Source organism: Macaca nemestrina, chromosome 9, assembly GCF_043159975.1.
Source record: "Macaca nemestrina isolate mMacNem1 chromosome 9, mMacNem.hap1, whole genome shotgun sequence".
Classification (NCBI taxonomy): domain Eukaryota; kingdom Metazoa; phylum Chordata; class Mammalia; order Primates; family Cercopithecidae; genus Macaca; species Macaca nemestrina.
Genome location: NC_092133.1, coordinates 136,241,080 through 136,385,258, shown reverse-complemented (window position 1 = coordinate 136,385,258; position 144,179 = coordinate 136,241,080). Strand labels below are relative to the sequence as shown.

Sequence of the window (144,179 nt, the reverse complement as noted above, 5' to 3'; positions counted from 1 at the left end):
GTCTCCAAAGTCCGTGATGGAGAAGTGGTGAGAAGGAGTGCCAGGACCACTGAGTTACTCAACAGACTTTGAATCAGTCTAGCTAATCTGTTCACCACCTGTGTGGCTTTGGGAACACCGCTTCACCCCTCTGAACCTCCTTCCTTTCTCTTCTTCCTTCCTTCCTTCCTTCCTTCCATTCCTTTCTTTCTCTCTCACTTCCTTCCTTTCTTTTTCTCTTTCTCTCTCGCTTCCTTCCTTCCTTCCTTCCTTCCTTCCATTCCTTTCTTTCTCTCTCACTTCCTTCCTTTCTTTTTCTCTTTCTCTCTCGCTTCCTTCCTTCCTCCTTTCCTTCCTTCCTTCTTCTTTCTTCCTTTTCTTTCTTTCTTCCTTTCTTTCCTTCCTTCTTTTCTTTTCTTCCTTTCTTCCTTTCTTTCCTTCTTTCCCTTCTTTCCTTCCTTCCTCCCTCCCTCCCTCCCTCCCTTCCTCCCTTCCTTCTTTCTTTGTTCCTTTTCTTGACACAGTCTTTTTCTGTTGCCCAGGCTGAAGTGCAATGGCATGATCTCAGCTCACTGCAGCCTCCACCTCCCAGGCTCAAGCAATTCTCCTGCCTCAGCCTCCCAAGTAGCTGGGACTGCAGGTGCACACCATCATACCTGGCTAATTTTTGTATTTTTAGTAGAGACAGTGTTTCACCATATTGGCCAGGTTGGTCTCGAGCTCCTGGCCTCAAGCAATGCACCCACTTTGACCTCCCAAAGTGCTGGGATTACAGGTGTGAGCCACCGCAGCTGGCCCTGAACTTATTTCTTTATCCAAAACAATGACAACAACATATTCCTCCTTCAAGAGGCTGATTAAGAGAATCATAACACCTCTCTAGAGTCACACACACATAACAACATCTCAGTGATGCACCGCATGTAGGATGGTGGTCCCATAATATTATCATACGGGGTTTTTACTCTCCTTTTTCTATGCTTAGATAAGTTTAGATATGTAAACACTCACCATTGTGCTGCAATTACCTGCAGGATTCCGTACAGTCACATGCCCTGAAGGTTAAAGGAGATAGGTGCTATCTATGATACCAAGCCACATTACTCTGGAAGAAAACAGAATAATTTCTTTTAGTCCACTCTGGGGATGAGGTAAGGTATGAATATGCATAGAGTGAAGGCGCTATGGAGAATCTGTTTCTTTAGGTCCCCTCTCTCCCTCATATTTTATTTCACCCCCTATAACCCTGTAACTGCTTACACTGTCACTCCCAAGTCATTTCGTGAGTCTCGGGGTTTATTTTTCAGCATCTACCCATGTTCTAGGCAGGTTGCTTAACGGCCTGTGAGTTGGGGATGATCTCTGTCATTTGGGAGCTTACACTCTGATGCGGGAGAGAGCCACAATGGAGTACTCACGGAAGGCTGACAATACCACGACTTTATGCAAAGCTGTTCACCACCTGTGTGGCTTTAGGAAAACCACTTCACCCCTCTGAACCTATTTCTTTATCCAGAACCATTTGTGTTGGATTGCTTTTCACGTCTGAATTCCCGCTGCCCAGGGCACCGCCTGGCACATCTACATCAGGTCAAGTTCAAAGTGCTAAGTACATACACACGGTGGGCTTCATTATGAGTGTGATGAGAGGAGGAGGAGAGTTCTCAAACGGGGTGCCATTCTGAGGTCACCATGCATGGTGGAACGTGCAGAAAATTTGGTGCCAAAAGATTTAGTGGGAGCTCTAACTCCCTCACCTGTGAGCGCTGCCACCTAAGCCAAGGCACAGAGCTGTGACTTATCATTAACACGGGGCGGGGATGCCTCCTCACAGGACTCATGCAAACATACATGGAATATCTGAGCCCCGTAAACTGTATGTTACTAATTATTGTTCAAAATAGTATTACTGATTTTGGTCACTTCTTGGGCTGGGGGTCACCGAGGGAATGTCTTAGGATAGAAAGGGGTGTTTTAAAATTAGATTTGCTCTGCTAGGAGGATTAAGATTGCTGCAGTTTCACGTGTGAAAGCATCTCTCTACCATCTTTTCCCACCCACATTCTTGCTTTGCGGCTGAGCTGGTAGCTAAGTCTGTTTCTGTAAATGAGCTTCGGAGGCTCCTGGAAGCTTTCCATTTTATAGGACTACTGCTACAGTTTTGGAATTAATCTCAAACGTGTATCTTTAATAGAAGGCCAGTTTTAATCTGAGCACATAAATCTCTTTTATTTTTGGACGATACAGGTTGAGTGAGTTGCCACATGTTTTCCAGGTTATCCTCTCATGAGCTCAATTAGTTTACAATAGACAGTAACAAACTATATTTCTATGCCTTACAAGCTGGGAAGACCACCGGACTATTACTGTCAAACTCCCTTCCAGAGCCCAAAGCAGACGGCCACGGGGAGAGGGATATGGATGGGACGGGGTGCTTTGTAAAATGTCAAAAATGATAGGCGATCTCCACATTGCTACCCCATTACCCCCAGAAAAGCCACGTCTGTTTACCTCACTGCTGCTTAGAGCATCCGAACGCTGTCACTGGGGTGCTTCTTGTCTGTTCTCTATGACCTGGAAGTTTCTTTCTCCCATAAGTGAAAAAAGTGAGAGCTGAGAGAATCCAGCCCCGTGAGCTGTGGGTCCTGCTGGACTCCACGTTCACAACTTTACGTTGGAAAGTGTAGAGTGATGACTTGTGTGTGATTTCCTGATCATGCCCGGGTCCCCAGGACAGTCCCACAAGAGAGCTGGGCTAGAAGCCAAACTGAGGGGAGCTGCCCCACGAGACACCCTAGAATTCAGTCTGCCTAAGACAGTAAGCTCCCTGAGGGCAGAAACCACATCTGCCTTGTTCTCTTTTATAACCAAGGTACTGAGGGCAGCACTCTGCACAAAGCAACACCTAGCAAGTATTTATGGGGTGATTGAATGAACGCCTAGCGGCCCCTCACCTGAGTACCCTCCCATCCAGAGCCGGGGAAACTCCAGTCAGAACGCTCTTTAGAAGGCTGACTCATGAGGGACCCTCCCCCCTTACGCTGAATGAGGCATCTGTTCCTCCTGCAGGGCCACCTCTGCAGTCTCAACATGTCCATCATATGTCACTATCAAATTATTATGTTCAAGGGCAAAACCCCATCTCTACAAAAAAATACAAAAGTTAGCCAGGCATCATGGTGCACGCCTGTAATCCCAGCTACTTGGGAGGCTGAGGCAAGAGAATCGCTTGAACCCAGGAGGCGGAGGTTGCAGTGAGCTGAGATCATGCCACTGCACTCCAGCCTGAGCAACAGAGACTCTGTCTCAAAACAACAAACAACAACAAAAATTCTTATGTTCATTCACAAATCCATTCTTTCAACAAAATTAACTGAACATGTGCCATGTGCCAACAGTATCCTTCTTTTAAAAAATACATAACACACTTGGGAGTGGTGGCTCACACCTGTAATCCCAGCAGTTTGGGAGGCTGAGGCAGGTGGATCACTTGAGGCCAGGAGTTCAAGACCAGCCTGACCAACACAGCAAAACCCCGTTTCTATTAAAAATATAAAAATTAGCCAGGTGCGGTGGTGCACACCTGTAGTCCCAGCTACTCGGAAGCATGAGAATCTCTTGAACCCAGGAGGTGGAGGTTGCAGTGAGCAAAGATTGTGCTACTGCACTCCAGCGTGGGTGACAGAGTGAGACTCTGTCTCAAAATAATAATAATAATAGTACATTAACATGACCCAACTTTCAAAATTAGATAAGAAGGTAAGATATGAAATGTCTTCCCCACGGGTAGCCATTGTTATTAGATTTTGAAAAAAAACAGCAGGCTCAACTCACCCTGTCCATCCCCATCCAGGTTACAAAATTGTCCCATTTTTCCCAACTCCTACAGTGCATTTTCATGATTGGGAATGCGGTCTCTTTACTCATATGTAATAATTCATGCCATTTACCGAATGGTGGAGTCAAGTCAAGTGAATTCGCAGTGGGCCGGTGGGTGTCTGTCCAACGCTGACCTGCTTGCTTTCGCGGCGCCTTCAGTGCAACCCTACAGTTGCTGATCCTGAGTCCACCTGCGCTCCTGCTGTTCCGGGAGCTGATCAGGTGGATTCACTAATTTGGGCTTAAGTCTGAAGTACACGCACTTTCTGCGATCTCCGGGCTCCCTTATTCCCAGCGGGAATTGCTGAGAAAATGAGGAGTGGCTGCTTTCTAATTTTCTGACAAATGAATGAAGTTGAAACATCTGCTGGAGAGGTATCACGTGATCTTCATGAGTGACAGCTGTCTTTTATAGCGAGGGGAGGGAAATATAGATGACGCAATAGAAAGTAGCTCTACTACAAATAAGCGAAATGAGAAATCTACTGACGGTGAAAATATACACTCTGCAGTGTTATCTCACAGCATGAGATAATCCATCAGCCCTTCTTTCTGTTGACTTTTTCTTTTTCCTTGTATTGAGGGGGACTAGGACAATAACCCAGTAGATGGCGCTCATTGTCCGTTTATCTGCCACTGTGTGCCTCTGTCACTAGGTTGAGCTCAATTTTAAGATTTGAGAGCTAGAGGGCAAGATTTCCTTAGAAATGACACCAATTTAAAGGAAAAATAATATTTTTTTTTTTTTAAAAAAAAGCTCTTTTAAAAATCTCTTTGAGGAGACTATGTCTATGAAGGTCCCAAACTTCAAGTTGCAAGTCTCAGCTTGTAGCAAGGAAATCAGAGATGTAAGGGAGCTTTGCCACCAAACGTGGCCGTGACTTTCTGAAGGTGAGCACTAGGAACCACGGGGAGAGTGACTCGTGGACAACCCTCCACAGTTCTCATCCAGCTCTGCTGTTGCCTGGAAAATACATCTCAGATCTGTGGGCTTTATCTGTGGTCGATCATTCTCCATGAAATGAGGATTCCAGTTCTTGGGCATTTCAGGTGGAAGCACAGAAGAGACGCTGCTCCTGTGAGTCTGGGAAGATCCTGTCTGTCATCTGGAAGTCATAAAAGCCACTTTCGGAAACACTGATGTCACTTTTGGGGAACAGTCGTCATGATCCAGGGCTTTTCCTTGGGTTTGAACTCGGAGGGCCAGAGTCAGCCTAGGGAATGGTGATTGGCACATGGAGGTGTCCTGGCAGCCGTGGCCACCAAGGGGCAGTCGGCCCTCCTGTCCCCGCCACCCTCAGCCCTGCTGCTGGGCCCTTCCAGGCCTTTCTCCCAGCTCCCTGCGTCCCCTCAACCTCCTGCTTTTACCCGCTTTGTGACTCCAACCAGAACAGCCCGTCACTTCATTTCTTAAGAGTCTTCCTTTTGTGCCTTTCACATTTTCCTCTAAAATTTAAACTAATGATTCGCATGTGGTGTGTATACATTGTGTGTGGGATTATATATTATGTGAGGGAGTATATATTGTGTGGGGTGTATATATTGTGGGGGGTGTATATATTGTGGGGAGTGTATATATTTTGGGAGGATGTATATATCGTGTGGAGGGGGATGTATATATCGTGTGGAGGGGGATGTATATACTGTGGAGGATGTATATATTGTGAATGGTGTATATATTGTGTGTAGGATGTATATATTGTGTGGGGGAGTATATATATAGTGGAGAAGTGTATATATTTTGGGGAGGATGTATATATTGTGTGGAGGGATATGTATATATTGTGTGGGATGTATATATTGTGGGGGATGTATATATTGTGTGGAGGGAGATGTATATATTGTGTGGGATGTATATATTGTGGAGGGTGTATATATTGTGTGGAGGGAGATGTATACATTGTGTGAGTTGTATATATTGTGGGGGTTGTATATATTGTGTGGGATGTATATATTGTGGAGGGTGTATATATTCTGGGAGGATGTATATATCGTGGGGGGTGTATATATTGTGTGGGTTGTATATATTGTGGAGGGTGTATATATTGTAAGAAGTGTATATATTGCTCGGGGGAGTGTGTATATTGTGGGAGGATATATATATTGTGTGGAGGGGATGTATATATTGTTTGAGATGTACATACTGTGAAGGGTGTATATATTGTGGAGGTTGTATATATTGTGTAGGGGAGTGTATATATTGTGTGGAGGTAAATTATATATTGTGTGGGATGTATATATTGTGGAGGGTGTATATATTGTGTGAGTTGAATATATTGTGGGGGGTGTATATATTGTGTGGAGGGGATGTATATATTGTGGAGAGTGTACATATTGTTGGATGTGTACATATTGTGGAGAATGTATATATCGTGGGGGTTGTATATATTGTGGAGGGTGTATATATTGTGGGGTGTATATATTGTGTGTGGGGGATGTATGTATTGTGTGAGTTGTATATATTGTGGGGGTGTATATATTGTGTGGAAGGGGATGTATATATCGTGGAGGGTGTATATATTGTGGGGTGTGTATATATTGTGGGGGTGTATATATTGTGGAGGGTGTATATATTGTGGGGTGTATATATTGTGTGTGTGGGATGTATGTATTGTGTGAGTTGTATATATTGTGGGGGTGTATATATTGTGTGGAAGGGGATGTATATATTGTGGAGGGTGTATAGTGGGGTGTGTATATATTGTGGGGGTGTATATATTGTGTGGAAGGGGATGTATATATTGTGTGAGTTGTATATGTTGTGGAGGAGTGTATATATTGTGTGGGGGAGTGTATGTATTGTGGAAGGATGTATATATTGTATGGAAGGGGATGTATATATTGTGTGGTTTGTTTATATTGTGGGGGGGGTAGAGGGAACAGTTACCTCAGATTCACAGAGAATGGAACCTGTTCCCCGTGTGCTGTGACTGGCCAGAGACCCCAGTGCCTGTGACCTCGTCTGACCCTGGAAGTGAGGGTCAGAGGAGGTCACAGAGGCCAAGGAAGGGTGCTCCCTCATGCTGTCACCAGGCTGATGAGATGCAGGTGACAACTTTCCCCAGACCACCCTGATGCGTGTCCACTTCCATTAAAATCAGTGTTATGATGGCGTTGGCACTTGGCTCCTGGAAAGGGGACACCAAAGATGAAAAGTCAGGCGAGCACACCCCGCCCCTTCCTGGGTGGCCTCCAGAAACCATCTCCCCAGCGCTCCCCACTTTCTGCTATTTAGGGCACTTTACGATACTTGTTACATTCATTGGGCAGACATGGCCCACATTTCCTAAGAATGTTCATTCAGGTTGCTTCCAGAACTGGCTTTGTTTTTTTAAGTTGAAGAGGAGGGAAGGGTGTGGGGAGGTAGGAGGGAGTGTGTGTGGCATCTGAGATATGGGCTGGAGTTTTATTTGACAAAACAGATGATAGCAAGACAGATAAGACGAGATAGATGGACTAGATAGATAGATAGATAGATAGATAGATAGATAGATGAAAATAGAAGATAGATGATTGATAGATGACAGATGATTGATAGGTAACCGACAGATAATAAAAGATAGATGACTGATAGATGATAGAAGAGAGATACATAGATAGATGATTGATAGGTAGATGATAGGTAGAAAAATTAACTGAGAGCATTTTCTAATGTGACCTCCTGTTGAATTTTTAAATTTCTGAACAAATGAGTCCTCCCATCAAAGTAGCCTATGTTCCTTGACAACCCATTGCTGGGCAGAGCATTCTTGGGGATACTCAACTTGCCCCTCAAGGGGTCCCTGGAAATGGGGACGCACACAGCATCCCATGTGTATATCTATAGAAGATGATAGATATAGATAGATAGATAGATAGATAGATAGATAGATAGATAGATAGATAGCGAGATAGATAGATAGAGATAGATAGATGAATAGCTAGACTTTATATTCCAGTTTATTGTTCACAAAGGTAATCCAAAGAAAGACAAGCATGATCTATTAGTTTACCTTGTAGAGAAATCCCAGCTGTTTGCCTGTTTTCGGTAAAATGAGCTTATTGCATCCTCCTCTAATTGGAGATAGCTCACCCTGGTGCTGCGGGAATGTGGAAACACCGGGACCCGGGGAGACAGTGGCCATTGTGGGAACAGTGGTCTTTCTCCCTAAACTGTGGCAACAAGGCAGGGAACAAGGGATTTAGAGGCAGAACAGTGAAGACAGTATTTATTCTGCCTGTAAGTGGCAGAAACTGTCTTCACACACCTCCCGGAGATGCTGTGTGTATCCCCATTTCCAGGGACTCCTTGAGGAGCAAGTTGAGTATCCCCAAGAGCCCTCTCCCTAGCAATGGGCTGTGGAGGAACGCAGGCTACTTTGATGCAAGGGCTCATTTGTTTGGAAATTAAAATACTCAACGTGCGGTCACGTTAGAAAATGGGCTCGGTAAATTTCTCTAGCAATCTTAGACCCATCCAGTGATGAATGCATCCCTAAGGTCTGCAGACTTGTCCTGAATACGCCACTTTAAAAATAACACCGATTAATTAAGACCAGCTTCACTTAGCCCTGCTGCTTTTTGAAAAGGATCCTCCGAACAACAGATTTGTTGTGTTACGGATTGGTTTAGAGACAACGGGCTCACTTGATTACAATGCCACACGCTTCAGATATTTTTACTGAAACCGATCAGGCCTCCGGGAGAGTCTCAGTAACAAGGGAGGCTCTGGAAGTGCTCCCGGGGTGGGGGAAAACGGAGCTCGCTTCAAAGGTTTTGGTCTTGGGACTAATAACAGGAAGAAAAAGACTCTACAATGGCACAGACTCCAGGTTCTGAGCTTTCTTTTTTGCATCCCTGTCCATGACTTTTCCCTCCTCAATAAATCTGAAAATGCTGCTGTGGGATTCTGATTTTTTTTTTCCTTCTCCTCTAGCAAAACATCTTAAGGAACCAAAGGAAGAAAGACAATGTCCTTGGAGAATCTGGTTAGATTTTTACCACTTCCATTCAATATGTGGAATGGAAGAAGATAAAAAGATTTTACTAGTTTCTAGATTTTTTGTCCAATCATGACTTGTGCTTATACTGACTTTTTGCTCCTGAATATTCCAAATACGACACACGGTGGAGTATGAGTCTTCTTAGTTTATGAAATAGACCTTAACACAAAATAAATTGTTCTTATTCCTGTTACACACCACACGTGAAAGTCAAATGAGATAAACCTAATATGTACAAAAAGCATAAAACTGTTTCAGAAACACTTAGTTTTCTTTAACTTTGGCTTATTTTTAAAACACCATTGGTTTAGGTACATAAATTTTGTCCAGATTTCTGGTTTATCCACTGTTCTGCTTAGTCTGAAGATGTTTCTAAAATTCCCTCTATCTTAATTTCCTCATTTTGTGGATATAAAATGGCGTTACTTATGATCAAAGTTGCCATGAAAATAATTAAAATACAATTTTGCAATTTAATATCTGTTGAAGTCACTGGGGCAGGCAAAAATCGTAATATGTAGGTCAGCGGTCCCTAACTTTTTTGGCACCAGGGACCAGTTTCATGGGAGACAATTTTTCCACGGACCTGGGGGTGCAGGGGAGGGGGAGGAGAGGGAAGGGGAGGAGGGTGGTAGGAAGTAGCTGTGGGGGGTTGGCTTTGCGAGGAAGCTGTTCCGCCTCTCATAAGGAGCACACAACTTAGATCCTTTACAATAGGGTCGGTGCTTCTATGAGAATGTGGTGCCAATGCCAATCTGACAGGAGGGGGAGGGAGCTCAGGTGTAATTAATTGCTGCCTTGCCAGCTGCTCACCCTCGCTGGGCAGCCCAGTTCCTAACAGTCCCTGGAAATTGGGGACCGTGACATAGGTAACCATAATATATATTTTACATTTTTCTTTTTTTTTTTTTTGGAGATAGGGAGGGTCTCACTCTATCACCCAGGCTGGACTGCAGTGGTGCCATCACGGCTCACCGCAGCCCTGACCTCCTGGACTCAAGCAATCCTCCTGCCTCAGCCTCCTGAGTAGCTAAGACCACAGAAACATGCCGCCATGGCTGGCTAATACTTCTTAATATTTTTATAGAGGTGGGGGGGGGTCTCACTGTGTTCCCAGGCTGGTCTCGAACTCCTGACCTCAAGCAGTCCTCTGCTTCAGCCTCTCAAAGTGTTGGGATGACGAACGTGAGCCACTGTGCCAGGCTTATCTTTCTATTTCTCAATGCCTGCCCATGTGGATGATCTAGAATCAAATGCATTTGCAGTTGTCTAATACAAAATAGTAAATGTAGACTAGAGACCTAAAATTATGGCATTGAAAGCAACCTATTTCTAAGGCCCTATGAAACCCCAAAGCAAGCAATACGAGGTCTTTCCATAGATTTCTCCGACATCTTGCTGTCGGATCTTTCAGTCCAGCACACAGACTCCATCTCTGAAATATGCCATTGCCCTTGTGAACAAAATTCATCGAATTTTCCATATAAGTAAATATGTATAATATATTTAGCTTTCATTTATTGCTAGACAGCTGAAAACTGGAGCTAGGTAGCAATTAGCAGTGCTGAATGAATCCGTAACTGATATTCCAGCCTTTGCCACCGTGGAAATTTTTAAGCAGGACAACCTGATGTCATGGTGATAAGATGTTTTTTCTTCAATCTTTATTTGACTAATAGTCTTTAATATTAAATAAAGATGTATTTGGGAAAAGAGCTCCATTCATTTTCACTGGACATGCTGCATTGCATTTTGCCTTTGATCTGTGAAAACGTATTGGTCAGTTTCCTTTAAAGCTACTAGAGAGAGGGTGGTTATCAGAAATGAGACCAGCTGGTACAATTGCGTTTGATTTGACAAATATTGATGGGTACCTACCACTACATACCAGATACCATGCTGGGCATGGGACACATAAAAATTGATTAGTCTCTGCCGTCTGCTTTAGGTTTTGTGAAAAATATAGACCCCTGATTCTCCTCCTCTGCCATAGGCTAGGCTCTGTCCTTTTCTGTTTATTTCTAAGCTTACTGGATTTCTCAGCATTCTTCCCTTTTAAATTCATTCATTCACTCATTCATTCATTCATTCACTCATTCATTCATTCATTCATTCACTCATTCATTCATTCATTCATTCATTCAACAAGTCTCTCTTAGTATCTACTCTGTGCCAGGCGCCGTTCTGCGTTCTAGGGTCAAAACAAGGATCAGAACCAGATCTGGTTCCTGCTCCTGGAGTTTGTACTTCAGTGGGGGAAGGCATTAACCAAAGGAGCCCAAATGCAGAGCTGACACCCGTGACACGCCCTGTGAAGGAGAGGCACAGGCGAGTGCCGTGAGTTCTGGGAGAGTGGGGAGGGCAGAGATGACGACGAGCCTGGGATCTGAGGGTGAAGGAGGGGCTGAGTCTACACAGAGGGGACAGAAGCCTTCCCCACCCCCACTGAGAACCAGACGGTGGATGGGAGCAAAGAGGATGAGAAGGAAGAGGAGAGGCATGGTTTGGGGCAAGACTAGAAAAGAAAGGGGGCAGAAATCAAACGATGGCAGGCCTGGTAGGAATGATTCTGGAAGGTGCAGTGACGTGCTGAGACTTGGATTTAGAGGAGATCCCCCCAGCTGCAGAACAGGAACGCATGGAAGGACGTCTTGGAGGTCGTGGCACCCAGGGATTTTTTGGTATCTGAGTAAGAGTGGAAGCACGTGCCTGCCTCAACCCCTGAGCAAAGTGCCCCATGTTGTGGAATCTCCCGTCCTTTCTGAGGGGACAGCACCCATCCCAGCTGTCTAGAATTGCCAGGCTGGTCTTTGGAACATAGTTTACAGAATAGACCAAGAGCCCCAGGAAGCCCACTGGAAGTGATTCCAGTGGCACACAAGTAAATAATATGGGTTTTGTTCCTTATCTTTCTATGGTAAGAAGCTATGAAAACAGCAGAGTGAGTGAAATGGTAGAAGACGACAGTATTGCAGGCTCCTAAAATTCTTGCCACTTTATCGAGTGCTCTCTCCTCAAGGGTCGAAACGATGTCTTCATTGCCTGGAAATGATGGCGCCCTTGTTCTTTATCCAAAGACTGACGGGGAAAGAGTCGTTCATTTAATAACATGGGGTCCCCATTACAGACTGGCCACCAATATAAACCTTTGAATTTTTTTTTAAATGCCCACTTTGTTTTAGAATGGTTCACGGACGCTTTTAATAGTTTTCACAAATGATAATAATAAATTTATAAAGCCCTTTTCTTTCAAGTAGAATCAGTGGTAGAATTATTATACATATTCATTTTAAAATAAACATCTTCTATCTTCAGAGTCAAATTGTTAACTGAAGAACACACTGAAAAGAATGAAATAATTTAATCTTTCATCCAGAGATAGTTACTAGTAATATCTTGGTATACGTTCTTCCAATAAGTTTTTCTATTCATATTTACACATCTTTAAAGGTTATCTAAAATATACCATCTGTAACATTTTTTCACTACTGAAAAAATTTTCATGTTAGTATTTCTTACCACATTTTTTTATTTTTGTAATTTTTTATTTTAATTTTGTGGGGACATACTAGGTGTATATATTTATGGAGTGCACGAGATGTTTTGATCCAGGCATGCAACGTGTAATAATCACATCGTGGAGAATAGGGTCTCCATCTCCTCAAGCATTTATCCATTTCGTTACAAACAATCCAGTTATATCTTTTTAATTATTTTAAAATGTAAAATTAAGTCATTATTAACACTAGCCACTCTGAAGCCTTGAGTTTTTCAGGCTTTGGAGGAGATGAAGCCAGAGAAAGAGATGCCACGTTTTCCACCATGGAAACACGCTTGTGAGTCCTTCGCGATGGGCAAAGCCCGTATTTGAGTAGCAGCTGCTCGTCCCCTTGCCCTTTGCCCGGGTCCCCTGATGACGTTTGTCTTGGATGCCACGGTGGGATGCCACTGTACTGTCGGGAGTGAAATTAGCCTCCTGGATGGTGGCGTGTGGGATGATTCCTTACTGGGGAGTGTGCAGAGTATGGAAAGTGACCGAGGAAATCCAGCCTGGGGAATTCAGCCTCCATGTCGTAGAAGGAGACGCTGGTGTGCAATTTCTGTGAGCTCAGAGCTTCCACTTAATTTCTCACAGTGTGGGCCTTCATAGAAGGTTCTTTGTTGGATCACTGCAGCTCCTGTGCTCAGATAACAATGGGAGCTTCAGGAGCTAAAATGACCAATGTGCTGTGCTGGTCAGGGTTCACTTGCAGAGAGCAGAGTCTGCCCTGGCTAGTTACACAGAGGAGGATTGATTACCGGCTGTTCAATGAGTCCGAGCATCACGGGGGGCACTGAAGAAATTGAAGACACTCTAGGCTGCCTCCCAAAGCCACACAGCAGAAAGGAGCCACCAAGAAGCTGAGATTCTGTTGTCACCAGAGAGCCGCCTGCCTGCAGGCCAGCCCTGCAAGTGACTTGCTGCCGCGTGCACACCCGCTCAGTGCTGCCCTTCATCCCACCTCCCCTCCCCAGGTCAGTTCAGAACTCGAGTCCCAGGCAATCGCTCCTGATGGTGGAATGGCAATTCCATTTTAAGTGGCCTGAATTAGGTATTAGGTGCCTTGTATTCCAGTTATCCAGAGAAACAACATGTGCACGTGTGTGTGTGTTCACGTGTGTGTGTGCGCATGTGTGTGTGGAGAGAGAGAGAGATTTATTACAAAGAAGCTGCTCACACAGTGATGGAGGCTTCACAAGTCTAAAATCCACAGGGGTGGGTCTGCAGGTTGGAGACCCAGGAGAGCTAATGGTGGAGCTCCAGTTCAAATGCTGTCTGCTGACAGAATTCTTTCTTGCTTGGAAGATGTCAGTCTTTTGTTCTATTCAGGCCTGCAACTGATAAGATGAGGCCCTCCCACTTCACGGAGGACAGTCTGCTTTACTCAAAGCCCACTGGTTGAAATGTTCATCTCATCCCAAAACACCCTCATGGAAAAATCCAGAATAGTGTTTGACTAAACGTGTGCACCGTGGCCCAGCCAAGTTGATACATAAAGTTCACCATCACGTGTGTGCCCTGTTGCACGGGACTCTAACAAATGCCTCCCCTCCCCACCCTCTATAGCACAGGAAGGCGCCTCAGAGAGAGGCTGGACCAGACACCATGTGAGCCAGTCTGCAGACTCTGCCAGATGCCTACGGAGACTTCCTTGTGAAATCAGAATAGCTCTTCTCAGTTTATTTACGGAATCTTTTGGAAGATCAAAGATAAAGCATCGCTGTTGGTTTTGGTTTCCCCTATTACGACAGAGTCTGAATGAAGGGTGAACAATTCTATTTAGGTTCTAGCCTAGATGTGGGGGAAAAAAATCTCTATGCTAAGCATGACCATTGAGGGTTACAAAAACAAAAGTAGGGTCGCAAGCTACCAAAGGAAAACTAGAGAAAAGATTCTCCTGGCCATGCCCACAGCTATTCCCAGAAGCTTCCTGAAACTGGTGATTTTATGTTCCTACCTTTCCTCCTAAGGCTCCTGATATATGTCCATTTCCCTGAATTAATATAAAGTGACCAACTTCCAAGGTTTTCAGTTTCTCTCAAAATTTCAGCCAAATGCCTCAGAGGAAGGGCCTGAAGTCCTCCCACTAGAATTTAGCAGATCAACTCTGGAAGCTGCTATCTTGACCATTGAATAGTTTCAGGCTCCTTAGGTGGTAATTAAAATACATAATAATCATTTTAACATTTGTAGGGTGCTCTATATTTGGAAATATTTTCATATCTGTTGTGTTCTTTGGTCTTCACAAAATATCTTGAAGTTATGTTTTTCCCCAGACAGAGAAAACAGAAGCTCAAGTACTTTTTTGTATTAGAGATAGCATCTCACTGTGTCACCCTGGCTGGAGTACAGTGGTATGATCACAGCTCACTGCAGCCTCAACCTCCCAGGCTCAAGAGATCCTCCCATCTCAGCTTCCTGAGTATCTGGGACTACAGGAGCACACCACCACATCCAGCTTATGTTTGTATTTTTAGTAGAGATGGGATTTGCCATGTTGCTCAGGCTGGTCTCGAACTCCTGACTCTATGACCCAGGCTGGAGTGCAGTGGCCTGATAACAGCTCACTGTAGCCTCAACCTCCCAGGCTCAATTGATCCTCCTGCCTCAGCCTCCCGAGTAGCTGGGACTATAGACGCAAAACACCACACCCAGCTAATTTTTAAATTTTTTTGTAGAGACGGAGTCTCACTATGTTGCCCAGGCTGATCTAGAACTCCTGGGCTCAAGCTACTTACCTGCCTCTGCCTCCCAAAGTGCTGAGATTATAGGTGTGCACCACTGTGCCTGGACTCAGGTACATTAAGTGACCTTCTCTATGTAGCCCGGTGGTTAGTACCAGAGTCAGAAGCCTACTTCCCTCACTCAACTCCAGTCTGATTTCCTTGTCCTGCAGCTCCCATGCCCAAAGTTTTGTCCTAGCATCGGTTGCTTAACTCTGGGCTGTGAGATTATCAATAAGACACCAGCCCGTAGGTGATTCTCAGCCTCGGTTCACGGCACCCCCTTTGAGGTAGCTCAGATGGGTTGTGCAGTTTGTCAAAAGTTCATTTTAACTTGCTGTCATTGAAAATATATTTGGGGTCTATTAGTGCGTCTGTTTTAATATTTTCCTCACCGTCCCACAAGGGGGCAACAAGAGTTCTTAGAGTGGCCAAAAACTCTAGGAACAGCCGTTTCTGGATTGTTTGTTAGACATTCTTTATTTATAACCAGACCACAAAACTTAGCATAAGTTCAAGAAAATTTGCTGTAGCTCACTTTGTAAAAATTCTATGTTAACTGGCCGGGCACTGTGGCTAATGCCTGTAATCCCAGCACTTTGGGAGGCCGAGGTGTGCAGATCACCTGAGGTCAGGAGTTCGAGACCAGCCTGGCCAACATGGTGAAACCCCATCTCTACTAAAAATACAAAAATTAGCCGGGTGTGGTGGCGGGTGCCTGTAATCCCAGCTATATGGGATTCTGAGGCAGAAGAATCACTTGAACCTACGAGGTGGAGGTTGCAGTGAGCCGAGATTACACCACTGCACTCCAGCCTGGGCGACAGAGAGAAACTCTGTCAAAAAAAAAAAAACACAAAACTGTGTTAACTTACTAGTTTGAACAGTTTCCTTATTAGATGTCTATGCTAAATGGAAGCTTTATTCTCTCATCCTCTTTTTCTTGTCTCTGTCCTGTTTGAGTTTGTGCTGGTATTTTCTGCTATTTTAAAATAATTCAGTCCTTTAAATGTCTATCAGCTTCTCCCAGCCTCCTAACATGCCTCACACATAGGCCTCGTGGTTTCCCAGGTTGAACGACCCTAAGATCATAATGCTGTTGATTTAATGTTGTAAGCTCCTCAGAGGAAGGGACCACGCCATGCATTTCTTTGCATTTTACACAAGGGCTGTCAAATGGGGCCATCCAAGGGCCTGCATGATAGAGCAGCTGTCCTTGAAACGAAGTAGTCACTCGAGCCCTTGTTGAATGTGCACAAGAATGAAAGTGAATCAATAAGTGAGCCAATGATGCTCTAACAGGTGAGATGGAACAGAAGGATCATGAGCTCTTGAGCCTAGGCCCATTTCTGCCAAAGGATTTCTCATCCTTGAAAGCAATGCCCATCCCTCCAAGCCTTACCTTTCCCTTTGAGAATGATCACACATCTTGTTCCTTTCTCAATACCTCACTCAAATTCCTTGGATATCCTGGCACAGCCGATAGTTAGTAGCCTGCGGTGTGAATCGCCTCTGGAACTTTAGAAACTGTTGACGCCTGGAGAATCTGATTCAGCGGGTCTGGAGCAAGGCAGTGGATCTGTGGGTTCCAGGATGAACCTGATGCCCAAAAAACAACAAGAGCCGCGGTCCAAGGTAGAGGACCAAAGAGTTCACTCTGTTGCAATTTTCGAGGGCTTGACAATAGTTTTATTTTTGTTTCTCTTTGTGAGAAACTTTGTGCTAAGACAGAAAAATGAGTCTGTGTTTAATATCATCCCTACGAAGGGAGCACCTCCACCATAACTACCCTGAGGAGATCTTTCAGAGAGTTTTTCCAACTCTATCATCTAGCTGGGGCTCGGCTAAATCGTGATGGCGTCCCTGAAATACACTGATGCCTACTTACCCTGCGTCACCCTGGTTTTACTGGATATTAAAGTGGACTTCTAGAAAGTTACAAAAGACCTGAAGAATCCTAGTGATTCCTCTTTGATTCAATGCAACAGTCACTCACATCCGCTGAGCTCCTCATGGAAGCCAGGCCTGGTGTTTTCACATGGTATGTTCTCATTCAAGCTTCACAGCAATCCAATGGAGTGAGGTTGTCTTATCCCCATCTTAAAGATGAAGGAAGCCAGGCTCTCCCAGGCTACATAATTTGGCCAGGGCTAAGGCACCAGGGCTCAGGGCCACCTGGGGCTCTAACTCCAAAGTCCTTAACCATGGTACCATCCTATTTCCTATTTGTAGCTCCATTTGAAAAATATTAATTCAAGCTTTCTTGAACTTTCCTTTGGAATTTGTTGCCTTTTTTGGTAGTTGTTAAATCAAGAGGGTCAAATAGCCAAACAAGAAGAAAATTTATAGAGCTCTAGGGAGTGGATAACAGGAAACTTTACAGGCCCAGCAGTGAATTCCATGCTGGGAAACCTTGGATGGAAGGGGATTCTGGCACCTCCTGTTATTTTAGGTGGGGACTGAGTATGAGTCAATTTCCAGCTGCCCACACAGACCTTATCAATCAGGATGGCTCCATGACACTTGCCAACACCATGCTGACATTTGACCTTGCTGCTGTTTTATGCTCACCTTACTTAAATGACAAGGGATAATGAATGTTTGCAACTGGTCAGGCATCAGCACCACAGAACGTGGAAGATCACAGAGACTCTCAACTGGAAGAATTTTTTGTTTGTCTGCTTTTAAATGAAGCTAGGTGACTCTGCCTCCAAAGTCTTAGGAACTGGCTTGCTGGAGAAGCCACCACAGTAACGTAGACAAAGCTCTGAGCCCCTACTCATCACTGAGCTACAGGAACAAGAAGAAAAGTTTAGATAAAGAGAAGTAAAGCATTCTCCTAATGCAGCCTAAGTAGAAAATTGAACCCAAAAAACAAGTTTATCAGCATCATTGAAACAAAAAGGCAATATAGATTCAATCACAGTGTCACTTCAACGTGGTTGAATTTTCAGATATTCTGATTTCCTGCTGGAGTTTAGTAGAACTAAGGAAGGGGTTGACATGGAATCTGTTCCATTTATCAAGTACTGTGTAACAAACTATCCCCAAGTGTAGAGGGGTGAAACAACAAAAACACTTATTTTGCTCTTGAATCTGCAATTCAGGCAGGGCTTGACAGGGAAAGGTTGTCTCTGCTCTGCACACCGTCAGCCGGGACAGTTCAAAGGCAGGAGGCTAAAATCATCTGAAGCTCAGTCATTCACATGCCCGGTGATTCATACTGACTTTTGGCTAGGCCTGAGCTAGGCTTGTCTGCCGGATAGCTACACGTGGCCTCACCATGTGGCCTCACCACACGGAAGCACCATGTGCTTCCTCACAACATGGCAGCTGGATTTCAATGATGAGTGTCCTGAGAGAGAGGAAAGCAGCTGTTATCACTGCTCATGACCTGTCTCAAGAGCCACGCAGCCTCACTTCCATTGCCATCTATTCATTGAGATGACCACAAAGGCCCACCTGAATTCAATGGAATGGGGAAATAGACTCTACCTCTTGCTGGTCATAGTGGCAAGGTACGGAAGAACATGTGGGACTAGAAATAGCACAGAGTCCCTTTTTGGAAAATACAATTGGCCTCAGAATCCATTGTGCGGGATTGCCCCAGAAAGCCATATGAATTATTCTTTATGGAAGTTGGACCCTCTGAAGGGCAGATGGCCTTTGTCACCATGATATGATGTCCCACCCCTCTCCGATGCCGACCTTCCATCTGTCCCAGGAAGGGCTGTCTTCCCACAGTGGGTGTTGGGTATTTCTGCCTCCCCTTTTGGCTTCTGCCCAACCACACCCTCAACCCTATGCCTCCTCTAGCTGCTCTAGTTCACAATATTCTTTCTCCTCTCTGAACTTTTACTTCCTATAGCACTGACAGAGCCTAGATATACTTCCTCCTCTCATGAGTTAATTTCCTTGTGTGCCTGTTTGCCTCAAAACCGGATAAGAGGCCCTTGGCACCTCTCCCTATGTCATACACAGTGTGGGCATTCAGTGAATGGTTCTTGATTCGATTATACATTCATGACATCACTGTAGAGTTTGTCTCCCTGGGCTACATATCAACATGGAAGACAACTGCAGCCCCCTGACCTATTAGAAAACTGTGACATCTCACAGGAGGGCTCAGTTGCCCTTCAAAGACAGGAAAATAAATGTCAGATTTGGTCTCGTTTCTCCGATCGCCACACAATCATGGCTTCATACCTCTGGGGGTGGAAAGAACTGGACTGTTTCATAATTGCTTAGAAGTAAGCATAAAACGCACTAAGGCATTGAACCCGGGGTGCGGTGAAAAAGAGAAGCTGGGAAGGGTGAGAATTCATGGAATCTGGTTGGGTGATCCTCATTTTGTGCCTTTGTGTGGGAGAAGAGCAGATGGTGGGAGGGTAAAAGGAAGGGCTATTTCATGTTGCTCCAAAAACTGCGAGTGGGTGGGAATTAAGTCACTATCAGGTCAAGTTAATACTGGTTAGAATTAGCAAAGTGACTGAGAGTGAGCCTTAGGGTTTATTTTTCGGAAGAAGTTTAAAAGTCCTTCCCACAAAGTACTCCAGCTCCATTTAATGCAATGCCTCTGATTTATCACAGGCAATTTCCATGAACTTAGGCTGTTTTCCCAGTGGACTGGAGTTTCTGTATCTCTCTTAATCTGCATAGCCCAGTGGGGAGAGAATTTGTGTTTGCTCCCCTCCCATCTCCTTGCTTACAACTCTTGCTCCCAGCTGGCTTCAGGAACACCCTCGGCAGAGGGGGTAGTGGACCCTCCCTCCACCCCCAAAAACTTAAAGAATGTGCCTTGATTAGAAGCACAAAGCAGACCTCAAGATATGTTCAGCAGCTGTGGACACGCTGGAGATACAAAGGAGAGGGGGCCGGTGCCTGAAATGCCAGCAGTTTGGGAGGCTGAGGCAGGAAGATCACTAGAGGTCAGGAGTTTGAGACCAGCCTGGCCAACATGGCGAAACCCCGTCTCTACTAAAAATACAAAAAATTAGCCAGGCGTGGTGGTGCGCACCTATAGTCCCAGCAACTTGGGAGGCTGAGGCAGGAGAATCGCTTGAACCCAGGAGGCAGAGGTTGCAGTGAGCTGAGATCACGCCACTGCACTCCAGCCTGAGCAACAGAGCAAGACTCTGTCTCAAAAAAAAAAAAAAAAAGAGAGAGAGAGAATGTAGAGGAACGGAACCATTATTTTACACATCCAAAAAGGGGACAATCCACTTTTTGGTTTAGAACATGACATGTCTTCATGCCAAGCTGTCGTTCCCAAATCGTGTTCTATTAATTTAATCTTATGATTACTTTGTATTGATTGTCTAAAGCCCTCCCCAAATTGAGACAGTAAAATGCACCCTGGAAGGATGTTAGGTTTGGGAGAGATGCAAGTTGATACCACCGGCCACTGGCCACCAGGTCTCCATTCACAGATGACAGATTTTTGTTTCCATCATCAGCTGACAAATAACAGCTATGTGATTGATTGGGTGAAAAATAAATTTACTGTAGCGTGTTAGTTGCACCATTTCACTCCCTTTGTATTTTTAAAGCAAAGATTGAAGTTCAAAAGGAAGTCTCATTTGGTGTTTTTCACGTCTGATGGTAAACTCCCTGAGGACACAGGCAGTTGGTTTCCTGGGAGAAAACCCCATGGCTCATCACCAAACAGCGTGCAAACAGTAGGTACATGGGTGGGGAGGCCTCAGTAGTGTCACATACAAAGAAAGGAGTGAAAGCCTAACATAAATTCTCTTCCTTATCCAAAAAGCGAAACTATCCTATGCAGAGGAAGATGGAGCTGAAACAAGTATGTATCTTTCCTTCCTCGTATCCCACGACCTGTAACCATAGGTACGGCTCTTGGGACCTGCAGAGTCACTCACTGTCCAAAGGCCACGGAGGCTCATTCCTTGTTAGAATAAGGTTGCCTGTGCAGGCAGCTGGTCCTGTATGCAGTCATCAGGGCTTGCGTCTGCCAGGCGGGGAGGATGAGGCTGCCAGAGCTGTTGCCATGGCCCCGTGCAGTGTTTCCATAACACAGCCGGCCCACATCCCCAGCAGGCCAGCTTGGACGGTTTGCCCTGCATGATGCGAGGCAGGCTGGAGAGGGATCAAGGATCCTTTGGGATTGGAATTCTGGGTTTTGTGTGTGAGAGTTTAACTCGGCTAAGACCAGGCCAGTACGTGAGCGCAGGCCCAAGATCGAGAAGGGAAAGTCTTGAACGCTCTCTTCCCCCTGTCTTTTCGGCGGGGCTTTGAGAGTTTGCAGGGTGTCCTGAGTGTTTGGGCCCCAGGGATTCTCGCGTCCGCGTCCGGGAGATTCCAGGAGCTGTAGGGGGTGACATGCGAGTAGGAGGAGCGGTGAGTAACGACCAGTGGACCCGCATGGGCTAACTCTTACGGTTCAAGGGTTCAGGAAGAGATTTGCAAATGTCTCTACTCTACTTTGTCTACAAAAGAACACAAAGGAATGTAGAAACTTAATATGAAGTGGAGTTTTTGGGAATCTTTGATTTCTTGGCAGTGGTAGGCGACCCACCATCTGGGACCTGTGTGTGTCATTGAAAAAAGAGTCCCCTCTGACAAGAGCAGAGTGCGGTAGGCATGGCCTGGAATCCCCAGGTGGCCTCACAGCCTGTTTTAGTCAGCAATTCTACTGGAGTTCCAGTGACCCAGGGGACAAAGCTCACCACTGCTCCTTACTCCGAACTGGTAATAACCTTGACAGGGCTGATGGGAGTCCTCCTGCTGGCTGCAAACTCCACCTGCAGCAGAGATGGGGCTTCCAGGGAGACAGGGTCAGAGCAAGCGAGTGCTGCTGGGTTTGCCCGGCTGCTGGAGTGGGCGTGCTACTCCTCCGAGTGCAGGAAGCATCCTCGGCCCCAAACCAACCCCATCTCAACTTCCCTCCCCCATTCCTCCCGCTGACTCCTTGATCCGTCCTACTTCCTATACCAGAGAGGATATCTAAATATTTTTCAAACTTCCCTAGCTGGTAAATGATGAAATTATTACGTACTTGCCTTTCTTATCTTTCTACCAAACAGTAGGTTCCTTGAGGACAGACATCATTATCATTCCTGCTTTTGTTCATGTCCCCTAACTAACAGGCTTTGTGCCTACCTAACAAGTATGTGGCACGTATCTGTTTAAATAGCATAAAACACATGTCTCAGTGTTTGCAGTAGTGAACATACACCAATAAAGTATCAAGGGTGCCACTTCAGAATTCCTTAACCTTCCAGCAACTTTTTGGTGACCACATAGATGGCGTTTTCCCCGTAATGCCCCACTCTCCTCATATGCTATACGGAATAGTGACTTTCTACATCCGGAATCAATATTTACTTTGAATGTCAGTAGGTTGAGTTAGTAGTTTGATTCTGGTCCCTTGTTTACTCTGATGCAATCCCCTATACGAAGGACCTGACAAAGGGCCTGGTGAATGGGGTTCAGTATGTGCCAGTACCTTTTCTTTCCCTGCTAATGAGAACCTAGCAATAAGCACTCCCAGAAGGGAGAGTCTGGAGCCTTGGTTATTGGCTGTGACTCTGCCATCACGCTTAGGTGATCATTGAGACATTTGGTAGTTTCTTTCCTCTGGCAAGAGAGAGAGATGGCTGTTTTTGCACAGGAATAAGATACTGTCTTTAAAGCACTTTGCGACCCCAGAAGAAAAGCGTACTCTAAGACCCCATTTCTCTACTGTTATTAACAAAATTAATGTGTGTCTGGCACAAGGACTTACACTTCGCAGATAACTCCCAAACTATCAGTGTAGTGGTGCGTCATTTTTTGGCCACTTGGTCCTTTTGGGCAAATGCCTAACTGTGGAGACTCCCCCCACTTTACAAGCCCTGCCTCTACGTGGAAGCTTTGGCAGGGTTTCCTTCTTGGGGCCAAGTCTCAACAAGTTGAATAAGAAAGCTTGGCGGCCCTAAGCTTCTTTTTCTTCTTCCCTGGGGCATGCTCCTATGAGCACATTAGGAAAGGCAGATTTTTAGGCGAGCATTTCAGCCTTGGTCCTTTGGTTTTTTTAGACAAAGGTCCGTGGTCCTGAGTTTCAGAAGGACATAGATGTACCAGCTACAGCTCACAGAGAAAAGAGATTTAGACATGTGCTACTCCAAGCACAGTCCACAGGCATCTGCGTGGGCCTCCCTTGGGGGAGTGTTGAAAAGAGAGGATCTCAGATTCACGCCCCACCCCCAAACACCAGAACTGACATGGCACCACATACTCCAGGTGACTCACAAGCACTTCCACCTTTGAGAAGACTGATGAAGACAAAAGCCCAGGAAGCTGTCTGCAAAGCCTGGAAAGGAGGTGTGCATGTGTCCCAATCAGAGGCCGTCATTTGGCTCAGCACCACAGAAAACAGATTAGTCCGTTTTCATGTTGCTCATAAAGACATGCCCAAGACTGGGAAGAAAAAGAGGTTTCATTGGACTTACAGTTCCACATAACTGGGGAGGACTCAGAATCATGGTGGGAGGCGAAAGGCACTTCACACATGGTGGCGGCAAGAGAAAATGAGGAAAATGCAGAAGCAGAAACCCCTGAGAAACCCATCAGATCTCGTGAGACTTATTTGCTACTACAAGAACAGTATGGATGAAACCACCCCCCTGATTCAAATTATCTCCCACCAGGTCCCTCCCACAACACAACATGTGGGAATTATGGGAGTACAGTTCAAGATGAGACTAGGGTGGGGACACAAAGCCAAACCATATCAATGGAAAATTCCAGAAGGATATGGAAATAGGGTGTGTAGTTCCAATGCAAGTTTCACCATAGAAGCTACCAGGCTCCTTCAGCTGCAGATCTGGGGCAGATCAACCATCTAATTAGGTCCTGCCAAGAGGGTGCCTGGGAAGGAAGGCCGTGGCGGGCAGGAGGAAGAGGAAAGAGAGGGTGCAAATTATCTTCTTATAAATTTTCAAGTAACCTCTATGCATTGTAAGATTTCCAGGCACTCCGTAAGAGCATAAAGTAAGCACCAGACTTGAGAGTTGCCTTCCTCCGAGATTGTACTCATCGTATGGAATTCATTAAGAGCACAGACTGCCATTGTTTGAACCTAGCTGTAGCACTCCCCAGCTGTGTGATCTCAGGCAAATTATTTAACTTCTCCCTGCCTCCATTTCCTCAGCTGGAGATAAGAGCAGGGTTGTTGTGAGGGTTCAGCTTTGACGTGTGTAAAGCACTTTCACACCATGGCAGCCCGTCAGTCTTATGAGTTGGCTGTTCTCATTCTAATACTTTCATGATTTTTCACATTTAAAACTTGGATCCATTTGGCATTTCAGTGTAAGGAGCGGGGTAAAGATTTACGGATCTGTCCCCCTCCTCCAGCGGTGAAATGGTTATCTAGTTGTCCCAACGTCATTTATCAACTAATCTCTCTTTCCACCTCTCTTACGGGTTGAGTTGTGTCACCTAAAAATATATGTTAATGTCCTTACCTCCAGTAACTCACAATGTGACCTTATATTTATTTATTTATGTATTTATTTATTTATTTTGAGACAGAGTCTCACTCTGTCATCCAGGCTGGAGTATAGTGGCATGATCTTGGCTCACTGCAACCTCCCTCTCCTGGGTTCAAGAGATTCTCAGGCCTCAGCTTCCCCAGTAGCTGGGACTACAGGCATGCACCACCATGCCCAGCTAATTTTTTGTATTTTTAGTAGAGATGGGGTTTCACTGTGTTAGCCAGGCTGGTCTTTAACTCCTGGCCTCAAGTGATCCACCGATCTCGGCCTCCCAGCATGCTGGGATTACAGGCGTGAGCCACGGCGCCCAGCTGGGAATGTGACCTTATTTAGAAATAGGGTGGTTAAAGACGGAATTAGTTGGCCGGGCGCGGTGGCTCACACCTGTAATCCCAGCTACTCACGAGGCTGAGGCATGAGCATCGCTTGAACCTGGGAGGCGGAGGTTGCAGTAAGCTGAGATTGCACCACTGTACTCCAGCCTGGGCGACAGAGTGGGACTTCATCTTAAAAAAGAAAGGTGATTAGTTAAGATGAAGTCATACTGGAGTAGGGTGGGCCCGTAATCCAAGATGACTGATGTCTTTTAAGAAGAAGAAAAAGCACAAGGAAGATAGCCAGGTTAAAACAAAGGCAGAGACTGGAGTGATGTAGCCACAAGCCACATGTGTGGGGCAACCAGGAGCTGGAGGAGGCAGGAAGGATCCTCTCTGGAGGCCTCGGAGAAAGCATGACCTTACCAACACCTCGATTGCAGACTTTTGGCCTCCAGACTGTGAGATGATCCATTTCTGCTCTTTTCAGCCTCTGCGTTTCTGGTACTTTGTTTGGGCAGCCCAGGGAAACTAATGTAACATAGAACGGATGTGTGTTTTCTTGTTTGGGTCTGGTTGCCTATTCCTCTGTCTTAATGATATGTTGCAATGATCGATAAGTCCACTTCAAATGTAGGAGACATTGAACCTTTCCGTTATTCCCAATAGAAAGTTTTTGGATAAAATTTGACATTCTGATACCAAAAGTGCCAAATCAGTAACTGTGACTGGTCACTGTAAAAACTCTGACACTTTCCTGAAAGCCTGTGTCCACGAGGCCCCTGGCAGCTCCACTTCTCACTCCATGGCCCCAGACACTGAGATGCTTTCCACCGTGACACTCAAATAAGGATGTAACATCTCAGCTGCCATGGCTGTCACGAACTGTAAAGGTTTATAAAACTTAGTGGGATGCAGTTGCACTTATGAATAAGTGCTATCCATGGCTAGAACCAAAGACTGTGTTAGTGGAAGATGAAGTCCTTATTCCTCGGCTTACAACGTTAATTGTTTTTTAAGGACCACTGGTGGAAGTGGTGAAAGAAAGCACCAATGCCAGGTTCTATTTCACTTAAGTAAAGAAAATCAGATTAAAATAATGAGTGACAATCCAGGACCTCAGAGGCTTCCTGGGGGGAGCAGTCCACAGGGCCTCAGTGTGAGGCCTCCTCGGTGGCATAAGTAGGGCTGCATTTCATAGCAGCCAAGTGTCAGGAAATATGCTTTTAATTATCATTTAAGATGTAACCCGTCAGAGGTATTAGTATCACTTGTGTTTAATGAGAATTGATTTTCAGATTGCATTACCCAGGAAGCCCAGGATAATGGAAACCCCCAGTTCTTTCCTGAGGCCTTAAGTCACCACATGTCTCTCTGTGCCAATGCTCACCACATCAGCAGCCACCAGACATCTGATCTGCCCACATGCAGCCCAGGCAGAGGCCTGCTTAGGCTTAGAATGATGGCTGATGAATGAGATTCCACAGAGCTACGCCTGGCTCAGAGTTTTATTGCGAAGTGAGGGAACCCCAGGGAAAACTAATGAGGGGTTGCGGTTTTCACTGTGGCCCACAGACTGGCCTCATCAGTGCAAGGACGTAGAGCAGAAACGATGTGTTGATGGGGAAAGCATCCGTTTGAGCCATGCCCACCCCTGGCTTGATCTTCCGCGGGTGTCCTGACCTTTCTGAAACGGTCAGGCAAGTCCTGGAGAGGGAGGCCAGCATGGGAGAGCAGCGGGTGGTGTCGGGAAGGAAAAGCTCTCGCCCAAGTATTTCCCAGTCTGAAGTCATCCCTATACCACCCTTGAGGTTTTATTGCCATAAACTTTACTACCCTGACAATCATTGACAATATTTTCCTCGAAGTGGATTTAGTAAACTTTATAAGTTTGTGATGCAAAGAAGAGTTAAGTCACTCCTGTAAGCCTGTTAGCCTCACTGATTTGCAAAAGGAAATGTTTCTCAGTTGCAGATGGATATCGTGGCCTGCCGATGGTTTGGGAGCCCAGGTCCAGAGATTTCCTGATGGAAGTAGACATTCAAGAAGTGTGAAACGCACAGTCAGCAAATCTGGGACTTCTCTTTTTCCTTATCAGAATCAGAAGGATCGAAAAATAATTCAATGGGGAATAACTCCTTTACAGCGAGAGCCCATGTTATTGATTTTTGTGTCTGTATACAACCTAAAAGAATGGAGGCGTGTGTCCCTCTCTTTTGGAAGCAATGGTATCATCCATGTGTAATTAATTATGTGGGGACCACGCTGGAAGACTGTGTAGCCAGCTCTTGGCTGTCCAAGCACCGACTACATGGATTTAAGCTGCCATTGACAGTGGCGCCATTTTTCTGGTCCTCCAGAGGAACATAAACCTGTCCATGTTACTCATCTTGAAGCAGTTTTGGCAAAACATGTATTAGGGCAGAAAATGAAACCTCACTAGAGCTCCCTTTGCACCGGGAGGCTGGAGGAATTTCGTGGACTTGGAGGCTCTGCCCTGTGTTCTGTGGCCATGTATCCTGAAGTGTTGCCTCCCCTGCACTTTCACTCTCTGTCCTCAAAGCCCCGATCCGCCCTCTCCCATACACGACTTTGAGCTATGTCGTTAATATCCAGGTTCCTTTGTGTTGCCTGGTAATGGGGAGAAGTGCAAGGGAATTTCAGCTCCCAAGAGAGACGGTTTCCCCGTGCCTAAGACCCCGCGATTGAGGCTACTCTCGTCAAATGGTGACTGTGACTCTTCCCCCAACAGCCTCGGTAGGTTTTCTGGGACTTCATCCCAGATCCTGAGCTGGAGCTGGTCCTGGGATGCGGAGCGTGCCTGTCCTGGTCAACTGAAGTGTCTCCAAAAGGGTTCCTGAAAACAGTACAGAGTTGCCCAGCCAGGCACGCAGGCCGGGGCAGGAAACTGGCCTTGGAACCACCTCCACTCAGGATGGGGTGGAGGCAAACAGAATTGTGCGTCATCCTTCACAAAGAAGGTTCTCTCAGAGATCTGGATTTCCTCAAGGAGCCCTCAGAGCAATAAAATAATATGTCCTTCAGACTGAGAACACTGACTGTGTCTGCAAGGCAGAGGGTGGGCCGCACGAGGTCTGCATCTCCGAGGCTCCAGGCAGGAGTCTGGCCCTACTTGTTTTTCGGAGTGTTCTCTGGGAGGCACATACCTTTCCCAGTTTTCTGGTGTGACTGGCAATAGAACATCGTGTTGTCTTTCCTGAGGATCAGACAGACATTCGCTTGTGAGGGTAGGATCCTGCTCCCTTCGTAGTAAGCAGAAAATCCATTCATATTGCACTATGGAGGCCCAGTCTTTTTCTATTTTGGTGAAATGTCCTGAATCTCACCTCTGAGAATATCTTTCTTGCTGTGTCCTGGCGTAGCTTCCTGAAACTGTCGGAAGAGGTGTTTTATTCCTTATTGATAATCTGGAAATAAAACACTGAATTAAAAAGAAATAGACTCTTTGTGGTCATCTGCATTTTCCAAGGTTTCATTTTTTTAACAATGAATATGTATTATTTTGCAATCAGATACAAGTTGTGCTTTGTTTGTAACTGACAACAGAGGGCTATCAGCCCAGCTACCACTGAAAGCAGAGTGGTATTTCAGAATTTGTTCTCTCTCCCCACCACCTTTGGGGCGTCTGCTTCATGTAATGCCCACCCAGAGGTTCCCCTAATGAGGGGTGCTCATTCAAGGTCTTCCACACAAGGAACAAAGCACTTTCACATTTTTCAAAGTCCGTTTCATTGTTGAAATATTAGAATAGAAAGCTGGATATATTTGCACTGTAATTTTAGAAGCAACTTTGGAAGTAGAAACATTTTTTGGGTCTCATCTTACAGACCTGTGTCCATCCAGGACCTTCCTATCTTTCTTTTAAAAGAAAAGATGTCAGGTTTGTCAAAGATCAGATGGTTATAGATGTGTGGTGTTATTTCTGAGGGCTCTGTTCTGTTCCATTGGTCTATATGTCTGTTTTGGTACCAGTACCATGCTGTTTTGGTTACTGTAGGCTTGTAGTATAGTTTGATGTAGTATAGTCAGGTAGCATGATACCTCCAGCTTTGCTCTTTTTGCTTAGGATTATCTTGGCTATAAGGGCTCTTTTTTTTTTTTTTTTTTTTTTTTTTTTGTTCTGTATCAGGGGAAAGGGGAGGGAGAACATTAGGACAAATACCTAATGCATGCAGGGGTTAAAACCTAGATCATGGGTTGACAGGTGCAGCAAACCACCATGGCACATGTATACCTATGTAACAAACCTGCACATTCAGCATATGTATCCCAGAACTTAAAATTAAAAAGAAAAACTTTTTTAAAAAAGAAAAAATGTAAAATTTTTGATACGATGATCTGATGTTCAGGTCATCATTTGGTCCATTTTGATTATTTTGAATGATGACAAAGACCAGTTATTAAGACATTTTTTCATCAAGGTTGAGCTTCTTGCTGTGGGCGAGGGGGTCCTAGTGTTCTGGGTTTATAGATGAGAATGGGAGGTCCCAGGGACACATGTTGTGGAACCTTTGCCTTCACTGGAGTGTCAACCCAGTCATGCCCTTTAAGCTGGATCAGAAAAGCAGAGATTTGAAAAATTATGCTGCATGGCTTCTGTGCAAGCATTTGGGTGACTTATTAAGAAAGATGGGAGCAAGTGCAGTTTGCAAGGATTTCATAAGGGGAATCTCATTAGGAGGAGAGGAAGGAAAAGAGAAGAGCTACCTTGTCCCATCCAACAGAGAAACTAGATATTGCCCTTCAGAATTTTTATTTTTGGTTCTGTTATCCATTTGTGCCTTTTCATAACCAGATAACATAGAATTTACCATCTTAACGTTTTTGTGTTTTTTTTTTTTTTTTTGAGAAAGAGTCTCACTCTGTGGAATGCAGTGGTGTGATCTCGACTCACTGCAACCTCCGCCTACCAGGTTCGAGCAATTCTCCTGCCTCAGCCTCCCAAGTAGCTGGGATTATAAGCACCCACCATCATGCCCAGCTAATTTTTCTATTTTTGTAGAAATGGGGGTTTCACCATGTTGGCCAGGCTGGTCTTGAGCTCCTGACCTCAGGTGATCTGCCCACCTGGGCCTCCCAAAGTTCTGGGATTACAGGCGTGAGCCTGTACATGCCTGGCCCATCTGAACCATTTTTAAGTGTACAGTTCAGTAGCATTCAGCACATTCACACTCTTTGCACAACATATCTCTAGAACTTTTTGTCATTTAAAATGGAAACTCTGCACCCATTAAACAGTAACTCTCCTTTTCGTGCTCCTTGAAATCACTGGCCACCACCATTGCACTTTCTGTCTCCGTTACTACTCTAGAGACCTCACGTACGTGGAATCATGCAATATTTGTCTTTTGTGACTGGCTTATTTCACTCGGCATAATGTCCTCAAGGTGCATCCACGTGGTGGTATGCATCGGAATTTCCTTCCTTTCTAAAGCAGAATACTATCCCACCGTCTGTATCTGTTAATACTATATCTGCTTATCATTTTTCCATCAATGGGCTTTGGGTTGCTTCCACCTCTTGGTAACTGGAAGAATGCTGCTATGAGCACGGGTATACACATCTCTCTCCAAGGGCCTGCTTTCAGCATCCTTAGTAGATAATTTATTATAGATGAGAAGCACATTCATGTGGTTGTATGTGGACCCCAAGGACCGAGATTAACCACACGCGTTTCAATGACACCAAGAAGGGCTGTAACCCCGATCTCCAGGCCTAGAAAGGGAAATGTGGGGCATCTGTGAGGCTGGCTGCGATCTCCCAACAGGACGTTTCTCACTAGCCTGTCTGGGGGGTGGTTGGCAGCCGGCAATGTCCCAGCGCAGGGGCCAATCCCAGGGCTCTGCTCATGGCCACAGCAGTTCGATTGGCGGCATCCTGGACCTGGGCCCTCCCTGCTGCCATGCCCACTCCTTCCCTCCTCTTCTCACCCCTGCATCAGGGCCCTGCATGCTGTAGCCTCCTCCTACAAACCCCCCCCAAGTCCCCAGAGCCAGAAGCTGAGCGGCCCAACCTTGGGGGTCCTGAGCAAATTGGGCGTCCCTCTTCTCCTGCCTCTCCAGCAACACGGCCCGCCACCCCATCTCCCCACACCCCTCCCTGCGTGCCCTTCCCTCTCCACAGCGTGCTAAAGTTTCCAGGCTGGACCGGGGTGTGGAAAAGTGCCTCCGGGTTTATCAGAGTTCATCGGACTGTCTCACAGCAGGCGCCGGGCTGGCAGCATCGCCGCGACTTGAATTTCAACCCGTTTTCTCTGCTTAACACCTCCCTGGGCCGCCCCTCCATCCCCCACATAATAAGCTCCATTCTTTCCCCGCTCTCGATGGCGACAGCAGCCAAGCCCTACCGCATGGGGACAGGAATTGGCTGTACTTAACCTGCTGGGTTTCTCTCTCCCTTTCTTACCAGTCTGTTCGGCTGTAACCCTAGCAGGCCCCGCCAAAGAGGGGCGCCAAGGTGTTTGCTTCAGGGAGGACCGAGCCCAGCTGGGAGCCAATCACTCAGGCCTGGCTCTGTGCTGACCGTGTGGTCGGCGGCGGGTCACTGGGTGTGAGCTTCCCTGTGACCCCCTAAGCAAGAAAGAATAGGCTCACCTCTCCCCGACCTCACAGGGAGGTCTTGAGAACTGCTTTGGCCTAAATGTTAAAGTCCTGCGGGGGAAAGTAATTGAAGAGTTGTGGCCACAGGAGGTCAACAACCAAAAAACAATCCTGGATATTGTGCCCAAAACTCTGCTCACTGCAAGGTAGGGGGGGCCATTGGGAGTCATCCGGGAGCGCGGGTCATTCCAGGCCCCCAGCTGGATGAATTAGGCCTAAGTCACAGCCGGAGAGCCGGAGGCTTGGTGAGACAGCCTGGCTGCCCGGGGACAGAGCAGCAAAGCACCCTCCGTGGTAAAAGCTTTAGAAGGAGATCACGTGGCTCAGGACCTCTGCCTGGGAGTTAGTCTTTTTCTTTTTTTAAGAAAGAGAGTTGGCCGGGCACAGAGGCTCACGCCTGTAATCCCAGCACTTTGGGAGGCCAAGGCAGGCGGATCACTTAAGGCCAGGAGTTCAAGACCAGCCTGAGCAACATCGTAAGACCCTGTCTCTACAAAAAACACACAAAACAAAAATTAACCGGGTATGATAGTACACACCTGGGGTTGCAGCCACCTTGGAGACTAAGACATGAGGATCCACTGAGTCCCAGAGGTCAAGGCTGCAGTGAGCCATGCTCACACCATTGCACTCCAGCATGGGCAACAGACGAAGGGCCTATCTCAAAGAGTGAGAGATTGAGAGAGGAGTCCCTCGATTTGATATTTCATCAGATGCTCAAAGTGTCCAGGACCCAAAGGGGCTAAGCCTCTCATCTGCCAGGGTCCCTTCCGCTCCTGCTCCCTGGTGATCTGTAACTTGCCACTCCTTCCTCCCATCACCCTTTGCCCTGCTTTCTGCCCTCCAGTACCAGGTGCCCTGGTGGACATGAGCCAGCAGGCCAAAGATATGGGATCTATACCATCTCCCAGACAATGGACACAAAAGAACAAACAAGTAGGGCACGGGGTGGGGGGTACCTGCCTCGCAGGGGAAACTCAGTTCAGGAGGCTTCAGCAAACCTCAGAAACTAACGACCCTGCCCAAGGATGGGCAGTGCCGGATTCGATGTGGCTTCGTTCATCTGAGTGATGCGGCTGACCGAGGATGTTGCAGAGGAGGAAGGGCAATGACTTGGGAAACTTTTCCAAAACGACATCCCCTCTGGGTCCTGGGTTCTCTGCGGCACCCTCCCCGCTCCCCTTCTCTCCAACCCACAGGAGCTCATCCCCCGTGCCCAGGCCCCATCTCGAGTCTACCTTCCCCTCCTTTCTCGCTGGCCGCCGAACGTCCATGTTCTCCCCAGGACCAGCTTATCTCCTCTGCAGAAACCAGGGCGTGTTCCCAGCACAGCACGGGGTAAGTGATAAGGAGAAAGGGAAGTTTTCTGGCTTCCACGTGCGCTGCTGTGCCAGGTGTGGCTGGCGGCTCATTAATCACATCCATAGCTGCATTGTCTCCGACTCTCCCAAGAAGACGAGTGACATTGAAAAGCCACTCATTTGCATGTGATTTCTGTCTCTCTGTATTTCACTCCCAGCTGGGGGGTGGCACCCACCCCACCGCCGCCCCCAAGAGGCTCTCCACCCCCAACCCCAGCTCTCCACATGTGTTTCCCGTCCTTCCAACTCACAGAGATTTGCTTCAGAAAGCTGCTGACTACGAGATGTTTCCGAGGATGTCATGTCTAAGGAAAAGGGAGAAACGTGAAATTGGAGCCATGCTGTGGTCTCCAGGTTTCCTGGGGTCTGAGGCACCAAGACAGCAAACGCGGGCCCAGCAAAGAGCCCTGGCTGCCCGGCCAAGGCTTTTCCACCGTGGGCCCCACACTCTCCCCTTCTCTAGCCAGGTTTCTTTAAAAAAAAAAAAAAAAAAGCCTTGTCCCACAATGAACACTTGGAAGGGGGTGGTGGATTTCCTAAGGTGGCCCTGTCAAGTCCGCCCATCAGGAGTCCCTGCCCACGCCCATCCCGGCCATTGGCAGCAGCAGCACAACATGGGCTACCACAGACGCCACTTTTAGATGGAAACAAGCAGCTCCGAAACCACCGCTTCTGGAGGTGAAGAAAGGCCTGGGATGCACAGGGGGTAGACACAGGTGGGATCCTGGACTCGGGTGCAGCAGCCCATGGCAGTCACTGTAGAAGCTGCTCTTGTTTAGTCCAGAGCCTCCCAGAGTCATGAAAAGAGGAAGGGCCTCGCAGCCAGGCCAGCCTGATCCCATCCTGTACGTTAGCGCTGTGATGAGGGCAGGGGATGGCTCTTCCCCTCTACAATTTATTTTCCTTTTCCTTGGAGAGATTTGTTGTTGTTGTTTGAGACAGAGTCTCGCTCTGTCTCCAGGCTGGAGTGCAGTGGCATGATCTCAGTCCACTGCAACCTCTGCCTCCCGGGTTCAAGCAATTCTCCTCTCTCAGCCTCCCAAGTAGCTGGGATTACAAGTGTGCGCCACCACACCCAGCTAATTTTTTTGTATTTTTAGTAGAGATGGGGTTTCACCATATTGTCCAGGCTGGTCTCCATCTCTTGACCTCGTGATCCACCCACCTCGGCCTCCCAAAGTGCCTGGGATTACAGGCGTGAGCCATTGCGCACAGCCAAGAATTTTTATGATAAAGAAATAAGTTATTAGATTAAATGGTCCTAGACATGCTTCCTCTCCAACGCTGGCTGGTGCCGTAAGACCCAGATCCAAGGCCAGCTCCTCTCTTCCTTTTGAAACCCCCATCCTTTTATCAGAACTTCTCTAAGACAGGCAGCTGTCCACCTCTTATCATAACTAATGACACAAAACATTATCTCCAGGGAAGGACAGGAGGTGTGCTCTGTCCCCTCTACATCGTCAGTGCCCACTGAAGATTAGTTGAATGAATGAGTAAGTGAATGTGTTTGTTTTGAAGTATTTACTCTGCTGGGAAAATTGCATGAACAATTTAGAATGCTATTGTCATTCAATAATACACATAGTTTTATTCTCTGTTGTTTTCGTCATTTAATTTCCAAAGTGCTCCATTTTAGTTTCCCGGACAGACAGATAAAGAAATTGAAAGGATAAGCAGTTGCCTACAAGTTCTAGAACTTTCAGCTTCTAGAATACTCCTAGGCTCCAACCCTCTTCAGTTTTGAGCTGAGCCTTAAATTGCTTTTGCCTTCCCATGGAAAGGTTTGTTTTCTTCTGTAACTTTCCCTGTGAACCTTCAGAATAGAAGCCGGACTTTGGCCATGTGTGACATTTTACTTTCTAACATTTATAGGGCTTATGTTAATTTTGTGGCTGAAAGATTCAAGAAACGGGGGCAGACTTCCAGTGGAAAATTGAACCAAATAAAGAATGTAGCATTGAGATCTTCATTCACACTCAAATATCTGCAGTGCTATATTTTCTACATTGCCCTTACTCACTTCTAATAAGATTTGTTATTTTTTTAAAAAGCATACAAAAAAGCAAGTACAATGAATTTTGTACTCATAGTTCAATGAAGTTATTTCATGGGCATGTCAATGAACTTAGTACATGTGATTTTTCAACTTATATAACCAGAAATTCCCAGGGAGCCATCAGAACACTGGGTCTTCTCTTGCACAAACACAGCTGTTGTTTTGAGGACATAATACGATTAACAGAGAATTTTCAGGAAGAACACTGTGTCAATAAAAATTAATTTGGGTTGGCTTCCTATGAAATATACCCAGTATATATCTATACACACACACACATATATATACACACACACACATATATATATGTGTGTGTGTGTATATATATATATTTATATTAGAGAGAGGCATTTTTTTCACCTTTATTTGCAACATCCAAAGTAGAAAAGGATGGTGCTGGAATGTCTCCTTCCTTTTGGCTCCCAGATCCCCAACCTCAAATACCTATAATATAAATATAGTCACTTTGAAGATAGAAAGTTTGCTTTAACTCCTAACTTTGGGATGATTCCAGAATAGCTAAAGGGAAATGACTTTGAAAGAAGTCAGGACTGCAAATGTATGTTCAGAGCCACCAGTGTGTGCAGAGGCAGATGAGGAAACCAAGACATGGATGAGATCACTAAGGGGGAAAGTGCAGAGTACCAAAGAAAAACCTTAGGGTATGCCTATAGGTTGGTAGGAAGAAAGAAATTCATCAAAACAGACTAGGAAAGATTTTTAAAAACCAAGGTGGGAGGATCACCTGAGATCAGGAGTTTGAGACCAGCCTGGTCAACATAGTGAAACCCCGTCTCTACTAAAAACACAAAATTAGCCAGGTGTAGTGGTGGCAGATGCCTGTAATCCCAGCTACTCAGGAGGCTGAAGCATGAGAATCACTTGAACCCAGGAGGTGGAGTTTGCAGTGAGCCAAGATCACACCACTACACTCCAGCCTGCGTGACACAGCAAGACTCTGTCTAAAAAAAAAAAAAAAAAAAAAAAGTAAGATTCACACCAAAGCAGCAAAGGGATCCAGCATCTCATCAAAGAGAAACAAAGTCACTACAAAAGAAACAGAAGAAACAAAAGAGAGAAAGTCAAACTACTCAACAGAGTCACCCAGTGGACCTTGAAGGCAGTGATCACTGGAGGGGACATTGAGATGGCAACGTGACGTCTAAGATGTGGTTCTGTTAGTAGGGTGAAGACAGAAGCTGAATCTGATGACTTAAGCAACTGTCTAGGGTGGGAAAAAAAATAAGGGTTCACATACCAACCACTAGAGCAAATTCAACAAGGAAATAAGAGAGAAGGTAGAAGCCCCAAGGGAGTCCAAGCAAGGGACAACAGCTTCAGACTAGAGGACATTTTTGGAACCGTATCTGAAATTGAGAGAGAAGCACCTGGTGGAAAACAAGAATCCAGAGGGAATAATTGAAGCAACCACCTGAGGATATGGGAAGAAAGGGGATCCAGAGTGGAGGGTGACAGCTGTACTTGGAAGGAAGGGGGTACCAGCTGATAGAGCCGCGCAAAGACACAGACCCTCTGATACGAGAAACAGTAAAGGAAGGAGTTCCTGCCTCAGTTTTCTCAGCAAAATAGGAGGCAGGGCCATGGAGGGAAGCTATAGGGCTCGGTGTCATAGGCAGCTGAAGGGGAATGGAGTGGCCATTGAGGCAATGCATGGAAAAAAACCGATCAGTTCTGCCCAATGCTGGCAGGAGCCCTGTGGGTGGGATGACCATGGCAGAGTTCTCTGACTGTCCCCAGGCACTCTTCGTATCTCAGGAGAGGGAGAGGGGACGGGGATGCCATGTTGGGGACCCATCTGGCATGGGGCAAGGGTTCCACCAAGCATTTTCTGTGGTGGGTTCTCAGAGGCCACCAACTCACCAGTGCCATGCCTGAAACCGTACAGAATAAGATTGCCTCAATGTGGGAGAAGTCCCTGGTTGCCTGACATCATAGGAAACATGTGGCTGCCTCTGTCCACGCTCCTCTTCCTTGCAGCTAACTGAACTCTCCATCTTTGGAGGGGTTTCCTGACCCCCTTCCTAGCTTCACAGTTGTCCCTCCTCTGAGCTCAGATAGCTGTCGGCAAGTTTCCTAAAGTATTGACCACACTCTTTCTAGCTTTGCATTCTTATTTATCTATTTATTTATTTATGTATTTATTTATTTGACAGAGTCTCACTCTGTTGCCCAGGCTGGAGTGCAGTGGTGCGATCTCAGCTCACAGAAGCCTCAACATCCCAGGCTCAAGCAATCCTCCCACCCCAGCCTCCCAAGTAGCTGGGACCACAGACACGCATCACTATGCCCTGCTTATTTTTTAAATTTCTCTAGAGGTGAGGTCTCCCTATGTTGCCCAGGCTGGGCATTCTTTCAACATCCCATTCTAAACTAAGGATTCCATAGAGGCATGAACTTTGTTTTCCTTGGAATCCCTGGGCCTGGCACACTGGAACTAAATACATACTGGAGTCCTTGAAGGAATAATTTAGCATTTATCACGTGGCAGCTCAGGAAGCATCTTTGTCTGAAGGCAGAAGATAAAGATCACAGGATTGTAGATGTTACCTGCTCCCGTTCCTTCATTTTATTTTTCTGAACTCCTGAGCTCAAATGATCCACCCGCCTTGGCCTCTCAAACTGCTGGAATTACAGGTGTGAGCCACGGCGCCAGTCCCTTCATTTTAAAGCCACAGAAGACGCCAAAAGCAGAGATAAGTCAACTTGAGTCCTTGACATCAGTTGCTCACTTGTTTTCTCTTTAACACAGCCCGCCAGTGATGCCTCCTTTGTGTCCCATGTCTGTTTTGTTTCTAAGCAGCTTTTGTCCCACTCAGCTTGTAATATAGCTCAATTGAAATTTAAACACGATCCAGTGAAACCACTCAGAACTGGAGGTAGGAATGCCAGAACCATGAGTTAGAAATGGCACCTCGGAGGGAAATGACCCTGAGCCCAGTGGAAGCAGCACCAGTCAAGATGGTGGGCATAGTGTGTGCAAAAGAGTACCCAATAATGTACTGGTCCCAATAATAATCAAAGTTTGGAATGCCAGTGTCCCCAGGCAGGAATGGACTGAGAGGTTTAAGATCCTCCAGTGTATCCAACAGTTTCAGAAGAGCACAGGAATGACTGCTGTGAATTTGTTGTTCTCTACAATAATTTGTGTTACTTTAACATTCTTCTTCCAGTGTCGCTACCCCATTTACATATCATCGTGTGTAATTCAGAAATGCCTACAAACAAGCAGTGCAGTTAGATTCATCAAGTTTTATTCTCAACAGCCCTGATTCCATTTTCCCTTAAAAAAATAAACAGACCAGTATGTTGTTTGTTTTTACGCATCATTCTCTTACAAATTGTTGTCTAAGTAAAATGTCTCTTGAATGTGAACTGTCTGGTACCCCACTATTTAAAACTGACTAAAATAAATATTTAAAGCTATGTTTCTAAGTATTTGCTTAGCTGTGTTATTTTGTTTATTTTAGCTGGATCATGTCCTACGGTTCCAAGAGTCCTTTAAATTTTAATAATGGCATTGTTTGTGTACATTCTGGGAAGCTTAAAGAACATAAAAAGAATTAATGTTTTGAATGATTTGATGTCTTAGTCAGCTTGGGCTGCCTTAACAAGAATACCACAGACTTGAGTGGCTTAAACAAAACACATTTATTTCTCCTAGTTCTGGAGGCTGGGAAGTCCAAGATCAAGGCGGCAGCAGACGTGGTGTCTGGTGAGGGCCATCTTCTCATTGTATCCCCCACACAGTGAAGAAGAAAAAGACGATCTCTTCCATGTCTCTTTTTTTTTTTTTTTTTTGGCAGAGTTTTGCTCTGTCACTCAGGCTGGAGTGCAATGGCGTGATCTTGGCTCACTGCAACCTCTGACTCCCTGGTTCAAGCGATTCTCCTGCCTCAGCCTCCCGAGCAGCTGGGACTACAGGCATGCACCACCACGCCCAGCTAATTTTTGTATTTTTAGTGGAGACAGGGTTTCACCATGTTGGCCAAGATGGTCTCGATCTCCTGACTTCATGATCCGCCCGCCTCAGCCTCCCAAAATGCTGGAATTACAGGCGTGAGCCACTGCACCCGGCCCCAAGTCTCTTCCTATAAGGGCCTTAATCCCATTTGTGAGGGCTCTGCCCTCAAGACCTAATAACCTATCAAAGGTCCCAATTCCAAGAACCATCACATTCAGGATTTAAGCTTCAACATATGGATTTGGGGAAGACATATACACTCAATTCAAGGCATGTAGTTTAGCCAAAACATAAATGTAAAGGAATGAATCCTGTTCCTAATCCACCTATGAGGATACATGATTCAATTAAATGTTGAATGTTACTTCCTAAAGAAACACAGAGGCGCTCACTCCGATTCCCAGTCCCTGGCCTCCTCAGCACAGTTGCAGCACCGAGGGAATCTTCTGATGGTTTCTCCTCCCAACATCCCCTCCCTTTAGCCTGAAGTTGTAAAGCATTAAAAAGTCAAATGGAGGAAGATGGTGCACCTAGCATGGGGCTGTGGGGGGTCAGGGGAGGATAAAGAACAGTGTTCCTTCATTTTCAGTCCCTTTCATTTTAGGAATGTGAAACTTTAAATGAGAAGATCCTTCAAGACGACTCATCCAGATGCCTCTCATTTTTAGACAAGGGAGGGGACTGAAAGGCAGAGATGCTGACTTGTTCAAGGTCCCAGTTAGTCAGTGATTATGACACATTAACTACTGTGATAACAAGGAGATTTATCTCCTCTAATTATGACATACTTTTTCATCTCATTCAATCTCTCATTTAGGAACAACCCTCACCCTGGTTTATAAATGCTCAAGGAAAATAAATGATTGCCCAGATGGTGAAACAGAGTCAAAGCAAACAAAACGATTCTGGAGGTTCAGTGTAGCCCTGCATTAAGTATGTTGTATAACCTGGCACAAACCACTCCGGGGCACTCTCTGCCTCAGTTTCCCTATCTGAGAATTTCTCCCTTCCCCTGCATTTAAAGAGCTTGTTACAACACACGTGGAAAACAGAAAATACTATTTTTTTAAAATCAAATGCAAAGGTCCTAACTATAACCTCGGGATGGGGTTTGGGGCTTTCAGGTACTGACCCCATTTGCAGAAAAAAAAAAAAAAAATCTACACCTAAAGAAGAAGAGGAAAAAAGGTGATATTTGTCTACAGTAAAATATAATTTTTAAAAATAAAAGCTCAACTTTGATACTTTTTAATTTTTTGCTGAGCAGCCGAGTTAGCTATGGGTATCTCATTGGAATGTTTTTCTCAGCTCTTAAAGTAGCAGCACAGGCAGTAGGAACTGCTCTTTCCTAATAACGTCCTCTTTTCTGCAGTGTCAAGACTTAAAACACCTGGAACAACAGATCACTGCTCCAAGTGCTCCACAGGGGACGGGGCCACCTGGCTCCAGGGCTGTCTGTCCGGCTGGGATTTACATAATAGGAAGGCCCCAGGGAGCCTGGCCAGCCCCTGGCTACCTCTAGCTCCCGCTCCCTTTCTCTGAGCTCTACAGTCTGAAAGCATCTGTCAGCAGCACTGGCTGGCAGCCTCTGCACCTCTGGCATGAATACAGGCGGCTGAGTTTGGGAAGACGGAAGGCAAATAAATAGCACAGCAGACAGGCCCTGGTGTGGAGGGTTCACAAAGCAGAGAGAGACAAGCCCAGAGAGTCCCCCAGCGCTAACTCGTTCCGAAGCCGCTGCGTCCAACAGGAACATGTGGACGTCATTTTACTGCCAGAATGTTTCCCCAGGGAAGGCAAACATGATAAACAATTTTCTTAACTCAGGTATCCCTCCCAGTGCTAAGCATGCCTTCGCATTTCACGCGGGGGCTGCTCTGGTGTCAAGCCCCATGGAAGAAGCCTCTTGTGAGGCCAGCCCGGGCCTTGAACTCTGGCCCGCATAGAAACATTCCACTTCCCTGACCACAGTCTTTCTCTGCCCAAGCGCTCCCAGTATCTGTCTGCTGAAGGGTGACGTTCATTGGCTCTGGAAGCCCCCTCTGATCTTAACCTTTTCCTTAGGGCATCAGGTTTGTCCAAGTTTTGGAACCAGAGCCCCTGTTCATGCTGGTTTCCTGGCTTTTTTTCTATCTGACATGAAGGAAGCTGGAAGTCCTAGATTTTCTAAGCACTGACACGCTTCCTGTGATAGGTGGGCCGGTTCTGCCTATCGAGAGGCTCTCCGAGCCGGCTCTGCCTCCCGTCCTAGCACTGTGCACATGTAACTGATTACCTCCTGGAGGACCACAAGGAAACAAGGTCTGGGAACTATGACAAAGGCTGGAGAGCTCCAAGTAAAAGATGTATCACATTCACTTGGCCAACTCTTCAGCACCAAGACACGCCAGTAAAATCAACCACATGGAGTTGTCCTGTGTGTTAAAAGCCTTTAGCTTATTGGAACAAATTGGAGAACAGCCATTAACAAAGTCACGTGGTTTACAAAGCCCATTAGAAAGAGATTAGTATCTGAGCTGTAGATGTTTCTATTTTCAATCAAATTTCCTTTTAATGAAAACTAATTTTTAAGGGCAAGATACCACAGCAGAAGAAAAACCTCTCGTAAGACAAGACTTCATAGTTTACAGCGATCAAATGTATGGGCTATCTGCATGATTGGTGGCCTGGACTCAGCGAGAGATTCCTTTGTAGCAGAGGTTGGCCACACATCTGGGGGCTGCAACACCACTGAAAAGACAGCTTTCTAAGCATTAGTGTAAGGCAAAAAGCACAGTCCCCAAACTTGGCCATTTCCACCAAGAAAACAAGTTTCATAGCAACCTTCCTTCACCAGAAAGGCTTACTTTATGACAGGCTAACAGAACAGATAAGCAGGTTGGGACAAGATACAGACTTGGTTGCATTTAGCTATGACCTTTCTCCCCTCCGTGGATGTGGGCAGGGTGGGGAGAGGCAGGAAGAGGGAGTAGAGAGAAATGACATTTGCACTCAGGCTTCCCGCCCCTACCCTTTGCCCAGACAGACGTCGGATCTACGCTGCACCAGGGGTGGGTCACGGAGTCCAGCTAATTACCAGGAGCTGAGGCATGTACAAGCCATGAAAAGAGCTGCCCCATGGCCTCCCCACATCACGGTCCTTCATGCACTTGCATCATTAAGGCTGCCAGCTTCAGAGCTCCCTGGACGTTCCCCGGCCAAGCGTCATCCCTGTGTCAAACGGATGGGAGGCCAGGTAATCCTTGTACTCCCCGTCAATCAGTTTGGCGGCGTTGTTCCTGGCAAACCAGCAGTCTATCTGCTCTTCCCCATTGTAGATCTTCCTTTGCTTCCAGACCACTGGGACTTGGTGGCCTTTCACCTTTAGGACGGCCTCAGGCCCCTCTCCCGCCTGAAGGAGCGGAAGGTGAGTGGGGCTCTGGCTGGGCCCCACAGGGTCGTCCGTGAGTCTGGCATCCTGGTTCAGGAACTGACCTGGGAGGACAAAGCAAAGCATTGGGTCTCAGTCAAATGCAGAAACCTCGTGCTGAAATCCAGCTTCAGTGCTATCAGTGGCGGCAAGGCTTACAATTGGCCACAGCCCGAGACTGGACTCTCCCAGCAGGAGCGGAGACATTTTCTGGTGTCATGGAAGAACATGTGTTCTGGGGGCAGGGAGGAGAGAGCTGAGGACTTATCCACACCATGGGATTTACCCACGACTGCTGGAAGCTTCCCAGTTGCTACCACTAGAAAGTTGCCTAACCTACAAATAGCGATAACCATGGTCTCCTACTGAGTCCAGAGGACAGGACGGGGCAGATAAAAGAGGGAAGTAGTGTTCCGTCTTCCCTCTGTCCTCTCCCCAATCACAGGCCCGCCTCCTTTCTATCAGCCTCAGTTCTGTGTTGGGTGCAGGATGGAAAGCAGTCAGCTCAGCTCGTCTCTGACCCTCATCCTCAGGACTCTCCGGGTCCGATGGCAGCACTGCTCAGGCCACAGGAATAAAGAGCTGTGTCTGCAAAGGGAGCTCACACTGGGCCACCAGGCCCCACGAAATACAGCCAGCTCAAGAGTCAGGAAATCCTGCCTACTAAACTGAGCCCTGACAATGGCTTGCTCTTTATTTTTGGGCAAGGGGCCCATGCAAAATTGCTCGTTGAAGAAAGCTGGGTAGAATGGCCCGCCTGCTGTGCACAGCCATGGGGGTACCTCCCCCGGTGGGGGTGTTGCTCAGGCTGGGCGCTGGGCAGGGCTGCCTCGTGTCTGTGTCTACTTGCTGAGAGCAAAGGAACTGGATCCTCAGGTGACTACACTCCAATTCCTCATTCATTTTCCCAGAAGGCTAAAGAGAACTACTTGGTTTATAAAGCCCATTCTTAGCCCAGAACGCCCAGGAAGAAATCTAATTTTCATATTACATATGTAGTGATCTAATTTTCATATTACATATGTAATTTTCATATTATATACAGTCATGCACCACATCATGACATTTCAATCAATGATGGACTGAAAATATGATGGTAGTCCCATAGGATTATAATAGCATATTTTTAGTGTACCTTTTCTATGTCTAGATACGTTTAGATGAACAAATACTTATCAACATGTTGCAACTGCCTGCAGTATTCCATGCAGTCACATGCTGTACAGGTTTGTAGCCTGGGAGCAATAGGAGACACCACAGAGCCTAGCTGGGTGGGTAGTAGACTACACTATCTAGAGAGGTTTGTGTAAGGAATATTCTAGATGGTCATATAGTGACCAAATCACGTAACGATGCATTTCTCAGAATGTATCCCTGTCATTAAGGCATGACTCTGTGTGTGTGTGTGAATATATATAATATGTACATACATAGACTGTACACATATATACATACATACAGATTGTATATATACACACATACAGACTGCATACATACACACACACACACAGACTGCGTATATACACACACATGCACCATAAATACAGACTGTATACATATATACATATATACACATTCATACTGTATACATACATATATACATATACACATATATACATACAGACTGTATATATACACACATATACAGACTGTGTATATATACACACACCATACATACAGACTATATATATACACACACACACACAGACTATATGTATATATACATACCATACATACACGCTGTATACATACCTATATACACATATACACAGACTGTGTATATATATACACGTATATAGACTGATATATAATGTATATGTATATATACACTGTATATATACATACATAAGTCTGTGTATACATATATACACACATACATAGACTGTATATATAATACATATATACATGTATATGTATAATACATTATGTAGACTATATATACACACATACATATACAGACTACACACATACATACAAACATATACGGATTGTATATATGATATATTATGTATTTAGAGACTATATATACATACACATGCAGTCTGTGTATACATATTATATATGTATATTATGTATATGTATAGACTGTATGCGCACACACACATACATACATATGCTGACTGTATATATAATAAAAACCACATTCCTATTGAATTTCTCAGTCGAACTAAAGGTGCTGGCAATACCGGCTTTGCTTGGGAGATTTAACTCTGTCCTCTACACCCAGCGTGAGGAGAGCACAGCTTCCCACCTAGCAGTCCGTGGCAGTTGCTGGAGAGGCCTTCGCTGTTGGCGATGTAGAAGCCCAGGTGGTGTCGCTGGAAGGGCGCCGGCTTTTTGTAGAGGTGGATGAGGATGACAAAGGCTATGGAGCCCTGGATGGTGACCGTGACGTTGGCATTGGCAGACACGGATACCTCCAGCCCCCGGCTCCCCACCACCACACTCTGGTTGCAGGGGAGCACCAGCCTGTCCCCACCATCCAGGATGACTCTGCTCGGTGTGATCTCGAGGTAAGATCTCTCTGGTTTGTTGACGAGGATGGTGATGGTGCGGAAGTAAGTGCGCTGTTTCTTATGGCCATTTGGAGGGGCGGGCGCCCCGATTAACTCTCCATTCACTGTCACACCTCAAAGGCCAAGGGGAAAAGAACAAGGTTAGAAAATCTGGCCGGGAGCGGTGGCTCACGCCTGTCATTCCAGCACTTGGGAGGCCAGGGCAAGTGGACTGCTTGAGGCCAGGAGTTCAAGACCAGCCTGGGCAACACAGAGAGACCCTGTGTCTACTAAAAATAAAAAAATTAGCTGGGCATAGTGGTGCACGCCTATAGTCCCAGCTAGTTCGCTTGAGCCCAGGCGTTCCCAGGAGCCCAGGAGCTCAAGGCTGCCGTGAGCTGTGAGTACACCACTGCACTCCATCCTGGGCTCCAGAGTAAGATCCTCTCTCACAAAAACAAAAAAAAAAGGAAGAAAAAATCTATCCCTGCCCAACACATCAAGTTAGAATTTCCCTCCTCCTTTGGGCTTATCTTTGTATCTCTAGTACCAAAAACACTGTCTGACTTACACACAGAGGCCACTCAGTGGTTACTGAGTGAATGGATGAGGGAAAGCGTAAAGTTATGTGTGGATTTTTTACTGTTGTCTGATCAGTATCTTGGGATAGAGGAGGGAGGATGTAGGTTTGGGTCAAGATACCGTAGAAGGAAGCACGAAGCTAAGTATTTGTGCATCTACACACAGCTTACCATGTTCGTCTGGTTTCCTTCCAGTGTGGTTGTAGTGATAAGAGCCCTTGTATGACCCTGATGTGTATTTCGTATCCACCAGCGGCTGCTGATCCTAATTCGGACATCTTACGATGCCACTGAGCAGTGTGGGAGAATGCAAAGTTAGCTTTTTGTTTTGATTTTAGTCCAAAAACTCAAGTTCTTCCTCCACTTAGGTGTTCATCCTTAGACAAGTCAGGAAAAAAAAAAAAAACACCTGTAATCCCAGTTTCTGGGGAGGCTGAGGCAGGAGAATCACTACTTGAACCCAGGGGGTGGAGACTGCAGTGAGCCCAGATGGCACCACTTCACTGCAGCCTGGGCGACAGAGTGAAACCCCATCTCAAAAAAGAAAAAAAAAACTGCCTCTATTTCCTTAGCTGTAAAATGGATGGACAGATATAAAACCTAAGAGAATTTTTGTGAGGATCCCAGGAGGTAGCATCTGTGTAAATTGTAAACTGCTAGCAAATCAACTCATTTCTTTTTTTCTTCATCATTCTGAACACCACTGGGGCTTTTCTGGAGTTGAGCAAGGCCTGTGAACCAAGCCCCAGGGTTCTGTGCTGTCTGGCTGAATAGCAAACAGATGGCAACTGCACTAGAGATGTTTGGGGCTGAATTAGGCGATGCATGTTAAATGCGTTTTGCTCTCAGGCAAAGCAGCAATTTGCAGTAAGAAAAGATTGTTATATAATTAACTCTTGTTTTCTCTGCTTTGAGAATAATCTTCCCAATAAAACTTCTTAGACATTCAAGGAAAAAAGGGCCTTCTCTGGGGCAAGGGGTCAGGGGAGGGGAGAAATCCCAGCACGAGAAGAGCCTATGCTCTTCCAGCCTCAAAGTCCTAAGCATTTTTGGGCTGAGTTCCCATCACGGACATCTCGCGGAAGACAGAAACCATGGGAACTGCTCCTAGAATAGGAGGTATTTCCAAGGACATATACAATTAGGTCCTATCTTGCTCCTGAGCCCTTCGAAGTAAGAAACAGTAGAGATTTAGCTCTGAGGCTATAAAGTCCCGCAAGAAAACAAAGTGTTGAACGAACCCCAGGATCAAACTCTATATAATCGCATCACACATGTCACCTGCCGGGGGACCCTGTGCAACCCAACATTCCAAGACACTCACGTTCTTGGCAGTAAGAAGTGCCAGGGTACCCACTCCAAAGCTTGTCCTCACAGAGCTGGACATGGCTTGTTACCTGCATTGAACTTGAAAAGCCTTCTCTGTGCTAATCTCTTTCACCCAGGTCCTCTACAGACCGACAGGGTACACAGAGCCCCTTTGACCATACACGTTCACAGCACACAGACAGAGCTGTGGATTCACAGCTGAGCGTCCTGTGTAAGTCACCAAGAAACTGACATGAGTTTAGAACCCTGGCCTCCCTGGCATCACAGCTTTTGAATGGATAGACACTATGACAATAATACACAATAATACATCGTGGATATCTTTTTTTTTTTTTTTTTTGAGATAGAGTTTCGCTCTTGTCACCAGGCTGGAGTGATCTCAGCTCACTGCAACCTCCGCCTCCTGGGTTCAAGAGATTCTCCTGCCTCAGCCTCCCGAGTAGCTGGGATCTCAGGTGCCCACCACTATGCCCGGCTAATTTTTTTGTATTTTTTAGTACAGACGGGGTTTTACCATGTTGGCCAAGCTGGTCTTGAACTCCTGACCTCAGGTGATCCGCCCGCCTCAGCCTCCCAAAGTACTGGGATTACAGGCATGAGCCACCACGCCCAGCCTACACAGTGGATTTCTAAAGCACTTAAGCATTTACAAAACAACTTCACATCCAGTTTCATTTGATCCACTTTATATGGCTTTGTTAGGCCAATAGAGTGTCCCTATTTCCATTTCACAAGGGAAACAACTCCGAAGGCACGAGCCCAAGGCCAGGCGGCACTTGTCATAAAGCAGGGAGGCAGATGCGTAAGTCCAGAAGCGCAGTGCACTTCCCTTAACCACCGACAACGCTCACTGAGCATCTATCAGGTGGCCCTCAGATCACTGGACATCCATCTGAAGAACAGAGGCAGATGCAGTACCTACCTGTCCTTGCCCAGATGCTACAGTGGAAGGTAGAACTTACCAGAGTCCATGTGATCAGAGACCAGCCTGAGGATGTCCCCGGGCTGCCCATCAATATTGAAGCACACAGTGAGTTTGCTCAGGGGGAAATCCACAACAAAGTGGGGATCGCCATCCACTGCCAGAGCAGAAGAAAAAGGAGAGAAAAAGAAAGACACTTATTAAGTACCTTCCTTGTGGAGGTGCTACTCTCTATTTTCTCATGAATGATGTTATTTTTTTTTTTTTTTTTGAGACGGAGTCTCGCTCTGTCACCCAGGTTGCAGGCTCGAGTACAGTGGCACGATCTCAGCTCACTGCAAGCTCCGCCTCCCAGGTTCACGCCAATCAATGATTTTATTGAATCCTGAAAACGATACTGGAAGGAAGTGTCCTCAATTTCCAGATGAGGAAGATGAGTGAGAGGGAAACAATTCCCCAAAAGTACCCAGTGAGTTAGCAGTAAACATTTGACTTCAGGTTTTCTAAATTCCAATATAATGCTCCTTTCATCACACCCTAGCTCAGCACAGACACCTAAGCTTCCAGAGGTGAGAGGAGAAGGAGAGAGAGATCCCTACACACCCTCTGCTGGTACTCAGTCCCCATGCTTCCATTCCCCAGGCAGACATCCCTTGCTATTTGCTTTCTCCTTTACTGGCACGGATGCAGAGGACTTTCCTCGCCTATGACGGGAGATCTACCGCGCTGCTTCTCCCAGGAAGCCATAGGCTATCCCAGGCTCATTCGCAGCGTCAGCTGTATGCCACCCCTGCACGCAGGCACTGAGAGCCATGCCCAGCTTAGATGCAGGGGCAAGCGAAGCAAAAAGTGAGTAGGTGGCCAGGCACACAGTCAGGGTACTGGCGGAAACCCCTCCTTTGGGTCACACCGACTTCACTGCTCTCAAGTTTCTGTCCACAGAGGAGACCACAAAGTTCAGCTGACAGTTCTTGTCTGTCCTCATTTTCACCTGTTAAAGGTGAACAGTCTTGCCTTTTATTATACAGATAAAAGATTTCTTGAGAATCTATATCACTTCTCTTACTAGATTGGAGATTTACCTTCTAATTTATATTCCAAGTGCAATTTGTTTATTTTATTTTTGTTTTATTGAGACAGGGTCCCACTCTGTTGACCAGACTGGAGCACAGTGCTGCAATCATAGCTCACTGCAGCCTCAAACTCCTGGGCTCAAATGGTCCTCGCACCTCAGCCTCCTGAGTAGCTGGGACTACAGGCAGGTGCCACCATGCCGGGCTAATTTTTTATTTTTTGTAGGGACAGGGTCTCACTATGTTGCCTAGGCTGGTCTCAAACTCCTGGGTTCAAGCATTCCACCCACCTCAGCCTCCCAAAGTGTGCTGGGATTACTGGCGTGAGCCACCACACCAGCCTACAACTTGTTTCTTGAATGCCCCTCTGCTTTCTGTGCACGTGGATGTGTCTGCATGCATGCTGTGCACAGTATAGGCACGAGCCAGACAGAGTCGGCTTTCACGCTGCAACAAACTAACATCCCTGCATTCACTGCTGAGAAACCCTTTCTGCCCCAGCATCCCTGAGAAGGGCCCTTGAGAGGATCTGGCTGCTCTCCCTGGGAAGCACCTCAACTTCCCGGAAAATTGCAAGGTATGAAGAAATTCAAGGTGCTGGTCTTTTGCTGATGGGGAAAAACTGGCCCCCAGAGGAGATCAAGGTTCTCGCCCGCATTGCTGGCGTTTTTTCAGGCACGCACACAGTTGTCTTTTGGTGTCCATGGGGGATTAGTTCCAGGACCCCCGCGGATACTAAAATTCATGTGTACTCAGGTCCCTGACATACAATGGTGTAGTATCTGTATATAACCTTCGCAGAGCCTTCCATACACTTTATTTTTAATTTATTTTTATTTATTAAGACAGAGGCTCACTCTGTCACCCAGGCTGGCGTGCAATGGTGCAATCTCGGCTCACTGCGATCTCTGCCTCCTGAGTTCAAGCGATTCTCCTGCCTCAGCCTCCTGAGTAGCTGGGATTACAGGCATGCACCACCATGCCCAGCTAATTATTGTATTTTTAGTAGAGATGGGGTTTCACCATGTTGGCCAGGCTGGTCTCGAACTCCTGACCTCAGGTGATCCACCTACGTTGGCCTCCCAAAGTGCTGGGATTCCAAACTTTAGCCACTGCGTGCAGCCTTTCCATACATCTCTAGGTTACTTATAACAACTAATGCAAAGGGAATGCGATGTAAACAGTTGTTACACTGTATCGTTTAAGGAATAAAGACAAGGAAAAGAGTCCGTGCACATTCCATACAGATGCAATTCCTTGTTCACGTGTTTCCCATCTGCTCTTGGTTTGATCCTTGGGACGCAGGACCCATGGAGACAGAGGGCAACCGTCTAGCTCCTCTGACAGTTTGCTGAGAGTTTCTATGTGCACATACCACACCATTTCTACTCAAATCGTCCAAATCTCTTTACAAGGAAAGATAGTGCTTGATCCAAAAAAGTAGGGAGGGGTCAAAAAGGCATTACTCCAGGCAGCATCCAAGAGGAAGCTTTTCTGGCATTCCGTAAAGCCTACGTGTGTGTTCAAAGGAATTCCAGTCCGTCTCCTGGAGACTGTGCAGACTCTCTATCCACGGCTAATCTCTGGGATGTCCCTGGTTTTAGGAGCTTGCACGTACAGCACAGCAGCAGAAAGGCCATAATCGAGACTTCCAGAGGATGACATGGACACAGCAGAACAAAACCCAGTCATAGGTTGTTCTTCCCTCTGAATTTTTATTATAGTCCCAGGAAGCTGGCAAAAGGAAATTTCATGACATTTGAAAAAAATCTGTTCTTCCCTTCCGAAACCACGAACTGAAAAAAATGCAAACAAAAACAAAGCCTGCCTGTCACACCAGACGTTTTTATTTTGGTAGCACCATTTTATGTTTGTCATAGCAGAGGCTGGAAGGATACACGTTCCGGATCTCTAAAACAATGTCTTCCAAACTCAATAAGGGTCAGAATGTGCCTCTGCCACCCATCTATTCTTCCATCGGGTTTCCTGCCAGGATTCCTGGGGACTGTGCTATCTCCACAGTGTTTATGCGATGGTTTCATGACAGCTGCAATTCTCAGGCTCTGCCTCACATTGTGGGCTTGATACGTTGCTGAATGAGCTGGTATTTTTAACTGACTTCATGGAATTCTTGGTTTTACACTCTTTTTTTTTTTTTTTTTTTTTTTAAGACAGAGTTTCACTCTTGTAGTCCAGGCTGGAGTGCAGTGGCGTGATCTTGGCTCACTGAACCCTCAACTTCCCAGGTTCCAGCAATTCTCCTGTCTCGGCCTCCCCTACAGGCCCCTGCCACCACACCTGGCTAATTTTTGTATTTTTAGTAGAGAGGAGGCTTCACATGTTGGCCAGGCTGGTCTTGAACTCCTGACCTCAAGCAATACACCCACCTCGGCCTCCCACAGTGCTGGGATTACAGGCGTGAGTCACCACACCTGGCCTGGTTTCAGACTTTTTAAACATCTCTTACTCTCAATTCACACACAACCGCATCCTTTTCTTTACCTGATGTTTTAGAGATTTTAATTCTTGGCTGGTATGGATTCTCCAGCAAAGGTCCTAAAAAGGAGAAGAGAACATCACGGTCATTCATTAAAGAAGATGAAGAGAGAGGTACAAAGGGAGAGAGTAGAAATGACTAAAATACAGCTTTTAGGTACATTTGTAATAGCTTAAAGAATCAAAAAACCCTTTAAAACATCATCAGTCTTAAAAAGGCAGCTTGGCCTCAAAACACAAAAGTAAAGCCAGGCATGGTGGCTCATGTCCATAATCCCAGTGCTTTGGGAGGCCAAGGTGGGAGGATCACTGGAACCCAGGAGTTCGAGACCAGCCTGGGCAATATAGTGACACCCTGTCTCACCAAAAAAAAAAAAAAAAAAAAAATTAGCCCAACAAGGTGGTACACGTCTGTAGTCCCAGCTTCTTGGGAGGCCGAGGTGGGAGGATCACTTGAGCCCAGGAGATTGAGGCTGCAGTGAGCCATGATTGCACCACTGCACTCCAGCCTGGTTAACAGAGTGAGACTGTCTCAAAAAAGAAAAGACAAGACAAGAAAAGAAAATAATAGAAGCTACACAAGTGGAGTGTAAAGTGTGCAGGATTAATTATTTTATTCTTCTACGAATTAGATACTATTCTTTTCTGTTATTTTTGTGTATATTATAGGGGAAAATATTTTATCACACTTGAGATATATTTATAGGGGAAGGGAGAAATGAGTTGTTCAGTGGGCCTGTAGAATTTTGGATGTGCAAGATGGAAAAGTTCTAGAGATCTGTTTCATCACAGTGTCAATATACTTAACATCACTTACCAGCGTTGAACTGTACGCTTAAAAATGGGTAAGGTGGTAAATTTTACGTTCATGATAAAAACAAAAACAAAAACAAACAACAATGTAAAAAAAGAGGTACAGTTATAATCCAGTGTCTGTAGCTACGTGTGCGGCGGAATTCACAAAGCAGAAGATTTGGAAACACTCTGTATTTCAAAGTACTGGTGCTCTGAATATTCAATGAAAGAATAACCTAAAAGTAATTAATATCTATAAATAAAATCAATAACTTATGTCAAATTGTTAGTACTAGCAAAATTGTGCTCCTCTTCTCTGGTTTTTACTGCTCCCAGAAATTAACGAGTGAGATCTCGAAACGTTCTTGAAGCACCCGCTTCTCAAGACTGGTCTTGACCAGCATGATCTGGGCAGAACGCAGATTTGCCAGGAAAGAGGATGGATGACTGGATGACTGCTTTGAGGAGTGGCAGCTGCCACCAACTCTCAAAAAAAATTTAAATTTAAATTTAAAAACCATCAGAACTTTAAGGAAAGGAAGAATTTTCTTTCAAAAAAAAAAAAAAAAAATCCCTTTGAGTAATCAGTTGGTTATCTCCTCTGTCTTTCTGGACAGAGATCACCTGGGTCTGATCTCTCCTGAAGCTGTAGAGATTTGCGCTGATGACCTGTCATCAAGATCTTACTCAGAAAGCCATTTTTCCTGGATGTGGCATGGATCTCATGAGTAGAAAGTGATGGCATCCTGCCACATGCTTTTAATCACAGCAAACATTGTGTAAGTTTTGCCAAGACAAGTTCCATCCTTTCTGAAATAGCCACGTCAATTGTAACCTTGCTATCGGGATCGGAACTTATCAATAAATTTCTGGTACTCCGTGCCTCCATGGAAGGCATGTCTGACATTTGTGCAAAACTCACTGTGTGCCCATGGCATTCCATATGTAGTCCTTACAACAGCCCTGCAGGGAAATTATGATTATCTCCGTGTTCAAGCTGGGGAGTGAGAATGGACGCTCAGAGAGGTTGAGACACCTGCCTCGGGCCTCACAGCTGGTCAGGAAGGTTGGTGAATCCTAACTGCACGCTTTCTCCACACCCAGGTCTTTCTAACACTTCAGAGTGTGAGGAATAAATGGGACAGCATTGGTGGGGTGCGGAGTAGGGCCTGATCAACCTGTTTCCTCTCCTAGGAGACAGAACTTGACAGGAACCCAAAAAAATGTGATGCATATGAAACGCGATTTTCCACAAGCAGATCTGCCAGGAATACAATGCCCTGTTTTGGTTTCACTGTTTCCTTTCTCTTGTTCTGGTCTCTACTCGTACCCCCAGCAGAATGGCACCGAGACTGACCGTGCCTGCTTCTGTTCGGATTCTCAGAGACTGACATGTAAAGATCGGATTCTTGCAAGAATCCGTACCTTGGTCCTTCCCACGTGCTCTCGGGAAAATAAAATCAAGCATACAATTAAATTATACTACATAACTCTGAAGTGCTTGAAAATACAGAAAGGCACTGAAAAATGGGCATTGATATGTTCATTTCAGTGCTTCTGCCCATGCCTGAAACCTGGCAAGCACTCAGTTTATTGATGGTTTATTGATGGACTGACCTCACTAGGCTATATTTCTGACTCAAATGCCACCTTTTTCTCATTTCTCTAGACAGCCACAGTGTATAGCAATGTGCGTACAACAGTGTACAATACTCTCTGAAGACTACGAGCTCTATACAGCGTTACTGCTTTTTGGTTGGTTGTTTTTTGGAGACGGGGTCTTGCTCTGTCACCCAGGTTGGAGAGCAGTGGTACCATCATGGCTCACTGCAGCCTCAAACTCCCGGGCTCCATTGATCCTCCTTCCTCAGCCTCCTGAGTAGCTGAGACTACAGGCATTCCACCATACATAGATAATTAAATTTTCTTTTTCTTTTGTAGAGACAGGGTCTCTCTGTGTTGCCCAAGCTGGTGTTGAACTCATGGCCTCAAGTGATCCCACCTCAGCTTCCCGAAGTGCTGGGATTACAGGCGTGAGCTACTATACCCAGTCTGGGTTATTATTTATAAGTATTATAGCAAGATGGACTAACACAGCTTCCTGCTGGGGCTCCCTGTGGAGGAGGTGAGTGGCATCTCAGGCCTGCGTCCCCCACACCTGGCTGGCACAGGTGCCTCATACCTGGCTGCGTGCCAGCTCCTCGCACGCTCTGCACCACCGGTTCGGGTCCCATGGCGGCCGACATGCCGTGGGCCTCCTCCAGGCCGTCCTTGCGCGGGACCGGCCCCCTCAGCTTCATGGAAGTGAAGGGAGTGAGGAAGCGGTAGCTTAGGGCCAGGTCCTGGGCCCGCTGCCGCAGCCGCTCCTTCTCCGGCTCATCGTCACTTTGCAGCCAGGAGCTCAGCAGCTCCTTTGTGGTGAGGTAGCTCCAGAGACGCTCGATGTGGTTGGGGTCCCCCTCTCCATCGCCTTCAGGCCTGGGGCTTCCTGTGACATCTTTCCCTGCCTTCTGAGGTCCCACAGGCACATCCGTCTTCAGGATGACGAATTTCTTACTGTTGCTGGCGGTGACCTCCACGTGCAGGTGATCCAGCTTCCTGTCCACCAGCTTCCCTGCGATGATGATCTCCGAGCCGTTGAAGTAGTTGGGGAACAGGGTCTTGGTGGCCTGCACCACTGAGCTGGGGGGATAATCGATGCGGATGTCAGAGAGGAGAGGGGTCCTGATTTCATCGTAGAACCTGCGGTGGAAGCACAGGGAAAGAAGGAGATCAGGGCCCTGCTCCAACAGCAGGCAGGACAGTCCTAAAGGAAAATGCAGACTCTCAGGGGGATGAGTCTGATTTTAGAAGCGATCAAGTCCAACATGGCACCCCACACAATATTTCTGCCAGGAGGTCACGAGGCAGCAGGGTGAACACCACTGATGAGAGGGAATGCATTCTCTCACATGGCTTCTGAGCTGTTTTTCAACTGCTCTCATGATGAGAAGAACTTCCTTCTAGTAGATTAAAATCTTCCTCCCTGAAATTTCCACCCACTGGTTTCAGTTTTGCCTCTGGAACAACACAGAATTAGTCTAATCCATTTCAACAGACATTTGGATGCTTAAAAACCAATGCTGTGATTCCTTTAAGCCTGATCAATCCCCAGTTTCATGAACTATTCTTCCTGTGATACAGTTTTGAGATTCCCTCACTATTCTTTGTAAATTTCCTTTGTGCACACTTACATTTCTCAAAGGACCTCTTAAAAAACCTTTTTCTTAGGACCAAATACAAATTCCAGATGTGCTTTAAGCAGCACATCCTACTTGAGAAACCTGATTTGTGTGAGTTTGTGCGTATAACATTTGCTTGCATTTGCTTTTCTTGTAGTTAAGTTACATGGCTGCTTCTTGTTAAGTCAGGAGACAATTAAAATTCCCTTTCAAAAGATCTACAAAGTATAGGCTGTGGAATTAGACTTCCATCTCTGTCGCTTCCTTGCTGTGTGTCTTGGGACATGTGACTTAACCTCTCTGAACTTCAGTTTCCTTATCTATAAAATCAGGATGTTAACAGTACTTCTTTGGTCACCTGCTAGCTGTCCCCAAAAGTCCATTTTCCCCTTCTTTCATGAGAATTGAGCTCTGGCCGTCGAGCTGCAAACTACATTTCCCAGCCTCCATCAAGGCCACAAATGGCCATGTGACTATGGCCTCCCAATGGAATATGGGTAGGCGTGAGATGTGCAACTTCTCAATATTTGCTTAAAATTCATGCTGGCTTTCTTTTCTCTCTCCCTTTTTGTGGCTAGAAAACTAGAGTGATAGTGACCAAATTTCAATCCTATAGCATTAAGGACAACACCTGAGGGAAGCAGAGCAATAAAACAGAAGGAGCTTAGGTCCCTGAATGACTTTCTGGAGCAGGATCTAGCCCGTTACCATTACAGGAGAGGGAAGTAAATGGCTATCTTATTTCAGCCTTTGCCTCTCGTCATCTCTGTACTGCAGCGTAGCCTTTACCCTAATACACCTATCTCCTAGGATTTCTGTGAGGCTCATCCGGGATAATGCACATAGAAATTCCTGGTGTATCATAAGTTCTCATAAATGCCGGGTATTGATCATAGTTTCAGTGGGATGGCAGTGCAGCTGACTTGTTGCAGCATAATTGCTTTTGCTTCTGAATGCCTTATTGAATCTCAATTCTATTATCCAGTGCATCAGATTCTCCCCTTTGACTCTAGCTTTGAATAATTTTTAAAATGTGGGAAGCAAATCTGTGTTTTCATTTACATCTTTCATGAAGCATGGGAGGAAATGGTGGCGAATCCCAAACCGAGGACCTGTCTTTACTGCACACCGTAGGGACCTCTACTTCCATTTATCATTAATAAATGTCCTTTGATTATGGCTATTAAACACCCGTATTTCTACCCAAACCTCCCCTCTGCTTTTAAGTAGATACCACATATGCCATGGTGCAGATTCAAGGGCCTCACGCTGAACTGGGAGTTGGCATTTCGCTCAGTCAACAGCAACGTGGCAGACTGTGTGTGGCAACATAATATCCGAGGGAAGCTATTTCTGTTTTAAAAGATCTAAGTTTTCTCCAACCTCTCATTTAAAAGATCTCATTTATTCTCCACCTCAAAATAATCTGATTATTTACCAGTTTTATCTGGTGGTTTTGCTTCTAAATAAAAGTATCTTTTAACTAGTACTCAAAATGGAGATAACAGTACTCTACTACTCACAGGGTAGGATAAAAGTACACTGACTAGAAAGTGCTTTGAAATATCAGGATGTCAATGATCCATGAGAGCTCATTAAATACTTAATATGGGATGGCCACTGTGCCAATGCTTTACATGCTGTTTTTACATAGCGATTTTCTCATTAAATTCTGCAACCAACCATAATCCTCATTTTACAGATGAGAAAACGGAGGTATAGCCTGTCTTAAAATCTTGCTTAGGGCTGGGTGCAGTGGCTCACACCTGTAATCCCAGCACTTTGGGAGGCTGAGGCGGGCAGATCACCTGAGGTCAGGAGTTTGAGACCAGCCTGACCAACAGGGAGAAAGAAACCTCATCTCTACTAAAAATACAAAATTAGCCTGGCATGGTGGCACATGCCTGTAATCCCAGCTACTCGGGAGGCTGAGGCAGGAGAATCGCTTGAACCCGGGAGGTGGAGGTTGCAGTGAGCTGAGATCACACCACTGCACTCCAGCCTGGGCAACAACAGTGAAACTCCATTACAAGAAAAAAAAAATCTTGCCTAAAGTCACAAAGGAGGATCCGAATTTGAACTCTGATCTGCCGGGCTTCAAAACACATTGTGATACCTCCCATTGCAATGAGCTGTGATCGCTGTCAGCGGATGCAAGTCTGGGGTGCAGCAACACAGTCCTCTCTGAGTTCCCACCACAGCCACCCCTCAGCCCCTCGACCAGCCTCGCATGCCTACGAAGACAGACCACAGACCCGATGAGCTGCGAGCCCGCATCCTCCTCCTCGTGCACACGCCGTGTGAGGCCGCAGTTCTCCAGCGACAGTTTCTCCAGCAGCCTGAAGTCCACATCGTTGCCAATGCCAATGGTGAAGATGCAGACTTGGCCTCGGGCGGCCTCTCGCGTGTTGCTGAGGATCTTGAGGGTGTGCGTCTCCCCGACTGTGGGCTTCCCATCCGTCAGGAAAATGATGAGGGACACGCTCCGGTCTCCAATGTCATTGTGGGCCACGTACTTGTTGAGGAGCCTGATGGCCCTCTGCAGGGCCCCATTGATGTCTGTGCCTGCAGGACACCAACACGGGACAGCTCAAGCCTCTACACTCACCTCCCCACCCTGAATGCACTTTCTTTTTTTTTGAGACGGAGTCTCGCTCTGTCACCCAGGCTGGAGTGCAATGGTGCGATCTCCACTCATTGCAACCCCACCTTCCAGGTTCAAGCAATTCTCCCACCTCAGCCTCCCAAGTAGCTGGGATTATAGGCACACACCACCACATCTGGCTAATTTTTGTATTTTTAGTAGAGACGGGATTGACCATGTTGGCCAGGTTGGTCTCAAACTCCTGACCTCAAGTGATCTGCCCACCTTGGCCTCCCAAAGTGCTGGGACTACAGGCGTGAGCCACCGCGCCCAGCCTGAATGCACTTTCATAGCTGCAGTTCACGCTCAACCACCCAAGTGCTCATAGGAGTGAGATGTCAGGGGGCCATCCAGAAACTTGCTAAATGCAAATCGTTTACTAGATGCATATAAGCGACCGGGGACTATCCCGCTGTAACAAACCTTCTCCAGAAGGCGTGTGGTGACACCTTAGTTTAGCAGTCTCCACTACCTGAGCTTCAGTGACTTCTGTGCCCTTTTCTGAGAATGGTTTTGAAAAGAGCAGGAAGGGCCGGGCGCAGTGGCTCAAGCCTGTAATCCCAGCACTTTGGGAGGCTGAGACGGGCGGATCACGAGGTCAGGAGATCGAGACCATCCTGGCTAACACGGTGAAACCCCGTCTCTACTAAAAAATACAAAAAACTAGCCGGGCGTGGTGGCGGGCGCCTGTAGTCCCAGCTACTCGGGAGGCTGAGGCAGGAGAATGGCATGAACCCGGGAGGCAGAGCTTGCAGCGAGCTGAGATCCGGCCACTGCACTCCAGCCTGGGCGGCAGAGCGAGACTCTGTCTCAAAAAAAAAAAAAAAAAGAAAAGAAAAGAGCAGGAAGATGTTGAGCGTAGAGGACAGCAGGAATGAGCAGGGAGAAACAGCTGCAGAAGGGAGGAGGGGCACGGAATGAAGAGGAGGAGGGTAGCTGCTGACATCTCAGATGCCTTCCAGCGTTGTCCAGGGCTGGCTGGAGCTGATGAAAGAATGAATTTGTTGCCTTCATCGTCCCTCCTTTCCTGGCTTCCTGGCCCTTCAGATCACCTCAGCTTGTCAGAACCCCACAGAGGAAGGGGGCATGAAATATTTTAGCCACCCTTTTTCCTTCAGAGGCCCTTGTCAGCAACAGCTCTGATTAAATTTGAGGGCCGGCCAGGCACGGTGTCTCATGCCTGTAATCCCAGAACTTTGGAAGGCCAAGGGGGGCAGATCACCTGAGGTCAGGAGTTCGAGACCAGCCTGGCCAACATGGCAAAACCCTGTCTCTACCAAAAATACAAAAATTAGCCAGGCATGGTGGCACATGCCTGTCATCCCAGCTACTCGGGTGGCTAAGGTCAGAAAATCACTTGAACCCAGAAGGCGGAAGTTGCAGTGAGACAAGATTGTGCCATTGCACTCCAGCCTGGGCAACAAAGTGAGATGCTGTCTCAACAGAAAAAATAAAAATAAAATAAATAAATTTATAAATAAAATGAAGTTGGGGACGACAGGGAAGAAAAACTTTATCAGGAATATGTGGCTTAGAAAACCTCTACAAAATAGAAAACAAATCTCAACTCTGAGAAACGGTGGAAGAATAAACACCAATGACATTAGCAGGTATCTGTGGACAGCAGGAGGTTTTTCCTCTCCTGCTTTTCTTTGGATGATTTTCTTTACTCCTCAAATGTCTTAGAATAGACACTTCCATGGAAAACATGGGGTGAGAACATGAGTTCTAAATGTTCTGTTTCTTGATCTGGGTCCGGGTTCTGTTCAGTTTATGAAAACATATCAGGTTGTACACTTACTACATGTGCATTTCTCTGCATGTATGTTACACTACAGGTTACTGCTTCCTTAAAAAAGAATGTTCCCATGTTTTCTTTTCCTTCTTTTTTTATTTAGAGACAGGGTCTCAATATGTTGCCCAGGCTGGTCTCAAACTCCTGGGCTCAAGCAATTCTCCCACCTCAACCTCCCAAAGTGCTGGGACTACAGGTGTGAGCCACCATGCCCAGCCACCGATGTATTTTTTTTTCTTTTTTCTTTTTTTTAAGACATAGTCTTGCTCTCTTGCCCGAGCTGGAGTGCAGTGGCGTGATCCTGGCTCACTGCAACCTCTGCCTCCCCGGTTAAAGCAAACAATTCTCCTGCCTCAGCCTCCTGGGTAGCTGGGATTACAGGCACATGCCATCATGCCCAGCTAATTTTTCTATTTTTTTAGTACAGACGGGGTTTCACCATGTTGGCCAGGCTGGTCTTGATCTGACTTTGTGATCTGCCCACCTTGGCCTCCAAAGTGCTGGGATTACTGGCGTGGGCCACCACACCTGGCCCCATGTATTCTTAAATTTACTACTTTATGATTAAAATAAATCACACAATTTAAGTTTGGGAGCAAAATGAATAAATAAATAAAGTTGGGGCCTGTGTCTTTGATAGGAGCTGAACAAGTATCTGTTTGGTGGATGGAGAGACAGGTGGTTGGGTGGTTGAGGTTGAAATCCCAGCTACAGTGAGGTTTCTGGGTGAGCTAAGAATTCCACTGAACTAAGCTACCAGCATCCATCACCAAGTAAAGCAGAGACTTTACTGTAGTGTGAACACCTATTTCCTTTGTTTTTGTTTTTTTTTTTTCAAATGGCTTAAGATAAAATCTATATACCAAAAGATCACCCATTCTAAGTGTCCAATTCATGATTTGTGGTAAACTTAAGAGTTTGATGACCATCACCACCATCCATCATCCTGACTGGAGGCACTTTTCTCTACCTGCAAATTTTACCACATTTGTGGTACATATATACCATGGGGCACTATTCAGCCATAAAAAAGAATGAGATCCTGTCATTTGCAACACGATGGATAGAACTGGAGCTCATTATATTAAGTGAATTAAGCGAGGCACAGAAAGACCAACTTCCCATGTTCTTGCTTATTTGTGGGAACTAAAAATTAAAACAATTGAACTCACGGAGATAAAGAGAACGATGGTTCCCAGAGGCTGGGAAGGGTAGTAGAGGGTGGTGCAGAAGGATAGTTAATGGGTACAAAAAGTAGTTAGAAAGAATGAAGAAGATCTAGCATTTGATAGTGCAACAGGGTGATTATATTCAATAATAATTTCAAGATACATTTAAAAATACCTAAGAGTATAATTGGATTGTTTGTAACACAAAAGACAAATGCTTGAGGTGATGGATATTTCATTTATCTGACGTAATTATCACACAATGTATGCCTGTATCAAAATACCTCATATACCCCATAAATACATATACCTACTCTGGACCCACAAAAATTAAAATTTAAAATTAAAATGTACCACATCTGAGATAACCAGATCATCTCCCCCATGGCTTTACATCCTCCAGATTTTCTAGCTAAAAAAGTAGATAAGGCTATGTCCATGACCAAATGTTCGTAATTCTTGCTAAGATGCAGAGTCCAAATGGAAGGAAAGTTATTTAACATTTTATTGGAATCACTAATTTGTCTTTCTTTTGTTTGTTTGCTTTTGAAATGGAATCTCACTTTGTCACCCGGGCTGGAGTGCAGTGGCGCGATCTCGGCTCACTGCAACCTCTGCCTCCCAGATTCATGCAATTCTCCTGGCTCAGCCTTCCCAGTAGCTGAGACTACAGGTGCAAGCCACCACGCCCAGCTAGTTTTTTGTATTTCAGTAGAGATGGGGTTTCACCGTGTTGCCCAGGCTGGTCTCAAGCTCCCGAGCTCAGGCAATCCGCCCGTCTTGGCCTCCCAAAGTGCTAGGATTACAGGCATGAGCCACTGTGCCTGGCCTAATTTGCCTTTCTTAAGGCCCAGTCTAATTTCTTAGTGCCCCTGGATGTGTGGGCAAGGATGAACTGGCATTTGTTTTTTTTTCGTGTCTGTATTCAGCAATGGTGCCAAATCTCTCACTCCACTTTAAAGCCAAGGAGAGCCCAGGCAGAGGGATGGATTAGCTTTCCCAATGGCACACAGCCACCAGAGGCCCTGCAGGGATTGGCATCAAGCCCATGTTAAGGGGGGCACCTCCTGCCCACTGAAAACAGAGAGGAGCTGTCATCAAAGGACTCACAAGCACCAGTGAGAGGGGTTACCCGAAAATAATGGCCACATCGATGCTTAAAGAGGACTTTCTATGTGCCAGGACCATTCTAACCACTTGAAATGCTTTAGCTCACTCCATCCTGATAACGACTCCATTGTTATCTTCATTCTACAGATGAGGAAACTGAGGCACAGAGAAGGTGGAGCTGGATTCAAACCCAGGCAGCCTGGCTTCCAAATCCATGCTCTCAATCCTGACGCTACACATCTTAGAGAGAAGCAGGCTGATTTACTGCTCACCTGCAGAGGCTAGGGCAAGGCGGTGTCAAGAAAAAAAATCCATGGGGTTTCTAAGGCTTGGAGTCCAAAAGACCCTAACATACATCAGCCATTTTCTTTCTTTTTTTTTTTTTCTTTTTATTTTGAGACAGAGCCTTGCTGTCGCCCAGGCTGGAGTGACGTGATCTTGGCTCACTGCAACCTCTGCCTCCCAAATTCAAGCAATTCTCCTGCCTTAGCCTCCCAAGTAGCTGGGATTACAGGCACTTGCCACCACGCCCGGCTAACTTTTTGTATTTTTAGTAGAGACGGGGTTTCGCCATGCTGGCCAGTCTGGTTTTGAACTCCTGACCTCAGGTGATTCACCTGCCGTGGCCTCCCAAAGTGCTGGGATTACAAGCGTGAGCCACCCCGCCCGGCCCAGCTATTTTCTAAAGCTGTTTATTACTCCATGGACCCCACTCTACCAGCACACACACATCATTCTTCTAGTAAGCAGGACCATTAAAATAAATCCAATCTACAAATATCCATTGAGCATGCCCTCTGTGTCAGGAACCATGCATGGAGGTGGGAGCTATGTTAACATGAAGAGAAATCTGTTCCTTCAAGAATTTTACGGTGTTATGGATTTGGATTTCCTGCCGTAGATTATCACTATCATATTAAATCCAATCTTCTATTTCTCTCATCAAACATCAAAACAGTTCTGAGATTATACTGTTTTGGAGGCTAGTAGGAAATCCCAGTGTAAATGAAAGTACCAGCCCAGCAAGATCAAGTTCCAAATTAAGTTCATTTGGGAAATGAGGGCTTTGTCTTGGATTGGGAAACCATGAATATAGGAAAGATGGAAAATTCCAGATGGGAAAAGACTGAAGAGTGTTTTGTAGGTTTCCAGATAACTGAAGTGGAATTAACCAGGAGGTGGTGTCTCTGTACAGAGCCTGTAAGGCAGGGGGCAGGGAGGGAGTAGGTCCAGTTGTTCTAAATGCTCTGCTCCAATACTGAGCACCTCTTCTGTGTCCACTGCACTGTTGATACAGAGAACAGCAAGAGCACGGCGCAGGTCCTGAGTTGGGAGAACTTAACATCTAGGACAGCTGGGTAACACACTGCTCTGATTGTCCACTCTTCTCAGAATTCTTTATGGTCTTTCCTCTCTTAACATTCTGCACCCTTACCTGGGCACCACCCAAGACAAGTGTGCAGTGGCTGAGAGCCCACATCCTCCCCATCACATTTTACCTCCGCAACCCTCCCAGGCCACCCGGATACAGGTTTCACTCACTCTGCTGCAGGTCTACCAACAGGGCTCCTGGTTTTGCAAAGCAGTTCCACCTGCCCCTGCCCCGCCTTGTTTTGCAAAGCAGTTCCACCTGCCCCTGCCCCGCCTTGTTTTGCAAAGCAGTTCCACCTGCCCCTGTGCATGAACCACTGGCTTGTCCGTGTGGCTTTAATTCTCCACCCCCAAACCTTTACAAAAACAGTATTGTTTTTGTATCAGCAAGACTTTTTGTAACAGGATCCATGAGATGAACCAGGAAAGCCTCCAAACACCTATCAGGTTATTTTCCCCCAGAACTTCACCAGCCTCACTTGGAGACTGAGAGCACGGATTTGGTATTCGGAGCAACCTAGGCTGCTGAGAAAGCTCTCACCCGCAGTCTCCTTTCCTGCCATCAACCCCAGCTTTCAAATCTTTGTCTCTCAGCCAAAAAGAAAAAAGAAAACTTATTATGTCAAAGCCAAGCCAATGTGAAAAGAAGGTGTCATCTTTACCTCCAGTGGGTGACATATGGTGAATGTACACTTTGCCATCCCTGATGCTGTCTGGAGTGACTGATATCAAGTGGTCCTTCCATACTTTGATCCGGTTGGAAAATCCAATGATACTGAAACGGTCCTGGGGTCGGAGGTCATGGAGAATCGTGAAGAGGGCATCCTTGGTCTAGGCAAACACAAAAGCAAAACCAGTCACAGTCACTCACGTGAGTCCACTTATCCCCTGTTCGGGAAACCGTCACCCCCGGGAACAATGTCAGGGTTCAAATTCAGTGTCAACTATGTAAAGGGCACTTGGCTGAATGTCAAGGAATTGGTTACCTGACTGGAAAGAATGGTATAAAGATGTTACGGTTGTAGACATGAGTGAATCATTATGAAAGCTGCATCCCGCCACGGTGGTTTGGGCCTCTGCATCTCCACCACTGCTGTTCTCTTGACCCTGAATGTTCTTCCCCACTGCCCTACTTCCATCTTTCACTTGACAAGCCCCTCCTATTTAAGAGCCAGGCAAGTATGCAAATTCTCTGTTCGAAATATTTCTAACTTCTCTGAAGAGAGCTGATCATTCTCTCCCTTAGGCTGGCAAAGCCCTCAACGCACTCCTATGAGAAAGCACGCATCACACCATGATGATTGTTCATCTCCTTCTCTTACTCGGTTGTGAGTTCTCGGCAGGTGGGTCTCCTTCATCTTCCTATCACCTAGGGACAAGAAGGAGGTGCTAGACAAAGGTGAGGCCGGTGAATGAATGAAAGTTTAATGAATTATAAAATTAAAGGCCCAAATGATAAACATCATAGGAATTGAAAAGATTATTACTGTGGACTGGAGTGACGTGAGGCTTTACAGAGAAAGAGGAATTTGAGGATGAGGTTTAAAGAATACCTTGAAAGAACTGGAAGGACATTCTTCTTATTATTATTTTAGACAGACTCTCGCTCTGTCACCCAGGCTGGGGTGCAGTGGCGCAATCTCAGCTCACTGCAACCTCTGCCTCCCAGGTTCAAATGATTCTCCTGCCTCAGCTTCCTGAGTAGCTGGGATCACAAGTGCAAGCCACCACATCCGGCTAATTTCTGTATTTTAGTAGAGACGGGGTTTCACCACGTTGCCCAGGGTGGCCTCGAACTCTTGAGCTCAGGCAATCCACTTGCCTCAGCCTCCCAAAGTGCTGGGATTACCAGTGTGAGCCACTGCACCCAGCTTGGAAGGGCATTCTGAAGAGAAGGCAGGCGGTTTGAGCAAAGCCGGGAAGTAATACAGGTGAGATAGCGGCTGCTAAGTGTTAACAGGCATGCACTAAAGTCAGCTGTGACGCATGGAAAGAGGAAAGAAGCCATATGACCTGAAACCAGAAATACTCTAGGGGCTTAGAAAAGGTTTCTAGAGTAATCCGCAGACACTGTGAGCAAACACTGTCTTCCCAAGTAGCACTGTTGTTAGACACTTAAAGAGGCTCAGCATAGGCGGTCAGGGACTTTCACTGCGTAACGACCATGAAAGGACACCTGGCACCTTTACGAAGGTGAAGAGCACAGGCTTCAGGGCCAGCTGTCACCCTTGAGGCTGGGTTCCCCCCCAACTCTCTGTGAGGCCCTGAGCAGTAAGCTCCCTCACTTACTCGCTCTCTGATATCACTGCGCCCAAGTTACCCCATCCATAAAATCAGGACAGTAATAGTACCTGCCTCATCAAGTTGTCGTGAGGATTAAATCAGGATTGAGATGAAAAGGGCTCCGAGCAGGGCCAGGCATACAATCAGAGTTCTAGATGGGTTTACTGTTACTTGCTGGTGGCTGTAACTTGCTGGTGGAAAGCCCAAGCAGAGCTTGAGAGAAAACAGTGAAGTCGGGAATGGTGAGTTCCAGAAGGACATGTGCTAAGGAGTTCCGGAACACTCGCAAAACAAGCTGTGGCTCTCTTCCCCGGTTCATGACTCTTTGCCTTTCCTCCCTTCCCCAGGTTCAGACAGATGGCTCCGTCGGCCTCTCTGGCTAGGTGAAATAACCACTGCTTTTGTATCCTTTCCCTCTGGAATTTTCCCTCTTCCTCACTCCTCAGCCTCCTCTCAATCCTGGATCCAACTGCTCATCCCATATCAAACTGTCCAACTTGAATTTTATAGGAACCTCAAATTCTGATTCAGAAAACTATTCTCAATGCATCTATTTTTAAATCTGCACATTAGGCCAGGTGTGGTAGCTCATGCCTCTAATCCCAACACTTTGGGAGGCCGAGGCAGGTGGATCACTTGAGGTCAGGAGATAGAGATCAGCCTGGCCAACATGGCAAAACCTCGTCTCTACTAATAATACAAAAATTAGCCAGGCATGGTGGTGCATACCTGTAATCCCAGCACTTTGGGAGGCTGAGGTGGGTGGATCACCTGAGGTCAGGAGTTTGAGACCAGCCTGGCCAACATGGTGAAACCTCGTCTCTACTAATAACACAAAAATTAGCTGGACGTGGTGGCCCACCTGTAATCCCAGCTACTCAGGAGGCTGAGGCAGGAGAATCACTTGAACCTGGGAGGCGGAGATGGCAGTGAGCCGAGATCGTGCCACTGCACTCCAGCCTGGGTGACAGAGTGAAACTGTGTCTCAAAAAAATAAATAAAACACATCTGCACATTATATTTTTTTCTGTAGGGCTAGTGAACTAAGAGTTTCTAGGCTGAGCAAATGTTTGCCTAACTCGCTCCCCGTGGGTTTTTGCTAAAGTAATGTTCCTCCACTTCCCAGCACTTCTTCATTCCCAGGTTGAGAAAGCAATGGAGTTGATGGTATCATTAGAAGGATGATGATGACGATGCTGATGATATTGACAGCTTGCATTTCCTGGGAGCTTTCTACTCCCCAAGCATACGCTGAGTGGACAGGCTCTTCCTATGTTGAGGTGATCAATTCTAATTCTTACAAGCCACCTGAGAGAAAGTAACTATTAGTATTCCCATTTAACAGATGGGGCAACTGAGGCATGGAGGGGCTGAGCATCATGCCCCATGGGAGCCTGGATTAAAATGCAGGGAGTCTGACTTCAGGGGCAGCACGTGCACAAACAGCAACAGAATCTGCAGCCCCAGGACGACTGGAGGCGAGATTACTTGGAGCTGTCACCCTTTTAATGTGCAGCAAATCTGGTGATCTCTTCCAAGTCCCTGTATGTTGATGGGCTCTGTTTATTTCTTTGTTTCTTTTGCTGCATTTCTGGCATCAATTAGTGTATTCATCTCCTGTAACATCCTTGCAGAAGGCACTCACGTGCCAGGCACACTGGCTTACGCCTGTAATCCCAGCACTCTGGGAGGCTGAGGCCAGCAAATCACTTGAGGTCAGAAGTTCAAGACCAGCCTGGCCCATGTGGTAAAACCTTGCCTCTAGTAAAAAAAAATATAAAAATTAGCTGGGCATGGTGGCACACGCCTGTAATCCAGCTACTTGGGAGGCTGAGGCAGGAGAATCGCTTGAACCCAGGAGGTGGAAGTTGCAGTGAGCTGGGATCACGCCACTGCACTCCAGCCTGGGCAATAGAGCGAGACTCTTATCTCAAAACAGAAAAAAAAAAAAAAAAAAAAAAAAAAAAGGAAGGCACTGCAGGATTTTTGCACCTGCCCGGGGACAAGAACAATGAACATATTTCATTAAATCTACCTTCTCATCCTACTGAAGAATGCAACAAGTTCTTCTGGGAGAAAAGAACAGCAATGGAATGCTCCTTTTCATTCCCAGGGCTCGGAGACCTCCACTATTCTCTGTTCTCTCCTCTGCTCTTCCCTCCTCCTATCCCCCTACACCCCGCTTGTTCAGAGGGGCTCTCCGCAGCAGTTTCCTGTCCTCTCCCATGCCTGGCTCCCACTCCCAGGAAATATGTCAAAGTATCCCATGCAGATAAACAGAACCCACACCCAAGCCGCGCCAGCACTCTCCAGAAGACATTGTCAAGTCTGTGCTGTTCCCTTCTTGAAACTCCTCCTGCTCTGGCTTCCCCGGCCCCTCCCCGGGGCTTTGCTGGTGTCTCCTTCTCTGCTGGTCCTTCAGGGTGAGTCACACGGTCCTTTTCTCAGCTGAGGTTCTCAGCTCCACTCTCACACCAGACACTGCTGCAGGTGACATCATCCATCCCCCATAGTGCCAACTACCATCGTCATCTGTGAATTTCCAGGCTTATCTCTGGAGCTGGCCTCCGTTGTTCCATCCAGACCAACCTGCCAACCGTTTTTCCCTGCGTGTCCCACGGGTAGCTCAGAATCGACTCGGCGGAGAATGGAACCTTCATCTTTTTAAATCTCCCTCTCCTTTGCTGCTCTCTGTCCCGGGACAGAGGACACTGGAACCTTCACCCGTGGTCCAGGGCAGAAGCCTGGACATCATGTTGAATGTGTAACCCTCACATCCTTCGCCACCACCCTGGAATTCCAACTCCTCTCCCTAAATATCCCTGTGACCATAAACTGATATTCCTTTTCTTCCTTTGTATTTTTTCTTAATACAAAAATATTACTCATTTTTTGAAAGGTAAGAAGAAAAACATATACAACTCACATCATCACGCCTACCTAGAGACCACCACTACTAAAACGCTGGTGTGCCACATACCACTTCAGAAACATCCCCGGGTGTACGCATGTGCACGTGTGATTTTAAAGGAAGTGGGATCATGTAATACACATATCATGCTGTAAAGTTTCTCTTTACTGTAACATATCACATATGGTTTTCATATCAATGGAGAAATGTTTGCCACATCATTTTAACAGCAACCCAACATCCTCCTGCACGCATCCACCATGTTTTAATATTTTGGAATATTTGAGCAGCGCTGCTGGGAAGCTCATTATCCCTAAGTCTTTGTGCCCGTGACTCTTCCCTTAGGATAAATTTCCATATGCGGAAGTGGAACGACAAAGGGCTTGCGCTTTAGGAAGGACCTAGCGTGGCCCTGCATTACTGCAACGTAGATTTTCAACCCTCCTCTCTTCAAAGCCTTCCATGGCCCCTCACTGCCCTCAGCATAAAGTCTAATGTATCTTATCTTATCTTTTATCTTATGTCACCAGGCTGGAGTGCGGTGGCACGGTATCCACTCACTGCAACCTCCACCTCCCGGGTTCAAGCGATTCCCCTGCCTCAGCCTCCCGAGTAGCTGGGATTACAGGCTCACACCACCACGCTCAGCTAATTTTTTGTATGGGGTTTCACCATGTTGGCCAGGATGGTCTCAATCACCTGACCTCATGATCCGCCCGTCTCGGCCTCCCAAAATGCTGGGATTACAGGCGTCAGCCACTGCACCTGGCCTAATGTCTCCTTTTGGATACAAAATTCTCATTAAAATAAATGGTCCCGGTTCAAATTCCTGTCTTTACTTCCTGCTAGTCTGCCCCGGCTACCAACTCTAAGGTCTGATTCGCTCACACCCAGCTTCCCTAAACCCACCCTGCTTTCTCATGACCTCCTGCAGTGGCACCAGGGGCTGCCCTCCTTCCCCACCTTCCCTACATGTTGAGCTACGGCCACCCTTCAGAACTCACTTGATATGTCCCCTCCTTGGTGAGGCCATTCCTAACTCAACAGTGAAGACAGGTGACAGCTCCATCCCTGATGCTGCACCGGCTGACACGTACCCCAGCTACGGGATGTCCACACTGTGCCGCCATGACTCCTGCAAGCTCCTTCCCTCCCCAGGAACCTTGTACCTGCTGTTTCCTTTCCTTGGAGCTCCCTTCCTCTTCCTCTCAGTCTTTGCTGCTGCAGGTCCCTTCTTGTCCTGCAATCCTGGGTTTACACATGATCTTCCAAGAGAGCCCTTCCCTGCCTCCCAGCCCTGGCCACCATTCCCCAAAGCATGGACCCCTGCTCTCTCCTTTCACGTTGATAGACAGAATGTCCTTCTCTCTCTGTGCATTGACTGGTCTGTCCATCTCCAGTCTATGCTTTTGTGTGCAGGAGCTTTCTCTGTTTTATTTATTTATTTATTATTTTATTTATTTATTTATTTTTGAGACAGAGTCTCACTTTATCGCCAGGCTGCAGTGGTGCGATCTCGGCTCACTGCAACCTCCGTCTCCTGGGTTCAAGTAATTCTCCTGCCTCAGCCTCCTGAGTAGCTGGGACTACAGTCATACACCACCATGCCCAGCTAATTTTTGTATTTTTAGTAGAGACGGGGTTTCACTATGTTGGCCAGGATGGTCTCGATCTCTCGACCTGGTAATCCACCCAACAAGCGTTAGGATTACAGGCGTGAGCCACCACGCCCAGCGTTAGGATTACAGGCATGAGCCACCGCACCCAGCCACTTTTTCTGGTTTATTATTGTATATTTATCGTTCTATATTTAATACCCAGCAGTGCCTGGTGCATAGGAGATGCTTGACAAATGTGTCCTGAATAAGTAAGCAGTGAATAAATGATCCATCTGTCACACTGGACAGGGAGTTCCTCAAAACAGCCATCCCCTTGCCCTGCCCCACCCTCCCAACATGGTGGCATTTTGTACATTGTAGGCTTTTAGGAAATATCTGTTGTATTATTAAACAAATAAGACAGAGACAGACAGAGAAGAACAGAGATAGAGGAGACAGAGACAGACAGAATACTCAGGGACATAGAGAAAGAGACAGAAAGAGTGAGGGAGAAAGAGGAAAACAGAGGGGAGGAGAAGGACAGAGAGGCCCTGTTGGTGAATGCAAGGGACATGAGACACAACCCAGCCCTTGAGAACCTAAGACAGACACTACTGAGAAAGAGGATGTGCAGGAAGCTCCGAGCTGCCTGATAGACAAGCTGCAGTGATGATCAATAACTCAGAGAACTGCACTCCACAGGCAGGGGCGGCCTCAGCCAGGGCACTGGTCCCTTCTCACCCTGGTTCATCCCTGCCCCTCCTCTCACTTAGAGCCAGCACAGCCCATGTGAGCATCAGACGGACTGGACCCTGCGCACTCACAGTCCAGGTAGTCCCCACCCAGGAAGGACTGAAGGTGCTGGCTGGGATGGGAGGGACAGCAGCATGCAGTGGCAGTGGTAGGGCAGTGCTGGGCCCAGTTCTCAGGCCCTCCTGAGAGTCTCCACGCTGCACACTGCTGGGCCCAACATGGTCAGGCTGCACGGGGGCCTGCCAGGAAGGCCACCTGTGGTGGAGCTGCTGCTTTAGCTGCTGACATCCTCAGGGATCCTTCACAGTATGCCAAGAACCTCCAAAGGGACCCCCCTCGCTCTTAAGCTGGCATTTTTTTTTTTTCCCCCACATGATGGATATCCTGCTTTAGGAAGAGTTATTCAATCTCTCTACCCTCCTTCCCACAGTTCAGCAGCTACAGGCTCCTTATGACCTTGTAAGGCCTCAGCTGCAACTTGTCCTTGCGTGCACCAGGGAAGGCAGCCCAGGCACCTCCCGGTGGCTCCATTCCCACTCAGAGGAGGGCCGTGTGGATGGACTCCTGCCCTCGTTCCAGAGGGGCCAGGCATATAGGGGCAAACAGCCTCCATTAACCTTTGAAGACTGCAGGCACTAACTCCTCCAGACTGCAGCCACCCAGCCCCACCCACCCCTGCGGACTCCAGCCACCCAGCCCCACCCACCCCTGCGGACTGAAGCCACCCAGCCCCACCCACCCCTGCGGACTGCAGCCACCCAGCCCCACCCATCCCTGCGGACTGCAGCCACCCAACCCCACTCACCCCTGCGGACTGCAGCCACCCAGCCCCACCCACCCCTGCGGACTGAAGCCACCCAACCCCACTCACCCCTGCGGACTGCAGCCACCCAGCCCCACCCATCCCTGCGGACTGCAGCCACCCAGCCCAACCCATCCCAGCAGACTCCAGCCACCCAGCCCCACTCACCCCTGCAGACTGCAGCCACCCAGCCCCACTCATCCCAGCAGACTCCAGCCACCCAGTCCCACTCACCCCTGCAGACTGCAGCCACCCAGCCCCACTCATCCCTGCGGACTGCAGCCACCCAACCCCACTCACCCCTGCGGACTGCAACCACCCAGCCCCACTCATCCCTGCGGACTGAAGCCACCCAGCCCCACTCACCCCTGCGGACTGCAGCCACCCAGCCCCACCCACCCCTGCGGACTCCAGCCACCCAGCCCCACCCACCCCTGCGGACTCCAGCCACCCAGCCCCACCCACCCCTGCGGACTCCAGCCACCCAGCCCCACCCACCCCTGCGGACTCCAGCCACCCAGCCCCACCCACCCCTGCGGACTCCAGCCACCCAGCCCCACTCACCCCTGCGGACTCCAGCCACCCAGCCCCACCCACCCCTGCGGACTCCAGCCACCCAGCTCCACTCACCCCCGCAGACTACAGCCACTCACTCCACTAACCCCTGCAGACTGCAGCCACCCAACCTCATTCACCCCCGCAGACTGCAGCCACCCAGCCCCACCAACCCCGGCAGACTGCAGCAGCCACCCAACCTCATTCACTCCTGCAGACTGCAGCCACTGGCTCTGTTAACCCTCGACTTGCCTTCCCACCTCCAAAGGGCTGAGCAGCCAAGACCCCCGTTCAGGGTCCCTCCCAATCCTGAGACCGCATGATCATGGCTAGGAAAAGCTGTAGACTCTTCCAGTGCAGGTGATGGACAAAGCTAGTCACCACTCACCCTCAACGCCCTTTCCAACTAACTAGGCCTGAAGGAAGAGACACTGGGCACCCCAGGAAGCCACACTCCTGTCCTCTAAGCTCCCTCTAGGGGCCTCTATGCTAGAAAGGGGCTAACCTGCTTGAGACAGGGACCCCCAAAACATACATGTTGGAGTCATGAAATTAATTCCTTAAAAGATGACCACAGGGGACTGTGGAAATGTCTTCCCTGGAGATCTTTTAAAACAGACATATAAAATGTATGATGATATGTATCGCAGTTTTCATGGAGATGAATACAATCGGTGTACAGGCCTGATTCGCGAGGGGATTAAGTGTCTGGCTTTAGAAAGCCACACTTGCTCTCTGGGGCCATAAAAGTTTCCAACTCGTTGTCTTTATGCTCTTGGACAAGGGCTTTTCTGGGGTGGAAACCAAGGGGACAGGGCTCAGGTCACTGCCTGACAACTACTGGCTAGGAAGCCAGTGGGGAGGAGTTAGCAAGTCTTAGAGAGAGTGGGGGATCAGGAAGAGGCAGGAACACCAAACCCCCATGCCTAGAGGAAAAAAATAAGGGGCACCTGTGGGGCCTGAGGAGGAGAACGGGGTTCTTACAGAGGTCAACCCGCAAGAGGCCCTTCGGGTTTCCCTGGGGGGGTCCGTGCCAGTTCCTAAAAGCACAATCCATACTTAATGGGCGTCATCTCTGCTAACACAAGAGGACAAGCTGCAGACATGGGTCCACATGTCATCAGAAGAGATCTTTTAAAAATTCCAGGTTAGGAGCAATGGCTGTGGTCCCAACTATTCAGGAGGCTGAGGCAGGAGGATGGCTTGAGCCCAGGAGTTTCAGGCTGCAGTGAGCTATAATCATGCCACTACTCTTCGGCCTGGGCAACAGAGCGAGACCCTATCTCTAAAACGTAAATAAATAAATAACAAATTTAAAATTGAAAAAATAAAGACCAGATTATGTTTGGACTGAAGGGAGATTTTGAAAATCGCACCCAGATACACTTAGTAAATGGAAAGAATATACTTCTTACTATTTGGGTACTGAAGATATACCTTGGCCTGGATGCAGGCATTACACGAGATTCCTTCTAACCCTAGTTATCTAGAGTCACAAAGGATAGAGATTACTCTGTTTAAAACTATTTTATGGTGATGAATTCCTCTTCTTATACGTACTTCACTTGGATTAAAAGAACAAAAACCTATTGCTTTAAAAACACTATCTTAGAAGTCCATTCCAGCTCTGTCTTAGGTTTACTATAAGTAAGTCCTTTAATCTCTTTCTATTTAAATTCTTCCAGGCACAAGAAGGCTTATGTTATAAATAAACATAAGTAAACTCTGGCCGGGTGTGGTGGCTCACGCCTGTAATCCCAGCACTTTGGGAGGCCAAGGCAGGCAGATCATGAGGTCAGGAGATCGAGACTATCCTGGCCAACATGGTGAAACCCCATCTCTACTAAAAACACAAAAAATTAGCCAGGGATGGTGATACGTGCCTGTAGTCCCAGCTACTCAGGAGGCTGAAGCAGGAGAATCGCTTGAACCCGTGAGGCACAGGTTGCAGTGAGCCAAGATCATGCCACTGCATTCCAACCTAGGCAACAGAGCGAGACTCCATCTAAATAAATAAATAAATAAATAAATAAATAAATAAATAAAAGGAAACTCTGTTTCAGATTCTCCAGCCCTTCAGTACAGTCGGCAACGGTCTTGCTTGTTCTAGCGATCTTTGGGAAGGATTACAGAGTTTCTTTAATGGTGTCTGTCCTGTGCACCACGGGCCCTATATGAAGCTGCGCTGGGAACAAGAGATGAGGCCTTCCCTTCTCTTCCTCTCCCTCTTTCCTATAAAGCTGAGCCCAAGGAGCTTCAGGCTCTTGGCCCAACCCTCAAAGGGATAAGCATTCCATTGCGTTAACTACCATGCCATGAATGACCAGTAAACATTTCCCAAGTAGAGAAGCACGTCCAATAAGACCCTAAGAGGGGAAGTCAAGGGAGCCCATGGAAGAGCCAGCTGCGGCCCACAGCTTCCTCCCACTTCCATCGGGTACCCACGATGCAGCTTTTCTCAAACCATATTCGATGGAAACTAACCCTGACACAAAAGGCTCTTGTGCCACAAACCCTAGGTTTTTGGGTATAAGACAAGGAGAACCCACGACATCACAGATGAATCCAAGTTCAAGGGAACTCAGCATCAGTCATTCCACGCCTCCTGCACAATGATCGTGCTGTTCTCCTGAGTGGCACCATCCCTTGCCTCAGTCTAAAATGTTTACCAGGGAAGTGGACATTTTCCTTCCCATTGATCCACACAGTTCTTTTGAATGAGTCTAAGAGAAAGACTAAAGACTGGATTAAAATAATCCAGTAAAGGCCAGGTGCAGTGGCTCACGCCTGTAATCCCAGCACTTTGGGAAGTAGAGGCAGGACGATCACCTGAGGTCAGGAGTTTGAGACCAGCCTGGCCAACGTGGCGAAACCCTAACTCTACTAAAAATACAAAAATTAGCCGAGCATGGCGGTGCATGCCTGTAATCCCAGCTACTTGGGAGACGGAGGCAGGAGAATCCCATGAACCCAGGAGGCAGAGGTTGCAGTGAGCAGAGACTGCGCCACTGCACTCCAGGCTGGGCGCAGAGTGAGACTCCATCCAAAAAAAAAAAAAAAAAAATCCACCAAAGAAATCAAAGACCTTCTGAAAGCCTGATTTAAGCCATGGAAGAGAATCATAATCAGCAAATGAAAAGAGCCCTAAGTTTCTGAAAGGTAATTTTGGAAAATGAAACATGCCCAAGAGAAGCTGTAGTGGCAGGTCAGCCTTTGTCCTTTCTAAGGTGGGCAGAGGCCATGGACACCAGTGGGGAGGGGGCAGGTGTCTGTACTGTCCTTAGGCCTTCCTAACCCAGCAGGCAGGAGATCCTCAGTGCCCCTTGGTGGGTGGCAGATGGCCCTGTCATCATGCCATCTGAAGGAACCAACCAAAATAAAAAACCATCTGTGACTTCATCAAAGTTCACAACAGATTCTTACTGCAACCTGCAACTTCTTGCCTAAGCCCACAGTGAGGAGAATGGAAAAGTCCAACCTTCCCAGTCTCAGATCTGTCACCCTCTCCGTACTCACAGACACCTGAACACAGAATGGTCCCAAGTCACCTTGGAGTCACCCCCTCCGTACCCCAGAGACACCCGTACACAGCATGGTCCCAGGTCACCCCCTCCGTACCCCACAGACACCCCTACACAGCATGGTCCCAGGTCACCCCCTCCGTACCCCACAGACACCCCTACACAGCATGGTCCCAGGTCACCCCCTCCATACCCCACAGACACCCCTACACAGCATGGTCCCAGGTCACCCCCTCCGTACCCCACAGACACCCCTACACAGCATGGTCCCAAGTTACCTTGGAGTCACTGTCATGGCTGAGACCAGAGTAGCCATGACTTGCCAAGGGATGTCCCCAGGCCGTGGGCGTCCATTAAGCCTCAGTGGTGGTATTCAAAGTTCACAGTATTACAAGATTACAAAAATTTATTTTATAAAAGGTAGCATAAACTTACGTTACCCTCTGCAGGTCATTCAGTAATTTGAAGGAAGATTTTCTGAAATCTTACTGTGACTGACCCACCAAATAATCAGATTTAAAAAAAAAAAAAAATCCCAGTCTTAGGAGTAAGGCAATAAATTGAATAAGAAGAACCAGTTCTCCATAATGTATTTGGGTCCATATCATTGTTGTACTTCTTAAAAATCTAGCAACAGATTGGCTCCCAAGAAAAAAATCAAAACATTACAAAAGAATGCTACTCCATTGACTATAGTGTAAGAGTGTCAGTAACACTTCAGGAGGTTATGAAAACGCCTAAAGGAAATCAGCCATCGTGCAATGCCAAGTTCCTTTTTTTGCTCCTCTGCTATAAATACCTCCTGAAATGAACCACATTATATTATTCATATTAAAAATAAAAATGTTTAATTATGACAAACAGAAGATAACCAAAAAAGGTGTCTCTGTCAAATTTGGGAAATCCTGTTGCAAGAAATTAGAAGGATTTTTCTACTGGCCAAAGTATTTTTTGGAGAAATGGCAGAAACTAATTAGCTTTCTTCATATAAATGGAAAATTTGGGATAGAAGTCATACATCTTCCAAAACTTTAAAACAGTTTAATGAAATTTCACTTAGAAGTAAAAGTAGAAGACATTTTTCTTTGGTCTCAACATTTTAACGTTCACACTGCCAAGAAAAGCATATTTCTTCAATTAAGCAAAATCACAGGGCTCCTATATTTTAAAATATATTATTTTAAGCTACTATACTTTCATTTACTGCTTAAATTCTCCTTTCAAATGCTCTTTGAATGCAGTATGGTGCTAGATAATATCGCAACTCTGATTCGAAATATTTATTTGCATATATGTTTACCTGATCTATGTAAAAATATAAACAAATTATTTCTTCATAGCAAGATAAAAAGCACTTTTATTGTAACGTTTCTAAATACCAATACCACTTCAAGACTGGTTCTAAAATAGAAAGACTGTTACAGACTAAATTCTGGCTAACGTCAGCCTTAACTTTTTTTTTAAAAAGGCTGAATAGGTTTAGATATTAAAACATTTTTTGCAATACAAACAAAACTAATTCCATTAATCTTTGTGTTTGCATAACACGATTCTAACTTGAGAAGCGAACTATGTCTCATCTTAACCCTCTGCTTATGTTAAGATTAGTTACCTAATGTTTTGACTTTGCTTTGACAAGTGTACCAAACATTTACCTAACCATGTCATTGTACGTTTTTCTGAAAAGCTCTTTGCCAATCATGTTTCTGCTATTCTTTACGACACAGTAGGCAAATCCATTTTTTATACTTGATGTGTAAGTAACTCAGGGCTAGAAACAGATTTTTTTCCCCCACTTCTCTTCATGTGGAAGGTCAGTACTTTGGAGGATTTACATTCATTGTCAATTCCATACTTCTTATTCTAGCGAAGAATACAGCCTTAGCACACAGGCCTGATAGCCTTAACAAGAACCCAGCCTACCTCTAACTGTAGGCTCCAGATGAACCCCAGGCGCGGCTGCCTGCTCTAATAGGAAGTAAGAGGATGATGCTGACCAAGAGAGGTTCAGCTCTCTGTGTAACTGGTGTCTCCCATCCGTCGTTCTGACACGCTAACTGATAAAATGATTGAGTTCTTGCTTTCTCACTCCTGGTCTAAATCTGAAGTTTATGTTGTCCAACTGCGGGTCTGGATTCTAGATCCCTGCATGTTTCATTCTACAGGTGTTTTGGTGTCGGACTCTCCATCTGCCTTTGACCTGATCACCTTTCCCTTTCCCTTAAGTTCTCACAATTCCTTTCTGCTTGGCTTTGGTCCATCCTATGCCTCTCACTATAAATTCTCAGAGATGTGTCTTCACAAACATCAAGAACATGAAACACAAAGATACGGAGAGGCTGGGAAAAAGCCATGCTCCACGTAAAATCATGGAACAATTAGGTAAGAATTAAACACAGCATATCCACAAACGTAGATTGTATATACAAGAAAATATTTAGAGGAAGTGGAGCCCCCTCCACTAGGCAGGGAGAGTGACACTGCTCCTGGGTCTCTTTCCATCTTCCCAGACTCTTAGTTAGGGTCACCAATGAGACTGGAAAGGGAGATTTCTGTCGCAAGAGGGAAGACATTATAAAAACCGGTGAACTTAACTGTTGGGGATTGAGAGGTGCTCTGGTTACTTTTTCTTGTCTTCCTTATTTGTGCTAGATTGGATGTGGATAGCTAGACAGTCCAGAGCAGAGAAGGCAGTAGAGGCTTCTTAGATCTATGGGGAAGGAGGGTTAAGTAGAAACCTCACATCTCTTCCTACTCTGTCTGGCTCGGTTACCTGGGGAAGAAAAGCAAAATGGCCTCAGAACTAAGTTCTAGCCAGTCATAAAGGGTGTAGGTTGGCTGAAGTTTCAGATGTGCTCCATGTCTCAGACATATGAGCCAGTGGACAGGATGCTGGGGGGAGAACAATTCCAATGCTGTGACTTCATCTGACCTCTGAAACCCCATTTTCCCACCTGGCCCCTCGAAACATGCTTCTGTCTTCTTCTAGGTATTCTCCTTCAGTCTAGCACATTCTCAAAATGACCACAACTGTCTCCTGAACATCTCTGAGCACTAGGTCCCTCCAGCCCACTGCGCCATCAACCCAGCTCTGCCCAGCCCACCAGACATGAGTGCGGTCTCTCCTCCTGGTTGGTTGTCTTGTTACCTCGGCCTTTGCCTTCCCTTTCGAGTTACACGTGCACCTAGGAGAGGTGATTCGGAAATCACTATTTATCTGACTTTACATTTGGCTCACTGGAACATCCTTCTTCAAGCTAAGAATTTGGCATAGCCTAGGGGTACACGAGGGATGGTTTGGGTCCCCCTAAATTCAAAGATTGAAATCCTAACCCCCAAGGTAATGGTACCAGGAGGTGGGGACTTTGGGAGGTAATTAGGTCATGAAATTAGAGCCCTCATGGTTGGGATCAGTGCCTTTATGAAAGACCCCAGTGAGCTAGCTAGCTACTCCCTTCCACCATGTGAGGACATGGGTCTATGAACCAGAAGGTGGGCCCTCCCCAGACACAGAGTCTGCTGGCATCTTGATGTTGGGCTTTCCAACTTCTAGAACTGTGTGAAACGGATTTCTGTTGTTTATAAGCTACTCAGTCTATGGCAGATTGTTATAGTGGCCTAATGGACTAAGACACAGACTATGGCACCACTAAATATGATATTTTTTGCTACCAGTGGGGAAAGAGCTCTTAATTGTTATTAATTTTAATTTGGCTCCCCACTCCCCACAAATTTTACTTATCCATATTTCTAACCACTCTTGAAACATCAGCAACTGATGTCATTTGGCAAACTGTAGAAATGTGCACGATGACCACATCTAAGCAAAAGTGGGAGATTTCAGAGAATCAAAGGAACAGTGTCTAAACCAGTCACTGTGAGAACTTCCTCTTCTTTACCCCAATTCAGAGAGAGGGCCAGCCCAACTGGGTTCCTGAAGGTCAAGAATGCCAAATGCCAAGTGTTCATATCTGGGGAGGGTGACTGCTTTGTCCTCACAGAAGCAGATCTTCCCGAGCCAAATTCAAGGAGAGTTTGCCAGGCCATTTAAATCATAAACACTACTGCAGTGAGGACTAGCTGAGGCTTTGCTTTGCTAGACCTGTCTCTCTCTCAATGACACAAGTCTGCATTGAGACTCTTAGTCTCAGTGTCTCAAGTCTGACACTCTTAGCAGCATCAGCCTCCCTCCTGGTATCCAGTAGCCAGCATCAAGCAGGTCATATATCCAACCTCTGTGTGATCTGCTTCTAGAGAAGGAGATCTGATCTGATCTCCTTCCAGGTGGCCCCAGGAATGCGTGTGAACACCCTGTGATGGGGAACGCCACCACACAGGGCCGACAGCCATCCCTGAACAGCAGCTTTGCTCAGGACAAGGGCTACCCTTAAGATACTGAATCGCTCACCACAATTTCTCTTCATTGATTGTAGAATTGTTGATCACATGCACATCACCCTCTCTTCGGCCTACCAAATCTGATACCCTCTAAGGTTCAGTTTTTGCTTTGTTTTGTTTTTGAGAGGGAATCTCCCTCTGTCACCCAGGCTGGAGTACAGTGGCTCAATTTCAGCTCACTGCAACCTCTACCTCCCGGGTTCAAGCGATTCTCCTGCCTCAGCCTCCTGAATAGCTGGGACTACAGCTGCGTGCCACTACGCGGGGCGAATTTTTTGCCTTTTTAGTAGAGACAGGGTTTCACCATGTTCGCCAGGCTGGTCTCGAACTCCTGACCTCAGGTGATATGCCTGCCTCAGCCTGACTCAGCCTCCCAAAGTGCCAGGATTACAGGCATGAGCCACTGCACCTGGCCTGAGGCTCAGTTTTTGGCCTTCTATCCTCCCTCCCTCTCTACTCTTCCCTGAAGGAGTTTTATCCATTCTTCAGCTACCACATCTGTTTTGGGGTCTCTCAAGTCCACACCTCCAGGCTCTCCATCTGAATACCTTCACCACCCCACTGTCATTTCAGTCTTAATCTGCTGAAAACTCAATACATAATATTTGGTATGGTTTGCCCATGTCCCCACCCAAATCTCACCTTGAATTTTAATCCCCACAATCCCTACATGTCAAGGGCAGGACCAGGTGGAGGTAACTGAATCATGGAGGCAGTTTCCCCCATGCTGTTCTCGTGATAATGAGTGAGTCTCATGAGATCTGCTGGTTTTATGAGCATCTGGCATTTCCCCTGCTTGCACTCACTCTGTCCTGCTGCCCTATGAAGAAGGTGCCTGCTTTTCCTTTGCCTTCTGCCATGATTGTAAGTTTTCTGAGGCCTCCCCAGACATGTGGAACTGAGAGTCAATTAAACCTCTTTCCTTCATAAATTACTCAGTCTCGGGTATTTCTTCATAGCAGTGTGAGAACAAACTCACAAAATGTTTTTCTCTCAAATCAGCTCCTCCTCTAGGATATCCTACTTCCACTCATGGTTCCAAAGTCTCAAGAATCTTTTTTTTTTTACTCTATCCAGCCAATTACCATGCCACACTGATTCTTCTTTAGTAGCAGCTCCACAGTTCTTCCTTCTTCCACATTCATACTCACCACTCTGGCTGAAGTTCCTTCTTGTGGGGCATATGCTGTCATTCCATGCAGGCTCCCCGTGCCTCATAGCTTCTGTGTCCTATTTGTCTTACCAACAGCTGTGGCCCACAAATTACATTCCTACAGCACTTCCAGCTGCATGGCTCCTTCCATCAGCCACTGAAGAAATCCTACACCTTAGCATGGTGTAAACAACTAAATCCCACCTCTGAGCTTAGCTGCAGCTCTAGCACATAGTTCTGTGCAAGCTCAAACTCACTTCACACTCTCAGAATCTCTGCTAAAAAATGCATGGTATATCCATCTAATGAAATACTACTCAGCAGTAAAAAAGAATGAAATACAGATGCAAGCTATGACATGGCTGAACCTGGGAGGTATCATGCTACGTGAAAGCAGCCAGGCACAAAAGGCTGCACACTGTATAACTCTATTAATACGAAATGTCTAGAATAGGCAAATCCATAGAGACAGAAAGGAGACTAGTAGTAGTCAGGGGCTAGAAAAAGGGGTGAACGAGCAATGACTGCTAATAAGTACGGCGGTTCTTTGGGGGATGAGATGTTCTAAAATTAGGTAACAGTGACGGTTTTACAACTCTCTGAAAATACTAAAAGCCACTGACTGGTATGCTTTGAAAGGGTGGATTTTATGGTCTGTGAATTCTATCTCAACAACGCTGATACAGTTTTGTTTTTTGTGTTTTGTTTTTTGAGACAGTCTCACTTTGTAGTCCAGGCTGGAGTGCAAATCTCGGCTCACTGCAAGCTCCGCCTCCCAGGTTCACGCCATTCTCCTGCCTCAGCCTTCCGAGTAGGTGGGACTACAGGTGTCCGCCACCAGCCCGGCTAATTTTTTTGTAGTTTTAGTAGAGACGGGGTTTCAACATGTTAGCTAGGATGCTCTCGATCTCCTGACCTCATGATCCGCCCGCCTCGGCCACCCAAAGCACTAAGATTACAGGCGTGAGCCACCGCGCCCAGCCTGATACTGGTATTTTTAAAGTGCGTTGCATGGCTGTCCCTTGGTCTGCGTGGACTGCCTCCTTGTGTGTTTTGTGCTGTTGTGTCATGAGCGTCTTCTCAGAGGGGCTTTATCTGGGGAAATTCCCTGCAGCATAAGTTGGCGCCACGGCCCCGCAGGAGCTTCCCAGGCACCTCCAGGTTCTCCCTGGCCCAGAACCCCTTGATGGGTGGATTATCAGAGAGTTCCTTGATTCCATGGTAGTTGACATTCAGTCACCTGCTCACATGCTTCCAGGCTATCTGATTTGGGTCCCATGGTTATAAGGGAAGTCTTCCCTTGCCCCACAACCCCCAAAGTCAAACAGAGTTGGGCAATCTTCTATGTTGTCTTCCTGCATCAGCAGGTGGAGGTTTCCTCTGCCTACTACTCCCCTAAGGGTGCAGTCCTTTGATGGAACCAGCTTTATCGGGGGTCTCAGGTTCAACCCCCACCTCAGAGTGCCCAAGCTCTCATCTGCTGTTCCCATAGGGTCATTAAAGCCTCAGGCCGGAGGACCCAGCGACTGGTAACTCTCCTGGGGGATATCACTTAACTCACGTGCTCAGCTTCCTTCCCCAAAAGAAGGCATATTCAGCCTTCTTTCACGCTTTGTGGTTTTCCCCAACCAAGAATTCACTCATTCTTTTCCTGCCAAGAAAATTGTATCCCATCTTCAAGAACCAGTTCCTTTTCCATCTCCATCATTAATCTTTTCCTGACTATCTCAAGTTCTTTCTCTCCCCTACAATCCTTTCCATTATCTATGTTAGTTTTGAATAATGTATGATTGTTCCATTTATTTTTCTTTTTTGAAATGGAGTCCCTCTCTGTCGCCAGGCTGGAGTGCAGTGGTGTGATCATGGCTCACTGCAACCCCCGCCCCCCAGGTTCAAGCTATTCTCCTGCCTCAGCCTACCGAGTAGCTGGGATGATAGGTGCCCACCACCACACCCAGCCAATTTTTGTACTTTTAGTAGAAACGAGATTTTGCCAAGTTGCCCAGGCTGGTCTTGAACTCCTGACCTCAGATGATCTGCCCCTCTTGGCCTCCCAAAGTGCTGGGATTATAGGCGGGAGCCACTGGGCTTTGTCTATTCCGTGTTTCTTTTCACCAGCAAAATTCTAAAGTTCTCGGTGAAAGTGACTTAGGGCTGATGCCCTTGGAGACACACTTTCTCCTGCCTCCATGCTTTGTACATGTCATGCATCTCTCTCATTCTGCTTGGATCCAATCTCCCTCTTCTCATGCCACCCACTCAGTTAACTTCTAAGAGGCCTCTGAGACTCACCCAACTATGCCTCCCTCTGAGAATCATCCACCATCCCCTACTCTCCCACCATTAAAAAGAACTGATCACCACCCTATCGCGCAACTACTGGCTCTTACCTATGCCCTATTACACGGAGCACTCCCTATATAATTGTTGCCTGACTTTCTCTTCTTCTCTGAGCTTCTCGTGAGGAAAGGCTGTGTCTCATTTATCTCTGTGTCCCCCATACCTAGCGCCTCCCCCACAGCCTCTAACCCATATTTGTTTCATGTTTGGAGAATCTGAACTCTAGAGTTAAAGCCAAAGTGGAAAGCTGAGTGAGAGTCAGGCGTCCCGAACCCGAGAAGTGGGTGGCTGTGCTATCAGGCAACACCAGCGCTTAGGAATTTCACCCAGTTGCAATTTCAATCAGCCAGCCAAGATTACACAATCCCTGAATGACAAAGCGTTCTGACCCTCTGATAAGCACTTCCACGTTTGTTATCTCATTTAATTCTGACTTGTAGTGTTTATCTCGCTGTTACTTGTAGCAAAGTTTCGTTTCAGCCCCTATCTAGCCCTTTACAGCAAAAGTCTGCCAATTCCAATTTGGGACTTAAAAACTGGGAAACCAGAAAGGGGGAAACTAGGCCTTTCTGTGATTTCCTGGCGCCACACTTTCCGATGCTCACAGCAAGGCTGCGATCTGAGCAGGTGATGCAGGAGCACCCCGAGCTCTATACTGACAAGTATCTCTGTATGACAGCCACAGAGTGCCCACATTCAGAGATACTCCACATTTCAAACACATGACCTCATTTTATAACAGACACGGGCAAGGTTGCAGAGAAAAGGGAATGCTTATACACTGCCGGTAGGAATGTAAACTACTTCGGTCATTGTGGACAGCAGTCTGGCGATTTCTCAAAGAACTGGAAACAGAGCTCCCAATCAATCCAGCCAGCCCCTTATTGGGTATATACCCAAAGGAATAGAAATCATTCTACCATAAAGACGCACACATGCATATGTTCATCACAGCACTATTCTCAAGACCAAAGACACGGACTCAACCTAAATGACCATCAGTGGTGGACTCAAAGAAAATGTGGTACAAATATACCATGGAATACTATGCAGCCATAAAAAAGAATAAGATCATGTCCTCTGGAGCAACATGGATGGAACTGGGAGCCATTATCCTAAGCAAATTAACCCAGGAACAGAAAACCAAATACTGTACACTCTCACTTATAAGTGGGAGCTAAACACTGAGTACACATGAACACAAAGAAGGGAACGGACACTGGGGCCTCTTGAGGGTGGAGGGTGGGAGGAGGGTGAGGGTCAAAAAACTGCCTATCAGGTACTATGTTTATTAGCTGGATGATGAAATAATCTGTACACCAAACCCCCTCAACACACAATTTACCCGTCTAGCAAACCTGGATATGTGCCTCTTAAACCTACAATAAAAGTTTAAAGGAAAAATAAATAAAATAGGACCTCATTTTACCTTTAAGATCTACTTCATCTGGGTAAATCTTAACTACCTCAACAACAGCAATACATTTTTAAATGGGTGCCTCTAATTTATTTTAAATTATCTGTATTATTATTGTTGGGGAGCAATTTTTTTCCTGAAACTAAAAATTCAAGCTTTCACTCATGGCCTAGGGAAAAAATATTTTGCCCTCTGTCCATCATTTATTACCTCATATTGTGAGTCAGGGACAAAAACCAGTTTTCCCCACTGTCTCCTGCTTCCTGCCTCAAGTCTCAAATCTCTGTTTTGCAATGTTTTCCTGAAACACACATCTGTTGGTAGCAATGTCTTGACAAGGGCAGCTCAGCAGACGAGAATAAACACAATCAACTGGCATGTAACTCAAGGTCATTTTGATGAGTCCTCGCTCTAGACAGGTGTCAGCAAACCGTGGCTCAGGGGCCTCTGCTGCCGCCTGCTTTTAGTAAGTAAGGTTTCACTGGAACACAACCACACCCATTTCTTTGCATATTGCCTGTGGCTGCGCTCTTTTCACAAGGAAGACAGCAGATCTTGATCTCCAACAGCAGAGTTGAGTGGTTAGAACAGAAACCATCTGGGGCCGGGCAGGCGCGGTGGCTCATTCCTATAATCCCAGCACTTTGGAAGCCAAAGTGGGAGGATCGCTTGAGTCCAGGAGTTCAAAACCAGCCTGGGTAACATAGTGAGACCCTGTCTCTACAGAAAGAAAGAGGGGGAGAGGGGAGACAAATGAATCTTCAGCCTGGCGCCATGGCTCACGCCTGTCTTTGGGAGGCTGAAGCGGGTGGATCACCCGAGGTCAGGGGTTTGAGATCAGCCTGGCCAACATAGTGAAACCCCAACCCTACTAAAAATACAAAATTAGCCAGGTGTGATGGCGCATGCCTGTAATCCCAGCATACTTGGAAGGCTGAGGCAGGAGAATTGCTTGAACCCGGGAGGCGGAGGTTGCAGTGAGCTGAGATCGCGCCACTGCACTCCAGCCTGTGCAACAACAGCGAAACTCAGTCTCAAAAGAAGAAAAAAAAAGCCATCTGGTGTGTGAAACTTAAGATGTTTATCATCTGCCCCTTTACAAAAGAGTTTTGACGACACTGGCTCCAGAAAGACAAAAAGGGAAGCTAGGCTGTTCTGATATTTCCTGGGGCCTTGCTTTCAGGTGCTTAAACAAGGCCTAGACCTGAACAGGCAAAGCAGTGGACCCAATGTTCTCTGTTGTCGACTTTTAGTTGCATGATAGCCACATAGCACTTACCTTCTGAGACCCCTTCCCCCAGTCTTTCAGGCAGGCTCTCATGGGGCAAGCTTGCATCCTCCTGCTTTCTGAGTGCCTCCATTTGTGCGGGGAGTTCTCTCCTCTAACCAGACGGCAAGCCCTCAGAGGCCCTCTGGGTCCCGCAGCTCATGCTGAGCTTTCCTCCAGGCTGCTCAGTGAACCTGACTGCCTTCTTTGATCTCCATCATTTAATTTTTGTTTGTTTGTTTGAGACAAGGTCCTGCCCTGTTGCCCAGGCTGGAGTGCAATGGCGCCATCATAGCTCACTGCAGTCTCGACCTCCTGGGCTCAAGCCATCTTCCTGCCTCAGTCTCCTAAGTAGCTGGGACTACAGGTGTGGGCCATCATGCCTGGCTAATTTTGTTCTTTTTGGTACAGATGAGGTCTCACTATGCTGCCCAGTCTCGTCTCGAACCCCTGGGCTCGAGCCATCCTCCCGCCTCGGCCTCTCAAAGTGCTGGGATTACAGGCATGAGCCACCACACCTGACCTGGATCCTCTCTTTTGAAATGTGGCAGATCCACATAGTTTGAAGAGGGCAGCTACAATGACACACTGTTGGACATCATTGGACTTGACAGTCACCCAGCTTGCCCGAGCCACCTTGCCTCAGTCTACATTTCTGCCTTCTGCACGCACACTCGGACAGCACCTGCCCAATCCACATCATAAAAGGGCAAGAAGTCTGCCTCCCTACACACGCCTAAGATGTGCTTAATGTTAAATAATAAAATGTTGCTCAATAATTCTATGAATCAAAGCAGAATAGCTTCGTGAGTTTTTCACAATACCAGCCTGCTGGCTGGCACCTCTTTGAGTAGGTGACATCTGTGTGCACTCACCTGAGATGGGCAGCACTGTCCTTCACATTACTTGGTGACAAAAACAGAGCCTCAAAGCTTGAGAAGTGGTCTACAGACCACCAGTGTTATGGTCCACATACGATGTTATGGTGAAGTGCTTTAGGTAAGGCTGACCTGGGCTTGAATCCTAACTTTCCTACTTATAATGTTGTGTATTTCAGCCTAATGACATCATCTTCCTGGCCTCCACCTTCCCATGTATAAAATGGGGATAGCAATATCTATTTCACTGGATGGCTGAAAGATTAAATGAAGAAATGTACGTAAAACCCTCACAGCACCTGATATGCACTGATTGCTCAATGGTAACTACTATGCCTCAGAAAAATGCAGGATACATTTATTGTTTGTGGGCTGGTAATTTGGCAGCAAATGTCATTACCCACTATGTGTGAAGAGTTGGGAATGCATATTGTAATGATCAAACACAAGATGCTCCCCAAGTCCATGGAGCTTACAAATTATTCACCCATAAGGTTACATATGAAATATCCAAATAGCTCTTGGGAACCCAATTTTGGACAGTGAGGGAGAAACCGATGTCCTAGAGCATAAAGCAAGCCTGTGAGTGAAGCAAAATCGACATACAGCTCCCAGTTCTCCTACTTGTTAATTCACGTTTGCCCTCATTTTAACTGGACTAATTCATGTTTGCCCTCGTTTTAACTTGACAATTACAGATAAGAAACATGCTTGTTCTTTACCCTCTAAAATTGTCAACCAAATAAAATGGAGAAAGGAAAACAAGCTTCAAAGGCTATGTGGGAACCCAGAATTGGCACAGAGGGACACAGAGTGTGGGAACAGGTTTGGAGACCATTAAAGTATGGAAAACATCTGGTAAGTGATCCATTCGTCACTGCTTGGTTGCCAAAGAAGGTCCCTTAGCCAAGTTCTTTAATATGAATGTGAAAGTGGTAGATCGAATTCTATAGATTAGGAAAAGGCACACCATGGTCAAGGAAAAACATACTCTAATGCTCCCAAGGACTACATGTCTGTCTGCAAATGTCAATGCTTTAAGCATGCAACTAACAAGAAAAAAAGAAGCCTTCCCTGATTACATTTTTCTCCCCCTATTTTTTTTTTTGTTTGTTTGTTTGTTTGGCTCTTCTCAGCTCCCATTCTCACCAAGAAGTTTTAGCTCAAATTGGGAGGCAGAAACCCTGCCTGACCCGACACCAGAGCCATCTCTCAACAAACTTGTCTGCAAAAGCACCCGGGAGGGAAAACAGCAAAGCCACGTGCCAGCAAACCTCAGGCAGCTCTGTTGCTGTTCGCAAGCCGGGCAGGTCCTGGCTTCCAGGATCATGTTCCCACTGGGATTAGGACAAGAACCAGAAAATGCCAGAGGCACACAGCTTTGGGGGCTCCTGAGGTGCCAATATACCCCTTATCGAGTATATTTTTTTAAGGTTGAATGGTGTTTACAAATTTTTCTAAACCAATGGTTCAAGTAATTATTAAATGCCAACTATGTGTCCTACATTGCAATAAATGCAGCAAGGTCTTTCAGGCCCGTCAAACATGAGAGGAGTCAAGAACATCAGGAATAACAGCGAATGATTCTTAATAGAATCCATGTGGATGCATGACAAATGTCCCACATTGCCAAGCCTGTTGACACAATATGAAAGCCCTGTGCTTGGGGTAATTGTCCTCTTCAGCAACAGACACAACATCATATACAAGACTCTTAGAAGAGCCAGCTAAGCTTTTCACTTAGTACTGTGGCCTTGGAGAAGCTGAGAATTGCAAAAATAGTCGGCAGTTTTCAAAACCACTCAAGGCAGCGAGGGGCTTTCGAAATGGCTCAGACACGTGTTTGGCTGGTCTAGGGTGGCTCTCCTGGAAAGAGGCCACGCTGAAGCTTCGAAGCCAGCAGAGTGCATGCCAGACTTTCAGCGGCTAGCAAGGAATGGAATTTTAATATCCAGGAATGAAGGAAGAGGGGAGAATAACAAATGATCTGACATCTGTTATTACATTGCTCTTGCATCATGCAAGGAAATCCCTGCCTTCTGCAATGCAGCCTTCTCAACTGGGTCTTGAAATGTAAGACTGCCTTGACCTTATATCCATTTGCACTTCCGCCAGCTGCACACATGTGTGCCTTCTTACCGCAACCACACTGTTACTCGCACGGTGCACGGCTTGGTTCTCAGACTTCCGACCCAGGACTAAAGGCTGCCAACACCATTTATTAGCCAACTCATCTACTTTTGCAAAGCCTCAGTTTCTCCATCAGTAAAATGGGGATGACAACCAAATTATTTTAAAGACTAAAGATTCTTGTATTAGATCATTCACGGCCGGGCGCGGTGGCTCACGCCTGTAATCCCAGCACTTTGGGAGGCCGAGGCGGGCAGATCACAAGGTCAGGAGATCGAGACCACGGTGAAACCCCGTTTCTACTAAAAATACAAAAAATTAGCCGGGCGCGGTGGCGGGGGCCTGTAGTCCCAGCTACTCAGGAGGCTGAGGCAGGAGAATGGCGTGAACCCGGGAGGCGGAGCTTGCAGTGAGCCGAGATTGCGCCACTGCACTCCAGCCTGGGCGACAGAGCGAGACTCTGTCTCAAAAAAAAAAAAAAAAAAAGATCATTCACATAATACTCTTAGCTATTTTGGAAATCTCCCATGCCATATTTTTAAGAAGTGCCCGAATTATTTTATGATTAAAGGTACATTTAGGAGACCCTGATTTCATTCATTAGTTTTTCTCTGGACAATTTGGGGCAGGGTTTATTTTTCTGAGGGTTATTTGGCAGGAAGATTCTTGATTATTCTCCCACAGGAAGTGGAAGACAACCCTGGGGCACTGGATTGGACTAGGTTTGGGGTTAAACCCTGAAGTGACTCTGGCACCTGAGATGCATTTCTTTAGTTACTAATATGCTTGATGATTATTTCATAAGTTTATTGAATCTTCTTATTTCTTTCTAGTAGTTTGTTTTATAACCTTTGCTCATTTTCTTATATAGGATTAATTTTCATTAATCTGGAACAGTTCTTTACATATTAATGATATACTTCTGTCTCTTTCCTGCATGCAATTTTCTAGTCTTTGGTTTACTTTTTTTTTGTTTACAACAAAATTTAAAATTTTTATGTAGCTAAAGTTGCTGATTTTCCCCTTTGTAATTACTTTTAGGCTTAAAAGTGATTATACTGCTTTTAGGCTTAGAAAGTTTCTTCCCACTCGAAAATCAGTTAAATATGCACCTGTATTTTTTTTTTTTTTAACATATTTTGGGATGTGGCTCATTGATTACCTTTAGCCTCGTAATCCATTTGGAATTCTTTGCCTGGTAACAGTTTTAAATGTTATAAATTGGCACAGACTTTTTAGAAAATGTTTTTGAAAAATGTACCAAACCCACAAATTAGCTGGTATTCTTTGCCCCAGTAATTCCAATTCTAAGAATCTAATTTAAGAAACTGACACGGCATGCGTCAGAGATTTCTACATGAAGACAGTCATCCCAATGGGGTTTATAATCGCAAAAAATGGAAACGGCTGAAAAGTCTCTAATGGGTGGTAGGGTGAATAAATGTTCTGCAGCTATGCACTCCCATATGGTAACTATTAGCCACATATAACTATCCAAATTTAAATTTATTAAAATTAAATAAAATTAAAAATTCAGTTTTTCACTTGCATTAGCCATACTTCACTAGCTCAACACCCATATGTGACTAGTGGCTACTGCATTGGACAGCACAGGTGCAGAACATTCCCATTCTCACAGAAGCTTCTAGTGAACAGTATTGCTTTATGGCCATTAGAATCAGGTTTTTAAAGAATATTTAACTCCATAAGATATATTCATGATATGGGGGTGAATAAAAACATCAGAATACAAACTATTCGGTAGTCACAGGAATTCAGACTGGTTGCAGTTAATTTAATCATAAATATCTTCAGCAAGGTATGTTTGTTCAGAGGAAATACAAACCCTGCCCCCCGAAAAAAGCTTTTTTTTTTTTTTTAGAAAGCAAAAGAAAGAACATCTGAAGATCCATAGGTACCTAGGAATTAAATGAGATGCCTGGGGAAACCTAGTACAGGGCACCCACTCAGTAACTGTTTAGTGATTCAAAATCCAAATGGGAATTATCATACTGATCATATGTCAGCCTAATTAACACTGTATTCTGTGGCCCACAATGGTCTTAAAAGAAGCCATGATTATTCTTCTCTCAGCATCTATCATACAGTCATCAATGTCACAAAACAACTTGATCAACAAATGGCACTTAAGAACTTGTAAGTACCTAGGGCCGGACGCGGTGGCTCAAGCCTGTAATCCCAGCACTTTGGAAAGCCGAGGCAGGCAGATCACCTGAGGTCAGGAGTTCGAGACCAGCCTGCCCAACACAGCGAAATCCCACCTCTACTAAAAATACAAAAATTAGCTGGGCATAGTGGCGAGCACCTGTAATCTCAGCTACTTGGGGGAACTGAGGCAGGAGAACTGCTTGAACCCGGGAGGTGGAGGTTGCAGTGAGCCGATATTGTGCCATCGCACTCCAGCCTAGGTGACAGAGTGAGACTTCATCTCAAAAAAAAAAGAACTTGTAGCACATAATGCAAATAACTTCACAGAGTATTTGGTAAATAAGGAAAGGCTGTGTGGCCTCTAAAACGTCAATAAATATCAGCCACTATAAGAGAAAGCTTCACTTTGGTGTAACGAAAACTTTGGGAAAATCTTTGGGAAACCTACAAGTAACTTGAGCCCTAAGGGACTCTACAGTTTGGATTTCGCAGACACAGACAAAAAACTGAAAATCCTAAAACATCACAGAGGAGATTTGAAAAACAACTTAAACAAACATTTTCTTTAGCTTCCCAGTAAGAACTAAAAAAGCTAAACAAACGGGGTTTTAAAAAAATCTTTAAAGGAGCAGAGAGCAAACAAAACCGTGAGAAAAAAATATCTGAGAGAAGATGCAAATTTTAAGAGGTAAGCTCAGCATTTGGGACCACTTGTGTCTAAAGGATGTTTGTCACGGCCAAAGAGCTACCTGAGAGGCTGCGCATCCCCTTTGCAGCTTAGGGATGCTCTAGCAAACCTTCTACACTGTGTGCAAAGCAGAAATACACCAGCTCCGAAAAGGACTGCAGTCCAGCTTCGAGCCATCTGGGCTGCCCAAACACCTCCACCCCTGAAACTGAACTAAAGTAATCCCAGATTTTAATTCCCCCAGGGACCTGACAGAAACAAGCCCAAACCTTCTCTAGAGGAACAGACCATCATCCTAGGCCTCAAACTATTTCTACAAGCAGATTTTCAAATATTATATTCATCATTCGATCACTGCCAATGTAAAATACCGTACCTGGTAAAAACTATCCTTAAAGGATAAAAGTAAAATAAATCACTTTCAGACAAAGATAGAGAATTCTTTTTAAAAATATGCTCATGGATGACGCTCCTCATGCAAAAGAAAAGGAACTCCAGGGTGGAAAGTCAAGAAAGCAGAAGGAAGAAAATGTCAAAAATGGAGCCGTTTTCCGGTTGCGCTCTGGACAAGCACATGACGTTAAAGAACCACTAAAAGCTGATTCACAGAGCAAGGTTATTTTATTTTCCCCCTACATTAATTAGACATTATATTTGGCTATCCTCTAAAACAAGCTTGTCCAACCCCCGGCCCATGGGCCACATGCAGCCCAGGACGGCTTTGAATGCGGTCCAACACAATTTCATAAACTTTCTTAAAACATTGTGAGGTTTTTTGTGTGATTTTTTTTTTTTTTTTTACCTCATTAGCTATTGTTAGTGTGAGTGTATTTTATGTGTGGCTCAAGACAATTCTTCTTCTTCCAGTGTGGCACAGGGAAGCCGGAAGATTGGATACCCCTGCTCCGAAAGAAAACAGTTAAACCCTAGTCTCACATTGTATTTTGGAATATGTTTTTGCTCTATCGGAGTGTTTTTGCTCTATCTGATGGTAAACCAGATGCCATGTAGAAGATACAGATTTCACTGCTGGATTTGTAAAACATAAATTTATAAAGTAGTAGATTGAGAAAAAAAATAGTTGCAATAGTTTATCAGATAGGAGTAGGTTCAACAGCATGTGAGGTGGGACCTAGAGGTGGACGCAGGTGGGATAGAGAGTTTTTATGAGATTTAAGATAGTATCTCACTCATTAAATCACAAAAGCATTGTGAATTGATTAAAAAAACGAAATAGGCCAGGCGTGGTGGCTCATACCTATAATCTCAGCACTTTGGGAGGCTGAGACAGGTGGATCACCTAAGGTCAGGAGTTTGAGAACAGCCTGGCCAACATGATGAAACCCTGTCTCTACTAAAAATACAAAAATCAGCCAGATGTGGTGGTGGACACCTGTAATCCCAGCTACTCAGGAGGCTGAGGCAGGAGAATCCCTTGAACCCAGAAGGCAGAGGTCGCATGCAGTGAGCTGAGATCGCACCACGGTCCTCCTGCTTGGGCAACAAGAGCATAACTCCATCTCAAAAAAATAAATAAAATAAAACAGATGATGAATTTTAAAAGACAAACTAAGAGATTTATGTTTTCGAAGAACGTAAAGATATTAGCTGGTCTGGCAACCAGTAGCTCTGTTTTCTATTATGTGAGTTTGAAATGTATTGTAAATGCAAGATTCTGACATTTATGATACCAAAATAAGATAAGAAACAGTCTTTTCCAGCGGTTTGCAAGAAAAGTATAAATAGTCATATTTTCAGGAATCTAATTTTTCAACATAAACTACATGACCCCTGAATGTCTCCCCACCACCTGGGAATTTTAAGATTCATCCTAAATTTTGTGACATCAGTCCTGATTTACTGAGACCTGAGTTCTTTATTCTAAGGAGGCTTCCAGTGATTCTATTCCACTGTTCTCAGAGGAATCATCACTGAACAGAATTATTCCATCAATGATGGTGCTGAGGACTGGCCCTGTCGACGTATTCCTGTCTCACTTACATTATCCACTCTGCCAGTGCCCTTTATTTCAAGGGATTTCTCTAGCACATCCCTCTGCTCTCTTAAAACCACCATGCTGAAATGACAGTTTATGTCAAGGACTTAACTAAATCCGCTCAGGAAGGCTCTCCATAGGCAGGAATAGTTGGATGGTAAAGCTGATGTTCGGCATCTACTGAACTTTATTCGCAAAGCAAGTCTTTGTCCCAGGCAAAAGCTAGAGAGGAATAAATGGGCAGTTGGCACTCGCTCACCTGCCGGAGTTTGGTTCCCACCATAGAAGCACTGCTGTCAAGCACGAATACCACATTCTTGGGTAAAGGAGGAAGGTCTTTAGGAGCAAAGTAGTGCACAAAATAGCCATTTAGAACCTGGTGGAGAGAAAAGAAAGTAAAAATGGTAGTACCTAGAGTAGGGAGGAAAAATACCTGAAGTGGGTATTCTATGGAATTTCTAAAAGTTAAAGCATGACACAGAGCTTAGGGTCAGATTCCACACCTGGAGTAAAATTATCTAAGCCCCTGATCCCTCCAAGAGAACTAATTGCTAATTTAATCTGTATAAGGGTAGACTCTTCCCTTTAAAATTGATCAATGATGACTACCAGTTCAAGTTTAATTATCCATCCCCTGGACCTTTGCTACTTGAGAATTCTGCTTCCTTCGCTATCTGTTTTTTTACCAAGCATCTTAGAAGCTGAGACATGAAGATTCTCTACATTCTGGATGCAATTAATAGGTTTTAATATCCCCACCCTGTCTCTGGAACAATAAGACCTAAAGGAAAATGAGCAGACTCTTTTAATTAAAATGGAACATGGACCAATTGCAGTGGCTCATGCCAGTAATCCCAGAGCTTTGGGAGGCTGAGACGGTCAGATCACTTGAGGTCAGGAGTTCGAGACCAGGCTGGCCACCATGGCAAAACCCCATCACTACTAAATACACAAAAATTACCGGGGCATGGTGGTGGGTGCCTGTAATCCCAGCTACTTGGGAGGTTGAGGCAGGAGAATCGCTTGAACCTGGGAGACAGTGAGCCAAGGTCGGCCACTGCACTCCAGCCTCAGTGACAGAGTGAGACTCAGTCTCAAAAATAAAATAAAATGGAGCATGAACTAAAATTCTAATTTCATCTAAAACACCACAGGGGGCTTGACATTACAGATTTCACTTGCTCTGCAGATTACTGAAGCCAGAAATAGGTACGCTCAGCAAAAAAATACCACTAGTCTCTTTGAAGAAATATTTTAGGTTACAACAAATTTATACTAAGAAGCAGAAAGTTCTCTCTCCCTTAGGTAAACACTGGAATCTACAGTCTGAGTCTATCCAAAGTATCGACCAACCAATGTGAAATAGCACCAACAATCCCATTACCTGGATGTCCCCAATGCTCTGTTCTCTATTGACATCATATCTAATGATAAAGTCTCCCAAAACTCCATTCTGGGCAATCTTGGCCTGTTGTACCACACTAGGTTTAAAAATGATGTTGGCAAATGTTTCATTTTGGTTGATGACAGTAGATGGGGGAGGCCCAGAATCATCTGCAAACAAAGCAGAAACATAATTAATTTTTTTTTTCCAAAAAGAAATAAGAACTGTTTGGCAGACACAGAGTTTTAGATTTCATTTTATTACAGGCTTGTATTTCACAGGAACTTCTAAGACTGTACTCATATATCACAATGTGACAAATATGTCATCATGTAGCTCCCCTCTTATGCCTATTTTTGAACCTTTTCTTATGAAAATTTTTAAAACACACAAAAGTAGAGAGAATAGTAAAATGATTCCCTGTATCCATCACCCAGCTTTAACAAGCATCGGCATGTTACCAATCTTTAGTATCTGTTTTTATCTATTCCCCGACCATTTTTTCCTAGAGTATTTTAAAAACAAATTCCAGACACCATTATTTCATCCATAAATACTGCAGTATGCCTTTACCTGTAGGAACTCTTTTACTAACATAACCACAAAACCATTATCACAAGTGACAAAATTAATGCTCAATGCCCTATTATTATCTAATTCTCAGTTTGTATTTAAATTTGTCTGATTCCCTAAAGAAAGGGTCTTGGTATGGTCGATTTGTTTGAATCAAGATTAGAACAGAGTCCCCAATCACATTCCATTTTTGTTTCTTGCTTCTTTTAATCTCCAGTGTCTGCCTCCACCTATTTTCTGATGCTACATATATGTGATAAATCGCTGGTCATTTGTCCTACAGGATTTCTCTTTTTCTGTATTCCTTTTTTTTTTTTTTTTTTTTGAGACAGAGTCTCACTCTGTCACCCAGAGTGCAATGGTGCAATCACAGCTCATTGCAGCCTCAAACTTTTGGACTCAAGTGATTCTCACTTCAGCCTCCCCAGTAGCTGGGACTACAGGCACGTACCAGCATACCTGGATAATTTTTTGTTGTCGTTTTTTGTAGAGACAGGGTCTTGCTATGTTGCTCAGACTGGTCTTGAACTCCTAGGCTCAAGCTATCCTCCTGCCTTGGACTCCCAAAGTTCTACGAGTACAGGCGTGAGCCACCATGCCCAGCCTGTGGCTCAGTAAAAAAAAAAAAAAAAAAAACTCAAAGCTTTTTAACATGAAATTTAGGATATAAATTCGAATTACAGAAAGATAAACAGATAAATGGATGTTATGTAATTTATGAAAACCTAGTGTGATGAGAGATTAAGCAAAGGGCATCCCATCTTTTACTCCTGACCTTCATTTCCTGTTAGAACCCAGAGAATTATTATAAACCCAAACAACACTATATCTACGTACTTAGCAATAAAAACCCAAAGGATGAGGTCTGCATGCACCATGGAAAATATGAAAACACAAACAAGAATTCTTAATCATAAGGGCATGTGGAGGCTTTTTATCCAGATATTGAATCAAAGCCAGACTTAAAACTGCTGCAAAGCCTCTGATTATCTTTTTAAACGTACTCAAGTTGATAGCATGAAATAGGCTGACCAGCAATTTCCCATCTCCAATTAGCAGAATGAAAAAGGAAATGAGGCGTTAAGTGGCCACAGTAATTTGTATTTAAAAGTAAACTTCCTTCTGCTGGGGGTTTATTAGACACAAAAGTCAAAGGAAGTTTAAACATTTCCTTTAACAAAACAGACAATTATTTTTCAGAGACAATTTAGGTGTAACCTTAACAGGAACCACAAGGTAGAACAGATTCTTCTATTATTCGCACTTATCAAGGACAGGGATTTTGGAAGTGATCAGAGAGCCAGCAAAGAGAAAAGTTTATTTTTGTAGGGAGACAGTTACATAAGAGAGAACATGCATCCACAGATCTGCTCATCTGAAGGAGGTGGGAAAATCCAGACAGTGCATGGACAGTTCTGCGTGGCTGGGGAGGCCTCGGGAAACTTACCATCATGGCGGAAGGCAAACTCGCCACGGCGGCAGGAGAGCGAGAGAAGAAACGGGCAGCGCCAGACTTTTAAACCATCAGATCTCGTGAGAACTCACTCACTATCACGAGAACAGCAACGGGGAAATTCACCTCCATGGTCCAATCACCTCCCACCAGGCCACTCCTCTGACACATGGGGATTACAATTCCAAACGCGATGTCGGTGGGGACACAGAGCCAAACCATGTCAATTTCCAACCTTAACTATATAGAATAGAAGGAGGGGCCACGCGCGGTGGCTCATGCCTGGAATCCCAGCACTTTGGGAGGCTGAGGCGGATGGATCACCTGAGGTCAGGAGTTCGAGATCAGCCTGGCCAACATGGAGAAACCTCGTCTCTACTAAAAATACAAAAAAATAGGTGGGTGTGGTGGCTGTAATCCCAGCTACTAAGGAAGCTGAGGCAGGAGAATATCACTTGAACCAGGGAGGCGGAGGTTGCAGTGAGCTGAGATTGCACCATTGCCCTCTAGCCTGAGCAACAAGAGCAAAATTCCATACCACAACACACCCACCCCCGCAAAAAAAAAATAGAAAGAGCAATTAAATATACAACTATAAACACAAGCCAAACTTGGGATACCACAAGGCAATTAAAACAAAAGAACTAATATTGCTATTTAGAACATGGTTAAACCTCACAGTCTTCTTGAAAATATCAGATACAAAAGGGCATGTTCTCTCTGCTTCCGTCTGCATAAAGTTCAAGAGGAGCAGGAAATATCCATGGCAACTGGAATAGAACAGTGCTGGCTTTTGAAGGCCAGCTACGGACCGGGAAACAGGACAGGGTAATTTTGAGGAAGGGTGAAAATATTTCATGTCTTGATGTGGAAGGCAGTTGTATGAGTGTATACCTATGTAAAATTTTATCAAGCAGTACACATGGCATTTGTACCCTTTATGGTGTATGTACACCCCAGTTATTAACATTTAAATTTATTGTTAGCAAAGTAGATTAAACAGGCATGGAACATAACAATGTTATTTGCCAAACCGACCCCTCTCTGCCCTCCTTAGGATGAACGTGCATGGGCATTTGTTAAATGAGGATTAGGTGTGTCCAGAGCAATTCCGGCCGGCAGAGTTAGGACCAGGGAGAGAGTTTCCGGGAGGCACTTTTCAGCGCAGTGTTGGTAAACTCTAAGAAAGTTGTCCTGTTGGGATCAGCCGCTTTCACAACCCATCCCATTAGAAGGGCTCAAGCGAACCCTGGAATAATCCCCCCCATGAGGGTGTAGAGCAGTTCTCACAGTGTGATCTTGAACCAGCAGCATCAGCAGCAGCTCCTGGGAACTTGCTAGAAATGCCAGTTCTCAGGCCCACTCCAGAAACTCGGAGTCAGAAACTCTGGGGATGGGACTCCGCCATTTGTGTTTTAACGAGCCCTCTGGGTGATTCTGGTTTTTGCCCACAGAAAATAGGTATGTACCCCACACACAGTCTGTGTGCCTTACACATAGAAAAGAGTCAATAAAATGTGTTGTATGCAATTAGGCAGCACTTAGATTATCTCTAAGATTCTACAATAATTAGATTAGACTCTATGCTGCCAGCATGTACCTACTTAGTCTTGCTTCCAATCTGTCTCGTGAAAATGCTTTTCACAAGCTCCCTGAATCAATACCATTCATGGCTGAGTAAAAGCACTGGGGATTAGAAAGTATAATTTCTCTCTTCATCATTCACTTGACTAGGCTCTTTGATATGGACCATGAGGAAGGATACTGTATGATTATGTTGGTTTCCTAGTGACCTCTGGTTTTACTAGTTCATGATGAAAATTCATGAGATTCAACTAAATGGGCTTATTTTACACACCCAAAGAGTGGGTTGATTCTCAGTTTGGTTACTCCCCAAGGAGCCTGCTTCCTGAGGCCAACCACCGCCCAGTAAGAATCAGACAGTAAATGTGACCCAATAAATTTTTCACTACGTTGTTTTTTTGTTTGTTTGTTTTTGTTTTTTTAAAGTTTACTGGGAGCATTGCCAGAGGAGCATCTCTGGAAAATAGAATCATCTTTTTATTAAGGGGGAAAAAAATCTGTTAAGTAGGTTCGTATGGGCTGTTCCACCGTTACTGACCAAAATTCCAGAGCAGAAGAACATGACTCCGTTTTTCCTTGCTGTGAATGGGGGCTCACCCTGCTGACCGCCACAGATATTTCCTAAGCACAAAAATGAGTGTCACCCGCAGGGTCCTCAGAGTCTCAGGTTAATGAAGACCACAAGGAAAGAGATTGGTGCAGACCAAAAAAGAGGAAGAATTTGACACACTTGTCTAATGAGAACCCATGTCTCTTTCCTCCTTCGTGTTCTCTCCTTCCTGCCGACGTCTAGGGCGAGCTGGAACAGCTGCCCCAATTTGGGGAAGGCAGAGTCTTCTAATGCCATCTTCCTGTCTTCATGCAGGCATTGGCGGTCCCATACAAGAAAACCCCAGGGATAAACAACTGCCCCTCCTGCCCTTGGGAAAATTCACTCACCCTCTTCCTCCACTCACCGACTCTTCCCTGCCTCTCAGGCCACCAGGGTTCCCAGGGGGCACTCTTCTTTTCTAAAGCCCAGTATTTTTGAGCAAGAAGCTTTGTGTTATCTTTGCAAACTACAGAATACCAAAGAGAGTGGGCTCTAGAGTGTGACTGAATCAAAATGACTGACTTACTATTCCTGAGCTTCAGTGCCACGTCTGTTACATGGGAACAATTCCACAGTCATAGAATCATTGTTGAGATGAAGTGAGATCTCATATGTAAGGTGCCCGGCGTGGTACCTGGCAGACAGCAGGTGCTCAATACATACTAGCTCCATCCTCTTCCCCTTCAGAAGTAGTTTCTTGTACTCTTTGTCCATTATGAAAGGCAATTTATAAAGAAAAAAAGCTCTTTGATAACATACAGTTCACATTTTGTCATGAGAGTTTTCTCTATACCACTGAAAGCTTGATAAAAACAAATCATATTTCAAAAGGACAGACACATAATAAACATTCATAACAGGAAATTCAATAGATATACACATTATACATATGTCAATATACTTACATAAAGAATAATCTTTAAAAAAAAATCTTTACAAAGTATAATGAAGTCAGTAGCTGTCTGAAAGTCCCCTAAAATCATATACAGAATTTTGCACATAAGCGTAAATGTACATTTTTTTCTGAAGAAAGGATGCATTAATTTTGCCACATTCTCCAAGGACTCTAAAGAAAGTTAAGAACCATGCCTATAAGTGCCATTAAATATTCCTCTGACTGATCCTATTGGGTGATGACAAAGTAGTTTATAGCTTGTGCATCAGAGCTGAAGAGAAAGTTGAGAACAAAACATATGTCCTTAGTGATGTCCTGATACACGGATGTTGGTCACAAACATACAGTCTTTTCCCAGACAATTATCACGTGGGGAAAATTGGCAGCCAACTGCTGTGTAAAATGTCTAAAGGTGAAAGATTGAGGAGCAGAGCCTCATGCTTACAACCATGGGCTGGAAGCGCCACCCTCTGGGTCGACGGGCAGAGGGATTTCCTGGCCTGTGTTTCCTGAGGGTCTGGGTTTTGGCTGCTGTGGGAGAAAAGCAGCCAACACCTGGTGCATTGACAAACGGATTTCCCAACACACACTGCCTGCTCATTTCCTCTTTAGAAAGAACCTTAAATTGTCTATGTTTGTTTCTGAGCCCTGCTCACCTGGGATCCAACGAGGTCATTTCTTAAATATATGGAGGTCAAAAATACTGTGAATAATTGGAGCACTACGCTCTGAGGGTAGCAAATAAAGACAAAATTCAAGCAAATCAGCAGAGGATTGAAAGAAAAACTGGTAACACAGAGGCAATGATGACAAGAAGGAATTTGGTTAAATGCCTTCATAAGTCTCTCATTATCCACAGTTTTCTTTTGGGAAAGCATTTTTCTTCCTCTTACATCAATGTTTGGTATTTTAAATCCTTTTGGAAAACAGTGTCATATAGATATGATAGCAACACATAGCACAGACTACTAATTCAAATTTACAGCTGAAGGGATTCAAACTCAACTCTAGTATTCTATAGTTAAGTAGATGTTTGCCCAGGTTTCTTAGCAAATCAGCTTTCTTCACTGCTTATTCAATGCTCTTCCTTCCTAAAACAATAGATTCCCAACTCTCAGTTTCCATATTTGAAAAACTTCCCAAGAGAGACTATGCATGAAAACAAGTACAGCTACCTCACCCAGCAAGCACACATTCTAAAAGTGAATCCTTAAAAACGTGCATTCTCAGGCCAGGCACAGTGGCTTATGCCTGTAATCCCAGCACTTTGGGAGACCGAGGTAGGCAGATCACCTGAGGTCGGGAGTCCAAGACCAACCTGACCAACATGGAGAAATCCCATCTCTACTAAAAATACAAAATTAGCTGGACATGGTGGCGCATGCCTGTAATCCCAGCTACCAGGGAGGCTGAGGCAGGAGAATCACTTGAACCCAGGAGGCAGAGGTTGCAGTGAGCGAAGATTGTGTCACTGTACTCCAGTCTGGGCAACAGAGTGAGACTCTGCCTCAAAAAAAAAAAAAAAAAAAAAAAGAAAGAAAGAAAAAAATATATATATATGCATTATCCCTTTCTGCCATCACGTTGTGTCCATTGGAGACCTCAAATACTAGCTGCTCCAAGCATTTGAAACTCAACCAAATGGAAGCCCACCGGAAACAATGGTACAGCAGCCAAGGAATATGAGACTGAGAGACTTCTGTTAAACGCCTTTACAGTGTTCTCTGGCCCGCAGGCAGAGCAGGGGCTAATAGCCGAGAAAAGTAGAGTGGCACTTGGTACAGACACATAGTGCAATATAATTCAGCCTTAAAAAGAAGAGAAATGTTGACATGTGATACAACAGGGATAAACTTTGAGGACATTAGGTCAGGTGAAATAAGCCAGACACAAAAGAACAGATACTGTATGAGTCCACTTACATGAGGTATACAAAGTTGTCCAACTCATAGATGAGACACAAAGGAGAACAGTGGTTATCTGGGACTCCAGGGGGAAGGAGAGATGGGGAGTCAGTGTTTAATGGGTACAGAGTTTCAGTGTGGGAAATGAAAAAGTTCAGGAGATTGGCAATACACCAGTGTGAATAGACTCAACACTGCCAAACACTTAGAAATGACTAAGATGGGCCGGGCATGGTGGATCACACCTGTAATCCCAGCACTCTGGGAGGCCAAGGCAGGTGGATCACTTGATGTCAGGAGTTCAAGGCCGGCCTGGCCAACAGGGTGAAACCCTGTCTCTACTAGAAATACAAAAATTAGCCGGGCCTGGTGGCGTGAGCCTGTAGCCCCAGCTAGTGGGGAAACTGAGGTAGAAGAATCACTTGAACCCAGGAGACAGGTTGCCATTTTTTAATTGCCAATTCTAAGTTCTGAAAAGGCAGCGACAACATCTTAGACGTCTGTAGATTCCAGGAACCTTGCACAGCGCCAGAAACATGTGAGAGTTCACTTCCAGCTTGTGGAACATTGAGGATGAAAATGATGAAACGCATTAGCACGTAGCTGGGCAGATGGAGGGAGGAGCGCTTCAAGGGAACTGATGTTTCTCTTCCCGAAAGGGTTCAGGGGTGTGGCTGATGCTCTTGGTGATCTGCATCACGTCCCCCGACCCACCTCTGGTTCAGCCACAGCTGTGGTGGCCCGGGTCATACACACTGACAACATCTACCCCCCACAGCAAGCCAAGGCAGCAGGAAAAAGGAAGAAAAGGAGTGAAACCTCACAGTAAAGAGGAGGATGGCTCACCAGTATTGGGCTACAGAGAAAAGCCAAAGCCTCCGTGCCACACTCTTGGGTTGACCGAGCCACAGCCAACATCAAAACAAACAAGATAATATGGATTTTCATATGGGATTAAAAACCAAAACACAACCAACTATGAGGTCAAATGATTCATACCTGAGTAATTTCTGTGTGAACAATGCTGGAAACCCTCACATAACAACCAGATTGTTTCCTGGCAAAGGTACAGAGATTTCGCAGAGGCCAAACAGGGGCTTGCCCTTCCAGCCGCAGAGCAGAGACTGAACCCAGGCCGGGACCCTGGAGCCGGGGATTTCACAGCCAGTCACAATGCAGCCCTTTAACGGGCAGAGTTGTCCCATTTAGCAAATTACAATACAGAATGCCTGGTTACGTTTGAATTTCAGATAAACAATGAATAATTTCCTAGTACAAGCATATCCTAAATATTGCACAGGACATAGTGTTTCTCTGAATTCAAATGAAACTGGGCATCTTATATCTCATCTGGAAACCCTAGCTAAGGGGGATTTATCTAGATTTTTCTGTAACCAGAGTCTTCTGGAACCAAAGTTAGTTATTACTTTTGTCTCTGAATCCCTGCTTCATGACAACATAAGTGCTACACCTAAGAGCTGGCAAAATTTACCAACGTAAGCCAAGAAAGTGCTGAAAACCTGATAGCACTGTCACCACCAACAGCTATTTCCCCTCAGTTCCTTCAACAAACACGTCCTGAGCACCCATTCCATGCCAGGAGCCACATCAAGTTGCTGCAAAGACAACCGAAGCCTTCACAGCAAAGGCAGAGTCATGATGCTCACAGAGCAAAGAAAGACATCAGAATAATTTTAAAAACAGGAGGTGGGGGGCAAGGGGAGGGAGAGCATTAGGACAAATAGCTAATGCATGTGGGGCTTAAAACCTAGATGGCGGGTTGACAGGTGCAGCAAACCACCATGGTACATGTACACCTGTGTAACAAACCTGCACGTTCTGCACATGGATCCCAGAACTTAAAGTAAAATAAAAAAAAAGAAAGAAAGAAAATAAGAACATAAAGTAAAAAAAAAAAAAAAAAGCAAAAAACAAAAAAAATTTAAACGGATGCAATTCAAGCCGTTCTTGGGCATCAAGTGAAATGGAGGACACTGTGCTAGTCTGTGGTTGAGGGGACTTGGTCTTACGGGATATGTGGCTGGTCAGTAACCTGTCCTCAAAGACAGCTGCAGTGTCAGCCACCAGGTCTTCCAAATAAAAGGTCATAAAGCTGTATTTCCAGAGGTTCTCTTCTTTCCAATGACGCTTCCGCAGTTCTTAGGATTATTTGAAGATTGACATTTTATTGGACACTAACACAGGAGTGATATGATTAAAAAGCAAGCCATAAATTGGGTGGCACCCAGTCCTGCTATTTGCCTTCCCACGCATGTGAAGGACCCACAGGTAACTGCCAGAGAACACAGCAAACTGGCTTCCAGGGCATGTGGAGGGAGTGGGATTCTGACAACCTAGAATGTAATTTTTTCATTTTTAACAAAAGTCAAGGTGAATCTCATAGAACATGAAATTACCTTTTTTTTTTTTTTTTTGAGACAGAGTCTCGCTGCTGTGTCACCCAGGCTGGAGTACAGTGATGCAGTCTCAGCTCACTGCAACCTCCGCCTCCCAGGTTCAAGCGATTCTCCTGCCTCAGCCTCCCAAGTAGCTGGGATTACAGGCGCGCCATCACGCCCAGCTCATTTTTGTATTTTTAATACAGATGGGGTTTCGCGATGTTGGCCAGGCCAGTCTCAAACTCTGGCCTCAAGTTATCCACCCACCTCGGCTTTCTAAAGTGCTGGGATTACAGGCCTGAGCCACCGCATCCAGCCATAATTAACCATTTTAAAGTATACAAACAAATAGCATTCAGTATATCCACAATGTTGTGCAAACACCACCTCTATCAAGTTCCAAAACATCTTCATCACCCCAAAGAAACTCTGCAACCATCCAGCAGCCACTTTCCATTTCTCCCTCCTGCCAGCCCCAGGCAACCACCAATCTGCTTTCTGTCTCTACAGATTTGTGTGTTCTGGACATTTCAGCTAAATGGAATCATATACATGTGACCTTTTCAGTCTGGCTTCTTTCATTTAGCGTAATGTTTTCAAGGCTCCTTCATGTTGTAGCATGTATCCGTGTTGTGGCATGTATCCATGCTGTAGCATGTGTCTGTATTATAACATGTATCCATGTTGTAGCATGTATCTGCGTTGTGGCATGTGTCCATGTTATACCATATATCCGTGTTATGGCACATATCCATGTTGTGGCATGTGTCCATGTTCTACCATGTATCTATGTTCTCACATGCATCCATGTTGTGGGATGTGTCCATGTTGCCCGGGTTGTCACATGCATCCATGTTGTAGCATGTGTTCATGTTGTAGCATGTATCCATGTTGTACCATGTATCCATGTTGTAGTTTGTCCATGTTGTAGCACGTGTCCATGTTGTAGCATGTGTCCATATTGTAGCATGTATCCATGTTGTACCATGTATCCATGTTGTAGCATGTGTCTGTGTTGCAGCATGTGTCCATCTTGCAGCACGTGTCCGTATTGTAACATGCATCCATGTTGTAGAGTTTGTCCATGTTGTAGCATGTGTCCATGTTGTAGCATGTGTCCATATTGCAGCATGTGTCCATATCGTAGCATATATCCATGTTATACCATGTATCCATGTTGTAGCATGTGTCTGTGTTGTAGCATGTGTCCATCTTGCAGCACATGTCCGTATTGTAACATGCATCCACGTTGTAGCATGTGTCCATGTTGTAACATGTATCCGTGTTTCATTCCTTTTCATGCCTGGATAATATTCCATTGTATGCATAGACCACATTTTGTTTTTCCATTCACCTGTTCGGGAGCATTTGTGTTGTTTCCACTTTGGGGCTACTGTGGATACTGCTACTGTAGACATTCCTGCACAAGTATTTAAGTACCTGCTTTCAGTTATTTTGAATATATACCCAGAGGACTTGCTCCATGTTTACATCAATGACACTCAATCCTGACTATACTCTCTAGTAACCTCGAAGGGTTTAGAAAGAATTCCAGACAACCCACTCTAGACAAGTCCTACCCTAGACAAGTGAATGTGAATTTATTAGGGTGGGGCTAGGGAGCTGTACTTTTGGGTGTGATATTCTATAAATGTATATTAAACACTTAAAAATCTATAAGTAATTTTTAAAATTTTAGTTATTTGTAAAGTTAAGAATAATGCTGACTATTTTTTCTGGCACTCAACAGGTATGGTCATATGACTTTCATGGTTTATTCTTTCTATTCCTTGCATTTAAAAAAAACAGTTTTATGGAAGTTTAATTTACACACCATAACATGTACTTATTTTAAGTGTACAGTTTACAGTGTACCTGGCATAGGTGCTCAGCACGTGTTTGTTGAAGGAACTGAGGGGGAATAGCTGTTGGTGGTGACAGTGCTACCAGGTTTTCAGCATTTTCTTGACTTACGTTGGTAAATTTTGCCAGATCTCGGGTCTTGCTAGATCTCTTGCTCATTTTAACTTTTTGAGGAACCTTCAAATGTTTTCCTGCTCCATTTTACATTCCTACCAGCAATGTACAAGGATCCTAATTTTTCCACATCTTCCCTAACGCTTGTCACTTTCCTTTGTTTGTTTCATTATAGCCATCCTATAATGTGTGTGAAGTGGTTTTGGTTTGCATTTTCCTAATGACTAATTGTGTTGAGTACCTTTTCTGATGGTTTTTGGCCATTCGTATGTCTTCTTTGGAAGGACGTCTGTTCAAGCCCTTTGCTCATATTTTAATTGGGTTGTTTATCCTTTTGTGGTTGAGTTGTAAGGATTCTTTGTATATTCTGGACACTAGACTTCTATCAAATATATGATTTGCAAATATTTTCTCCTATTCTGTAGATTGTCTTTTTAGAATGTATTTTTTTAAGAGCATAACCTGATACTTTATCTCTTTCTTTCATGTCCTTAAGTGGCAAACACTTCTCGGTGACGAACCAGATGGCAGGAGAACATGAAAACAGTTACAAAGGTCTCCCCATTCCCAGAGTTAAGATTTCCTTTTAATGTTAGGTTAGCGCAAAGTCTCGTAAATCCCTCAGTTTTGACGGACATGAGGAATTGAGGTTACCCAGGAACCCCAGGTGACAGCTTGGAAACGGGGTCAAGCAGCCCAGAGGGGAAAAAAAGAGTTTAGAAAACAAAGGGCTAGGAACTAAAGCAGAATATGGCTAGAAAACAGGACATCACAGTCTAGATCCCAAACTTTATTACCTGTTGCAATCACAAGGGGATCTTTTTAATAAAAATACTGACACCTAGTTTCCATCCGCAGCTATTTGATTTCATTGGCATGGGTGAGACTTGAGCAATAGATTTATAAAAGCTCCCTGTGGATTCTAACGGGCGGCAAAGTTTGGGAACCACTGAGATTGGCAATGGAGTCGTCAAACCACAGGGATGAAGGCTGATGCTAAGCCAGACTTGGAGCCTCTTCTCTCAACGTGGGGTGGGGGTTGGAGCGGGAGGACTGCAGGAGGGGCAAGTCCCACAAGTCCAAGAAGCGAGAGAGGGAATCGAGTACATTTGAGAAGCTCTTTTTTGACACCCAAATGTCCTAAACGATCATGCTTTTCTCCGAAAGAAGATGAGATACCTAATTTGATGAGCTTAAGACTGTATTACAAAGATTGCATCGGTCCATTGAGCTTGCCTGTTGGGATTTCTCCATCTCAGGTCTCCATGTGGAAGAGGAGAAGCAGGAGATGGGAAGAGGTTGTTTCAACCAACCACATAATTCTATGTTGGCCTGTATCTGAGAGTGAAAACTTGTCAGTGGAAAGAGGAACAAAATACATTTTAACAAGGATCCAAAGTCAGAGTAATCTGAGGGCCCCATGAAATTGAGAAACAACCTTGTTTAATTTTTTTTTTTTTTTTTTTTTTTTTTTTTTTTTTTTGAGACCAAGTCTGACTCTGTCGCCCAGGCTGGAGTGCAATGGCACAATCTCAGCTCACTGCAGCCTCTGCCTCCCTGGTTCAAGCAATTCTCCTGCCTCAGCCTTCCAAGTGCCTGGGATTACAGGCATATGCCACCATGCCTAATTTTTGTATTTTTGGTTTTTTTTGTTTGTTTGTTTGTTTTTTAGTAGAAATAGGGTTTCGCCATGTTGGCCAGGCTGGTCTCGAACTCCTGACCTCAGGTGATCCACCCGCCTTGGCCTTCCAAAATGCTGGGATTACAGGCATGAGCCACTGCACCCGGCCCAATCTTGTTTAATTTAAAAGTTGCTTCTGTAGGTCAAAATTTTGACATAGTTAATATTCCTAAGGTCTGCTGGAAAATCCAAGGGAATAGATCTCAACTTTTACTGAGCATCTGAATTATCTGCGGTGATTTTTAAAATATAGCTGAAGTCTACAGGGATGGAGAGTGGATCAGTGGTTGTCTGGGGCTGGGGTAGGAACAGGATGTGACTGCAAATGGGTACAAGGATTATTTTGGGGTGGTAGAAGTGTTCTAAAATTGGACTATGAGAATGGTTGTACAACTCTGCCAATGTCCTAAAAATCACTAAATTTTACACTTAACATGAGCAAATGTTATGGTGTGTAAATTAAACTTCCCTAAAACTTTTTAAAAAGCAAGGAATAGAAAGAATAAACCATGAAAAATCATACGACCACCCCTGTCAAGTGGCAGAAAAAATAGTCAGCATTATTCTTAACTTTACAAATAACTTAAAATTTTTAATCTCTCATAGATTTTTAAGTGTTTAATATACATTTATAGAATATCACACCCAAAAGTACAGCTCCCTAGCCCCACCCTAATAAATTCAAAATCACTTCTCTAGGCCAGGGTAGGACTTGTCTAGAATAGGTTGCCTGGAATTCTTTCTAAACCCCTCTAGGTTACTAGAGAGTATAGTCAGGATTGAGAGTCATTGATGTAAAACCACAACGATAATAAAATAAGGAAGGTATCCTTTTTATCACTTGATTTATCTTATTTTATTTTACTCCTAGTCATTGGGGATCTTGTCATAAATGAAAATTTTCTGCCAAAAAAAAGAATCATGGCAAGGGTAGTAATTTAGGTGCCATAAGTGAGACAGTAGGAAATTTACGAGTTTAACAAAGAGAGTAGAGTAACCAGCCTTAAAACAATCACACAGTGGGAATATCTGTCTCGGAATATCAGTCAGAATATATCTTCAGAAATCACATATCCCAGGCATGTTACAGGAAAGCGTTCATTTCAAATACTCTGTTCCACTGAGCTCGTAAAGCATGAGAATATTGCAGAGGATAAGAACTGGGGAAGTGGAGAATGGAGAGACAGAGGGAGAGGGGGTCTTGTATTTCACTGTATACCAAGTTGTAATGCTTAAGATTTTGAACCACGTACCTGTGTTAATTATTTTAATAAACAGAAATTATAATGCTTCATCTTCCAAAATACATCTCACAGGACTGCTTTTTACACTGGGAAAGATCCCATTAATTTATAATTCAACTGATGTGGGTTCAATCCTGATACACCAGAAAGTAAATTGAGGCAAAGGTGGATTATATTGCTCTTAGTCTTTCTTTTTATTTTTATACTTAGGGAGAGAGTTGGAATTTGAACTCCACCCACAGTAATGTACAGTTTATTTAACAAGGAGGTAGATAGTGCAGTGGTTAAGGGTATAACTTGGAATAAAATAGACCTATGCTTAAGTTCTATTTCTATCCATAATTAAATATGAGACCTTGTCCATATTACTGAACCTCTGTTTCCATAAGTAAGTAAGGTTTCTTAACTTCTTCGTAATTCAAATGGGGATTGAAAAATACAAGCTAAGAGGGTTGTTAGAAAAATTGCATGAGATAATACACTCTGCAAGTACTTAGTCTAGTATCTAGCACACGGTAGTAATCCTTATCTAGAATCGCATCTTTAAAGATGAAAATGGGTCCATGGTGAGAGATTTACTTAGACAAATTCCAGAAGTTAGGTTTCTTAACACAGCCAGATCTGTCAGTGGAATGTACTGGCTTGGACCTCATTCGCACAATCATAGTTCTGGTACAAGCCCAGTTCCAGTTTGATCTCTAGCCTGGATTTCTTCTGGAAACACGCAGCGATGTCCAGACAAAATCACAACATCCTGTGCTTCAAGCTGCTAAGGCTGCCATTTTGCAGGAATAATAACTGCTGAACTCTGAAAGACGGGAGTGGGGAGCAGCAAAAAGGGAATCTGTCCACTGCACCTGGCTCTGGGACGTGTTTGTAAAAGCTTCATGTTCTGGACGGCAAAGTATCTGCTTTGGTACAAGGAGCTAGGAAAACAATTTCCTTAAAAACAAACAGATCCCAAGAGATCAACCGTTTGGAAAAATTCCTCTGAGATACTAACAGGCCCTGAATATAAACAGTAAGCAACTTTTTTAGCTAACAGTCATAATTCATACTGCCTCCAAACAAAACACATACACACCCCACAACACGTACACATCTCTGAAGAGTCATTATGATTCTGAAAATCGGGCAAAACACATTTCATTACTGCAACAGGACTCCCCTCTGAACCTTCTACTGACACAGCTACTGAATGTGTTCTCATTTCAGACACACTTAACAGAGACTCTACCCTCCTTACCAGATCCTGACAACTTTGCCCCCTGAGAAAATACTTCTTTCCCACAGTTGCACATGAGAAAATTTTCTTCCGAGGTATTGTTAGAGAGAAATGAAATTTTAAAACATTCTTAGTCATTTGTGTTTGCTTTTCTTTTTATTTATTTATTTTCTCACAGAGACGACGTCTTACTATGTAGCCCAGGCTGGTCTCGAACTCCTGAGCGCCAGGGATCTTCCCACCTTGGCCTCCCAAAGTTCTGGGATTACAGGTGTTAGCCACTATCCCTGGCCTGCTTTTCTTCTGCAGTTCAAAGACACTCAATTAGCTACCTACCTAACATTGTGTTAAGTGCTAAGGAGATGCAGGTTAATCAGACACAGTGCTTTCAAAGGCCCTGATGATCTTATTACAGAGATAAGTTTTGCACAGAAAAAAAGTCAATATAATGTGATAACTAGTAATAATAATGTTTAAGCTCTCATTCTGCGGCCAGCCCTTTACATACGTGAGCACTTCACAATGACCCATGAACTAGTTATTGCCCCCGTTTCCCAGATGTGCAAGCTAAGTCTTACAGCCTTGCGTTTTTTACAAGGTTACAATTAACAACTGAACTAAAATCCATTAACCATATAACTACCACCTGCATGACCTAAGAATGGTGTATTGGATCTCACGCCATTTCTAAATGCCAGGTACCTTGACAATATTTTCGCTTTTTCTAGATACCAGCTAGATCTGGATTAAGAATGTCAAGCTCATTGTTTGGAGTCAACACATAACAAAAGACTTGAGTCCAACACATAACAAAGGACCTGGGTCTCTCGCAGAGCCAGGAAACCCTCAGTCTGTGAGAGCGAACCGCCTCTCACAAAGTCATTAACTCAACTGCATGCTGGGGGAGGAAGCGTATTTTCCACACTGTTTGCCCTTCCACGGACCAGCTCTAGGCCTTGGCTATTTTTGCATTATGTTAAATACCAACATTCTCTGATTCCACTTGTCGAGGCATCTCTCTCTCTTCTAATGCCGATCTCATCCCTAAATATCCTGGTCCAAGAAGCCTTCCTGGGTCACTCTATGATTGTGCAGTTGCAGGCACTGAATACAGATTCCGACATTCTCTGCTCGTCATTTACCATTTCTCCACCCTCAATATCACAATTCTCTGATATCTTGAAATTCTAATCCTGGTGCAACTTTTGAACATTCTCCTATCTCATCCAATTCAACACTCACCAGGCTTACTGGTATATTAAGTATACAGCCCAACACAAGGAAATATTTAACATATACTATTAGTTGAAATTCATATAGTAACTAAAGTCGCTCTTTTAGACTTTGTGAAAACCAGAAAGTCCCCTCCCAAAAAAAGGGAAAAAAAATACGGTGATTAAAACTAGATTACACTGTAATTTTTCATTTCAATAAATGAAGAGCTATTTTAAAAATCAGAATTTGAGAAAATTTAAAAATCAGAATGATTCTGCTAATGAATCAGGTTGCCTGTATCTTACATCTATACTAAGCATTTTTCATTATTTAAATTTAGAAAGAATATAACATATTGCTGAACGTTAAAAAACAGATTTTTCTCATACCCCTGATACAAAATGATTATTTTCTATAACTTTCTAGTATTTTATCAGCTTCATATTTAACATTATAGTACATATACAATTTGCCTTTTCTTCTCTGCCACATGCTGAATTGTCTTATAATAGTAATTTACTAATCTCTTCCATAGAATTGAATCTTTAGGCTGATGGAATGGTTTTGCTACCACAAACATTATCAAACGAGCTTGTGCATATGACATTCCCAATATGTTAGATGTTTTACCTAAGATAGATTTCCAGAAGTGGTATTACTGCAATAACTCATACATTTTTAATAGAGCATGGCTTTAATAAAAAATATGGGCCGGGTGCAGTGGCTGACACCTGTAATCTCAGCACGTTGGGAGGCCCAAACGGGTGGATCACGAGGTCAGGGGTTCGAGACCAGCCTGACCAACATGTTGAAACCCCGTCTCAACTAAAAATACAAAATTAGCCAGGCATGGTTGCGCATGCCTGTAATCCCAGCTACTCAGGAGGCTGAGGCAGCAGAATCGCTTGAACCCGGGAGGCGGAGGTTGCAAGGAGTCGAGATCTCGCCACTGCACTCCAGCCTGAGCGACAGAGAGACTTCGTCTCAAAAAAAAAAAAAGAAAAAGAAAAAGAAAAGTACCAGGTGCTGTCTTAGCTTCATTGCTATCATTCCAATTTCTACAAAAATGCAAAGGCTTCGCTGAAAGGAAGGGGTGCCATCTCTGGTAGATTTCTCCGAAGCCAAGTACCAGCTGGGCGTTTTCACCACTGATCTGCGTGAACCCAGCACGCAGGACTCACCTTCCCCGCGCCCGCTGCCCCTCTGCCTGCTGTTGTGAAGCGGCAGCACCTCCAGGGATGCGATGCCCGCGCTCTCCAGGATATTCACGTCCACGCTCAGCCTCCCGGACAGCTGCTGGGGCCGCACGCTGATGCTGTGCTCGTACTTGCCCAGGCGCCTCTGCAGAAGCTCCTCGTAACTCAGGAAGAACGCGGCTTTGTCCTTGCTGGGAATCACTGCAGAAGCTCTGAATATTTCAGTCCCCTTCTCTCTGCCAGGAAAAAGGAAAAGGACCCCAGGGAGGTTCAGAAGAGGATAGAGCCGGGTTCCCTCAGTCCCCACAGGGCACCAGTCATACCCTCCCAACCAGCCTGCCAGGGAGACCCGTGGGTGTGAGTGTGGGTCCTGAGAAAGGAAAAATAAAAATTAATATTAGAAGAAGTGAAACCCCGTGCTAGAGGTAGGTCACCAAGGGTCAAAGAATACCGGCCAGGAGAGGATTCTAAGAATACTGTCCTACCTCTCCCTGAGACAGACCCAAGGGAGCAATGGGAAAAGACGTGGAGTGGGTGAACTGCTTGAAGAGAGAGCTTTGGAGTGAAGCTGTAAATTGTGCTCTCCCTTTACAAGGATGGCCAATGAATCTTGGCATTTTACATAACTTTAAAATAGCTGACATACTAGGTTTTCACATCTTGGTAAAGTTTGGTGGATATGTTTAGCAGGAAAGGTAGGGAATAAAGGACTCCAAAGGTGATAAAAACACACTCCAGATGCTTTCAGTACTTGGAATGAGGGCTCTCTTATTCAAAATGGTAGACTGATCACCAGAGGAATAAGTGGGAGTGGCAACCGTTAGTAGGTGAGACATTTCAAGAAGTTTCCAGAAGGCTTAGGATATTCAGTAGAGCAAGAATTTTATAGCTCAGAACATGCAGCGAAGGGGTGCAGCAAAGAGAACCCAGCTCTGTGTTAGAATCTGAGAGAGAGTGAAGGCTCTGAATTCAGGACACCACAAGATGGAAGGGAGAAGAGGGACCCAGTATAGAGAGGGTAATTCCAAGTCCAATGTGAATGAATGACTAAGTTGATAGGCTTTCTATACTCCTCCTTCCCAGAACTGGAAAGAGACACAAGTATTGAAATGGAAAAGTTCGAGCACTGAGCAGGATGAATGAAAAGAGACTGACACTGAAACCCACCGTTGTAAAACTTCAGAACATCACATAGAGAAAACATAAAAGGGATGTTATCTGATCCCATTAGATGTATCATCAATAATACTGGATGTTATAAGACATTGGAACAATGCCTCAGAGTTCGAAAGGAAAGGTATTTTGACCTCAAAGTCATACACAGCCAAAATATTAAATCAAGGTCTCATAAAGTTTACTTCTCATGCACCCATTCTGAGAAAGTTACTTTAGAATGTAACTTCTGGAAAGTAAAGGTGAGAGTCAAAAAAGAAGAAAATGTGGAATACATGAAATAAAAAAACCAACCCAGAAGAAAATGAAAAGAGATACCGGGGTAAAAGTTCTGCATCAAGGCTGAAAAGCAATGAAAGTATTTCATGGATACAAAGACATCCGTGTTTTAACAGCTCTGAAAATCAGAACGTCTCCCAATCAGTGATGTCTTTCAACTGCTGTTGGCCAGATGTCAAGGGTGATAAGGATGTCACTGCTTGCAGAAACTTGGTCATAGCTGTTCATTTTGTTATGATTTGAAATGAGTTTTGTGTGTTGCTAGATGTTATATCATTTTATATCATAAGAAAAAACAAAAGCAATTCAAAACTCCAGGAAAAACAGAAACATATGTCATGATTCAACTAAACTAATCTGTAGCGTGACTCTGAACAATTGTGATAAAGACCACTTGGAATAAATCTACAGTCTAACAGAGTGAGGTTTGAATAACTTGCCACAGCAAGGGAGACCACATACCAGAGGCACCATGAGGTGACTCATCAAAGGAAGAGACAGGACTATTACAGAATTAGGGGAAGGATGGAGTATAGGTTAAATTTAAATAGAGCAGGGTTTGGACAGTCTCAAAGCAAAGGCTGTGTGTAAAACCATCATTTCAGCCTGGACTGACAAGCAGACTAAAGATTCACTGTGTCCTTAGAAACTATGACATTAAGATAAACGTGGAATTTTGTGCCTGAAAATCCCTTATCTGAAGCTCTGGACCTTGGTTGTTTTTCTGTATCAAAGTGAACCCATGGCTCATGTCTTCCAGACAAGAGTGAGGCATTCCCTTGTCACTAATAAAATTTCCAACAGCAAAGTTTTTGGCAGTCTATAATTTTAGAGAACTAAATTTCTCAAAATGGTGTCTTTTTACTCATGAGGAAAACCAGGTTACCGGGTTCACACCATTTTATCTAGATACAAAGATCATTTTTCTGCCAAGGGGATGAAGGCCTACACATTGGGCTAGTGGAGAGGAAAAAATAATCTTAGTGTACTAGGTGGCTCTGCATGCAGTTCATGTTATTTCTATAGTCATTAAAAAGCAATTTCTATGTATTGGTTTCAATGTTTAGATTCAATTTATAGACAAAAGAAAGAATAAAAGTATTACAAGTCAGAATCAAGATGCTAATAACTCAAACAATGATTAGGTAACATTATGAAATGAGAAAGGAGAGAGACAGTGGAGGTTAAGAGAGGGAATATCATCATTTAAGATAGTAGGGATAGTCCAAGATAGTCTAAACACTGTTGGATTGATGGAAGAAGAAATAAAATAATAATATAAAAATCTGAATGCAGAGTAAAAGTAGGAATATTGTTAATTTGCCATATACCATTTATTTATAGCAAAGAGTCAACAGATAATGTCTTATTTTTATCAAAAAAAAGTTTGAAGTATGACTATCATAATATTTAGAGTTTGGGAGGTAACTACACACACACAAAATAACTATGTACAGGCCAGGCATAGTGGCTCACACCTATAATCCCAGTACTTTGAGAGGCTAACGTGGGAGAACTGCTTGAGCCCAGAAGTTCAAGATCAGCCTGGGCAATATAGCAAGACCCCATCTCTACAAAATAAATAAATAAATAAATAAATAAATAAATAAATAAATAAATAAATAAAAATTACCTGCATGTGGTGGTGCACACCTGTAATCCCAGCCACTTGGGAGGCTGAGGTGGGAGAATCACTTGAGCCCAGGAGGTTGAGATTGCAGTGAGCCATGATTGTACTACTGCACTCCAGCCTGGGCAACAGAGTGAGAACTCATTCAAAAAAAAAAAAAAAAAAGGAAAACTACAAACTACATATAGAAATATTAGAAAGGGATATGTGTAGGAAGTGAGAATGAGGGATAGGTAAGGTAAAATTCTCCTTTTTATTACAAACACTTATCGACTATGTTATTCACCAGATATATTTATTATTTTGATAAAAAATGAAAGAAAAATACTTGGAGGAAAGTAAGACAACAAGAGGAGTAGGCAAAGGCATAGAAAACCTGACACTTTGCTAAAATGGGTTTTTAATTCCTTGATTAACCAATACTTACCCATTTTCTTCTGTGGTTTTATTCCTTTTCTCTTTTACCCTATCACCACTCTTCTTTGCTCTCTCTGTAATTTCGCCCTGATACACCTTGTCTCCAATAAGCCTGAAACACAAGAGACAGCTGTGCTACCAGCTTGCAGTTCCAAGACAAATTCAGACATGGATCTTATAACCATGACAACCCCAGGAAATATTTTTATTTGCCTCTTGGATGTGTAGAAAGAACGCATTCCAGACTAGGGCACTACCTTCGAATCATTCATTTTATTCTAGGGCGATTTTCAACAGGTCCAAATAGCAAGACCCAACCCATGGTGCCTCTGTGATTCTCTAGGAGAAAAATCACAAGATCTGCTCACACTTCCATGAAGACTCACCAACTATCATCTGACCTGGGCCAAAAGTTAAACCCAACACCTACTCCGTTTTACATATCTTTACTTCTTGGCTCAGAGGAGGAGGAAAGATATCCAATCTAGCATATCAAAGGTTCTATGCTGCCTTGTCTTTCAGCCCTCAATTTCACCATGGAGGAGGAAGAGCCTCCTGAAAGCTCTTTCTTCCCAGATCTCCCTAACTGAGGAAGGCCCTCTCAGTCTGACCTGCCATCTTTATCATATTTGCAACTGTCTGAAATTCATCTCATTTATTCTTTGTTCATTTATCTATTGACTGTTTCTCCCCACTGGAATTTGTGCAGCAAAGTGACGCTGTCTTTCTCAGAGAAGTGCACCAGTTCCCATGAAAAGTACCTGGCCCATAATGGTCATTCATTTGTTGGAGGGGAGGAAGGAAAGAAAGAAAGAGGAAAAGAAAGAGGAAAGAAAGAAAGAAAAAAATTGAATAAAAAAGAGAAAATAGAAGGAAGGGAGAGCGAGAAGGAGGGAGGGATAGAAGAAGGAAGGAAGGAAGGAAAGAAGGGAGGGAGGAAGGGAGGGAGGGAAAAAGAGAAGAAGAAAAGGAATGAATGAATAAATGAACCAACCAATGAATTTGAGCAAAAGAATCGACCTTCTGATCCATATACCACCTACTGGAATATAAACCCTCCCAGTTACAAGGCTGTGGACCTCACATCATCTCAGGCTCAACCTGACCACCCCACACAGAAATCTTCGACCCTGACCAGCATGTCACCTACATAGTGAAGTTGGTGATGAAAGCTGCAGCTGGAATCTGCATCTGGAACTCAATGTCCTGGTCCTCAGAAGCTCTGTTCAGCATTCTACAGGAAACAGTAGTGAAGGCATAACGGGAAATGATGGTAGACTTCACCGAGAATTCTGTCATCAAAGGTTTGGTTTTCTGTAGGAATGAAAGCACACAGTATTATCGGTGATGCATGAAAGCATTTTGGTGGTAGGGGAACGTCTTTTTTTCTACAAGGGAAGTAATTGTCAGTTTGGGAGCCTTTGGCATGTGATTCCTATCTCCTTTCTTCATCTTGTCCTGATTTCCCCATTTTTAACTCCCTTCCTTTATAAAACAACCTTGATTGTTTTGCATAAACAATTAGTAACACATAAACAAATCTTTTAACCTAACTTTAACAAGTGAACACAGTGAAGATGTCCAATTTTGCAAAAAATACACATTCCTTAAATAGTTCAATCAATTATTGGAATTTTAGAAGTAAAGTATGTGCTGTATATAATACTCTTCTGTTTTCACTTTTACATCACATTTACAGGACTACTGAAATATTCCAAAAACCAGAACATGACTAACAAAAATCTCGTATTTTAAAATTACTTTCAATGTCCACCTAGAGAAACAATACACCAGAGCTTCCCTATCTGTATTACAGGCACATTACTGTGAAATAGGAATCAATACTGAACTCAGAAGAGTATCTGGAGAATTGAGAACCCAGAAAAAGAAACGCCTAAGTCTGTGCTAGCTAAATTTATCCCGAAAGCCTCTGATAAGAGCAGTAACTAGAAGGTGCAAATGAAAAGCCTGTTAAAACTCTTCAGGGTTTTTTCTAGTCCTCACAACAGAGCTACATCTGGTGATAGCTGGTAGCAGAGGCCTGAAGAAGGAAGACAACATTTGTAAGGAAAGCCACAAGCCACTACTAACAGAGTGATTATCTAACTCCAGGAACTGGCCAAGCAATTGATAAGCATGTTATGGGCTGTGTCCTCCTAGAATGCACATGTTGAAGCCCTAACCCACTATGGGAGGTGGTGGGGTTGAGGGGAAGGCAGTATTTGGAGATGAGTGCCTTTGGGGGAAATTAGATTTAGATGAGGTAATGAAAGTGGGGTCTCTATGATGGGATTAATGCCCTTAAGAAAGGAGACATAAGAGAGCTCTCTCTGTCTCTCTCTCTCCATGTGCATACACCAAGAAAGCCCATGTGGGCACACATTAAGAAGGCAGCCGTCTACAAGCCAGGACAAGAGCCCTCATCAAAAACCAAACCCTACAGAACCTGGGTCTTGGACTTCCAGCCTCTAGAACTGTGAGAAAATAAATGTATGTTGTTTAAGCCACATGGTCTATAGAATTTTGTTATGGAAGCCCGAGCAAGCTAAAACAAGACAATACCCCATGACGGTGTTGGAAGACATATGCAGTAGGTGTTTTATTCCCATTTCATAGATGGAGGGAAGTCAAGCTTCATGAGGGCACATATTGGTCCATGCCAGCAAGTAATGGATGTGGAATTTGAACCCAATCCCACTTACTTCAAAGTCTGCACTGGCCACTCTTATGCGAGACTGTCTGGCTGCCCTCTGCAGACATGTCCTACTCATCATTGTGTGCTCAACCCCTATCCTGGTCCTGGGCACACAATGGTTCTCAGAACATGTTGAATGCAACTGGCTTACTCTGATAAGATTCTACTCTCTCCTTCAGGAACTGTGACCTAACTGGGCAAAGTTTATTTCAACCCTCATGTGCTTTATTAATTTATTTACAGTCCTAGGCCTGTTTGCAAAACAGATATAAGGTTGTGACCTATTGCTATCAAAGACATATTCCTGCTGTGACATACAAAGGTCATCATAAACCTTGCTTCAAAAAGGTTACTACAGAGGGTTATTCTATTTAAACAAATACGTACTCAAAATGTTTGTGTCAAATCATGATCTGCATGCAAACCACCAAAACCTTGAGACATATTTTCTATGATGTATTAGAGAAGTGGCTATAAATATCAAACACACTGACTGGGCGCAGTTGCTCACACCTGTAGTCCCAGCACTTTGGGAGGCCAAGCACTTTGATGTGCCAAGGTGGACAGATCACCTGAGTTCAGGAGTTCAAGACCAGTCTGGCCAATATGGTGAAACCACATCTTTACTAAAAATACAAAAATTAGCTGCATGTGGTGGTGCATGACTGTAGTCCCAGCTACACAGGTGGCTGAGGCAGGAGAATTGCTTGAAGCAGGGAGGCAAAGGTTGCAGTGAGCCAAGATTGTGCCACTGCACTACAGCCTGGATGACAGAGCAAGACCCTGTCACAGGAAAAAAATATATATATATGTACATATATATGTGTGTATATATACATATTATATATACATAATATATATATATACACACACTTTTATATATATATATATATATATATATATATATATATCAAGCACACCTGAGGATGGACTCGAACACCCACAAGACAGGGAGCTGCAAGGGTCGGAGCCAAGCACATGAGCAAGGGGAGAGAATGGGCAAGCACTCCATGCAAAGGTGTCAGGGCCGTTCATCTTCGTGGCAGATTGTGCAAGAACTTCCAGTCTTGGTAACTCAAAAAAGCCAAAGACAAATGGAACAGCTTAAGGAAAATGTTAGGGGGATGTGCATCTTTCTTAAAGAGATACAAGGGATAAACATTTACAGTTCATTTAAGTAATGATTAAGTTTAAAAAAAATCTGAGCATAGTTGAAAGATTTTTGCCTAAAAGAGGAAAAGAAACCTTCCAGTTTAGTTTGAGAAGGAATTATTTCAAAGTAGCGCTTCTCGAAAGTGTGGTCCTCGGACCAGCAGCATCACCATCACCTGGAAACTTGCTAGAGATTCTCAGACTCCATCCAAATCCACAGAATCTGAAACTCAGAGGGTGGGCCCGGCAAGCTGTGGCTTAACAAGCCCTTCAGGTCATTCTAATGCCTGATCAAGTTTGAGAATGACTCTTTTAAGTAATTGAACTTTAAAATATATATTTCTTCATCTGCAAGTGAAGAGGGCTTGAATAAATCACCAAAATTACATCCACATCTGTGATCCACAGATTTAAGGCAAAGCTAAAACTGAGGAATAAAACCTTCGGGTTTAGGAAATCATGTCTGAATTGGGAAGGTGGACTATATGGTATCATTTTATGGAAATCTAGTCTCTTCAGGACAAAATCTGTCTCTCTCCTCCAAAGCGATTAGGATTAAAAAAGAGACTCCAGCATGTAGCTTTACCAAATGTTTCTGTTAAATGATCTCATTAAAAACATTTCTTACATTTCAGTAAAGGCAATGAGGATTAGGCTGGGGATGGTAATGATAATGATTTAACAACATGACAACCTGTAGGGGTATTTTTTAAAGTTAAAATTTGTATCTCATTATCTTTCAAAAAAAAGAACCCCAAGGTTAATAAGACCATGAATTGAGATGAAGTGTTTACTTTGATCTGTGTTATTTCTGGGAAGAGTTTTTCTTTCTAAATTATCCATGATTAAATATATTCTTTTATCTCCAAATCTGAGCTGGTGTATAAGAAATGCCCCATGGCTGTGATCTTGTGATTTTGCAAAGCATCTAAAATACCATTGCACACAGCTCTGATTTCTACAGATGCATTGGAAAGTAAATAGGAATCAATGCATTATTAAAAAAAAAATCCTATGAACTCGGTATATTCTAGCTTTATCATTCTCTGCTTTATTTAAAATTTAAACTAGTGTTTTAAAAATTATCTAGTAACATATGCACATGGTAAAAACTTCTAATTATGCTGAATATAAAATGAAAATAGCAGTCTCCCTCCCACCCCAGATTCACAGTTCCATTTCTCAGAGACAATGTTTGACAACTTTTGTATATCCTTCTATAAATATATACTGTACTAATTTGCTTAATCTCACCTAGTGATATAGTTAGTTCATCTTTCCTCTTCTGTGTTTTAGCTATCTCATGCTGCTTAACAAGTCACTCTAAAACTCAGTGGTTTAAAACAGCAGCAATCCTTGTGTTTTCTCTCAGGGTTTCTGTGGGTCACGAATTCCAGAAGGGCTTGGCTGGGAGGTCTGGCTTCTCTACAAAGGGTGGCTGAAGCTGGAATTGTGAGTTGCTGAGGCAGCCAAGGCTGGCATCTCTCCATCTCATGCTGTCCCTCAATCTCCTCTATATAGTCCTTCCAAATGGGCGAGTGTAGATGAACTCACAGCATGGGCCACTGCACATGAGTCAGGCTGGTCACCTGGTAGCCACAGGCTCTACTGGTCACCTGGTAGCTTTCTCAACAGCAAGGTGGAAGCTAGATGCCCTGTCACACACTGACCTCAAAAATCACAATGCATTACTTCTATCATACTCTACTGGTCAAAGCAGGCACAAAGGCACACTCAGTTTCAAAGGCGGAGGGCACAGGCCCCCATCTCCACGGGAGGAATGGCACATTCAAGTTGCCATCTTTGGAAAATGCAATCTGCCACTGAACAAAAAATATCTACCTCCTTCCTTTTTAAAAATAGCTGCATAGTATTACATTTTGTGGATGCATTAAATTTTAGTTAACCAGTTCCCCCATCATCCATCATCCATTTGTAATCATTTTTCATCATTTTTGGAAAGTCCTTTCAGATGTCCCTGTTCTCTCATTCATCTGTAGCAGGAGTAGGCAAGCTATGTCAGGCAGGCCACACTGTTTTGTAAATAAAGTTTTATTGAAACACAGCCACATCCATTCATTTACATACTGTCTATGGCTGCTTTTCTGCTACAATTGCAGGAAAAACATGGAGAATAACTCAGCTGAGCCCAGCTGTTCCTGCCAAGGAGCCCAGCTCATGAAGGAAGCTGCACTGCCCACTCCAGAGCAGCCATCTGCCACCTGAACAGCCCAGAGCAACCTCCAGCAACACCACAGGCCAGAAGAATCACCAAGCTGAGCCCTATCCAAATTCTTCCCCACCAAATGATGTGATAAAATGGTTGTTGCTCTAAGCCACTGAACTTTGCGGAAAATTTTTGTGCAGCAATAGAAAACTGAAACACCTGTCTAGTCTCTGAAGACATTTGAGTTTGCAACCCCACTTCAGTGTGATTTGCTGGTGAGTGATATTTAGTTATTTTATTAGTTATTTCCAACTCTATGTCATTTCTGATCTTTACACACTTTGTTATGTTTTGTAAACTAGACTTTCAGCATATTAAAAATATCCTTGAAAATTTTTTGGAAAAGTTAAATTATGAAGATAAACTGTAAAGAAAAAGAGCTTCTGAAATCTAAACTCTTCACTTTTCCAGTCTAGGCCAAAGTCATTTACTGTGTGACTTTGCCAGATCACACAGGTAAAAGGTAGTCAATCCCCAGTAGCCATTCAAAGCCCCGATTCCCAGTCCTCCCTCTTTCAAAAAAGAACACAGAGACCACTTGGCTAATGACAAGGCTTTTCACAGTGATAATTGTTTGATAACCCATAAAATATAGAACTCCAAAGGTATACTAAATATAATTCAGTCTTTGGTGCTAATTCAAAAGTTACTTGTGAGCCTCAGTTACCATCCATTAAATTGTACACATTGAAGATAGAGGACATTAAACTGAATGTATTCTCTGAACTGTAGTCATATTCTGACACTTCAAAAATTCTTCTGGTCAACTTATCATGTAATTCTTTTTTTTTTTTTCTTTTCTTTTTTTTTTTTTTTGAGACAGAGTCTGGCTCTGTCACCCAGGCTGGAGTGCAGTGGCGCGATCTCAGCTCCCTGCAAGCTCCGCCTCCCGGGTTTATGCCATTCTCCTGCCTCAGCCTCCCCAGAAGCTGGGACTACAGGCACCCGCCACCACGCCTGGCTAGTTTTTTTTGTATTTTTAGTAGAGACGGGGTTTCGCCGTGTTTGCCAGGATGGTCTCGATCTCTTGACCTCGTGATCTGCCCATCTCAGCCTCCCAAAGTGCTGGGATTACAAGCGTGAGCCACCGCGCCTGGCCTATCATGTAATTCTTTTACATAAAAGTAGAATACTAGTCGGGGGAGAGTATTAAGTTCACATCTTAAATAAGCAGAAGTTTACAGCTCTAGCTGCACAGTGTTCCAAGTAAAATTTAGCTCCTTCTGCTAATAGTTCTTGCTCAGTAGCGTTTTTAAAATAGATCAAAATCTTCTTCACTGGGTATGCTTGAGACTATTTTTAATGTCGTGGTGATTTGTTCTTATTTATGAGATAAGAAATAATTTCATTAAATTTAAAATGTGAAAATTAGAAGACACCTGACAATATTAAGTTTATTACGGTATCTTCTTATACCTTAAATTAAGTGTATAGATTTAGTAGAATTTTCCACAATATTACATCAAGAAAATGAAACTTAGTTTATGGGCCCAAGAGACAGGCTGAAAAAAGGTTCAAGAAACTATTTTAGTTTTTGTGCTTCTGCCCAGCTACAATTCTCCCAGGAGCCCCTGCTGTTACTGACATACCACAGCCTGGCCCTTCTGTTACAGTTCCCTTGGTGCAGAATCTACTAGATTCAATTAGGCACAAGTCTATCCCCCTCCCAGTTACCAACCCTGCCCTGGTAGATTATGGGATTATAAACATAGAGAACAGAAGCCATGACTACTACTTTTTCCTGTTGACCTTCCCCTTCCCCTTCCCCTTCCCCTTCCCCTTCCCTTCTCCCTCCACCTTCTTCTCCTCCTTCTCTTTCTTCTTCTTCCATCTTTCTTCTTTATTCTTCCTCCTTTCTTCTTCCTCCTTCTCCTTCTTCTTCTTTCTTCTTCCTTCCTTCTTCTTCTTTCCCTTCCCCTCCTCCTCCTCCTTCTTCTTTGCATTAGAAGGAGTTTCTATTTAGATCATGAGATATAATAGTGCTTAACACGGTGTTCTCTTTTTACCTACAGCTCTCAAGATAGAGGAAAACTATATATGAAATTTAATCTTTTATGTCTAAAGAGATAGGGGATATAGGAATGGGTGAATGGATAGATGGATGGATGGATGGATGGATAGATAGATAGATAGATAGATAGATAGATAGATAGATAGATTGATAGATAGATAGATACCTTGACTGTAAGACCTTCCAGTGTTGAGAAGAAAGATAAATCAGTGAAGTCTGCAAAAGTAAGAAAAGGTTTTAAAACATATAGTATTTACATGTGGTGAAAGAACAGAAAGAACATTCTAAGAACACGGAAGACATGGAAATGGAAATGAATCACAGCACATTCCCAAATCAATGACTAGAAAGGAGAGCATGCTGTGAGAAGAATATTGGACAGGCAGGTAACACAGGAAATGGACAACACTAAAAAACAAGCAAGGCCTTTGCATGGCAGAGGCTCATGAAAATGTGTCATGAAAGGAAGGATATAAAACAGTGGCCTCACTTTTTCCCAGTACACGGTTCTTAAAAATCCAACATGCTTTCCATATTTCTATTTCAGTCATAACTTTGTTTTGGGATGTCCGCTGGAAAATAGTGGCAAAAAAAATCTTCCTGTGACATAAGATAATTTCTTCATTATTTTTTCCTACAAAGGCAACACAGATGGAAAAGTCATTTGAGGCAGGGAGTGTCTTAATTGCTCAAGGGATCCAAGCTTTGGGTATGACTCATGTGAGGCACTTAAAATCAAGCCACCCGAGGACGTCCTGAGTCACCCAAGATGCCATCTGGAAATGTGGTGGAGGAACGGTTGGGACAGCCTTTGCCAGCACTCAGGCCACAGTGCCTCTTCCTAGAATATTAACCTTTCATTGTTTTCTTTCAGTCTAACCATTCTTTAGCAACCATTAGAAGTCGTTATGGAGGTGGGAGAGAACTCAGAAGGCTGGAGCGTGGCAGTTGGCTGACTCCACACACCAAATCTCTACTAACCCTTAATGCTTCTCCTTTCTAAGAAAAACAATACAGGGCCAGGCGTGGTGGCTTATGCCTGTAATCCCGGCACTTTGGGAGACTGAGGTTGGTGGATCACCTGAGGTCAGGAGTTTGAGACTAGCCTGGCCAACATGGTGAAATCCCATCTCTACTAAAAATGCAAAAAATTAGCTGGGTGTGGTGACAGGAACCCGTAATCCCAGCTACTCAGGAGGCTAAGGCAGGAGAATCACCTGAACCCGGGAAGAGGAGGTTGCAGTGAGCCGAGATCATGCCATTGTACTCCAGCCTGGGTGAGGGTGACAGGGGCAAAACTCCATTTCAAAAAAAAAAAAAAATACAGCCCATGTTGTTTTTGAATGAAACAGAAGATACTTCCCTGCTGGATTTACCACCTCAGGGAAATCATTTTACCCCTCTGTAGACAGGAAATGGCATCGGTTCTGAATCACCTACTTGTGCTAATATAGTCTACTTAGTGATGTTTCATTATATTTAGAGGAGAAGGAAAACAAAATGCCATTTTTATTTTTGTATAAGAAAGGCGCCCCCCCCACCCCATTCCATACACTTCCTGAACAGGATGCCCCACAATGGTCAGAGTTGGGCACAGGCACAGACACACATATGACTAGTCCTCAGTGAGGTATGACGCCCAGAGTCATGCTACCTGCTGTACTGACCATATTTTCTTGTTGTCGATATTCTTGACGCTCTGGCATTTGGGGCTTTGATCCTGGAAAGACCGTCCCTCCCAGGGCTGGCTCCTTCCTAGGAACAGCAGACAACCCTGCTGCAAGCACACCTTTGATACATAAACCGACCAATCCAGAGCCACACATCCAACCATCTCCCATAGCAAACTCACGCACCTTGGCTGGGCGCGGTGGCTCACGCCTGTAATCCCAGCACTTTGGGAGGGCAGGGCAGGTGAATCACCCGAGGTCAGGAGTTTGAGACCAGCCTGGCCAACATGGCAAAACCCGTGTCTACTAAAAATATGAAAATTAGCCCAGCGCAGTGATGTGCGCCTGTAATCCCAGGTACTCAGGAGGCCTCTAATCCCAGGTACTCGGGAGACTGAGGCACGAGACTCACTTGAACCCGGGAGGTGGAGGTTGCAGTGAACCGAGATCGTGCCACTGCACTCCAGCCTGGGTCACAGAGTGAGCCTCTGTCTCAAAAAAATAATAATAATAATAAATAAAACTTATGTACAAAGCCAATACTCCTCCTATCCTAAATCTCTCCAGGATGAAGTACCTGACAACTAGGGACCATCCCTACAGCCAATCCTAAACCTCCTCAGCCTACCTACTACCCCGCCTTGCCCATTTCTTCCCATGAAAACCCCAATGTAGGCTCTGAGACACATACTTTCCTCTGCACCTTCTGCTCCTGGCCAACCTGGCGCCTCCCCATGCATCCTGGGATGGTGCGCTGTCGCCCCTGCCTCCAGGGATCTGTGAGTGTGAAATTCCTCCTTCACGTCAGTCATTTCTGTGTCTGCGTATCTTACCACACTCGACAGAAACAAACCCTGAGCACAAACTGTACAACACCCGCTGCAAAGCAGATGCCAAGACAGACCCTGCAGTCAGGAGGTTAAATGATGGCAGAGAATCATCTTGGGAAACCCAGGCCAGGATCCGTTCAGCACCATGGAAACTCACACACAAAGGTGCCCCTGCTTTCCAAAGAGTAAATATTTTGTGTGTATGTGATGCCAGGGAGCTTCATAAAAAGGGTATCTAATTAATTCAGAATAAAATCAAACAAATTCCTGCGGTCCTGGCAATGTTACGGGAGTACCAGCTGTTGCCATCCACATTCTATTCATTAATTCAAGCACAGAACACTCAGAGAATGACAACTGGAGGGAGACGGCAAGAATGCAGGCTAGAAGGAGACTCATAGGATGAACTGAGCTCCAGAGGCAAACAGGAGGAGCATCACGCAGGGTCACACACGTCCTTGGAGCTTATCCCACGGGTGATGTGGAGTCACTGGAGACGTGCACGCAAGAGAGTGATGCGCCAGGTCTACCACTGGAAAGATCATTCTAGTACCGACTGGATGGTCAATAAAGTTCATGTTAAAAATTCATGATACTTGTAAAAGTAACACTTTCAAAATTCTAAGAAATTTCTAAGAAAAACCTAAGAGGTTGTATAAATGGTCTAAGCCAAGGAGTTAAGAAAATCTTTGTACACTTAGAGGCTAAATGTACAAAGCCTCTTTTTCCTTTCCTTTGAAAGGAAAACATAAACTGCTTATTACTTAGGAACTGAGCACTTTTACGTGGCAAACATACCAGAAAGCAAGTTAATAAATGACAGATTTAGAGAGGAAATCTTCCAATTTAGAAGACGGAAGGTATCTATAACATACAAAGGTCTCTGATAAATTGACAGTGAGGTAGATAAAAAAACACAATAGAAACATGGGCAAAGGACCTGAAAAAAAAAAAAAAAAAAGCAATTCACAGAACAACTCTGAATGGCTAACAAATATAATTTAAAATGTCCAAATCCTTGTTATGGAGAATGGTTTGAGCAATAAAAGAAAAAAATTCCAAATTCGTACATAGTCAGGGAAAGGCAAGTTAAAGGAACAATGAGATATCACTTCCTAAGTAAAAGACTGACAAATTAAAAAGAGTAATTGTATCGGCCAGGCGCCATGGCTCACGCCTGTAATCCCAGCACTTTGGGAGGCTGAGGCGGGTGGATCATGAGGTCAAGAGATCGAGACCATCCTGGCTAACACAGTGAAACCCCATCTCTACTAAAAACACAAAAAATTAGCCGGGCGTGGTGGTGGGCACCTGTAGTCCCAACTACTCAGGAGGCTGAAGCAAGAGAATGGCATGAACCTGGGAGGCAGAGCTTGCAGTGAGCCAAGATCGCACCACTGCACTCCAGCCTGGGTGGCAGAGCAAGACTCCATCTCAAAAAAAAAAAAAAAGAGTAATTATATCGATTGCTTACAGAAATGTGTGTATTTATCATTGCTGATAGATATGGTATGAATACAGATAGTGTTAAGAGTAATTGTATTCAAAAATTAATCTGACATCTATCAAAAAAGAAAAAAAAGGTTGTTTTTGAGACAGAGTCTTGCTCTGTTGCCCAAGCTGGAGTGCAGTGGCGTGATCTCAACTCACTGCAACCTACGCCTCCCAGGTTCAAGCAATCCTCCTGCCTCAGCCTCCCGAGTATCTGAGATTACAGGCATGCGCTACCACATTTGGCACATTTGTGTATTTTTTAGTAGAGACGGGGTTTCACCATGTTAGCCAGGCTGGTACTAAACTCCAGACCTCAGGTGATTCACCCCCCTCGGCCTCCCAAACTGCTGAGATTACAGGCGTGAGCCACTGAGCCCGGTAAAATTTAAAATGTATATGCACTTTGAATCAGTAATCCTCCTATTGAAAATAAAAGTCATACAATTAAAAGTACCCGCATAAAAGAAGAAATGAAAGCGTTTTTTGAAGCATTGTATACAGGGTGAAAAAACCTGGAAATAAAATTGAGAGTTCATCAGTAGCAGAATGTTTAGTAAATTATAATACATATAAATATAAATACAGATTTAAATACATACAACTGAGAGGCCCATTTGGTGTATTAGTTAAGAGCATGGACTCAGACACTGAACTGCACTCAGATCCTGGCTCTACCACCTCTTCCCAGCTGTGTCATCTTGGGAAAGTTACTCACTCTCTCTGACTCCGTTTTCTCATCTGTAAAATGCCTCAAGTACTTGTTATAAGAGTAATTGAGGGGCAGGCACAGTGGCTCACGCCTGTAATCCCAGCACTTTGAGAGGCCAAGGCAGGGGGATCATCTGAGGTCAGGAGTTCGAGACCAGCCTGGCCAACATGGTGAAACCCCGTCTCTACTAAAAATACAAAAATTAGCCAAGTGTGGTGGCGCATGGTTGTAATCCCAGCTACTCGGGAGACTGAGGCAGGAGGATCTCTTGAATCCAGGAGGCAGAGGTTGCCGTGAGCCGAGATCACGCCACTGCACTCCAGCCTGGGCGACAAGAGTGAGACTCTGTAAGCATTCGGTCGGCATGAGCTGTCACATGCACCCATGGTTTTAGAGCAATGATCAGAGGTTTCCCGTGTGCAAATGTACCTCGGGTTCCCCTGCTGCATTCTGTTTCTCAGTGGTACTTGTCATCATCTCAATTATCAGTATGCTTACAATTTACACGTATGTACATATTGCTGGGAGGCTATTCTCCATGAATCTCTGGTGTTTCTGCACAATTTGCAAACAGAGACTCTAGCTGCCTTTGCTGGGAACTACCTTTAAAAACGTATAGTGAACAGCCTCAGAAGACAGGTTCCCCCTTCAGGGAAGAAGACAGATTGGCTTAATGTGCAGAATAATAAAGCAAATATCTCCCTCCAGGAGCAAAGCCCAGGCAGGCTTAGTGCTCATTATTAAAGAGTCAAGTTCCCTAAGTTAAGGGCTCCTTTCACACAATGTGAACCAACTGCATGGCAGATGTCATCTGGCCATCTCCATCACCTTCTGGGAACTGGGCTGGGGCAATGGCACACATGCTTTGACTACTGCTGTTACTGTGAGTAATAAATTGTCCTTTGTCTCTGATCCAGGAGTCTCCTGTTTTCTGCTGGCATCCATGAAATGGTAACAAACTAGCTTATTAGCTTGTAAGTAGCTTTAATCTCAGCCCCTTAACAATTCTTGACATGTTTATGTACATATATGATTGTCTAGGATTATGTGAACATGGAGAAAACGTGAAAGAAGGAATACTAGGCTAATGAATTTGGGGTAACAGGAGGCAAGATTGGGAGGATCAGAAGAAGGAAAGGAGATAAGAAAGCCAAGCAAAAAAAAATTTTTTTTAATCCAAAATCTCAATCCAAACAAGGATGGTCATGATCGTGATATTGGTAATGACAAGAAATCTGAATTCACTCAAACACCAGCCAGGTGCAGGGAGGGCTAGGATAAATGCCTCAGCAGAGTCTAAAGGCATGTCTCTACATTTTGATATTTCGCTCCATGCACAGTAGTAAGGAAGAACTGAGGTCGTTTCAAATAAGCTCTTAGAGTTACTGACCCTTTGCCCAAGTCCCAATCTCTTAGCCTCCAGCATGCATTGAGAGCCTGTCCAACTTTCATCACGTGATGCTTTAGCCTACAAATGTGAATTCTTTGGTTGCTTTAGTTGTTTACTTCACAACAAAGCTCTTATTTCCTGGGTAAGGATGTCATAAAAATAAATAAAAGTTATATTTAGGCTTTAAAAAAACAAGCCTGCAAAGACCTTTGTGTTTATAGTCCTACCAAAATAATCAGGTCTCCTTCCAGAAAAAAGAAAAAAAAATCCCCTTAAAGAAAGCCTTATAAAAGAGTCAGCTATGCTGCTTCATCTCAGAATTTTTCTACAAGCAGCTTTATATGTTTTGGAGGATCTGCACGCAAAGTGGATACCTGGTTCAAAATAAATAGAAGGATGAGGGAATGGGCTTTCAAGATGCACCATGAATATACCTACCAGCCTCTGCAACAGTCTGACTTGCCTCGGGACCCTGAGTCCATCCTATAAAAGAGAAGAGACTGTTAAAAAGGTGATTTAAAAAAAAAAAAAAGAGAAGAGACATGAAATATGATTGTGAGGTCATTCTTACATGAGTTATACAAGGGGGTTAAAATCTATTCAAATTCACCAAAAGCCCTATCTATCCTGAAAAGCAGTTTTGACTTTTTTCAGGGAGTTTGTTTCCAGGCCAGAATTAGAATTCAGCCCTGTCAGATCTGGCTGACCCTTAATCCATAACATCACTCTACCTCGTCACCTCATTCTTCTCTCTGTAAGAGGAGATGGATGAAATGACAGGAACAAAAAGATTGAGTATTTGTATTCTGTTTCATTTTGTTTGAGGCTTCAAGTTAAACTCTTTGCTACTGTGTCTATTACAATAAGTACAGGTATTCAGTCTTAATTCCAATGGGCTCACTATTCAACTTAAAACTCCAGGAAACTCTGGAAGCAAAACTGAACTTATCTTGAATTTTCTTCATTGTGTCTTTTCTGGATGATTTCTTATATTCTTCCGCATGCAGGGGAGGGATGTGGGAAAGTGATAAAAATCATCTTTTTTTTTTTTTTTTTTTTTTGACATGGCCTCTCTCTACAGCTCAAGTTGGAGTGCGGTGATGCGATCATAGCTCACTGCAGTCCCAACCTCCCTGGCTCAAGCCATCCCCCGGCTCCAAGCAGCTGGGACTGCAGGCATGAGCCACCATGTCGGGCTCACTTTTGTATTTTTTGTAGAGACAGGGTCTCGCTGTGTTGCACAGGCTGGTCTCAAACTCCTGGGTTCAAGCGAACTTCTTACCTCAGCCTCTCAAAGTGCTGAGATTACAGGCATGAGCCACTGTGCCCAGCCAAAAATTATATTTTTAAAAACTCATTAATAATTAATTAACTAGCCCCTCTGGACTAATTTAAAGGTCTTAGCTGGTTATATGGACGTCACTCATGGCAAATCTCATTAACTAATAGAAGTGTAAACTAATATTGCTGGGAGTAATAAGTTTTCCTTCCTTTCTGGAGAGCAGTTTTACAATGTAGATCAAAAACGTAAGAAATATGCCTAGACTTCATGTCTATGTTTTTTGTTTGTTTTTTGAGACAGAGTCTCCCTCTGTTGCCCAGGCTGGAGTGCTATGGCACAGTCTTGGCTCACTGCAACCTCCGCCTCCCAGGTTCAAGCAATTCTCCTATCTCAGCTTCCCATATAGCTGGGATTACAGGTGCCTGCCACCATGCCCCACTAATTTTTTGTATTTTTAGTAGAGATGGGGTTTCACCATGTTGGCCAGGCTGGTCTCAAACTCTTGACCTTGTGATTCGCCTGCCTCGGCCTCCCAAAGTGCTGGGATTACAGGTGTGAGCCACCGTGCCCGGTCTTTTTTTTTTTTTTTTTTTTTTCTTTTTTTTGAGACGGAGTCTTGCTCTGTTGCCCAGGCTGGAGTGCAGTGACACCATCTTGGCTCACTGCAATCTCTGCCTCCCAGGTTCAAGCAATTCCCCTGCCTTAGCCTCCTGAGTAGCTGGACTACAGATGCGCACCACCACACACAGCTAATTTTATTTTTGTGTTTTAGTAGAGACGGAGTGTCACCATGTTGGCCAGGATGGTCTGGATTTCTGACCTCGTGATCTGCCCGCCTCTGCCTCCCAAAGTGCTGGAATTACAGGCATGAGCCACCGTGCCCAGCCAAGTTTAACTTTTTACGACACTGTCAAACTGTTTTCCAAAGTGGCTGTAACATTCTGCATTCCCACCAGTATGCAATCTTTTAATTTATAAATTCTACTTACAGAAAAGCATCATAAGGGAGGAAAATACTGATAGAAAAAAGAAACGAACACAAAAGAAAATTCTTGGCAACTTCTAAAACAATTGCTCATAATTACAAATAGCCTAAAATGCCCTGAAAATGTGGTTAAGTAGACTATGATACATTGATTAATGACCACACAGCTACTGAAAATAAGGACCTGCACCTACATTTATTAACATGAATCAACATTCACTTTACTGGACTTCAATGTTGTTCTCCAAATATCTTCCTAGCTCTCTGCCAGAGGAATTAGTCCTTGTGGCTAGATAGTGTCATGTGACTAGTTCTGGCCAATAAGTTATGAATGTAAGTAACTTTAGTCCCTTCTGAGCCGAGCATTAAGTTAATGTTCAGCGTTCCAGAACTGCCTTTTCTTCAGCACAGTAATTAGTAATGTTTGGGGTAATGGCTGCTCCATGAAGCCCAAGTTCACAGTGACCAACAGGTGCAGAGCTGCTCCACTGCTGACCCAAGATGGACAAGGTGTATAAGCAAGACGTAGAGTTTGTTATTTAAGACACTGAGAATTGGGGATTTTTGGGTACCACAGCATAACCTAGTCTATTCTGAGAGATATGTTCCTGACACAATTTTAAGTGACGAAATCAGGTAACAAAACACTATATGTAACACGATCCCATTTTTGTTAAGTGTAAGTGTTTTTATGCATAGAATGTGCATCAAAGTGCTAATCAATGGCTGTTACCTTTGACTGACGTCTTGTTCTTTAAACTTTTCTTTATTACCTCAAGTCTTAACAAAATGCAGATATTTCCATCTTGAAGACTAAACGTATAAGAGAAACTCTTTTAACCTCATTCCCTGCTTTATCTCCCCACCCAAAAATATACATACATTGTAAGTTGCCATTCTAAGCCATTATAGAGTCTACTATTCAATAGAACATGAGATGGAGAAAAATAGTACAGGATTTAGGCTGACATCCACCCTGACTCCAAGTAAGAACCTATCAATGAAAGAGTCAAACTCTGTAAAATATTTGAAGAGATTTTTTCTGATCCAAATAGCAGTGACCACAGCCCATGACACAGCCCTCAGAAGATCCCGAGAATACATGCCCAAGCTGTCGGGGTGCAGCTGCTTGGTTTTATACATTTTAGAGAGACATGAGACATCAATCAAATACATGTAAGATATACATTGGTTCAGTCCAGAAAGGCGGGACATCTTGAAGGTGGTGGGGGCTTCCAGGTTATACTTATATGTAAAAGTTTTCTGATTGGCAATTGGTTGGAAGAGTTATTATCAATAGAAAGGAATCTCTGGGTTATAAGAAGAGATTGTGGAGACCAAAATTTTATCATGCCAATGAAGCCCCCAGGTAGCAGGCTTCAGAGAGAGTCGACTGTGAATGTTTCTTATCAGACTTAAGGTCTGTGTTGATGTTCATGCTGGCGGGGTACGAGGAGGCATGTCGAACCCCCACTTCCCAGACCCCCACTTCCCGTGTTGGTCTGAACCAGTCTTTCAGGTTAAACTTAGAGGGCCCTGGCCTAGAGGAGGAAGTCCATCCAGATGGTCGTCGGGCCTTCAAATTTTATTCTTGGTTTACAAACCAAACACTTCCTAGGAGTATATTGATTTTGGAATTCTAAAATGAGGTGAGGCTGGGCGCGGTGGCTCATGCCTGTAATCCCAGCACTCTGGGAGCCTGAGGGGAGTGGATCACCTGAATTCAGGAGTTCAAAACCAACCTGGCCAACATGGCGAAACTACATCTCTGCTTTAAAAAGACAAAAATTAGCTGGGCGTGGTGGCGCACGCCTGTAGTCCCAGCTACTCAGGAGGCTGAGGCAGGATAATCGTTTGAACCCGGGAGGTGGAGGTTGCAGTGAGCCGAGATCATGCCACTGCACTCCAGCCTGGGTGACAATGTGTGAGAGTCCATCTCAAAAAAATAAATAAATAAAAAGTAAAAGTAAATTAATTAATAAAATAAAATGAGGTGAGATGTACAAGAAACTGTGAAAGGAAGGCCATCATAGGGACCCTGGGCAAGTTCTTTATCAGTCCTATAGGATCGTCTCTGGCCCTTCCCTCCCTAAATTGTGGAAGAGCCTGGGGACCACTTAAAATAACTATGGTCAGAAGGAAAGCCCAGCCCCTCTCAGGTATTAAGTTCCCTGATTGATCTAAAGTATTTTCTTTGAAGTTTTCTCTTTTGTGAAATAAGTTTTCCAAGAAAATAAGCATGCTTCAAGGAGAACAAGAGAAGGTGGCTTTTCATTTTTGAGACGACTATCTGATGTCTCAGGGTATCACTATGGCCACACTTCAGTCCAAGTTTCAACTCAGCTTGACCCAGAATCAAAACTTCCCAGTACACATGTGTTGCTGGTGCAAGCTAGGATTGGAAATGCAAATGACATTAATATCATCATTGTTTTCAGTTAAGAATTCCCGATCCTTTTTATTGTTTGAGTGTTTTCCCGGTGCCTTTTAAGAAACTAGGGGTGGAGTCTGGGTACAGAAAAGTAACTGACTCCCAGCTTCAGGGCAAAACTACCGTAAATAGTCATCTTAGAGCTTCCACTGACTTCCTGAAGGCCCCAAATCACGGACTTAAGAGATGGTGCTACCCAGCTGTGGTTATTTCTCCAGCATCAGAACAGAAGCTATCCAGACTACAACATTTATTAAGAAAAACGTAAGCCACCATCTCTGCCACCAGGGACCATACTATCTAATTTTCAAAAATATATATACTCATGAAAGCACCACAGACGAAGTAAGTTTTATAAGTTACAAAAGAAATACATGAAAGAAGAGATCACTATGCTCTTGCGTGTCCATGGAGAGATTTATGAAGGAGACAGGGCTAGAGCTTAGCTGTGGAGATGTGTCTTGGAGTGGGATGAAAAGGAAGAAGAACGTTAAAGAGAATCAGATTCAACACAGGAACAATCCTCAGAAAATCAGCTTCATAGACCTGCACCTGCCTCTACCACAAATGGACCCAGCAACGTCACCACCAGGAAACAGAAGGTGAGGTAAAGGCTTCCTTGGCACAAGCATGTGGCAGTAACATCAACAGAGCTGTGGAGGGTGGAAGCTCCAAACCAACCCCGTTATCAATTAGTGCAACTATAGGTGGAAAAAAGAAACCTGCCAGTGCTGCTTAAGTGTTTATAATTTGACTGATAGAGGTTCTGTTCTTCGTCCCAGAATCCATCAGAGCATCAGATCATGACTGAGGGAGGAAGAGAGATAGGTACTTGAGTCATCTCAAGAGTCCATCCATGGGAAAGAATGGGAGGCAGGAGGAGAGAAACTAAACCTAATTCTTGAGTATAGACACTCCACCTTTGGTATGGATGCTTTAATGACCCAGCTGACTTAAAGAGAGACGTAAAGGCAAGGTTCACATCATCCACTCTTCCTTTTGAGCTGTAACATTGTATCTGTGACTCTAGGTCCAATAACACACGCATCCCCGGGGGTGTGGACAGGTGCTGGCTGGTGGCCCATTAGGAATCGGGCCACAGAGCAGGTGAGCAGTGGGCGAGCCCGCATTACCGCCTCAGCTCTGCCTCCTAATGCTTCAGGCACTAAATTCTCATAGGAGGCAAACCCTAATGTGAACTGTGCATGCAAGGGATCTAGGTTGCGTGCTCCTTATGAGATTCTTACTAATGCCTGATGATTTTAGGCGGAACAATTTCATCCTAAAACCATCCCTCCCACCCCCAGTCCATGGAAAACTTGTTTTCCACGAAACCGGTCCCCGGTGCTAAAAAGGTTGGGGACTGCTGCCATAATGGATTCAAGAGCCATTACACGGAGGCCAGCTTCAGCCAAACACCTTCAACTGACTGAAGTCACGAGTTCCTAGAGGGATCTGTACGAGGAATTTATCCACCACCTGGCCCCATTCTTCTGAGGGCATTCTGAAATGCTGAGACCAAAACCGAGAAACTGAAGAGCCAATCACCTTAGAGATCTGCTATAGGACCTGGAACAGAACCAAGGGCTAGATGTTGGAAAGTCACTGAGATGCCATTTATCATGTAGGCTGAGAACAGTCAGTCTGAGAATATTCCTGTTTGGGTAATTCTATATCACTCACCCAAAATTTTTCTTCCTTGAAAGTAATGTTGCTGTCAGTTGTTTAGCTATTAACCATTTGCAATTTGGGGTGCCTATCACCTTGGTAATGGAAGAAGAAACTTGATATTCCAGCTAAAATTCCAATTTCCAGGAAGATTTTTTTTAAGTTTTTTTTGAGACAGAGTTTCCACTCACACCACCCAGGCTGGAGTGCAGTGGTGTGATCATGGCTCACTGCAGCCTTGACTACCCGGGCTCAGGTGATCTTCCCACCTCAGCCTCCCAAGTGCACACCACCATGTTTTTGTATTTTTAGTAGATGTGGGGTTTCAACCATGTTGTCCAGGCTGGTCTTGAACTCCTGGGCTCAAGCCATCTGCCCACCTCAACCTCCCAAACTGCTGGGATTACAGGTGTGAACCACTGTGCCCGCCCGATTAAAATTTTTTAAAAGCAACTGCCATTAGACAAGTCACCCTGTTTGTTTTCTTTACCTATAAAATATCAGGAGCCGGGCGTGGTGGCTCATGCCTGTAAACCCAGCACTTTGGGAGGTCAAGGCAGGCCGATCATCTGAGATCAGGAGTTCGAGACCAACCTGGCCAACATGGTAAAACCCCGTCTCTACAAAAATACAAAAATTATTCAGGCGTGGTGGTGCATGCCTGGAGTCCCAGCTACTTGGGAGGCTGAGGCAGGAGAATCACTTGAACCCAGGAGGCAGAGGTTGCAGTGAGCCGAGATCACACCACTGCACTCCAGCCCGGGCAACAAAGTGAGACTGTCTTAAAAAAAAAAAAAAAAAAAAAAAAAAAAAGAGGCCGGGCGCGGTGGCTCACGCCTGTAATCCCAGCACTTTGGGAGCCCGAGGAGGGTGGATCACGAGGTCAGGAGATCGAGACCATCCTGGCGAACACAGTGAAATCCCGTCTCTACTAAAAATACAAAAAAAATTAGCTGGGCATGGTGGCGGGCGCCTGTAGTCCCAGCTTCTAGGGAGGCTGAGGCAAGAGAATGGCGTGAACCCGGGAGGCGGCGGAGCTTGCAGTGAGCAGAGATTGCGCCACCGCACTCCAGCCTGGGTGACAGAGTGAGACTCCGTCTCAAAAAAAAAAAAAAAAGAGAGAGAGAGAGAGAAATTAGGGAACTGGATGTTGCTTGTGGGAAAATAATGAGTGGTTTGGAACCCTCCTCCCAAAAAAAATCCTCAGGTCTTCATCCTCTGGCCCCCATCTTCCTAAATCGACCTATTCTACTGTTCCTCACATCCAGAAACACCTGCCTGGCATTCCCAGCAGCGACCCTGAGGACATGATGAGCGAGATCTCCTTATATTTGAGCATCCAAGGACTGGGGAAAGTGCTAGTTACGAACACCAAGTCACACACAGCTCATCACCCAGTTCTCAGGACTTCCCCACCCTTCCTTTCCGCCCTCAAGAAATGGCAAATGGCTGCTTTGGGAGTGACCAAATCTCTGGACTTTCTCCCACAGCATACTCCTTCCGCACTCTGCCCTACAAACTCATTTCAACAATCCAGCCCTGCACATAAGGGAGGCATTATTGAGTGGCCTGAAGCTTACAAAATCTTTCACTGGCTTTGTTTTTTAAAGAGTTAAAAAAAAAATAGCTGTCTTGATTTTTGTTGCTTTTTTTTCCCCCCCATAAAATGCAAAGATTTGCTTCTGAGTGAGAATTTATAAGAAATTAAAAATCTGGAAATGTCCAATTCAGGGAATGAGAAATGTATCACCACAATAGATGTTTGAATTACAACTAGCATGTTTTGCACCCCACCTCTGTGCCATGAGCTACAAATATAAATCACATTTAAACAAGTTCAACTAAATTATAAAAGTGAACGTGGCTTGCTCTTTGAAGGATTTGCTGAGAGCACCAGCTTTGGTGTTCGGCACACCTGCACTCCAATCCAGGCTTTGCACATAGTAGGTTGTCACTTCTCAGAAAGGACTTCCTGGTTGTCCTTTGTCAAATAAGTACATTGAGACGTTACAGCGGTAGTCAGAGACTTAACTAGGCTGTGCATAATAGTAAATGCAGCTAATATTACCTAAGTGTTTACTATATGCAAATGCTTTGCCTGAATTAGCTCATTTAATCCTCAAACAACCATAAAAGCAGAAGTGTGTTATTTTTATAAAAATGTAATTATTATTTAGATGCTAATAAAACATAACCTCCAGGACCCCTCACTTGTGCAAGCCTCTAAAAATGAGTGGTATTTGTGGTGCCTGTCAGATTGTCAAAATGTATAATTTGTTGTGCTTTCTTTATTATTCTAAATGAATGGTCCTTTTAGCACCTAATTTTGTAGTCATAATTTGATACTTTTTTCCTTCAAGAGGGTCCTGCAAATTGTGTACTTTACTCTCCTCCCAAAGCCTAGATCCACCCCTGCCTATGCAGTAGGAATTATTAACAATTCCGTCTCGCAGATGATGAAACTGAGGCCCAGAGAGGTTAAGTGACTTGCCCAGGTACACACAGCCTGTAAGTGATGAGGGCCAGATTAGAACCCAGGCAGTCTGGCACCACATGGAGTGCTCAACTAGAAAACATTATTGCCTCTTATTATTTTCACATAAAGCTCCTAGCAAACTCCCCGAGACACTGGGACATTACAGATACTCAATAACTGGTGGCTTTTGCTATTTTGTCAATCTAAAACTGCTTTGATAATAATGGGAATATAACTCTATCTTTATTTAAAGACACTATATAAATGTCAGCTAACAAAACAGATGACTCCGTAGCAGACAGTTTTTATACAAGGGACTTTCTTTTAAATACTAATTTCCCAAAATATCCTTTAAAAATACTACTGTTCAAAGTGTGCGGCTGGGCACAATGGCTTATGCCTGTAATACCAGCACTTTGAGAGGCCAGGGCAGGCAGATCATTTGAGCTCAGGAGTTTAAGACCAGCCTGGTCAACGTGATGAAACCTCGTCTCTATTAAAAATACAAAAATTAGCCAGGCATGGTGGAGTACACCTGTAATCCCAACTGCTTGGGAGGTTGAGGCATGAGAATCACTTGACTCCGGGAGCCAGAGGTTGCAGAGAGCAGAGAGCCCTCCACTGCACTCCAGCCTGGGTGACACAGCAAGATTCTGTCTCAAAAAAAAAAAAAAAAGTGTGGTCCATGGACCACCTGCATCAGAATCATCTGCGTCCCATCCCAAACCTAATGGATCTAAACCAATGGAAGTGGAACTCAGGAAGCTGAATGTTTAACGAACACCCCAAGTGACTTTTTCCCCCCGAAGGGTGAAAACCATTGCTTTTAGGAGTCATTCCACTACGGGTGACTGAATACCCATTGTCTACAGATGGGGTGGAGGGTGAGAGGTGAAGGAACTTGAATCTAAGGTGTTACTGGTATATTTCCAATTACAGGTGAATGACAAATAACTACAATGCAAGTTAATAGTCATATTCAGCTATATTAAAATTTGCATAAGATTTGCATAGACTTACATTTTAAAAATTAAGTTTACATACAATTTTAAAGACCATAATGATTGAGAATAGAGCATTCATTACATTCTCAGGTTCTGTTCTAAGATTTAAGTATATTAATTGTCTCACCTTTCAAAATCCTAACTAAGTAATTGCATCGTCCCCATACAGAGATAGAGGCTTGCAAATGTTAAGTGACTCCTCAGTCAGTGCAGACCCAAGATTTGAACCCAGAAATCTGGTGCCAAAGCCCATGCCCTCAAACCCTATATCACAAAAACTAAATATAAAAAAGAATGGATTAGGGATAAAAGGTAAAATTGCAAGTTCATAGAATTTTCTACCTTGGATTTTTTTCCTGATTTAGTCATTTTTAAGATAAATAGATATTGTGCTGGGTTGAAGACAGCATGAAATCACTAAAATACGTCCAAGCCATGTTTTTCTATGACGGAAAGCCCAGAGACTGTGAAGCCTACTTGGGCTTGTAGATGTTAGAGTTTAAACGGTCTTCCTAGTTTAGACACAGAATCTTTGTTTCAGTCCATCCCACGCTCTCCTGTCTCCACGCCCCCAACAAAGTTTCAAGATCTTTACCCTAAATTCCTTCACTCAGCACTTCAGCAGGAGTCTAAGACCATGGCCAGCATTAAGTGCTGACAACGTTTTAAGCACTGGGGTGTCATAATTCATTCAGTCCTCACAACCCTATCATTTCTCCACATTTCACAGAAGAGGAATGTAAGGCCGAAAGGACATTGCCCAGGGTCCCAGAGCTGATAAGTGACAGGATCAAGAATCAAGTGGTCCCAGACATCCTGGCACCAAGCCCATGCCTTCAGCCATCTACTAAAATATCTCCCAGTTATTGAGTGCCCACTGTATACCAGGTGCTCAACACAAACTAGCGGAGTCCTTGCAAGTTTGCTCAAAAAGAGCTGCATTCCCTGCCCTGACCAACAAGGACATGAAGGCTCTGAGAGATTAAAGGTCTTGCCCAGAACACACAACTAAGTAGAGCCCAGCCTGTCTCTTTGCATCGAAAGCCTGCACTTTTCCAACACCACTAGGATGCCTCCTGGGATTTTCATTAGCTATTCCCTCCCTAGAGGGAAGCATCATTACTACCACTTTACTGTTAAGCACATTCACAAGACAGAGAGCATGAAGATAACCATCTTCACGTTTAGGCAGTTGGTCTTCAAAACTGCTCTTCAAAACAGGGCCTGGAAAAGGGAGAAAAGGTCCGCCTACTTGTATCTTCCTCCCACCGTGCACGAACACGCTGGAAGCTAAACGGCTTAAATATTTAAATGGCATGTGTGTGAACAGCACTTCTACTTTATGACAGAGTCATGTTGCGCATTAGCCCTCAATGCTATTTGTGTGAACCCGTTTCATACTTTTTAAAGACAAATTGCCTGTCTATTCATCATTTTATTGACATTTCATATTTGCAGGTTTTATTCGCCTGTGAGGTTAAGACATTTAAAACACAAATCCTGACAAACGCACAGACCAGCAACTCAAGGAACTCAGACGCTTTGGTTCTCGGTGCTGGCCACCTTTAAATGCTAAACCACCGGTAGTCACTAAATGGGAAAGTCGTGTTCTCCCCGTTTTCAGATGGGAAAAGCTGAGGCTTCCAGGAGGCTAGAACTCCTCTCAGATTGCCTTTCTCCCTGGATCAACCCGGAATGATGATAACAGCAGACTGCCCCCCACGCGTGGTAAGGAAAAAACCCTGTAATTATAATAACTTTTGGAGCTGCCTCAGAAATTAACAACGACGAACAGAAATCTGCACAATGAACAGGAGCCAAGAAGAAAAACGCGGCTCCGCAGGACACGTCCCGGGCACAGTTCTGCAGGAAGCCTCAGGCCAGATCAGGCACCGCGGCTCACACAGAGGTGACCCACAAGTGACCCACAGAGGGGACCCCTGGGCCTCCGGTGGGGGCCTGGGCTGCGGTCGAAGGGGGCCCGGGCAGAAGCCCCAAGGCCGGGGCGGCGGAGGGAAGGGGGCGGCCGCGCCCGGGCCCCGGCTCCCGGCGGCTCCACTTACTTGCTCCGTAGAGTGGCCCCAGCTCTGCGCCTCTTCCTGCGACCCCACACACAGGGACAGCCCCAGGCACAGCCCCAGCAGCAGGAGCATGGCGGGGCGAGGGCGCGGGACGCTCGGGGACCCGGCGGGACGCGCTTTGCAGCGCCCAGGGCTCCTGCCACTGCGGGACGCGCTCGGGGCCGCCCACCCCACGGTCCCAGCCCGGACCCCGCCCACCCCGCGGTCCCCTCCTGGACCCCGCCTACCCCGGTCCCAGTCCGGACCCCGCCCACCCCGCGGTCCCCTCCTGGACCCCGCCCACCCCGGTCCCAGTCCGGACCCCGCCCACCCCGCGGTCCCCTCCTGGACCCCGCCCACCCCACGGTCCCAGCCCGGATCCCGCCCACCCCGCGGTCCCCTCCTGGACCCCGCCTACCCCGGTCCCAGCCCGGATCCCGCCCACCCCGCGGTCCCCTCCTGGACCCCGCCCACCCCGGTCCCAGTCCGGACCCCGCCCACCCCGCGGTCCCCTCCTGGACCCCGCCTACCCCGGTCCCAGTCCGGACCCCGCCCACCCCGCGGTCCCCTCCTGGACCCCGCCCACCCCGGTCCCAGTCCGGACCCCGCCCACCCCGCGGTCCCCTCCTGGACCCCGCCCACCCCGGTCCCAGTCCGGACCCCGCCCACCCCGCGGTCCCCTCCTGGACCCCGCCCACCCCACGGTCCCAGCCCGGATCCCGCCCACCCCGCGGTCCCCTCCTGGACCCCGCCTACCCCGGTCCCAGCCCGGATCCCGCCCACCCCGCGGTCCCCTCCTGGACCCCGCCCACCCCGGTCCCAGTCCGGACCCCGCCCACCCCGCGGTCCCCTCCTGGACCCCGCCTACCCCGGTCCCAGTCCGGACCCCGCCCACCCCGCGGTCCCCTCCTGGACCCCGCCCACCCCGGTCCCAGTCCGGACCCCGCCCACCCCGCGGTCCCCTCCTGGACTCAACTCCCCCACCCCCAGCCCAGACCCCACCTCCCCGCCCCTCTAATCCGGGCCCCGTCTTCTCCACGCCCATTCCCAATCCAGGCCCCTCATTTCCCG

The 144,179-nt window shown here is 45.0% G+C and overlaps 1 protein-coding gene and 1 long non-coding RNA gene across 2 annotated transcripts; one reads left to right on the top strand and one right to left on the bottom strand.

The window, feature by feature from the left end:
* Positions 1 to 12,641: 12,641 nt before the first annotated feature.
* LOC139356128 (uncharacterized) lies at positions 12,642 to 17,446 on the top strand. Its single transcript, XR_011607525.1, has 3 exons — positions 12,642 to 13,355; positions 13,948 to 14,146; positions 16,176 to 17,446. It is a non-coding gene; the product is annotated as an uncharacterized lncRNA (long non-coding RNA).
* A 23,534-nt stretch (positions 17,447 to 40,980) lies between these two features.
* Positions 40,981 to 143,277, bottom strand: LOC105494349 (inter-alpha-trypsin inhibitor heavy chain 5). The gene is made up of 14 exons (XM_011762682.2): positions 143,112 to 143,277; positions 131,641 to 131,685; positions 118,175 to 118,338; positions 117,035 to 117,136; positions 113,511 to 113,761; positions 95,588 to 95,757; positions 94,463 to 94,579; positions 64,007 to 64,175; positions 57,511 to 57,820; positions 54,217 to 54,776; positions 51,246 to 51,299; positions 47,711 to 47,827; positions 44,595 to 44,972; positions 40,981 to 42,408 (listed from the first exon to the last, which is right to left on the bottom strand). The coding sequence occupies exons 1-14, from the start codon at positions 143,199 to 143,201 to the stop codon at positions 42,107 to 42,109; spliced, it is 2,829 nt and encodes a 942-aa protein (XP_011760984.2). The 5' UTR covers positions 143,202 to 143,277; the 3' UTR covers positions 40,981 to 42,106.
* Between the last annotated feature and the right edge of the window lie 902 nt (positions 143,278 to 144,179).

Bases quoted from the DNA above. Each gene is read 5' to 3' on its own strand.
- LOC105494349 (XM_011762682.2), bottom strand. From the start codon at position 143,201: ATGCTCCTGCTGCTGGGGCTGTGCCTGGGGCTGTCCCTGTGTGTGGGG. The intron at 95,758-113,510 runs GTGAGTCCTGCG...CTTTGTTTGCAG, and splicing joins GGGCAGCGGGCGCGGGGAAG to ATGATTCTGGGCCTCCCCCA. The intron at 51,300-54,216 runs GTATGAGGCACC...TCTCCTTTTTAG, and splicing joins AGGAGCTGGCACGCAGCCAG to GACCTTTGCTGGAGAATCCA.